This window comes from Musca autumnalis, unplaced genomic scaffold (genome assembly GCF_047663935.1).
Source record: "Musca autumnalis isolate F117 unplaced genomic scaffold, ASM4766393v1 scaffold_1, whole genome shotgun sequence".
NCBI lineage: Eukaryota > Metazoa > Arthropoda > Insecta > Diptera > Muscidae > Musca > Musca autumnalis.
The window spans coordinates 207,957,154-208,060,993 of NW_027411644.1; the positions used below are offsets into that span (position 1 = coordinate 207,957,154).

Genomic DNA, 103,840 nt, shown 5'->3' on the forward strand with positions numbered 1-103,840 from the left:
GTGGGAAATACAAATTGGATACTCAATTCGTAAGTTATAGTGGTCCTTGGGCTTTTTAGTTGGTGCCGGCAGGGGTTTTTAATGCTTTAGTACCATTATCTCAGAAAGTATGGGCTTGCCCTCGAAAAAAATTGCACTGTCATAATAGAAGCTGCGAGCACAACAACCCGCCAAAAAAGGCGATTGGTTACAGGGCCTTAGACAGTACTATGCGAAAATGTTAAACTTCTGTGGTACTTGATGGAGTGGAACGAAATAGTCCATATTCGAATCTCAAGAAACATGATAATGTACAAAGTTCGACGAGGTACATCTTTGATTAAATCCCTTTTCCAACAAAATCTTAAACCGATTTACTTGTTTCGTACGCTTTACGACAGACCTTGCATTGCGTTTACGTTGAACGTTCTTGTTTAAAGGCTGTGGAATAAATTATATTGTGGTTGGCAACACTTTAGCAACAGCTGTTGTGTCAAAGTCATTGTTTTTATTTTATTTGTTTTGTCAGTGTTTTCATATTTTTTATAAACTTGGAGTCTTTCGCTGTAAAACTTTTTTTAAATAATTAAAAAAAATGTAAGTTGATGTATGTTTTCTTATTTAGTATCTGTATGCAAACAAACTATAAAATGAAAAAGTCTTCCTACATTTTATTTTGAATGTCTTCTCTGTGTTAAAGAAAGAATCTAAGAAAAATAGTAGTGGACGACTATCAAATTGTTTACCAAGCTTGACAATTTGCATTATAATGATCGAAAATATGCCAGCCAAAGTGCAGCTTCAAACGTAATTAGCTAAGCAACTTTTTAACTTTTGCATATTTAATATTAACAAATTGTTTTGCTTCTCTAATGGAAGAAAAAATAAGGTTAACAAATGGAAACAACAACATGGTTAAAAGGTCAGAGATCAAAATGTAATAAGGCTCGTAAAGTATAAAAAAGCCTATTCTTTCCAGTTATAAATGGTTCAGCTTGTAAAGCGTGTGAAAACCTCAAGATAATGTTAATGAACCCATAAAATATCTGTTTATAAGCATAATATTCTACAAAGATGTGTCTGCTGTTAGCATTCCTGAAAATTTGTATAAAAAGTTTGCTGGTAACTTCGGCTTTAAAAAGCAAACCTAACAGCGATGTCAATTACACTGTGCTACAGTGAAAATTTGCGGGGGTTCTGATGCATAAATTCGGTATTGTGGGAGTCCATGGAAGACGAAAATACCTTTGGTTTCTTTGGTCACTTCGTTTTTTGATTTTATAACGGTAAATGTAGTGAAAACGGGGTTTCATGGATTTTCAACTTTAAGCGGACATAACTTATTTTTTCCTTTTTTGTTTAAAAGGTGAAAATCATGGCTTTCGAAAAAGCCATAATTTTTAAAAATCGGGTAACAAATGGTTGAGTTATAGTGATTTAAGTGTGACAAAAACGCAAAACGCAAAAAACAGGAAAATGCTTTTCCTGGTGCTCCAGGCTGCGTAGAAGACAAGAAAGAAGAAACTGCGTAATTATTTACTTTTATCAAGTAGGAAATTTAGTTAGCTTTACAAAATGGGGAAAATAAAATCGGTTGAAAAATGCGTGAGTTATGGAATTTTTTGTGTTTTAACCTTTTGGATTTTCCTTTATAAAAGTTGGTACCTTGGTGCGTATGATTGTATGTAGTTTGAATTTGTCTAGTTAACAATTACGCACAAGGTACCAATCTTTTATAAAGGAAAAACCAAAAAGTTAACACACTAAAGATGGCATAACTCACGCATTTTTCAACCGATTTCATTGGTTTTCACCATTTTGTAAGGCTAACTAAATTTCCTGCTTGATAAAAGTAAATAATTACGCCGTTTGGTTTCTTCTACGCAGCCTAGAGCACGGGGAAAAGCATTTTACTGTTTTTTAATGCGTTTTTGTCACACTTAAATCACTATAACTTAACCACTTGTTACCCGATTTTTATTATTATTATGGCTTGTTCGAAAGACGTGATTCTCACCTTTTATATAAAAAATAAGCTGTAAACGTCCGTGGTGGAAAAAATAAATGATGTCCGTTTTAAGTTGAAAATCCAAGAAACCCCGTTTTTCACTACATTTTCCGTTATAAAATCAAAAAACGAAGTGACCCAAAGAAACCAAAGGTATTTTCGTCTTCAATGGACTCCGACAATACCGAATTTATGCATCAGAACCCCTGCAAAAAAATTGTGTCCACTTTTGTATCACAGTGTTATTATTATTATGTGAGACGAGAAGAAGGTATGTTGACAAATCAGGTCTAGAGGCGCATTTCATTTGTACTCGAGACAAATAAATGTGGATTTCTAAGCTCATTTTTACAGTTTACCTTGAGAAAAATAAGTTGACGCAGAAGTGTCAAAAGGTATTGTGGGGTCACCTCATTTTGAAGCCAAGAATAATGATTTATGAAATTCTTTTGAAATATATAGAAACACTAATGACATTTTCCTACAGTCCAATTATTCAAACATATTGTAACCAAGGTTGATTAAAAATCTACCTTTGTTTTTGTACTTGAATACTCCAAAAATCGTTAAAAAATCAAAGTTTGCTTTTTGTAAATAAATCCCCATTTATTGTATAACTTGTGTTCTCAAAAATATTCTTTAAAAAATCGATGGGGCTAAAAAAATGATTTTAAAAAATACAATTCCTTAAAAAAATTTCTTTAAAAATCCACGTCCTTAAAAACATTCTTTAAAAAAATCGACGTCATTAAAAAGTATTATTAAATATTAAATGTTATTAAAAAAACCATGTCGCTCAACTGTTTTTTTATCTACGTCATAAAGACTTTTAAAAAAGATTTAAAAAATCCACGTAGCTAAACTTGTTTTTTTTTTTTAATCTACGTCCTAAACAGATATTTTTAAAAAATATTTTTTAAAAAATCCAACTCTCTATTTTTTAATCTATGCCCTAAAAAGAAATTTTTAAAAAAATCACGTCATTTTTTAAAGAATATTTTTTTAAAAACGTGGATTTTTTAAAAATGTTCTTTAAGGGAAGTGGATTTTTCAAAGAAGATTTTTTTAAAATTGTCTTTTTAGGGCGTGGATTTAAAAATAATTTAATGCTACTTTTTTCAAATCCATGTCCTCAAAAGACATTTTTAAAATATATACTTATAAAAATCGACGTCCCTTAAAAATATTCTTTAAAAAATCTCTTAAAAATATTCTTTAAAAAATCCACGTCCATTAAAAATATTCTTTAAAAAAAATCCAAGTCACTTAAAAATATTCTTTTAAAAAAATCCACATCCCTTAAAAATATTCTTTAAAAAATCTCTTAAAAATATTCTTTAAAAAATCTCTTAAAAATATTCTTTAAAAAATCCACGTCCATTAAAAATATTCTTTAAAAAAAATCCAAGTCACTTAAAAATATTCTTTTAAAAAAATCCACATCCCTTAAAAATATTCTTTAAAAAATCCACCTCCCTAAGAAATATTCTTTAAAAAATCCACGTCCCTTAAAAATATTCTTTAAAAAATCCACGTCCCTTAAGAATATTCTTTAAAAAATCCACGTCCCTTAAAAATATTCTTTAAAAAATCCACGTCCCTTAAAAATATTCTTTAAAAAATCCACGTCCCTTAAAAATATTCTTTAAAAAATCCACGTCCCTTAAAAATATTCTTTAAAAAATCCACGTCCCTTAAAACTATTCTTTAAAAAATCCGCGTCCCTTAAAAATATTCTTTAAAAAATCCACGTCCCTTAAAAATATTCGTTAAAAAATCCACTTCCCTTAAAAATATTCTTTAAAAAATCCACGTCCCTTAAACATATTCTTTAAAAAATCCAACTCCCTTAAAAATATTCTTTAAAAAATCCAACTCCCTTAAAAATATTCTTTAAAAAATCCACGTCCCTTAAAAATATTCTTTAAAAAATCCACGTCCCTTCAAAATATTCTTTAAAAAATCCACGTCCCTTAAAAATATTCTTTAAAAAATCCACTTCCCTTAAAAATATTCTTTAAAAAATCCACGTCCCTTAAAAATATTCTTTAAAGAATCCACGTCCCTTCAAAATATTCTTTAAAAAATCCAAGTCCCTTAAAAATATTCTTTAAAAAATCCACTTCCCTTAAAAATATTTTTTAAAAAAATCCACGTTCCCTAAAAATATGCTTTAAAAAATCCACATCCCGTAAAAATATTCTTTAAAAAATCCACATCCCGTAAAAATATCCTTTAAAAAATCTCTTAAAAATATTCTTTAAAAAATCTCTTAAAAATATTCTTTAAAAAATCTCTTAAAAATATTCTTTAAAAAATCCACGTCCCTTAAAAATATTCTTTAAAAAATCCACGTCCCTTAAAAATATTCTTTAAAAAATCCACGTCCCTTAAAAATATTCTTTAAATAAAAAATCCACGTCCCTTAAAAATATTCTTCAAAAAATCCACGTCCCTTAAAAATATTCTTTAAAAAATCCACGTCCCTTAAAAATATTCTTTAAAAAATCCACGTCCCTTAAAAATATTCTTTAAAAAATCCACGTCCCTTAAAAATATTCTTTAAAAAATCCACGTCCCTTAAAAATATTCTTTAAAAAATCCACGTCCCTTAAAAAATTCTTTAAAAAATCCACGTCGCTTAAAAATATTCTTTAAAAAATCCACGTCCCTAAAAAATATTCTTTTAAAAATCCACGTCCCTTAAAAATATTCTTTAAAAAATCCACGTCCCTTAACAATATTCTTTAAAAAATCCACGTCCCTTAAAAATATTCTTTAAAAAATCCACGCCCCTTAAAAATATTCTTAGAAATCCACGTTCCTTAAAAAATTCTTTAAAAAATCCACGTCCCTTAAAAATATTCTTTAAAAATCCACGTCCCTTAAGAATATTCTTTAAAAAATCCACGAACCTTAAAAATATTCTTTAAAAAATCAACGTCCCTTAAAAATATTCTTTAAAAAAATCCACATCTCTTAAAAATATTCCTTAAAAAATCCACGTCCCTTAAAAATATTCTTTAAAAAATCCACATCCCTTAAAAATAAAGGGTGTTTTTTTTAAGCCCGATAGAAGTTGAAATTGTAAAAAATAACACAAAAAATTAAATTGTAATCAAAATTTTTTTTATTCGAAAGATCAATACGTGACATTAACATTTGAAAATGATTTCGGGCATATGGGCACCGCGGCTGTTCTTGACGAAGTGCATTCTGGACGTTTAATTTTTGGCCACTTTTTCGAGCACTGCTGGCCGTATGTCACGAATAACACGAACAATGCTGGCCTCCAAGGCATCAATTGTTGCTGGTTCTTCTAGCTTCAGTCGTTTCGTCTGGGCGTTGATGAATCATTAAGTCAGTCAGTCAATCACTTTACTCTTTTATTAATATAGATTTTATTTATTTCAATTCATATTTGCCTAGTCTTTCGACCTTAAGCTGTATACTACATTATAATGTTTATATAACAAAATTAATATAAAATGAAGTAATAAGTAAGGAATATTTAAACTACTCAAAAAAAATAATTACTATCTGTAAAAGTAGGGGTAGTAATTATAAAAAAACGATATAAAACTTACAACATTTCGACTAATAGAGATTTTGTGCAAGCACACGATGAATTTTTAACTACTACAATTTTTAACTACACTTTTGTAGAGAAGTTTTACATGGCTACAATACTCAGGAAATGTCGCCAACATTACTGAGGGGTATTTTGCCACCGTTGAAAAGTGTTTTGATGTTGCCTGGAATCGAACCCACGACCTTATGTGTGCAAGACGGGTGTGCACACCATTGCGCCACGGTGGCACCCCTTTAAAAAAATTAAAAAATTCACGTCCCTTAAAAATATTCTTTAAAAATATAAAGTATAAAAATATTCTTAAAAAAATCCACGTCCCTTAAGAATATTTTTTAAAAAATCCACGTCGCTTAAAAATGTTCTTTAAAAAATCTACATCCCTTAAAAATATTCTTTAAAAAATCCACGTCCCTTAAAAATATTCTTTAAAAAAATCCACGTCTTTTAAAATATTCTTTAAAATATCCACGTCCCTTAAAAATAATCTTAAAAAATCCACGTCACTTAGAAATATTCTTAAAAAAATCCACGTCTTTTAAAATATTCTTTAAAATATCCACGTCCCTTAAAAATAATATTAAAAAATCCACGTCACTAAGAAATATTCTTAAAAAAATCCACGTCTTTTAAAATATTCTTTAAAATATCCACGTCCCTTAAAAATAATCTTAAAAAATCCACGTCACTTAGAAATATTCTTAAAAAAATCCACGTCACTTAGAAATATTCTTTAAAAAATCTACGTCCCTTAAAAATGTTCTTTAAAAAATACACGTCCCTTAAAAATAATCTTAAAAAAATCCACGTCACTTAAAAATATTCTTTAAAAAATCCACGTCACTTAAAAATATTCTTTAAAAAATCCACGTCACTTAAAAATATTCTTTAAAAAATCCACGTCCCTTAAAAATATTCTTTAAAAAAATCGACGTCCCCAAAAATATTCTTTAAAAAATCTACGTCCCTTAAAAATATTCTTTAAAAAATCCACGTCACTTAACAAAATTCTTTAAAAAATCCACGCCCCTTAAAAATATTCTTTAAAAAATCCACGTCGCTTAAAAATATTCTTTAAAAAATCAACGTCGCTTAAAAATATTCTTTAAAAAATCCACGTCCCTTACAAATATTCTTTAAAAATCCACGTCCTCTAATAATATTCTTAAAAAATCCACGTCCCTTAAAAATATTCTTTAAAAGATCCATGTCCCCTAAAAATATACTTTAAAAGATCCACGTCTCTTAAAAATATTCTTTAAAAAATCCACGTCCCTTAAAAATATTCTTTAAAAAACCGTCTCTTAAAAATATTCTTTAAAAATCCACGTCCCTTAAAAATATTTTTTAAAAATTCACGTTCCTTAAAAATATTCTTTAAAAAATCCACGTCCCTTAAAAATATTCTTTAAAAAATTCACGTCCATTAAAAATATTCTTTAAAAAATCTTCGTCCCTTAAAAATATTCTTTAAAAAATCCACGTCTCTTAAAAATATTCTTTAAAAAATTCACGTCCATTAAAAAAATTCCTTAAAAAAATCCACGTCCCTTAAAAATATTCTTTAAAAAATCCACGTCCCTTAAAAATATTCTTTAAAAAATCCACGTCCCTTAAAAATATTCTTTAAAAAATCCACGTCCCTTAAAAATATTCTTTAAAAAATCTACATCCCTTAAAAACATTATTTAAAAAATCCACGTACCGTAAAAATATTCTTTAAAAAATCCACGTACCGTAAAAATATTCTTTAAAAAATCCACGTCCCTTAAAAACATTATTTAAAAACCCACGTCCCTTAAAAATAACCTTTAAAAAATCCACGTCCCTTAAAAATAATCTTTAAAAAATCCACGTCCCTTCAAAATATTCTTTAAAAAATCCACATCCCTTAAAAATATTCTTTAAAAAATCCACGTCCCTTAAAAATATTCTTTAAATCCACATCCCTTAAAAATATTCTTTAAAAAATCCACGTCCCTTAAAAATATTCTTTAAAAAATCCACGTCCCTTAAAAATATTTTTTAAAAAATCCACGTCCCTTAAAAATATTCTTTAAAAAATCCACGTCCCTTAAAAATATTTTTTAAAAAATCCACGTCGCTTAAAAATATTCTTTAAAAAATCCTCGTCCCTAAAAAATATTCTTTAAATAATCCACGTCCCTTAAAAATATTCTTTAAAAAATCCACGTCCCTTAAAAATATTCTTTAAAAATCCACGTCCCTAAAAATGTTGTTTAAAAAATCCACGTCCCTTAAAAATATTCTTTAAAAAATCCACGTCCCTTAAAAATATTCTTTAAAAAATCCACGTCCCTTAAAAATATTCTTTAAAAAATCCACGTCCCTTAAAAATAATCTTTAAATAATCCACGTCCCTTAAAAATATTCTTTAAAAAATCCACGTCCCTTAAAAAATATTCTTTAAAAAATACACGTCCCTTAAAATATTCTTTAAAAAATCCACGTCCCTTAAAAATATTCTTTAAAAAATTCCACGTCCCTTAAAAATATTCTTCAAAAAATCCACGTCCCTTAAATATATTCTTTAAAAAATACACGTCCCTTAAAAATATTCTTTTAAAATCCACGCCCCTTAAATATATTCTTTAAAAAATACACGTCCCTTAAAAATATTCTTTTAAAATCCACGCCCCTTAAAAATATTCCTCCATGTCCCTTAAAAAATATTCTTTAAAAAATACACGTCCCTTAAAAAATATTCTTTAAAAAATACACGTCCCTTAAAAACGTTCTTTAAAAAATCCACGTCCCTTAAAAATATTCTTTAAAAAATCCACGTCCCTTAAAAAGGTTTTTTAAAAAATCCACGTCCCTTAAAAATATTCTTTAAAAAATCCACGTCAATAAAAATATTCTTTAAAAAATCCAAGTCAATAAAAATATTCTTTAAAAAATCCACCTCCATAAAAAATATTCTTTAAAAAATCCACATCCCTTAAAAATATTCTTTAAAAAAACCACGTCCCTTAAAAATATTCTTTAAAAAATCCACGTCCCTTAAAAATATTCTTTAAAAAATCCACGTCCCTTAAAAAAATATTTAAAAAATCCACGTCCCTTAAAAATATTCTTTAAAAAATCCACGTCCCTTAAAAATATTCTTTAAAAAATCCACGTCCCTTAAAAAAATATTTAAAAAATCCACGTCCCTTAAAAATATTCTTTAAAAAATCCACGTCCCTTAAAAATATTTTTTAAAAAATCCACGTCCCTTAAAAATATTCTTTAAAAAATCCACGTCCCTTAAAAATATTCTTTAAAAAATCCACGTCCCTTAAAAATATTCTTTAAAAAATCCACGTCCCTTAAAAATATTCTTTAAAAAATCCACGTCCCTTACAAATATTCTTTAAAAATCCACGTCCTCTAATAATATTCTTAAAAAAATCCACGTCCCTTAAAAATATTCTTTAAAAAACCACATCCCTTAAAAATATTCTTTAAAAAAACCAGGTCCCTTAAAAATATTCTTTAAAAAAACCACGTCCCTTAAAAATATTCCTTAAAAAATCCACGTCCCTTAAAAATGTTTCTTAAAAATTCACGTCTCTTAAAATATTTGTTAAATAATCCACATCCCTTATAAATGTTCTTTAAAAAAAATCCACTTCCCTTTAAAATATTTTTTAAAAAATCCCCGCCCCTTAAAATATTCTTTAAAAATCCACATACCTTTAAAATATTCTTTAAAAAATCCACGTCCCTTAAAAATATTCCTATAAAAATCCACGTCCCTTAAAAATATTCTTTAAAAAATCCACGTCCCTTAAAAATATTCTTTAAAAAATCTACGTCCCTTAAAAATTCCACGTCACTTAAAAATATTCTTTAAAAAATCCAAGTCCCTCGTTGAGTTTTAGAGATATCAATATGAAAAGTTTAAGTTTAAGTTTAATTTTATTGAGACTCGTACAAAAACAAGAACAAGTGTATTGAGAAAGATATACATGAATAAAGGAACTTAAAACTCTAAGGTATTATTTTAATTTCCATAATGTGCGTATGTTAACAAATTGCAAAAATTTCAGTGTGAGAAGAAGACAAATTGTGATTAAGTAAATATGCTTGCTCCCGGCACATCCAATATCTCGCAGAGCTTTGTCTGCCAGTGAGAAATAATAATAAAAAAACATTTATCTTAAAACAAACTTTCGAACTAATTATATAAAAAAAAACTAACCCCTATGTATACCGGGTGTAGGAGAGTGATAAAGCAAAGCACTATTGTTACCAATTTGTTCACTCAGAATGCCAATAGGCGACAAATAATTTGTATTGCTCCAACTAAAGTTCTCTTCAGAAATCAATATGTCTTGCATCACGTTACCTTCAAAATTGTTAAGTCTTTGAACAAATCTGGATAAAAGATCAAGAGCGTAATCCGAAATTTTGGTGATTGAGGAGGATTCGTATAAATATTCATTCGAAAATCTTTTATTTTCTGATTTGTAATTCTTCCCTATGCATTTCCGAATTATGTTTCTTTCAAAAACTTCAATCTCCCTCATAACTGTAAGCGATATAGTGAACCATATTGGAAATGCATAGAGAAGTATTGGCCGAATACTAACTTTATATAAAAGTAATTTGGTTTCTTCTGGTAAATATTTGTTACAGAATAATTTTGAGAACGAGAATTGCATTTTGTTAGCTTTTTGCAAGTTTTTCCTAGCATGAACATTGAATTTTAGTAACTTACTAAAGTTTACTCCAAGATATTTTAAGCTGTCTTCAAAACAGATTTCATTGCCTTGCAAGAACAGCTTAAGTTCCTTACTCTGAGGCTCTACAAAATATTTACATTTATTACATTACATTTATTTACATTTATGAAAATTTGACACAAGATAAAATAAAAGTCGTAGAAAAAATAGAAATTGCTAACACAGAAAACGCATTTTTTGAGTTATGCCACTCTTTGAGTAAATGAGCAATATATGCAACAGATTTGACAGTTAATCGGTAACCCTTTAAAATGATGTCAGTGGCTGAATGAATAATTTATGTTACTTGTTCTAATTTTAGTTCGAATTCATAATTAACTTATTTTTAGCCCAGTGATATTATAATGTTTACAGCATTAACCGTTTTCTCACTGTTAGGTGGACTGAGATACGCAATTAGATTTAACAGAAAACGAATATGCTTCGTAAAATGTATTACTCCCATACGCTCAATGAAGGAATTAGGTATGGCCTATTTTATGGAATTGTCTTATACATTTTGTCTTTTTATTTAATACCAAAATACAAAATGGCAAAAAGTGTATTAAGATAATACCCATTCGAAGTCTACAGTTAGTTATTCATTCTGTTTTGATTTAAATATTTATACAAATGTACATATTGTCGTCGGCACTTTTTTGTTTATAGTTTCTTAACAAATCCCGCTTGCCATGACGTAGATCGAAAGAAGAAATGTTAGAAATAAAAAAAAGCACGCGATTTAATCCAACCAACAAAGCGTTGAAATTTGTCAAATCATCATGATTGGACGCTAATGAATTAAAACGCTCGCTCGCTTGTACGCTGTACGAAGAGGTTTGTGTGTTGTCTAATGAAACACCTAATCATTGCAAGTTAACCCACCATGGCACACATGAATGTACAATATTTGGCCAAAGAAAAATATTTGCATGGATATATTCGGGGTTCTTTGTAGTAGGGACAGGCTGTCATAAAATTGTTGGAGTGAATTGGTAACTTGCAAAATGAAACCAGTATATGAAAGAGATTTTTGTATGATTGAACACTGAGTTCCATGTTTTGTGTTAATGGATCTTTTATTTACATAAACCTAAAAATACATACATATATACATATGTATGTATGTACATGTTGATATGGATATTTATGTTCATTTTTATATCGTGTAGAATAATGATGACAAGCCAAAAAATACAAGTGTGGTTTGGGTCGACCGTATTGTATACCTACAAGAACAGTTCATTGTTGTTCGGAAGTTCGTTTGGAAATAAATTATTGCAAACGATACATACATACATACATACATACATATGTTCCCACAACATCCCTGAAGGGACAAGGGAGACTTCTCTCATATCAATGAGTGCACGCCGATTCATATAGGCTCAATGATATGGGACCTACTTTTTATTGCCGAGTCCGAACGGCGTGTCTTACGACACCACTTGTAGAGAAGTTTTTCATGGCTTAAATACTCAGGAAATGTCGCCAGCATTACTGAGGGGGAATTTTGCCACCGTTGAAAATTTGATGTTGCTTGGCCTGGGATTCGAACCGTAGACCTTCTGAGTGCAAGGCGGACGTGCTAACCATTGCACCACGGTGGCCCACATTGCAAACGATGCATTTTTAAAAATGCATATTTTTAATTTGGGAATTACTATAAGAAATTCTTTCAATTTGTTGTGGCATTATCTGGAAATTGGCCAAGATTTAACTCCCGAAATTCGAAAAAAATTCTTTCATATCTGTTTATTTACCTGTTAATGACAACATCAATCCAATAAATGCAGAAATCAGTCGGAAATAACAAAAACAACGGTCTATAAGGATATGTACCTGGCCTGGTGGCGTCAACTAAATAATTGCAAAGTGAATCAAAGTGCAATAAAATCGTGAAATTTTCCCCGAGATTTTTTTGCAATTAAGGATTTTTATGACTTTTATGTTGTGGACATGTAGATCCATATTAAATTTAAATGTTGTGTGTGTAACATAGACGGTATACTCGGAAAAAGAGAAAATCAGGTAAATGGATTTCAAAGAATATCCTACATTTGGTCTATTCCAATTATAGTAATGGTAAATCCGCCAGAGAAATCGCTAAAATCAACTCTCATAGCTTTACAACTTTATATAATGCACCGATAGAAAAGGCAGGCTCAAACTTAAGACGTTACATGGCAGGCCCAAAATAGTATCCCCACGAATTGACAGGAGAAAGATTAAAGAAATTGACGAAAGACCCCAAAGCAGCACCAGGAAATTGCTTCCTCTAATTAAAAAGATTTTGGAGTAAGTGTATCACATGGAAAAGTCAGAAAAGTGTTACATAATAACAAGCCTTCATCGCGACTAACTAGGTAAAAACCATTGCCCTCGCAGCACAATATGTAGAAACTTCAGACTTGTTACAGACAACTTTTCACGACATCTTTAGTATTGGGATGGCGTTATATTTTCCGATGAACTAAACCAAGTAAAAAAGTATCAGTCGGCTTTGCCGACAGAGATATACCCTCAGCCTATGTGAATTGAAACTTTCATCTACGGACAGATCGAATGTATTTAGAGTCATTTCTGAATTTTGTCTATGTATTTTGGAAGTGGACCATTAGTCATTTCAGTGGGTCATCGTATAACTTTTGGAACAGGATGCCAGGAAGCATGGACTTGTCCACGAAAACATAATATCGCTGTAAACATCTCGGGCAATACGGGCCGAGATAAATTAAATTTAGACAACATATTAGGAGATCCAAAGTTTGAACCAAATTGGTTGCCCCGTTCAAGAGATATCGTGCATACCATTTTAGTGACATTTTTAAATATTGGAGGGAAATACCGGACGTTGTGGGCCGACCCATCTTCGAACTGAAACTAAGTTTGGACAAAATATGACGAAGGCAAATATTGGACCAAATCGGTTGATCAGTTCGAGAGTTGTGGTGCTCCACAGCCACTACATATGGTGCTGCTATAAGGGGGTTTTTTACACCTTGCGAGCTGTTTTCTCAAACAGTATGGGTTTGCCCTGGAAAAACTTTTGCCGTCGTAATTGAGGCAGCGAATGCAAGTTGCTTCAATTAAAATCAAAGCGATTCGAGAGCAGGTCCTAAACTGAACTTATCCTAAATTTTGTGTGGGAGGTACCCGAAGGAGTGGACCGATTGAGTCCATATTGGAACCTCATCTAAGTAGACATTTCACGACGTGCAAAGTATGGACCAAATCGGTTACTCTCTTCAAAAGTTATCGTACGCACAAATTTTCCGAACATTTTCGAACTTTTGTGGGGGAGGTACCGAAAGTGGTGGACCGATATAACCCATTTTCGAACTTAAACTAAGCTTAGGCAAAATATTACGAAAGCCAAATATTGGACAAAATCGGTTTCATCCATTCGAAAGTTATCGTGCGCACCAGCCAGCCAGACAGACGGACGGACATTGCTAAATCGACTCCAAATTGTCTGAAACGGATTTCGTCCAAACATACTTGGGGTCTAAAACCGTTATTTCGATGAGGCACATTTTACCCGTATGAAAGTGTATATACCTTCGTTAGCATAAATGCTGAGGGTATAAAAATTTGTATGATGAAACAAAATCAAAATGCGGAGAGCGGAGGAAGTAAACTCTGTTGCGGTACAGCGACGGTGATAACTTGCAATTTTGTATATAAATTTTTTGCTCATAAATTATTTGTAATTATTTAATGTATTCGTTTGAATTAATAAAGAGTTTTGTTTGTCATGAAAATCATATTTAAATACAGCAATTTTCATTTTCCAAACAAGACATTAAATTTTCATTCCAAAGCATTGGTGAAAATGACATGTCAACGCATTGACATGTTTAGGATCCAAAAAGAACGTCATCTTTTGGGGGTCACGCTCATATAAAATTCATGAGTGAAAATGACAAAAAGATGACATGCCAGATCACTTACATCCATGATTCAACTCATTATTTGTCATCGAACATTTTGCTGGGTAGTTGTGTGAATAGAAATGGATGTAGGCGACTGAAGGAATTGTGCCATCTCAGTTGGCTGTAACACCAACTCGAGAGGAGTTATATTCGTGTTTGCGAACGGGCAGTTGAATAGAGAGTCGTGAGAGTTTTGGTGGTAGGAGTGGCATCTGTTTAGAGCAAATGTGTTCTTCTTTGACACAGCCGTGCCGAAGTTTTTCGGCAATTTACACACATACGACCCGAATGCATAGAAAGAGCGTACGAAAAAGAGATAATGTTTTGATTTGTTTTTGTTTTGTAGCGTGCGTGCATAAAAACACACTAACACAAAGTCATAAGTTGCCAATAGTTTGAATACATTCACATTTTGGGCTGTTCTCTTTTTGGTCATGTCTGGTTTAGAGTACCGGGAACAATGCGATCTCTTTAAGAGTTGATAATCCTACTGCAACCCGACCTTTTATTAGGTTAGGTTGTTGTTGTAGCAGCATAGAAACATAGGTGTGATGCTGGGTTGGCAGCCGCTGCACTAAGGGGCTAATGACACGTTTTTCAGACAAAAAGTCATTTTTCAAGTCACTGATTTAAACTATGTAGATAATAACGGAATTCAATTCTTAGCACTTTCAAACCTCTAAAACCAAAAAATATATATAATCCGGCAATGGCCCACGGTAACATGCTAAGCTGTTAAAGATGTAATAATTTTCATTTCGTTTATTTCTGACATTCAGTCGTAATCAAACCATACAGACATTTTGACGCCAAAAATAATCTGTTGATATAATACATATGTATATATTTTGGAAAATGGAAAACACGACTAATGGTATGTAAATTAAGACTTTTATTAAAACTGTTGTAATGTAATATTAAATGTGGTCAATAATTTGTTGTGTTAGTGCATGTATGCTTTGGAGTAGAACTTTCGTTATCGGGCGTATTCTCGTAAATATACATATATTTCTGGCTAACAGATTTTTAAAAGAAAAATTGCGACTTAAAAGAATCCATTTCTAGATTACGTAAAACTTAAAAATTGGGAAAATCCGAAAATTAAAAAGTTTTGGGTTGGAAACCCATAGAAAGCCTAAAAATGCAATATACTGAATTTCTGGAAAATTTAAGGGAGGAGTCAACGAAAACTATATGGCGGCAGTTAAAAAACATATTAATAATATCGCTCATTTACTCAAAGAGTGACATACAGTTGCGTTCAAAATAATAGGAGTGTCCATACGCGAAATGGAAAGGTCCATAAAACATGTTTAAACTTAACCATTTTGCCCAATTCTGTATTTGTTTAACACTGCTAACATCCCAACTGTTAATTCATAAGCAGAAATGTGGCTATTTGTTTTAAATTATTTACTGTTTACACCAACATTATAAATCGCCTTAAAATTTTTTGTTCAAAAAAATAGGAGTGTGTCAGAAAGAGGACAATAAAAATATATTTAGATGGGTTTACCACCAAAACTGTAGATATTTTAGTTAATAATGGTAAATTCAATAGATTTGAAGTTTGTTTGAAAACAAAAATCCTTTGGTGGTAGACAAAAACAAGATATTGTCCTTGCGGGGATTTTCCCATAAATGGAGCAATTATTGGACAATTCTATGGATTTTATAGATAAAACATTTAGTGATTATAGTTCTTTAACACTCTGGATGTTACATTGAACAATACACAATGATTATTATTCCATTAATTTGTGTATTTTGATACTTGAGCCCCAGTTAAGTCAATTTTCATTAGCCTTTTATGTAAGGATCGGCTAAAAAGCGTATCTATAATGCATTTATTCCTCCACCAAATAATATTTTGAGGTCCGTGGGATATAAGCATTGTGTACACAATCAATTTCGCTTCTATTCAAAAAATTGTTAAAGCGTGAAACCTTGAAATGAAGTTATACCCCATTTTGTTTTAGGCAGGCTTTGACTACACTAGGTTTGGTATACACCGTACTATATTTTTCTACATAAACTTAGGTTTTTCATTCAAAAATACTTCATTCAGATTAGTTCCATTAGAAAACTGTGTTTTGTACGATTCAAAACCTAATAAACATATTCGAAAGGGCAACTTCAAAAGCATTTCTTTAAAGTTTGCTTTTTAAGAAAGCGTGTAAAAAAAGGTATCATATCTGCCAATCATCAAATTTTTCAAATATGAAAAAACGAATTGTCCTGGGAGGAGATAAGGTGCTGAAGGCCTTAAAACATTCTTTGGTCGAGGAATAAATGCATTATAGATACGCTTTTTTGGCCGATCCTTACATAAGGGCCAATGGAAATTGAGTTAACCGAGTCTCAAGGATCAAAATACAAAAATGAATGAGATAATAATCACTATATATTTTTCTATGTAACAGCCAGAGTTTTAAAGAACTCTAATCACTAAAAATTTTGTCTATAAAATCCATTGAATTGCCCAATAATAGCTCAATTTATGGGAAAATCGCCTCAAGGACAATATCCTGTTTTTGCCTAACACCAAAGGATTTTTGTTTTCAAACAAATTTCAAATCTATTGAATTTACTACTATTAACTAAAATATTTACGGTTTTGGTTGTAAATTAAACAAAATATATTTTTATTGTCCTTTTTCTTCCACACTCCTATTTTTTTGAACAAAAAATTTGAAGGCGATTAATAATGTTGGTGTAAACAGTAAATAATTTAAAACAAATTGCCACATTTCTGCTAATGAGTTAACAGTTGGGATACCAACAATGTTAAAAAAATACAGAATTCGGAAAAATTTAGAAGTTTAACCATGTTTTTTTGGACTATTCCATTTTGTGTATGGGCACTCCTATTATTTTGAACACAGCTGTAAGTCAAAAAACGCGTTTTCTGTGTTAGTAATTTCTGTTTTTTTACGACTTCTACTTTATTTTGTGTCAAATTTTCATGCTGATATCTCTAAAACTCAACGAGTTACAGCTCATTTACTACGTGTTTGGCATAATTCAACAAAAACGATTTTGGAGTTTAAGAAGCACTAAAACACTTCAAATTGTGCTTGATCTTGCACAGAAATTTAGCACTGATATCTGGCTAGCACTGATATCTGGGTGCCACCGTGGTGCAATGGTATGCACGCCCGCCTTGCACGCAGAAGGTCGGGGGTTCGATTCTCCGGCCAGGCAACATCAAACATTCTTCAACGGTGGCAACATACCCCTCAGTAATGTTGGCGACATTTCCTGAGTATTTCAGCCTTGTAAAACTTCTCCACAAGTGATCTTAAGATCTTAAGACACGCCGTTCGGACTCGGCGATAAACTGTAGGTCCCATATCATTGAGCTAACTATGAATCGGGGTGCACTCATTGATATGAGAGAAGTCTCCCTTGTCCCGTATGGGATGTTGTGGAACAATGTTTGTTTGTTATGTTTATCTGGCTAGCTGTTTGCAAAATATGGTCCAAATTGTTATTTTAGTGTTTGTGTATTAATCTTTTCAAGTAGAGAAGTCAAATTTCAATCGCCAACTTAAAACGCGTTTTTCTCGAAACTCGATTTTTTGAGATGCGTCACTCTTTGAGTAAATGAGCGATATTTGTGCACACCTTAACTAAATTAATAATTTCTGTGCGCAGGAAAAGACCAGAGTCGGACGGGGACGACTTTATGATACGCAACACCACTTTAATCAAATTAACATTAAATCGGATGAAAATATTTATCGAAGCTATATTTAAATCTGAATTGGTTATAACAAAAATTGAAGACTCTTGTCTGAATTCGGTCAGAAGTTCCGAATTTCATCCGGATCTTAATTATTTTACGAATTTGGTTTACAATAACATCAAATCGAATGAAAAATGTGAACCGATAAAACATGGAAACTTATTTCTAGTCCGAATTCCGTAATATTTTCCAAATTTCATAAAAATTTTCGTGTTTGGGCAATCAGTAACATGAAATATATATATGGGAGCTATATCCAAATTCTGTTACATTTTCCAAATTTCGTCGTATTTGGACAGAATGTGCGTGTTTGTCCAATTAAATTTTTTGAAACCGGGCGAACATACATATATATGGGAGCTATATCTACATATGAACCGATATTTTTCCAAATTTGGCAGATTAGTTTCTAGGCCCATTATTAACATCTACACGGAAGTTGAAGTTCTAGATTGCCCTTATGATTTGTTGCCTCAAAACCCTGACAGTGCGCTGGCCGAAACACTATGGTTTCGGTTCAATCCGGTACGAAAGAACCCGCTGCCGTGGAATTGATTAGGTTGTTGATGTTGTTGTTCGTATATTTAATTCAGTTATTTGGTTCGGGTTCCTCTGTATACACATTCATAAATGCTGCAACCTGCACTTGCTGCGTCCATAAAAAATCAGGAGACAGATTAGTGGGGTTAGCTGGGCAACTAAACAAATGCAGCGTGTCCCAATCCAAATGTAGGACATGTGTTGGGTATCGTGCCATCAATTCGGGCCAAATATGATTTGAAACGGCTGCATCGTCTGGATCATATAATATAATTGTTCCACAAACATCCCAGAAGGGAAAGGAAGACTTGCCAACGTGGCACACGTTGAATGCCCTGGTTCGATTACCAGGCTAGGCAACGTCAAATTTTCAACGATGACAAAATACCCTTCAGCGCAATGTTTGGCGACATTTCCAGAGTATATCAGCCACAACTTCTCTACAAGTGGTGTCACTCCGACAATCCTTTGGACTCGGCGATAAAAATTAGGTTGTAGTAGTAGTGTGCACTGATTGATATGAGAGAGGACTCCGTCTTATCGTTCGAATCTTAACTGGGCTAAAACCTGGGATGGTCTCCGAGTACGGCATTTACACTGTACCTTTATACTGCCTGCTCACCTGCATCCGTACGAATGCTAATCAAGCCTGCCTGATGGGCTCGTTAATCTAGAGATTCCTCTTTATACCTTTGGACCTCTCCCTCCACATTACAAATATTTCTCCGGACGTGTTTCGGTCGGGGAAGCCTGTCCACTAAATCGTGGCAGGGGTGTTCTCAGCGATAACACCCAAGCAGATACTACTGCATCGACAGCATCTTGTTGTGTTGATGTAGCTGTAAAACGTTGAAAAGGCTCCACTGATGTTATGAGGAGGCACCCTGTTGCAGTTCTTAGGGCGGTATTTTGGTAGGTTTGAAAATTCTTCCACTGCGTAGCGGTAACATTTGCATAACAGACAGGCCCATTGCTAGATATGAGGTCAACAAGGACTTGAGATCTTTGTTCGTATGATTTTGTGGCTGATAACTGTGAATTGCATGAACGTATCTTGGGGTAGTTAGTGGTCGTCATCAAGGCACCATCGACCAATATGTCCAGGGAGAACTTAATTTCAGTTGTGCAGGTGGAATTTCAGGCGTCCATGTGGTGAACAGTGTGGCTCTGGATTTAGCGGCGGATATTACGATCTTTATGCTGTCTGGAGGGTGTGGAATTTCTGAAAGGTGGAGTTTAATAGTATCGGTACTATTCTACGCCGGCAGGTTCTATGTACCGGATTGATACGGAGAAATCTTCATTATTATAGACTACTTGTTCATCAGACTAAGATAACGGCATAGAAGCTGTTCGATCGTTTCAGTCGCTTCCTCGTCTAAACATAGCCTGCAGCACTCAATGCCTTTTTATACCCACTTGTCATTGATCTTATACGGTGGTGGCTAAAACAATTCTAATCTTTGACTTTCGTAGTAAGAGTTGATATGTAGTTCTACGTCTTGAGATTACAAAGTAAAACTTGTAGAATTTTTCGAAGAAGAACCCAAGCGGAGTCAGAACCTTAGTTGTTCCAGTATGGAACGAATTTGCCTTGGAAAAATCGACTTACTATCCGAAATTGCTGGAGAATGCAGTTTTAGCACTTTGTTGCATCTGTATTCGTTTATTGCTTCGGACACCGGATGCACGGTGTTGAGATGAAATATCGCCTTGGATGTCCTTACGAAAGCACCTGTAGTCCTTACGGATGCGTCTAGATGGTGCATCTGTCATCACAACGTAAAACAGACAGCATACCGATACCTTCGGGAAGATGATACACATTTGCATCTGGACGCAACCCGTAGCAATTCGGGGGGCATTATTTTGTGTCGCTCATGAAAGACGGAATAATTGAAGAAAGAGAGACCAATGGCTTTAATGTTGCTATTAAGTTGGAAGTCGCTTAGTCAGCAACCCTATTTTTGTATAAACAGGGCGATATCAACTTCAGACTTCGTGAGCGGAGAAGTGATTAAGATTTATCTGCAGTATGCGAAGCGGTTGCTGCTTGCGCTTTTCACTACTTTTGAGCTAGACGGAACCTTATCCATCCTAGACCAAAATGCAGTTTCCTTCACGAATTCTTAAATACTCTTGGCCTTGTGTGTCTATTGACACCCTGACCGCAATGCCCCATTCTCCTGACGGTGACTAACAATCTTCCAGGACCTAGTCAGGTCCTTGGGATTTTGTCTACTGAGTATTGTCAGTATGTGAGCTGGACCCAAAAGTCTAAAAATTCATTGTTTTCACAGCAGATGGCTTTGATTTCTCTGTAGGGGGCTGCGCTACCGAACTGCGTGTATTTGGGAGGACCCCAGTGCCCGCGAAAACAACGTCGGACAGCAGGATCAACTCTATCGATGACCGCTCCAAGTAGCAGTTAATCCGGTGCCTTTGGTCTGCCAGTCTTCTGTCCAGCGCTGCTACCCATGAGAGAAGATTCGGAAACACCTTTTGGCTCGGTTAGCTTTAGAGACTGGCATAGCTTTGTTGTCTTTCCAGCTCTCCTTCTTTTGATAGTCGGCAGAGGAGTTAGAAGGCTTGGATTCTTGGCTTGTCTATTGACACCCTGATCGCAAGGCCCCATTCTCCGGACGGTGACTAACAAGTTTCCAAGAGCTAGTCAGTAGATTAGGATTTTGTGTACTGAGTATTGTCAGTATGCGTGGTTGCTCCCATGCTGACAGTATCCGTCTATAGGGGATCTTCTTTAAACTAACAGCCGTTGGTTGCACCCTTTCCAGAGTTCGTCAATGCAATATATTGTGTGTTCCCAAAAGTCTAAAGATTCCTTGTTTTCACAGCATATGGCCTCGTTTCTCTGTAGGGGGCAGCGCTACCGAAGTGCGTCTGTTTGAAAGCATCCCCGTTGCCCGCGAACACAACGTCGATCCCCAATTATCATACATCGATTGTCACTGATCTTCCCATCAGGATCAGATCTATCGATGACTGCTACTCGGAGTTAATCCGGAACCATTGGTCTGCCAGTCTTCTGTCCAGCGCCGCCACCCGGCAAACACCTTTTGTATCAAGTTAGCTTTAGTAACTGACATAGCAGTAATGTCTTTCCTGTTATTCTTCTTTTGATAGTCGGCCTTGGGGTGTGGTTCTTCCGTTGACCTGACCCTCTACACCGTATTCTTCGATGAAGAAAGTTGGTTGTGGAAAGAGCCACACCCCCAGTTACAAAGGCCTATTCCAGGTCAGACTTTCCGACCTTCTACTTTCTTGGTTTTATTTGGGGTTGATTCACTTCTTTTGAAGAAATAGTTGAAAGGAAGGTAAGTGAATCCTTCTCAGGGAGCTGAGTCAAGTCACCATTCTTCCCAATTTGACTTTGGGGATCTATAGGGGTCGATGTCGGCGTTGAACCCAGCTTGGCCTCTTCACTGGTCATCGGTATGAGTGATAGCTTATAAATTTCAGGACTTCTCTTGGGTAAGTGAGGATGTTTCCTTTCAAACTTACTCACCACCCTGAGATTAATCGTGATTAATATGTATTCACTCATCAAGAAAGACGAAGGTTACCTGCCGATGGAGTTCCAGAGGTAGTTCATCGATCTGTTATAGCCCCTCTTCTCCTTAGTAAGAGCAGTCGCAGAGTTGGTTGAGGCGGTGGGAGCCTTTTCAGCCATGTTTTGGTCAGGGCTCCACCCTCAATAGGGTCCTGCCTCGGAAGGCTAGTTTTATCGGCTGCAGCTAATGGTCGACATGCTGGTACCTCCGATGGTCCTGCCTTCAATGACTTATGTATTTCCGCTGATGACAAGGCCAGAATACCGAGTGTTCCCTTTCGATGAACTTCCTGAAGCAGTTCATCGATCTGCGATAACCGCTCTTCTCCTTAGCTAACCGAGTCGCAGAGATGGTTAAGACGGTGAGAGTCTTTTCAACCAAGGTTTTAGTCGGGAGTATATCCTCATTAGCGTCCGGCGGTTGTATGTTTGAATGTTGGGTGTTTCCGCCAAGGCCAGATTATCGTCGATAATGACTGTGGTGTCCATTTCGTCATCGGTCCCAGCAGAAGCGCTATACTGGCGGAGGCTCAGGGCAATAATATAGCCCTCCAGTACCATAGCAATGACTTGACAACTAAGTCTATACTACATTGAGACGTCCAGGCTTCAATGAGGGAACCTCTAATTCGGGAGGTATATGTATCCTCGACCAAAAGGCCAAGGAAGATTTCACCTTCTAATTGTTGTGGGTGTCGTACGAAGAGAAGTGAAGGAGATTATAGATGACTTCCCTAAAATTATTTGGATTATGAACAGTGGGGATACACCTGCCATCGACGAAAATATAAAGCTGGTTGTTGACTTCTCGCGTCCAGAAAGTGAATAAGGACATAACTTTAGATTACGCTCCCGTCGTCGATGTTAAAATCGGGAACGATAAAATAAAAACTAAAATGGGGTACAGAACTCCGCCTTACCGTGCTCTCATTTCAATCCTGCGAAACTTGGTTTATTGACCTTGGCATTCAAAGTAGGCGTTTTCTTTCATTTACAGATTTTTTAAGATTATTTTCAAAATAGACAATTGTAACGCCGCCACGTTCCGAAGTCATATATTTACAACTCAATTGCTTTTGGCTTTCAAAATATCACGTGTACAGTAGATTATGTTCGTTGTCGGCAGGTTTGTTGAACTTTAATGATAACTTTCAAACGTTTTGTAGTGTTACTTTATCGGAAATACCCAAAATAAATAAAGCATAACTTCTTCAATGTAAAAATTCGGTTTTTTTTCTAATTTCTAATCAAATTTAAATGCCGCTATAATTTATCAGTCACACGCAATTCTTTACTGTTTTGAGCGTGAACGCGAGCGAACATTCATTTATCAGCAAGCACCATTTTTTTTATAGATTTTGATAACGTTTGATGAACTAATCGAAACAAGTTTTGCTTTCATTTTCTTTATACAGTTGAAGCAAAAAATATATAGGCTTGGTATTTGTTTTTTTATTATTAAATATGTGAATAACATGTAAGACAAAAAAGTTGACTATTGAATATTGATTTTCAAAACGCTCAAAAATGTTTAAGAACAGTTTAAGGGCTGTTCCAGGATCATCTTGGAATTTCTACCGAAGATAAATCTCGAAATGATTACCCAATTTGGTCCAAACTTTGCAAATCGTAAAATTTATTCCAAACTTACATCAGGTTCCAAGATGGTCCATTTCGGCCAACACATTTTGATGCCTGCCCCTGTGGGTGCCACTAGGCATAGGTGATGGAAAGCAATATTCGATTTTACGACTTTTCGATTTTGGTCTAAAACTGAAAATGAGATTTTTCGGTCTGGCGATTATTTCAGTTTGTCTAAAACTCGATTTTAGACATTTTTATAACAGTAGCAAATCGATTTTCGAGTTTTCTTTTAAAACTGTAAACCCGCGAAGTCAACAATAGTTGTGTCTTTTTACTTTTTCAGTAATAATTATTCAGTAACTTCTTTTTAGAGAGTAAGAGAGATTTTACTCTTTGATACGAAAATAGAGAAAAAAGTAAAAAGACAGCATTTAGTAATCTTTCGCAAGATAACAGTTGATAACCAAAACAAAAACATTGGCGCCTATGCATGAAATAAAAACTAACTCCAAAGCAATGAAAAAGTTCTTCAATTTTAAGCAAAATAAATAAAAACTTATTAATATATTAATAAAATAATCTATAAATATAGCTGAATCGTAATATTTATAGTTTTTTCCACAAAAATAAGGTAAACATTGAGCAGCTGACCGTTAGCAGATGATTAAAAAACAGCTGATCGAACTTGCTAAATGTTGCTGGGAAAAATTCTTTCAGCAAATTTTAGCAATTTCTCAGCAAACAACTGTCAAAATTGTTCTCTCACTTCGCTCTCTTTTACTGAACTTTTGCGTAAAAAGACAGCTTTTAGTAACATTTCGTAATAATTATTACAAATTATCACGTAAAAATACACACCTAATCTATGAGCAAACTCGAAAATCGATCACAAGATAATCGATTATGCGATTTACCTTCTATGCAAAAGTCGACTACGATTTTTAAATTTTTGTCGAGTTGACATTTACAGATATTTTGGTAGTGCGGCGGGTATTTCTTCCATGCATCGGGTTAGGGTTATAACACCCATGAACGTTCGCCAGAGCCTCGTATGCGCGAACAGATGACACCAGGCGATGTTGACGTTTGAAGATGATTGGCTTTGTGAACAAATATATTATTCGTATTCCCATCACTTTTCCGATTAGCCTTCATTCAAACAATATAATCCGAATCAGCTCGTCTCGAAAGAGAAAAATAACAAAATTAAAACATATGATCATCATCGCCTTAACAGGTAAACATAAATAAAGCAAGCCGAGCCCGGCTTAACAAAACGTTCCAACATAAAAAAATTGCAACCAAATGGTTGTTGTTGTTGCGTTCTAAAAATAAACACATCCCAAAAACTAGAACAGTTAAATGTGACTACATGTGGGAGACAATTACAGCTGTGTGGAAATAAAGTCCGTCCTGCAAAAAACTCGTAAATGAATAAGATTGTTAGAGTTGGCAATGCCATCTGCCTTAAATAAATCCGGTGTATTGAATTCCTAATTGCAAATTTGCAATAAATTCAGTATATATAGAAGGAAAAATTTAGGGTAGAGACATAGTCAGATTGCCGCACAAAAATACACCTGATGAGCGCTTCTCACCAAAGTGCGAAACATGTAGTGTAGTGGTTTGTGATGACAATTTCTCTGACATTCTTTTTCATTTACAAAAACCTTCTGATAAATCAGCTCATCTAGAAAGAGAGAAATAACAAAATATAATCCCACGGTGACCAACCAAAATAGCTGGTGCCGTGCGCACAATAGCTATTGAATGGAGTGATCCAAGATTTATACATTCCCCCAAGAATTATACAACCTCTTGAGATCTTCTATAGAGAGACGAGGACCAGAGGTCGTCTTATATAGAGGGAATACGGCAAAAGGCCATCTCTCTATAGAATACCTCGAAGGCCTTTGGTATATACGTAGAAGCCTTCATGAGGTGTGGTGTCTATTAAGGATCCCAAGATGTGGAAGACCTTAAGAGGTTTTCTCTCTGTAGAAGACCTCAACAGGTCTATAGTTTATAGAAGGCATCAGGAGGTCTGTGGTCTATAGAAGACCTCTATAGGACTTCTGTCTATAGAAGACGTCAAGAGGTCTTCTGTCTTTAGAAGACCTCTATAGGGCTCCTACCTACAGAAAACCTCAGAAGGTCTTCTATCTATAGAAGACCTCACGAGGTCTTCTGTCTATAGGAGATTTTAGGAGGTATTCTGTCTATGAAAGAACTCAGCAGGTTTTCTGTCTATAGAAGACTTAAGGAGGTATTCTGTAAGCTTAAAGTGGTTTTCTGTCAATGGAGGTCTTTTGTCTATAGAATGCCTCGAGAGGTCTTCTGTCTATATAATTATATTTATGGGATTTATAGAAGACCCCAGGATCTGTCTATAGAAGACTTAAGGAGGTATTCTGTCTATAGAAGACCTAAGGAGGTCTTCTGTCAATGGATGACTTCAAGAGGTGTTCTGTAAGCTTAAATAGGTCTTCTGTCTTTAGAAGTCCTCAGGAGGTCTTTTGCCTATAAAAGACCTCAACCGGCCTTCTGTCTATAGAAGACCTCAGGAGGTGTTCTGTAAGCTTAAAGTGGTTTTCTGTCAATGGAGGTCTTTTGTCTATAGAATGCCTCGAGAGGTCTTCTGTTTATCTATACTTATAAAAGAGTTCAGTAATGATGACTCACTGACTGACTGACTGATAATCAACGCCCATACTAAACGGCTGGAGCTAGAATCTTCAAATTTTGGGTGAGGGTCACTCTTGGTCCGAAGGTGTCAGATAAGGCTGGATTTTTGGAAATTCGAACTAGAACGGTACCAAAAGTACTAAAAGGTTCTAAATATGGTACCCTTAGTATTAGGCAAACGCGAAGAGCTAGAATTCTGAAATTTGGAATGAGGTTCACTGATGGAAACGTGTACCAAAGGGTTTTTGGAAATTCGAACTATAAGTGTACGAAAAGTACTAAAAGTTAATTTAGTACTATTTGGTATTACGTGAACGGATAGAGCTAAAATCTTGAAATTTGGAATGAAAATCAGGGTTTACAAGATGAGTTGATATAAGGAGGTGGTTTTGAAAATGTGTACTCATGTGTACGAATAGTACTAAATGGTACTAAATTTGGTACAATTTGAATTTGGGCGAACCGCTAAAGTTGGAATTCTGAAATTTGGAATTACTATTACTGTTGGAGCGTAGGTTTGAGATATGGAGGTAGTTTTCGAAATTCGTACATATGGGTACGAAAGGTACTAAATAGTACCAAATAAGGTACAATTTGGATTTGGGGGAACGGATGGAGCTGGAATCCTGAAATTTAGAATTAGGATTACAGTCGGGGTGTAGGATAGAGGTATTTTGGAAATTCGTACTTTTGGGTACGAAAAGTACTAAATGGTACCAAATTTGGTACAATATGAATTAAGGTGATCGGATAGAGCTGGAATAGTGAAATTTGGAATTAAGATTACTATTGGAGTGTGGGATTGGGATACTTTTGGAAATTCATACTTATGGCAACGAAAAGTACTAAATGGTACCAAATTTGGTACAATTTGGATTTGGGTGATCAAATACATTTGGAATCCTGAAATTCGAAATTAAGATTACTTTTGGAGTGTTGGATAGTAGAGTTGTGCCAAAGGAACTATTTGGAACTATCTAGTTCACTTCGCAGTTCCAATGGCCCACATTTTTTCTTTGAACAAACTGCGTATACTTACTATCACACGTTATATTTCATGATGTTACTCATACGTTTTGGAACTAGTACAAGGAACTAGGAACTAGATTACCCAACTCTATTGGATAGAGGTAGGTATGGAAATTCGGACCTATGGGAACAAAAAGTACTAAATGGTACTAAATTTGGTACAATTTGGATTACGACGATCTGATGAAGCTGTAATTCTGAAATTTGGAATTAAGATTACTGTTGGCGTGTAGGATTGAGGTAGTTGTGGATATTCGTACTCTTGGGTACGAATAGTACTAAATAGTACCAAATTTGGTACAATTTGGATTTGGGTGAACGGATATAGCTGAAATTTAGTTATGGGTAGGAAAAGTACTAAATAGTACTAAATTTGGTACAATTTAGATTTCAATGATGGGATACATTTGGAATCGTGAAATTCGGAATTAAAATTGCTGTTGGAGTGTTGATAGAGGTAGGTTTGGAAATTCGTACTTTGGATACGAATAGTACTAAATGGTACCACATTTGGATTTGAGTTATCGGATGTATCTGGAATTCTGAAATTCGGAATTAAGCTTATTGTTTGAACATAGCACTGAGGTAGTTTTGGATTTGGGTGAACGGATATAGCTGCAGTGTTGAAAGAGGAGGGTTTGGAAATTCGTACTTTGGATACGAAAAGTACTAAATGGTATCAAAATTGGTACAATTTGGATTACAGTGATCGGATGCAGCTGTAATCCTGAAATTTGGAATTAAGATTACTGTTGGCGTGTAGGATTGAGGTAGTAGTAGAAATTCGTACTCATGGGTACGAAAGTACTAAATGGTACCAAATTTGGTACAGTTTGCATTTGGGTGAATGGATATAGCTGGAAACCCGAGATTTGGAATAAGGAGTACTATTGGAGTGTAAGATTGATAAAGTTTTGGAAATTTGGAACAATTTGGATTTCAGTGATAGGATACATTTGGAATCGTGAAATTCGGAATTAAAATTGATGTTGGAGTGTTGATAGAGGTACGTTTAGAAATTCGTACTGTGGATACGAATAGTACTAAATGGTACCAAATTTGGATTTGGGTTATCGGATATATCTGGAATCCTGAAATTCGAAATTAAACTTATTGTTTGAACATAGCACTGAGGTAGTATTGAAAATTTATACATATGGGTACGAAAAGTACTAAATGGTACTAAATTTAGTACAATTTGGATTTCGGTGATCTGATGTAGCTGCCATCCTCAAGTTTGGAATTAAAATACCTGTTGAATTGTAGGATTGACAACATTTTGGAAATTTATTAGTTATGGGTAGGAAAAGTACTAAATAGTACTAAATTTGGTACACTTTGGATTTGAGCGAACGGATAGAGTTGGAATCAAGAAATATGGAATTAAGATTACTGTTGGAGTGTAGGATTGAGCTATGGAAGTAGTTTTTAAAATTCGTACTTATGAGTACGAAAAGTACTAAATTTGGTACAATTTGGATTTGAGCGAACGGCTAGAGCTGGAATCTTGAAGTTTGGATCTTAATTCCATGTTGGGGTGTAGGATTGAGGAAGTTTTGGAAACTCGTACTTATATGTACGGAAGGTACTAAACGGTACTAAATTTGGTACAACTTGGATTTGAGCGAACGGTTAGAGCTGGAATCTTGAATTTTGGAGTTAATATTACTGTTGGGGTTAGTTTTGGAAATGCGTACATATGCTTACAAAAGTACTACATTTTGTACAATTAGGATTTGGGTGAAATTATAGCGCTCGAATCCTAAAATGTGGAATTAGGTACACTTAGGGGTACGAAATGGTTCCATGTATGGTACAATTTTGTATTGGATGAACGGATAGATCTAGATTCGTGAGATTTGGAATTAAGATTATTGTTATCATTTGCTTAAAACGTCCGATTTAAGAAATATGTGCCATAAATAGTTGTAAATGGCAAAGGATTTAGTACAATTTGTTATTGTGTGAAGGGAATTTTGAAATAATAGGAGGAGGTTCGTACGAGTATTTATGTATTTACATGTAAAGTACTTAATAGTTCTATAATTGGTTTTGAGGGAACAGATAGAGCTGGAAATGACGATGGCGGTTGTTGGGTTAGGCCATATTTGCGCTGAGAACATCAATTAAAATATCTCAAAAAATGTGGATTGCTTTTGTGTAGGCGTGACAAAATGTTTCCACCATTCTATATTATATATTGTTTATTTATTTTGTATATTTAACGCATACGAAGTAGCGGGCACTTTGCTAGTATTATTATATTTATAGAATTTATAGAAGACCCTATGATGTCTTCTCTATATAGAAGACCACAAGAGCTTTTCTCTCAGTAGAAGACCTCTGGACATTACTATCTGTAGAAGTCCTCAGGAGGTCTTCTGTCTATAAAAGTCCTCAGGAGGTCTTCTGTCTATAGAAGATCTAAAGATGTCTTCTGTCAATGGAAGACTTCAAGAGGTCTTCTGTCTATAGAAGATCTAAAGACGTATTCTGTCAATGGAAGACTTCAAGAGGTCCTCTGTCTATATAGGAGACCTCATGAGGTCATATATTTATAGAAGACCCCAAGAGGTCTTCTCTCTAGGGAAGACATCAAAATGTCATTTCTTTTTAGAAGGCCTCAGGGCCTCCTCTGTATCTATATTTTATATTTATAGAAGACCTCAGGAGGTCTTCTGTCTATAACTGTGGAGGTCTGCTGTCTATAGAAGATCTAGAAGATCTTCTCTTTATAGAAGACCTCAAGAGGTTATTTCTCTACAGAAGGCCTCAGAAGTTTTCTCTATGTAGGAGACCTCGTGAGGTCGTTTCTCTGCAGAAGGCCTAAGAAATTGTCTCTATACAGAAGACCTCGTGAGGTTTTCTCTCTGTAGAGTACCTCAGGAGGACTTCAAGAAGTCTTCTGTCAATGGAAGACTCCTAGAATGCCACGAGAGGAACTCAGGAGGTCTTCTATCAATGAAGGACTCCTACAGGTATTTTGTCCTTAGGAGTATTGGTGTCTATAAACGACCCAATAGGTCCTCTGGCTATAGAAGACGTCAAGAGATCTCTGTCTTCTGTCTATACAATACCTCTAGTGATCACCTGTCTATAAAATTACAGTGACTGTCACTGAAAATGATGCAACATGAAATAAAAAATGTAATCCTTAATAACTTCAAAAATGTTTTTGCAGACTGAAAAGTTATCTTTAAGATGGCATAGAAAAATATTTCATTTATTGTACCGTTATACTAAAATTTTACCGGAAAAGTAAAATTGGCATTTTTAAATTGAGAAATAAAATTGTTAAAAATCTCAATTCGTTATCAACGATTACATTTTTTATTTCATGTTGCATCATTTTCAGTGACAGTCACTGTAGTTAGGAGGTCTTTTCCATAGCTTTTACTGAAAAATTTTAGCAAACCTTTTATGCTTCTACTTTCGACTGATATGACGATTTAGATATACGCGCCTGCTGGAATTTGATTCGAGAATTTCTGATTCGCCTACATACTCGTATGAACAATATTTTACAATTATTGGAACGCGGTTAATAAATTGTTACTTATGTTGTTTTTTTTTTTTTGAACTTATCAAACCAAATGTGTCTAAACCTGCATATCGCCCATTTACTTAAAGAGTGACACATCTAAAAAAATCGAGAATAACGCGTTTTAAGTTGGCTGTCGAAATTTGACTTTCCAACTTAAAAAGATTATTACGCAAAAAATAAAATAACTACTTGGACCCTATTTTGCAAACAGATATCAGTGCTAAATTTCTGTACAAGATCAAGCACGGTTTAAATTATTTTAGTGCTTAATAAACTCAAAAAAACTTTCTTACTGAATTATGCCAAACTGGTAGTGAATGAGATGTAACTCGTTGAGTTTTAGAGATATACGCATGGAAATTTGGCACAAGATCCCAGCAAAATTTGTAGGAAGGGGTTCCATGCGATGACTAGATTTCATGGCATCTTTTGCATTGGTTCAAACGAAGTCGTAAAAGATCCGATCTTTTCATTATCATTTGAACCAATGCAAAGGAAGTCGTGAAAGATCCGATCTTTTCATCAGCTTTTGAACCCATGCAAAAGAAGTCGTGAAAGATCCGACATTTTCATCAGCATTTGAACCCATTCCATCGATCCAATAGAGATGAATTTTGTGGTTTTATTTATAAAGTTTTTTCTAAATATATAAGATTAATTATTTACAATAGGCTTGTTGTTGTCGGAGACTCGAAATTACAACCAACGTTGTTTAAACTCTCGTCGTAATGATAATGTTGGTGAAAATGACATGCCAAATCATTGGTGAAAATGACATGTCAAAGCATTTGTGTAAATGACGATCCAAAAATGAATAGCATCTTTTGGGGTCCACGCTCATATAAAATTCATCGATGAAGGTGCTAAAAAGATGACATGCCAGCTCACTTGCACCCATGATTGAATGACATCTTTGGCATCGAACATTTTGCTGGGATAAAGTAGAACTCGTAGAAAAAATAGAAATTCCTAATTCAGAAAACGCAAACATATCATATCATAAAACATTAATTTATATTTTGTTTAATAATGAATGAGCAAGTTTTCAACGCAAAACGATACTCTTATCATTCCGAAAATGGTGTAGTATCTCAGAATTTTATTTTTTAACATTTACAAATATTTTCCACCGAATATAAATAACAAAACAAAAACATCTGTTGTAGCCAATGCGATAACCCTTTATGACGAAGTTAAACGAATGCGCGCTAGGCACATTGTTGGGGATAGAGGTAGTATTCATTAAATAAAACAGCATGACTTTGCAGAAACTTCACTGCTCGAGTAATAAGGTGCCAAGCAAGATATGAAGAGTCGAAAAAAAACAAAAACATTGTATGTGTTTTATAGCGTTTTGAGTGTATGCTTTTCAAAATTTTGGCCATTTCATTGTACTTGGTTCGCAGCTGGTTACTTGGTTGGTTGTTGGCTATACGAGAGAGTTTGCACGAATACACATTTTTTATTTGATTTAGTTCTAACACGGCTGCGATACTTACACTTTATGCCGGAAGAATACCAAAGAAGCGTGGAATAAAAAAGTTACTAGTGCCATATAAACAAAAACACACGACCCGCTAATATAACATAACATATTTTGTATATTATTAGTGAAATTAATTTGCAAAAAAATTGTAATAATAATACAAATAATTGTAATAATAATACATGTGAAAAAGTCTTCTTTGCTATTCAAACAAAATTTAAAAAAAAAAAATAATCCAAAAAATATAAACAAACTAATTTTGTTGTCATTATTAAATTTTAAATTTGTGCTGTTTTAAATCTTTTCTAAAAAGTGATGTCAGCACTATGTATTTGTTTAAATATCATGTATTTACCGTAACGGTGTGCGTGCGTGTGTAAATAGTGTACGCGTAACGTTTTGCGTTGATAACACAAAACATAAGTGTTATTAACTAATTTGCACAAAAAACAAAAAAAAAAAAAGATTCATTGAACTTTGGCCCCTTGTTTCACGTCCAAAACAAAACAAAAAATAAAATAAAACAAACAAAACCAATAAATATCAAAAAAGAAAACTCCCGCACTTAAGATAATAAATCGTTAAACGTCGTCATCACGTCAAAGGAGACACAATTTAAAACAAAACGAAATAGTTGGGATATTTTAAACAAATTGTATAGAAAAATATTCTAAACAAAATGCCTCGCCGCTTAGACAACAGTATTGCCCGTCGTATTATGCTTTCAAATCAACCAAATGTTCCTTATGATCACAACAACAATAATAACAACAACATTGATCACAGCAACATGCATCAAGGATTAAATAATGTTCATTTTCATCAACACCATCCGGCAGCAGCACCAATGGATGTTGAAGGTAAAAACATTTTGAAAATAATTTGTGTAATACCCCGGTTACACTTACCGGATTAACCCAATGGGTTTGGATTTCAAATGTCAATTCCATAGTGTAAATGTCAAATAAATCCACTCGAAGTGGGTTAACCGGGCAAAAAACTCTAGTGTAACCGTAGTATAATAGCTCATTTAGACTAGCCATAAATCCTCAACTGGATTTAATAAATCCAGAACAAATCTCATTGCATTTGGATATACCTTTGGAGGATTTAAATGTCAGTCAGCTGATTTTTGTTCATAGCACAATTACCAAGGTAGATGCATCAGACCATCTGATCGAATTTGAAATGTCAAAAGAAGTTGTTGTAAATTTAATTAGTCTCAAAAAACATACGGTAAATTATAAATTTATTGCAATGATATATCAGCTGTGTTCCTTTACTTACCTGAGGTTATAATTTTTACCATTCCTTACCATTTTTAACCTGCAAAGCGTTCCTTAACCCCAAAAAGTGGTAAAACTGGCAGCAATTTTTAAGAGAGTGAGAGAGGAGAGAGAGCACATACGCCTTTCTCCTCTACCGCAGGCTACCATACAAATTTCTGCAGGTAAAAAATGGTAGAACTCATTTTTCGACTTTTGTTTGACGATTATTTCACAATGAAGAAAAAAATGGACGAACAAAAGAAAAACAGAAGAAAAAGTCGAACTAAATTAAGGACTGTGAAATAAAATACGAAAATTGATTTTTTATGTTTCTTTTTGACATTGCTACCAGATCTACCATTGGGGGTAGCTGAAGGAGTGGACCCATATGGCTTATCTTCAAACTTAAACTATGTTTGGACAAAATATTACTAAGGCCAAATTTTAGACCGAATCGGCAGATCCGTTCGAGAGTTATCTTGCACTCCAACCACCTCACACGGTGTCGTAGGGGTTTTTTGCATCTTTCAGGCTGTTTTCTAAGGAAGTATGGACTTGCCCCTGATGAAACTTGTACCGTCATATGGAGGGCAGTGAATACAAGTTGCTACAACAAAAATCAAAGCGATTCGAGAGATGGCCCTAAACTGAACTTTTCCGAAATTTTGTGTGTGAGGTACCCGAAGGAGTGCACCGATTGAGTCCATATTAAAACCTTATCTAAGTCTGGAACACATTTCACGACGGGCAAAGTAGGGACCAAATCGGTTACTCCCTTCAAGAGTTATCGTGCGCACAAATTTTCCGAACATTTTCGAACTTTTGTGGGGGATGGACCGATATAGCCCATCTTCGAACTTAAACTAAGCTAGGACAAAATATTACGAAAGCCAAAATTTGAACCGGATCGGTTTATCCGTTCGAGAGTTATCGTGCGCTCCAGCCAGCCAGACAGACGGACGGACATTGCTCAATCGACTTCAAATTGTCTGAAACACATTTCGTCCAAACATACTTGGGGTCTAAAACCATTATTTCGATGAGGCACATTTTGCCCGTATGAAAGTGTATATACCCTCGTTAGCATAAATGCTGAGGGTATGAAAAGTAAAGGAACAAAGCTATCATGACACAATTACCCAGGTAGTGGTATCGTAAAATTTTGAATATGAAGAGTCAAAATTGTCTTTATGTTGTTCGGAAAATTATAACTAAAATAATTTTTTTTATAAAGGGATTTAACATTTCATATTTGAACAGCTCGTGTGATACCATTACCTTGGTAATTGTGCCATAGTGTGTATCAAAGCAAGTTTAATTTTTTCGCCATGTTTACAAATTTTGACATTTTAAATTATTTTCGTTGTAGCAATTCACCGATGCATCTACCTTTTTTATACCCTCCACCATAGGATGGGGGTATATTAAGTTTGTCATTCCGTTTGTAACTACTCGAACTAATCATTGTAGACCCCACAAACTATATATATTCTTGATCAGCGTACAATTCTACATCGATATAGCCATGTCCGTCCGTCTGTGGAAATCACTCTAGCGTCCAAACCGATTGACGTAGGTGGATGAAATTTTAGGGAAATCTATTATATGTACGTAGGACTTTTGGTATTGAAAGCGGGCTATGTAGGTCCACGCTTTAGTATAGCCCCCATACGCGTGACGCGTCGTCGTTTTAAGGAATTTTTAAGATATTTGTCCCATTTTACCACCGAATTGGTTGTAATTTGGTATTTTGTGTCTCCAGAGGCCAAAAAACTCTCCTACCAAAGTTGGTTTATATAGGTCCACGTTTTGGTATAGCCCCCATATAACGCCCCATACAAAGTACGCGTCATTTTAATATATTTTGAATGTATTAGACCCATTTGACCAAAGAATCGGTTGTAACTTTGTATTTTGTGTTTCCAGAGGCTAAGAAACATTTCTACCATAAAATGTTTATATAGGTCCACGTGTTGATATAGCCCCCATAATACAATATCTCCCGATTTTCGATATTTTGAACGTTTTAGCCTCATTATCACACCGATATGGCTGAAATTTGGTATTTAGTCTTCGTTTGGGGTATAAAACTTTCCCCCAGAAATTTGTAGGTATAGGTCCACGCTATCATATAGCCCAAATAGAACGGTAGCTTCCGATTTTCATTAATCCACCGAAATGGCTGAAATTTGTAGTGGAGAGTATAAAAAGTTCGGCCCGACCGTACTTAACGCTTTTCCCACTTGTTCTTGTCCCTGTTTGGAATTTTTTGTATTTTCTAGCAGCATGTTGCAAAAAAACAGAGTTGTATACGATGAGGATTTATGCCGGATTTAAAACAAATCTACTCACTACGAGGATTTATTTTTGTATGGAAAATCTGGTAGATTATCGCTGGATTTAGCAAATAAATCCTGATAATGCGCTAAATCCGGCTAATGATGTCATATCTAAATGGCCTATAACAATTGCAATAAAATGTTAATAATAGTGCAGGACAAAAACACAATTTTTGGCGATTATAATATTGGTGTTTGCATTAGGTTATACCAACAGATCAGGGTTTTTGTGTTTTATTGTCCAGCAGAATTCAAAATGCAGCTAAATCAAGTAAAAAAGTATCAGTCGCCTTTGCCTACAGAGATATACCCTCAGCCTATGTGAATTTAAACTTTCATCTAAGGACAGATCGAATGTATTTAGGATCTTTTCAGAATTTTGTGGCCTTTTTTGAACATTTGAGCTTGACGACAAAAATGTGTATTAGGATTAAAGTGCAAGTGTTGCGGGGGAGGGACTTAAAGGAATGGACCGACTTGGTCCATACATACATATCTAGTTATTCCAGTGGGTCATCGTATAACTTTTGGACCAGTATGCCAGGAAGCATGAACTTGTCCACGGAAAACATAATATCGCTTTAAACTGGACCACAGCGAACAGCATCGATATAGATATCCAAAGGATCTTCGAACAGACCCTAAACTGCACTTGGACACAAATGTGGAACTCTTGTGGGGAGGCACCATAAGAAGAGGACCGATATGGGACATTTAAGCTAAATTTGAACAAAATATTAGGAGATCCAAGGTTTGGAGCAAATTGGTTGCCCCGTTCAAGAGATATCATGCATAACATTTTAGTGAATTTTTTTAAATATTTGGGGGGAAGAACCGGAAGTTGTGGACTAGGGTTATGAGTTTTTGATATTTTTTCTTAAAATCGATTTCATGTAGCGAGAATGAAAGAACTTTTGTCTATTAATGCCTTAAATATCCTTGATTTTATTTTATTATAAACAAGTAAAAAAGTATCAGTCGGCTTTGTCGACAGAGATATACCCTCAGCCTGTGTATTTTGAAACAATTTTTTTCCAAAACACGCATGTATTTAGGGAGTTTTAAAAATTTTGGGCGTTTGAACTGCAAAAATGTTGATTAGGATTTAATATCAAAAGTTTTGCGGAGGAGATACTAAAAAGAATGGATCTCCAGCCACCACATATGGTACCATAGGGGTTTTTTAGAACTTCAGGGATGTTTGCTCAAGAAGTATGAACTTGCCACTGAAACAACTTTTACCATCGCAAATGAGGCAGCAATGCAAGTTGCTTAAAAAAAAATCAAAGTGATTCGAAAGCAGGTCTTAAAGTGAACATGTATCCGAAATTTTGAGTGGGAGGTACCTGATGGAGTGGACAAATATAGTCCACATTTGAACCTGATCTATATCTGGTAGATATATTAGGATGTGTAAAGTATGGACCAATTCGGCCACTCTCTTCAAGAGTTATCGTACGCACAATTTTTCCGAACATTTTTGAACTTTTGTGGAGGTGGTACCTGAAGGAGTGGACCGGTATGGCTTATCTTCGAACTTAAACTATGTTTGGACAAAATATTACTAAGGCCAAACTTTGGAACGAATCGGCAGACCTGTTCGAGAGTTATTTTGCCCTCCAACCTCCTCACACGGTGTCATAGGGGTTTTTTGCAACTTTCAGGCTATTTTCTCAGGAAGTATGGACTTGCCCCTGATGAAACTTATACCGTCGTATGGAGGGCAGTGAATACAAGTTGCTAAAGCAAAAATGAAAGCGATTCGAGAGATGTTCCTAAACTGAACTTTTCCAAAATTTTGTGTGGGAGGTACCCGACGGAGTGGACCGATTGAGTCCATATTAAAACCTGATCTAAGTCTGGTACACGCTCCACGATGGGCAATGTATGGACCAAATCGGTTACACCCTTCAAGAGTTATCGTGCGTACAAATTTTCCGAACATTTTCGAACTTTTGTGGGGGAGGTACCGGAAGGAGTGGACCGATAGAGCTCATCTTCGAACTTAAACTAAGTTTGGACAAAATATTACGAAAGCCAAAATTTGAACCGAATCGGTTCATCCCTTCGAGAGTTATCGTGCGCTCCAGCCAGCCAGACAGACAGACAGACAGACGGACGGACATTGCTCAATCGACTCCAAATTGTCTGAAACACATTTCGTCCAAACATACTTGGAGTCTAAAACCATTATTTCGATGAGGCACATTTTGCCCGTATGAAAGTGTATATGAGGAAAAGTCAAAATTTTTTAGTTTCCATGAAGCCAAGGTTTGCACTATTATAATACGTGAACTATTGTAGTTTGCCAGTAACTATGACTATTGCTGGATTAATTTAGATGTTTTTGTACAAAGCTCAAAAATTTAGCAAAAAAAATTAATTTACGTGGTAGTTACGACCGCGTAAAGGAAAAAACATAGGTAAAAAACGTTGAATCTAAACAGGTTTTTTACATTGATATTCGATTTCTGATTAATCCATTCAAATGACGGACATCTGTCCAAAGTAAAAGTTGGAGAATACAAAATGAAGATTACACTTCTAATGTATCACTTTCCAAAATTTCCACTGCATCCACCATTTATGGATGCTGACATTTTGAAGCCGGATTTCAGGTGTTTTTTGTATTTTTTATGTAACTGAGACGCGCATTCGGATATTTCGAAAAACCAATTATAGGACTAAAGAACTCGCGATTTCGCATAATCTGATATGTATATTAAGTATGTAGCCCAGACAGAAGCAGAGTAATCTACTGTCAAAGGCCAATATTTAGTGCGATATTTTTTTCTAAAAAACCTATTTTTTGGGTACAGTATTTACAATATCGTTTTGAGTGTGCTGGTACCCCGCGATATTTTAGTTTTTCGACGATCCGGATCATATGAATCACAGATCGTAAAAATCCACCTACTAGAACGGCGGAAATGGCTACTGCAAAAATTGAAAAATTTGCGAAAAATGTTTTTCAAAATATCGCTGACTAATTCGCGTTTTATGTGGATCGTTTCCATTTCAATGAAGAAAGTGAATCATCACTCGCGTTTGTGCGAAAACAGCGGTTTGAAAAATTTAGTGGCATGGGAGCTGTCTCCGATTTATCCAAAAAATACTGTGTGATGCTACATCCACGGTTCTTGAAGGATTTTATTGAAATATGTTTAGATCGATGTATTTTTTCACGGTTGATAGTGAAATCGGATGCGCATAAAAAGTGTATGCACTTTGTGCAAAATATAAGCGTAATACAGTTTGTTGCACACTAAACTGCAGACGATGCTACATCTTAGCGGCCAAAGTAAATCCTGGCAAATGTGTACAAATTAAAAGAGAAGAATTCGCTGTATTGGTAAACCGCATGCGCATCAAGTGATTTTGAAGATGTCGCGATTTACACGCATTTTAAAATGAACATTACCCGATACAATTTTATTTCAAGATTATACCCCATTTAAAGGAACCCAACATTTATTTGAAAGATATCCATATCTTCTGCTAGATGTTAGCGTGTTTTCGAGAAGTGATTAGAATAAAAAATGTGATTTATTGCGTGGAATTTAACTAAAATAGAAGAAAAACTCCGAACTATTTTTCTTACATTTTGTTCAACTAACTCACAAAATAAATTTTATTAAATATTTTCTCTTACAAAAATTTTATAAATTTCCTCAATATATTTTTTGTTTTTTGCTATAATATGCAAACCGCTAAACGGATTTGTATAGTTTTGGTTTCATTTGAATTTTCGCAATGTTTAGATTACGTACATATTTTTTATATATTTTTCAGATGCATAAACAGATTGAATTTTATTAGAACAAGTTGTAAACTACAAATTGTTTTGAATGCTTTCCTAATTTCCGCGAAAATTTACAACTTTTTCACTAAGGTTATCGGACCTCAGTAACCATATAGTATGTAGGAGCCCCTAATTAAGAGAGTTTCTCAATATAATGATTAGAGTCTTTTAAAGATTTTTTTCTTTTTATCAGAATTGAAACCGCCATAACTTTTGCGCGCAACAACCAAAATTAGTATCTCGAACAGATTTAAGAATGGGATTTTTTTCCCAATCTATGTACCAAAAATCATTCATGTAGCTTAAAAAAAATTTTTTAATTTTTTTTTTGTGGAAAACTAAAAAATTTTGTCTTTTCTTCATATACCCTTCATAGCCTAAAGGCAGAGGGTATAAAAAGGTTAAGCACAAACCACTTTAAAATTTATTGTTTTTTATTTTTTAAATTCTATGATATGAAAGAAAAAATTTCTCAAAAAATTATTTCCTGTTGCTGCACGAATGAATCACCTTTTGCCAATTAACGACTAAAGTAACTTTTATTCGATTTAAATATTGAAAAAAGGTCCTGCACAAACCACTTTAAATTTTTATGATATATGAAATAAAGTTATATATAATATAAAATTATATATATATATATATATATATATATATATATATATATATATATATATATATATATTATACGATGATAAAATTAGTGAGAAACAAACGGATGTTTTGGTTATGTCGTGTGCTTCTATATTCTACAGTGACTCAAAAATTTGTCAAAAGTTCTGAAAAATAAATGTTTAAAAAGCTTTTGGTGCGGAAGCTTTTTACTGAATCACTTTATAATAAAGTTTTTATGTAATTATACCCTCAGCCTTTAGGCTATGAAGGGTATATACACTTTCATACGGGCAAAATGTGCCTCATCGAAATAATGGTTTTAGACCCCAAGTATGTTTGGACGAAATGTGTTTCAGACAATTTGGAGTCGATTGAGCAATGTCCGTCCGTCTGTCTGTCTGTCTGTCTGTCTGGCTGGCTGGAGCGCACGATAACTCTCGAAGGGATGAACCGATTCGGTTCAAATTTTGGCTTTCGTAATATTTTGTCCAAACTTAGTTTAAGTTCGAAGATGAGCTATATCGGTCCACTCCTTCCGGTACCTCCCCCACAAAAGTTCGAAAATGTTCGGAAAATTTGTACGCACGATAACTCTTGAAGGGTGTAACCGATTTGGTCCATACTTTGCCCATTGTGGAGCGTGTACCAGACTTAGATCAGGTTTTAATATGGACTCAATCGGTCCACTCCGTCGGGTACCTCCCACACAAAATTTTGGAAAAGTTCAGTTTAGGAACATCTCTCGAATCGCTTTGATTTTTGCTTTAGCAACTTGTATTCATTGCCCTCCATACGACAGTTTCATCAGGGGCAAGTCCATACTTCCTTAGAAAATAGCCTGAAAGTTGCAAAAAACCCCTATGACACCGTGTGAGGAGGTTGGAAGGCAAAATAACTCTCGAACAGGTCTGCCGATTCGGTCCAAAGTTTGGCCTTAGTAATATTTTGTCCAAACATAGTTTAAGTTCGAAGATAAACCATATCGGTCCACTCCTTCAGGTACCTCCCCCACAAAAGTTCAAAAATGTTCGGAAAAATTGTGCGTACGATAACTCTTGAAGAGAGTGGCCGAATTGGTCCATACTTTACACATCCTAATATATCTACCAGATATAGATCAGGTTCAAATATGGACTATATTTGTCAACTCCATCCGGTACCTCCCACTCAAAATTTCGGATACATGTTCACTTTAAGACCTGCTTTCGAATCACTTTGATTTTTGTTGAAGCAACTTGCATTCGCTGCCTCAATTGCGATGGTAAAAGTTGTTTCAGGGGCAAGTTCATACTTCTTGAGCAAACATCCCTGAAGTTCTAAAAAACCCCTATGGTACCATATATAGTGGCTGGAGATCCATTCTTTTTAGTATCTCCTCCGCAAAACTTTTGATATTAAATCCTAATCAACATTTTTGTCACTTCAAACGCCCAAAATTCTTAAAACTCCCTAAATACATGCGTTTTTTGGAAAAAAAATTGTTTCAATATACACAGGCTGAGGGTATATCTCTGTCGGCAAAGCCGACTGATACTTTTTTACTTGTCTTAGATAAAAACTCATCAAAATATCGTACAGGGTTACGAGGTTGTAAAAAAGTTATAACCCTATTGTGGACCCGTATTGCCCATCTTCGAACTAAACCTATGTTTGGACAAAATATGACGAAGGCCAACTTTTGGACCAAATCGATTGATCCGTTCGAGAGTTATCGTGCTCTCCAGCTACTACCTATGGCGCCACAGGGTTTTTTACACCTTTCGGGCTGTTTTCTCAAGAAGTATGGACTTGATTCTGAAAAAAACTGTTACCGTCGTAATTGAGGCAAAAATCAAAGTGATTCGAGAGCAGGTCTTAAAGTGAACTTATCCGAAACTTTGTGTGGGAAGTAACCCGTAGGAGTGGACAAATATAGTCCATAGTCGAACCTGATCTATATCTGTTAGATATATTAGGATGTGTAAAGTATGGACCAAATCGGTCACTCCCTTCAAAAGTTATCGTGTGCAAAAATTTTCCGAACATTTTTGAACTTTTGTGGGGGAGGTACCTGAAGGAGTGGACCGATATGGCTTATCTTCGAACTTAAATTAAGATTGGACAAAATATTGCGAAGGCCAAATTTTAAACCGAATCAGCAGATCCGTTCGAGGGCTATTTTGCGCTACAACCACTGCACAGGGTGTCATAGGCGTCTTTTGTACCTTTCAGGCTATTTTCTCACGAAGTATGAAGTTGCCCCTATTGAAACTTGAACCGTCGTATGGGTGGCAGTGAATACAAGTAGTTAGAACAAAAATCAAAGCAATTCGAGAGTAGGTCCTAAACTGAACTTTTTCGAAATTTTGTGTGGGAGGTACCCGAAGAAGTGGGCCGATAGACTCCATATTGGAACTTCATCTATGTCTGGTAGAAATTTCACAATGTGTCAAGTATGGACAGAATCGGTTACTAACACTAAGAGTTATAGTTCGTACAATTTTTCCGAACATTTTCGGACTTTTGTGTGGGAGGTACCTGAAGGAGTGGACCGCTATCGCTAACTTGAGCGCAACGAATCAACCGATTCGGTCCAACATTTGGCTTTCGTAATATTTTGTCCAAACTTAGTTTAAGTTCTAAGAATTTTCCTCTGAAAACACACCAAGCACTGCCTTATCTGCTTGCGCAAGTACCCATGCTTCGGAGCCATACATTAGCACGGGTAGTATCAGTGCTTTGTAAAGCGTTATTTTTGTTTCACGAGATGTGGCTTTGTTTTTAAATTGCTTATTTAAACCATAGTAGCATCTGTTGGCCAATACAATTCTTCTTCTTATTTCAGAACTGATGTTTTTGTTGTGTTTGTGGCAGTGCCAAGGTAGACGAAGTCTTTAACTACCTCAAAATTATAGGTACCAACTTCCACAGTTGGTCCGAGCTCTATGGACGCTTTGCGCGTCGACACCATCAATTTGGCCTTTTCGCCGTTTACCGCCAGACCCACTTTCGCAGATTCTGCTTCTACCTTCCTAAAGGTATCAGTTACTTCCTTCACGGATCATTCCATGATGTCTATGTCATCAGCATAAGCAAGTAACATATGGCTATTGGTGTAAATTGTGCCATTTCTTTTGACATTTGCATCTCGTATTACCTTTTCCAGCAAAATGTTGAATAGGTCACACGAAAGGCTGTCTCCTTGTCTGAAACCTCTTTTGGTACTGAACTGTTCGGAGAGGTTCTTTCCAATTTTAACTGAGGACCTAGTATCAGTTAAAGTCATCTTACAAAGCCGGATGAGCTTTGCGGGGATACCAAATTCAGACATTGCATGGAATACCTATGATCGGAGGGGACTGTCGAATGCTGCTTTACAATCGACAAAAAAGTGATATGTGTCGATCTGCATCTCTTGGGTCTTCTCCAGGATTTGCCGCAGGGTCAATATCTGGTCAATGGTGGACTTGCCAGGTCGAAAGCCACATTGGTATGGTCCAATTATTTCGTTGACCATTGGCGTTAGTCGTTCGCACAATATCCCTGACACTATCTAATAGGCAATATGGAGAAGACTTATGTCCCTATAGTTGGAGCAAACAGTCTTATCTCCTTTCTTGTGGACGGGACACAGGATGATCAGGTTCCAATCGCCGGGTACGCGTTCTTCCTGGTGCTAACTAGCTGATGCATACAGCGCGTCGCCTCCGGTTTTAAACAGCTCGGCTGGTAAGCCATCGGCTCCTGCTGCTTTGTTATTCTTCAGCCGGTTGATTGCTGTTTTTACCTCATCTTGGCCGGGCGGTATACATTCTATACCATCTTCTGGGATTGGATCTGTGGTATCATCGTCTTCGCTACTATTGGATACCAGCAGATTGGAGAAATGTTCCTTCCATATCTACAGAAGGATGTACCTGTACCAAAGCAATCTGTTTGATGTTTAACTCGTTGGTAGAATTTTCGGACTTCACTCTGGTTCCTGTACATTTCGATTTTTTCACACTCCCGCTTTTCCATTTCTCTTTTTTTCTTGCGGAAAAGACGTTTCTCTCCTCTCCTTTTCTCCCGATATCTCTCTCGTGCGCTACGCGTTGCTACTGATTGCAAAGTAGCTCTATATGCAGCATTTTTCTCTTCGGTAGCAGCACGACACTCCTGGTCATACTATGAATTCCTTTGTGTGGAGGTCCCTGGTATCCAAGTATGGCTTTTGCGGCTGTTTGCATGGTGGACAAAATAAACAAAATAATAAAAATAAAAATATAATTAAAAATTTTATATTTATGGCCAATATTTTGCCATTGTGTTGTTATGTTATCGGGACAAGGAGTGCTCTCATTAAGCAATTGGGCTAGTTGAGTGGAAGCTGTTGTGTTTGCAGCCTATCGATGTCCAACTTCCGCGTTGTGTCTGTTCGTGCTTTATTTGCAACGCAACAAGGTAGTGGTCCGAATCAATGTTTGTGCCTCGGAACAATCGTACATCCAACACGCTGGATGAATGTCTTCCATCTATTACAACATGATCAATTTGATTACTTGTTCTTTGATCTGGAAACAGCCAGGTGCCCTTATGAATATCGAGATGATTAAATCTGGTACTGCTAACTACCATGGTTTTTTGCAGCTGCAAAGTCTATCAGCCTCATATCATTGTCAGATGTTTCACTGTGGAGACTGAAATTTCCGACTGTTGGGCCAAAGATATTCTCCTTTCCAATTTTGGCATTAAAATCGCCTAGAATAATTTTAATGTCATGGACAGCGCAACGGTCATATGTTTCTTCTAAGCGCTCGCAAAATATATCTTTGGTCTATTCGTCCTTTTCTTCAGTGGGAGCATGAGCGGAAATAAAGTTGATGTTGAAGAATTTAGCTTTTATTCGAATTGCAGCAAGTCTTTCATTCACTGGGGTGAAGCTGGATACCAGATGTTTTAGTCTCCGACTACCTACAAATCCGCAACCAAACTCATGCTTTACGTCATGGCAGCTATAATACAGTGCGTCACCTTTAGGTGTTGTTGTGACGCCTTTCCCATCGTATTTCTCGTTTTCCATCGTATTTCCTGTATGACAGTAATATCGGCCTTGTACTTTTCAAGTACGTCTGCCAATGCGAAGACTGCACCTTCTCTATAAAGAGTGCGAACATTCCAGGTGCAGATTCGCAGATCATGGTCCTTAAAACGTTTGCGGGGTTCGTTAACTTTAGAGGGGTTCGTTTTTCTTTTCTTTCGTTTTTTCATAGTAGGCTGTTTTTTCTAGGGGAGGGTTACTAACCCGACGTCCAAACCCAAATTTTTAACGTTCTTATGGGTGAACGCGCGGCACATGTTAGCTCACTACCTTTAACGGGTGTTAAAGACAGTTCCCCAGTTGACAACACGTGGAGATCAGTGTCCACTTGAGATGAAAGAGGGACTAAGATAAATCCTGGGCTTTGCCATGTTAAAACCGGTCAGGACCGTCCCTTGGTATCTTCCATCCCCAACGTCACCCAACTATCTCCCCTAGTATCTTTAAAAAATGAAAACACTAAAAGTGACAATGAACTGGGATTACTTGACAATTAGTATGCTATAAACACCTCAACAAAATTGCTAAAGTGAATCTATTATGCTATATATTGTTTAACATATTTCTTTTAACTTTTTAATGTTTATTTACAAGTACATAAAAACTTTGTTTTACAGCACGTGAAAATCACATTTCCTCCATATACATTTTATTCGTGTTTTTTTATTTTCTTCAAAATATACACATTACTTAATAGACATGCTAAAAAGTCTCTATGTCCCTCCCCTGCCCATTTATCAACCTCTATTATACATTTCGTCAGAAATTTGTAAATTGTACTATGTTTTGGGGAATTAACGTTTGAGACAGTCGACAACAAATGCATTTATCAATGCACGTACATATGTACATTAGGGTTATGACTTTTTGACATTTTTTTTTTAAATGATTTACTGTAGTGAGAATGAATAAACTTTTGTCTATTAATGCCTAAAATATCCTTGATTTCATTTCATTATAGAAAAGGTTCCGCACAAACCACTTTGAAATTTTTTTTTGAAAAAATTCTATGATGTGAAAATAAAAATTTTTCTCAAAAAATTATTTCCTGTTGCACGAATGAATGACATTTTGCCTATTAACGGCTAAAATAACTTTTATTCCATTTAAATATTGAAAAAGGTCCAGCACAAACCACTTTCAATTTGTATGATATATGAAATAAAGTTATATATAAAATAAAATGATATATGTATATGTTATAATACGATTATAAAATTAGTGAGAAACAAACGTTTATGTCGTGTGTCCCTATACCTTGTTTTCAATTAAATATCTGATTACAGTGACTTCAAAAATTGTCAAAAGTTCTGAAAAATAAAAAATTAATTTTTGTGCGGAAGCTTTTTTTTATTGAATCACTTTATAATTAAGTTTTTATGTAATCTTTGGTAAAAACTCATCAAAATATCATACAGGGATACGAGGTTGTAAAAAAGTCATAACCCTAATGTACGACATAAACAGTTGCCACCTAGCAAACAACTCATAAAAACGCACACTTGTTCGAATTCATTTTCATTCATTCATTCATTGCACTTTTTACGTTGGCTGTCTAGCAGCGTCGCGTCTACGTGAGCGTGACAAAGCATTTTATTTTTTTGAATTTATTAACAAGTAATTACTTGTTTTTTGTTTGTTTTTGTTTTTGAGAACTACACTCATAAAATGCACAAATTGAAAGGCATGGTTAGGGTAGTCTTTATTTGCTCTTTCTAGTGTGCTTTTAAAGGGTATTCCTAAGGGCAAATAACAGGGGGTTACCCACCAGTCACATGAGACGGTAGATGGAAGTAACTCGGTTACGATATTCAACCAGAAATCCCTCTGGTACTGCAGGTGGCTTGAAGATTCTTAAGACCCTTTCCTTAGGAAAGGGTGCTTCTTAAGACCCTTTCCTTGGGAAAGGGTCCTTCTTTCGGCATTTTAAGACCCTTTCCTCAGGAAATTGTGCTTCTTAAGACCCTTTTCTCAGGAAAGGGTGCTTCTTAAGACCCTTTCCTCAGGAAATTGTGCTTCTTAAGACCTTTTTCTCAGGAAAGGGTGCTTCTTAAGACCCTTTCCTCAGGAAATTGTGCTTCTTAAGACCCTTTCCTCAGAAAAGGGTGCTTCTTAAGACCGTTACCTCAGGAAAGGGTGCTTCTTAAGACCCTTTCCTTAGGAAAGGGTCCTTCTTAAGACCCTCTCTTTAGGAAAGGGTGCTTCTTAAGACCCTTTCCTCAGGAAAGGGTGCTTCTTAAGACCCTTTCCTCAGGAAAGGGTGCTTCTTAAGACCCTTTCCTCAGGAAAGGGTGCTTCTTAAGACCCTTTCCTCAGGAAAGGGTGCTTCTTAAGACCCTTTCCTCAGGAAAGGGTGCTTCTTAAGACCCTTTCCTCAGGAAAGGGTGCTTCTTAAGACCCTTTCCTCAGGAAAGGGTGCTTCTTAAGACCCTTTCCTCAGGAAAGGGTGCTTCTTAAGACCCTTTCCTCAGGAAAGGGTGCTTCTTAAGACCCTTTCCTCAGGAAAGGGTGCTTCTTAAGACCCTTTCCTCAGGAAAGGGTGCTTCTTAAGACCCTTTCCTCAGGAAAGGGTGCTTCTGTTGACCCTTTCCTTGGGAAAGGATGCTCCTTTTGACCCTTTCCTTGGGAAAGGGTGCTCCTTTTGACCCTTTCCTTAGGAAAGGGTGCTTCTTAAGACCCTTTCCTTAGGAAAGGGTACTTCTTAAGACCCTTTCCTTAGGAAAGGGTACTTCTTAAGACCCTTTCCTTAGGAAAGGCTGCTCCTTTTAACCCTTTCCTTGGGAAAGGGTGCTTCTTAAGACCCCTTCCTCAGGAAAGGGTGCTTCTTTAGACCCTTTCCTCAGGAAAGGGTGCTTCTTAAGACCCTTTCCTCAGGAAATGGTGCTTCTTAAGACCCTTTCCTCAGGAAAGGGTGCTTCTTAAGACCCTTTCCTCAGGAAAGGGTGCTTCTTAAGACCCTTTCCTCAGGAAAGGGTGCTTCTTAAGACCCTTTCCTCAGGAAAGGGTGCTTCTTAAGACCCTTTCCTCAGGAAAGGGTGCTTCTGTTGACCCTTTCCTTGGGAAAGGATGCTCCTTTTGACCCTTTCCTTGGGAAAGGGTGCTCCTTTTGACCCTTTCCTTAGGAAAGGGTGCTTCTTAAGACCCTTTCCTTAGGAAAGGGTACTTCTTAAGACCCTTTCCTTAGGAAAGGGTGCTTCTTATTTCCATAAGAAATATAAAAACCAGTCGTTTACAAAAAAACCTAACTAAAAATATTACATATATAACATTATTTTTTCTTAAACTATCGTCATATTATAGCTTTGTTCCCGTACTTTATAATAGTAAAACTTGCAAAAGAGGGAAAAATTGTTCTCACACAATTTTTTTTTCAAAAAGTTTGCGAACGCAAAAATGAAAAAAAAAAAACCTTCAAATAGCTGGAACAAATGTCAAAGTCGGCGTACCAGCCAATCAGAGGCCGGCATCTATGTTACTATTTCTTACATAACACACACTTCCACTTTTCATAAAGGGGGATATCCCTGCACCTTGATACTATTTTTGGAATATGTCTTCATATTTGCAAATATTGATTAGAAATACATAAAATACAAGTCATGTTTCTTGGATAGTTAATTCTTAGATAAACAATTCTATTTCTGGAAATATAAACAAACCTATCTTGCCTATCACCACATTTCTTTCGCATTTCTTGAAACGACGCAATTATTTTTAATAAAATTATTTCGATAAAAGTAACATGTGGCAGTTTGGCACATTGATAGAAAATATTTTGTAATATTTTTCCATGGGTGTAGTCAACTGCAATGTAGCTAAGACTTGAGTTGAATATGGGGAAAGAACCAAACTAAATAAATATTACATTAAACCTTTTTTTGTTCTTTCTCTCGTTCTATCTTTATATTTGTTTATTTCTTGAGTGGATTTCACTTGTACCTTCTATCCATGCCTGGAAACAAATATCAGTCAGTACACATTTGAATGGAATACTTATATATACAAAAGCGACGACGTCGGTGGTTGTTGGTTAAAAAAAAAACAAACATTTCGAAAGAAAAACATTGTGTAAGGTTCATGAAATATGTCATAATATGTATAATGCATGTAATAACAACAAGTGTCATGATGTTCCTGTTGGTGGGGAGTTGAGAATCCCAGCTGATTATTTTAAATGTTGAAAATTAAAAAATTGTAGTGGTAATTTGAATTCCTGTATTTGTTTTTGTTAAACTAATAATTAGTTAAAAAACAGGTACGCTTAAATTTAATTATTTATTGTCGAATAAAATGCCATTAAGAGTCGGTCTGTTGTGGGGGATATGCCCAATTCTTGTGAAATACCTATATACATATCGACACCTCCAAATAATAGTATGCTAAGTCTAAAAAGTGAGTTTTGCAGGAGAAGCTCTCAAAGTGTGGAAATTTTTTTGAACATCAGTACTATGCTAAGTCAATATTTGTTTATAACATCTGTTCGGATTGACCGATCATTACCAAAATTTGACAGAATTTAAGTTAAAGGACGTTCGGCACCTCCAAATAATAGTTTGCTAATTCTGAACAGTGAGATTTGCAGGACAAGCTCTAAAAGTTTGGAAATTTCTTTGACCTTCAGTGCTATGCTAAGTAAATATTTGTTTATAACTTCTGTTCGAATTGTCCGATTATTACCAAAATTTGACAGAATTTAAGTTAAAGGACGTTAAATATAAAAATGTAAAGAACTTGAAAACATGCTAAGTCGACTTAGCATACTATTGTTTGGAGGCGTCGATATGTATGCATATAGATATGCATGCGGTTTATACTACATTTTTTGCAGGATCTAAAGAATGGCAAGAAATATCTAAAACGCATTTTCATTCTATAAAAACTGTATGCAAGCCGCGCTAAACAGCGTTCGGTATGCGTATTGATGTAGTGGTGGTAGACAAGTAATCGTTGCAACTCGATATGTTAAACACGATACAGTGATTTATGGCCTACTTGCAGCAATTTTAACAAGTTCGCGGAACCAAACAAATTCAGAGAAGTAGAAAAAATACAAGGGTGATGACAAGTTTTACAACATCACATCCCTGTATGATATTTTGATGTTTATTTAAGATTAGATAAAATATTACGTATAAGGTGAAGAAAACCACATGCAAAATTTTAAATAAAAAAATAAAATAGTTCTTAAAGTTTTGGGCAATTTTTTCAACTCGTTTGAGATATGTTTAAAGTTTACAACAAATCTTCTCAGGGTAAAATACGGAAGAGAAACTTCATGTCGTCTCTGCAACTGCTCATCAAATTCTGCAAAAAGAAATTATTGAAGTTTGGCGATTTAGTAGACCCTTAGAGTTAGAGTTCATTTTCCATGATAACGCAAAAAACGCGATGCTGGACTTGGCTATGGACTGACCTTTCTCTTCGAACATTTACTACAGCCCAACTACAGCGATTGTTATTTTGTTGGTTGTTGTTGTTGTAACAGTGTTTTTTATTATGTTTATATGTTCGTTCCTCTGTTCAATCTGGCTCCGGGTCTATCTCCAGTTCCAGAAAAGTGGCTGCTTCGATGGGATGTAGCCACAGATCCACTGGAGTTAGATGGGTAGGTTTGGCGGGGCAGTTAAAAAGGTGTTGTGTGTCGTGCGGGCCCATACCGCATACTGGGCAGATGTCTTGCACGGCGCCATCGATTTCCGCCCAATACGAATTTAGGCGACTGCAATATCCCGAACGTAGTTGAGCCAAAACTACTCTGGTTTGTCGTGGCAGCTGACGCTCCTCAGCTGCGATAGATGGAGGATGTACTCCGAGTACTTTATTCACACTATAATTGCTTAAGGCCTTGGCAACTGCGTCCGTGTGAATGCTATTCAATCCTGCTTGATATGCTTGTTGATCTAGGGGTTCTCTCCTGTATCGTTGGACCTCTCCCTCTAGAGCATGGATATCCTTCCTGATCTCCCTGAATGGGCCGGGCCTACCCACAAGATGGTGATTGGGATGGCTCACACGATAACATCCAAGCAGGTACTGCAATGAAAGCATCTCATTGTGTTGCTTTACAGGAAGAATTTTTGCCTCCTCACGTAGATGGTCCACTGAAGATTTGAGGAGGCACCCTGTCACTGTTCTCAGGGCGGCATTCTGACAAGTTTGAATCTTTTTCCAGTTCGAATCACACAATTTCGGGGACCAGACTGGAGCCGCATAGCTTACCACAGACCGACCTATCGCGTTATACGTGGCCAACAAGGTTTCTTTATCTGCACCCCAGGTGCTGCCGGCCAGGGACTTGAGGACCTTGTTCCTACTTTTCAACTTGTCGCAGATAGCTGTGGCGTGTGCGCACGACGTGAATGTAGTGTGGAATGTGACCCCTAAAATTTTAGGGCAGTTTGTGGTCGGAATTCTGATACCGTCGACCACGACATTCAACTCACGTCCAAACTGCGCTGTCCATGTGGTGAACAGAGTGGCTGTAGATTTTGTGGCGGAAATCTGCATATTCCTCGAATGGAAAAAGGTGGTAAGATCGGTTAAATAGTTGTTCAGTCTCTCACAGATGTCATCAGGATAGGTACCCGACGCCCGGATCGTGCAATCATCCGCATACGTCACGATCTCAATGCCGGGTGCAATACAGGAGAGGTAGGTTAAACAGTTCCGGAGATATCACCCCACCTTGGGGAACTCCCTGTTTCACTCTACGGGGTTTGGACTTCTTATTCCTGAATTCCACGTGCGACTGGCGTCCACACATATAGTTGACTATCCAACGTTTCAAGCTTGGCCGGAGGGTTGTCTGCTCAATGTCCTCAAACAGCGACTTATCAAAGGCTTTTGATAAGTCGAGCGCCACCATCACTGTTCTATCGCACGGCCGTCTCTGGTTGAGTCCTTTACAGATATATGTGGTAATGGCGTGCTGCGCTGTTGTCGTGGTGTGCTGCTTACGGAATCCATGCTGATGGTCGGCTTCTCTTCTCTTCGCCCTGTCACTCTCGGGATGCTCGACAAACTGTCGATTGAAATTACTTGCGCACCTCTTCGGGTCGCCAAACGTGACTGAGGTCCTATCTTCCCTTCTTCCAGGGTTCGAGAGTGACTTAACCGTTGCCCACAATTCACCTATACCGGCTCCAATGTTGCAGCTCTTCAGATGATTTAACCATTTGTTACGCTTATGTTCGCCGACCAACCTGTTAACTTCCAGTGTCAGCTCCCTGACTCTGGGGTCATTGGGGTTGATACGACGAAGTTCATCACGCTCATTTGCTAATCCCGTCGCCTCTGCTGGGAAATTTGGTCTTACTTCGGGTATTCGACCAGCAGGGATATGGCGAGCGGCTGCAGCAGTGATGATGTTCCGGAACGTCCTTTCCGCTACCCGAACATCAGAAGGATTGGGCAATTCTCTGAAGCGGTGATTGGTGAACTCTCTGAAACTCGGCCAATCAGCTTTTTTATGATTGACGAACGTGCGGCGTTCAGAGGTGATGAAGTCGGGTGGTCTGCTAATGGAGACAATTATGGGGAGATGGTCTGATCCAAGGGAAATGACGGGTTGCCAGGTAACGTCAATTGTCAGACCAGGTGACACGATGGTTATGTCAGGCGATTGACCGTGCAAAACGTAGAGCTATCAATCTGCTCAGCCAGCGCTGTACCTCTCTGGTCGTTTCCGAGGGCCGAATGCCACATCTCATGATGCGCATTAAAATCCCCCAAGACCAGACGATTATGATCTTGCAAGAGAGGGCTAATGTCAGGCCTATAATCAGGGATACAGCTATTTCTCGGCGGGATGTATACATTCAGCAACTCTATCTCGGCAGCTCCACACCTGACTGCTACCCCCATACATTCCATGTACGGGTCATTAGAGACAGGCTCAAGCGAGATAGGTCTGTATTGGACAGACTGGTGCAATAGGAAAGCCAATCCCCCACATCTGGTGCGATCTTTCCTCAGAACATTGTAACCATCACAATGATCTAAGCTGTGGTTGTTGTTCAGCTTGGTTTCCTGCACCGCCGCGACCTTGATGTTCTTCCGACTCATAAAATCTACTATCTCCTCGATCTTACCTCGGAGTCCATTGCAATTCAATTGCAAAAAGGCTGCATTTTCGGGGATTGGGACAACAACGGCTGGTGTTAAAGGCTGCGTGTGCGGTTGTTGTCGAGGGGACTGCGGGGGAGTTTCGTAAAAAAATGTGAAAATTGTTGGTATATATCAATGATTTTTTACAGCCCCACGTTACCATACCTACAGATTCCAAGTATTTTTAACAAACTCGTGATACAAAATATATATATTTTATATAGGGCATAATTATTGTGTTTGCTTCTTTTTTCGGTCATAGGCTGAAGATATATCTCAGCCAGCACAGCTGACTGATACTTTCTTACTATAATACTTCTTACTCGCTGTAAAGACTCATTTCAGCTTGTCAATAAAGACTCGCTTCAGGTCTCCTATATGGATTTCCATCAGCTTTACTAATGTAAGTGTTTTTACAAGTAAATGACCGTTAGCCACACCCAATTATCTCCCAGAGAAAGATATATGTATTTACACTGCTACAACGACCCTATGTATGGAATGGGCGTGTATTTTTGGGGGGCCAGTGACCGGTTATTATTATCAAGATTATCTTCAAAGGATCTTAAATTTCTATCTTTTGGCAATAATTGTTTTGAATTTTAAAATTATTTTTAAAATGAAATAATAAAAATAAATAAGTGTATATTACCAACGCCTACCCCACCACCCCCTTCATCAAACCTAGGTCATAAATCTATTTTTAATCAGATAGTTTAATTCTATTGAATAATAAAAAAAATCGATTTGAAATAATCAAAGTCTACTGTTAAACTGAACACTGTGTAGATAGCAAAAAAGAAAAGAAATGTCAACGATGATGATAAGAGTTAAAGCAAATACTCGTATTTTTGATCACCTGGAGCAGCAAATTATATGTATGGATAATACATATGTATAGAAAGTATGAAAGTGACGTACGTACAATTGGTGTGTAAAGATATGCTGTTTAGACGTCAGAGTTCGTATATACATATGTATGTATGTACATAGATACATACATACATACATGCATATCTACATAATGATTATTATAATCGATTTTGTTACGATGTTATATAACATTGTTTTAACATTGCCATAATATTTGTTGTCATCCTCTTCTTTTTTTAGCTACTGACATGGATGCTACATCCGATTGTAGTCGACCTTTGTCAGGTTGTCAAAGTGCCTGTGGTGGTTCATCGACACTAGATGATCACGATGATCTCAATGCCAAAGAAGATGATATGACATTTTGTATGTCGAATTATGCCAAGGAAGCTCTCAAAATGATGTTCATGATGCGTTCCCACAACATGTTGACCGATGTCATACTTGAAGTTAAACAAGAACTATTTCCAGCCCACAAAGTTGTGCTCTCTGCTGCCTCACCGTATTTTAAGGCCATGTTTACAGGTGGTCTTAAAGAAACTGAAATGTCACGAGTTCAATTACAAGGGGTTAGTATTAACGGGTGGAGATATCCACATCTACCCATACCAAATTCCTTCTAGAATTTTGAAAATAATTAAAAATTTCCGCTAACATACACAAAGGGGTTTTTGTCCATTGATTTGATTAGGTGTGCCCCACTGCTATGGGTCGTATAATATATTTCATGTATACCGGACACATACGGGTAACGGAAGTTACCGTTTGCCAGCTATTACCTGCCGCAACAATGTTTCAAGTGCCAAATGTGATAGATGCATGTTGTGCCTTTTTGGAGCGTCAATTGGATCCAACCAATGCCATAGGTATTGCGAATTTTGCCGAACAACATGGCTGTACAGAGTTGCAAAAGAAGGCCAATCATTTTATAGAACGTCATTTTACCCAGGTAAGAGGAAGCCTTGCCATCTATCTTTGGCCCATATTCACAAATCAATACTTCACTCTCTCCCCAGGTTTGCCAAGAAGAAGAATTCCTACAATTATCTGCCTATCAGCTAATTGCCCTCATACGTCGCGATGAACTCAATGTCCAGGGTGAACGTGAAGTATATAATGCCGTTTTGAAATGGGTTAAATACGATGAGGATAATCGTTATCCCAAAATGGAGCACATTCTGTTTTCAGTTCGTTGCCAGCTGTTGACACCAACATTCCTGCGTGATCAAATGAAAAACTGTGATGTATTACGTAAAGTACCGGCATGCCGGGAATATTTGGCGAAAATTTTCAAAGACTTAACCCTGCACAAAAGACCAGTGGTGAAAGAACGTAAACCGAATACAACACGCATGATATTTGTTGCCGGCGGTTTTTTCCGTCAATCTCTGGATATCTTAGAAGCATATAATGTTGATGACAAAACATGGACCACTTTACCCAGCCTACGTATACCACGATCTGGACTGGGTGCAGCATTTCTTAAGGGTATTTTTTATGCAGTTGGTGGTCGTAATAATTCCATTGGTTCGTCATATGATTCGGATTGGGTTGATCGTTATAATGCCCTAACGGAACAATGGCGACCGTGTGCACCGATGTCAGTGCCCCGACATCGTGTGGGTGTGGCGGTAATGGATGAGCTAATGTATGCTGTTGGCGGTTCAGCGGGTTCGGAATATCACAACACTGTTGAATAGTAAGTTTTTCGAATGAGTTGCGTAATATTTAATTAAAATTGGAGAATTATGAAATTAGCGCCCTCGATATTTTTTCCTTACCTAAATTTATTCAAGAAAAAGAGAGGGAAAGAGAGTGAGACGTGTGGCTTGAGAAAACGCTAAGAGAAAATATGCAAAATATTCTTAGCGGTTAAAAGCTCATAGACTTTTACACGGTAACAAGTAAGAAAGTATCAGCCAGCTGTGCCGTCAGAGACATAGCCTCAGCCTCGGACCTAAAGAAAATAAGTAAACACAATACTTCTGTCGTCTATAAGGGTTTTTGCACCGTCTTAACTAGGCCCTAGTTGCGGCCAGCATACACAACATGTTGCTTAAAATTTGAAAACGATTCCAGAAGAGTCCTTAAACTGCTCTCTTTACAAACTTTGTGTTGGCAGGCACCCGCAAAGATGGTCCGTTGTAGTCAATACTCGGACATAATCCCAGTCTGAAAAATAATACGTTGTACAGCGTTTGGACCAAATCAGGTTCTCCCTTCGAGGGTTATCTTGCGTACAACCCAGTTTAGTTGGTGCGGGCAGGCTTTTTTGGAGCCTTTGGTTCATTATCTCAGGAAGTATGGACTTTCCCTCGAAAAAATTGCGCCGTCCTAACAGGGTTCGCAAGAGGAAGTTGTTGCAAAAATTCAATAAATTTTGTATTTGTCCAATGGTTGAATTTCCAAATCCTGCCCGAGGGCAAAAAGACAAAACGGTCATAGCTTCTACTGGGAATTAGTTGTTGTTGTAACAGTGTTTTATTATTATGTTTGTATGTTCGTTCTCCTGTTCAATCTGGCTCTGGGTCTATCTCCAGTTCCAGGAAAGTGTCTACTTCGATGGGATGTAACCACAGATCCACTGGAGTTAGATGAGTAGGTTTGGCGGGGCAATTGAATAGGTACTTAGTATCGTGCGGGCCCATGCCGCATACTGGGCAGATGTCTTGCACGATGCGATCGATTCCCGCCCAATAGGAATTTAGGCGACTGCAATATCCCGATCGTAATTGAGCCAAAACTACTCTGGTTTGTCGTGGCAGCTGACGCTCTTCAGCTGCGATAGATGGGGGATGTACTCCAACGACTGCATTCACACAATAATTGCTTATGGCCTTGGCAACTGTGTCCGTGTGAATGCTGTTCAAATCTGCCTGATATGCCTGTTGATCTAGAGGTTCTCTCCTATATTGCTGGACCTCCGTCTCTAGAGCATAAATATCCTTCCTGATATGTCTGGGTGTATCGGTGGCTAGCAGATCGTGATTGGGATGGCTCTCACGGTAACACCCGAGCAAGTACTGCAACGATAGCATCTCATTATGTTGTCGTACTCATGTAGATGGTCAACTGTAGAGGCAGCTGTTCTCAGGGCGGCGTTCTGACAAATTTGAATCTTATCCCACTGTGTGTCACATAAATTCGGGGACCAAACTGGCGCCGCATAGCTTACCACAGACCGATCTATCGCTTTATACGTGGTCAACAAGGTATCTTTATCTGCACCCGAAGTGCTGCCGGCTAGGGACTTGAGGGCCTTGTTCCTACATTTCAGTTTATCGCAGATAGCTGTGGCTTGCGAGGACGACGTGAATGTGACACCTAGAATTTTGGGGCAGATTGTGATCGGAATACTGCTACCATCGACCCTGATATTCAACTCTCTTTTATACTGCGCCGTCCATGTGGTGAACAGAGTGGCCGTCGATTTAGTGGCGGATATCTGCATATTCCTCACGTGGAAAAAGGTGCTAAGATCGGTTAAATAGGAGTTTAGTCTCTCACAGATGTCATCAGGGAAGGTACCTGACGCCAGGATCGTCCAATCATCCGCATACGTTACGATCTCGATGCCGTCTGGAGGGGCGGAATACAGGAGAGGTAGAGGTTAAACAGTTCCGGAGATATCACCCCTCCTTGGGGAACTCCCTGTTTCACTCTAAGGGGCTTGGATTTCTTGTTCCTGAATTCCACATACGACTGGCGACCATACATACATATAGTTGATTATCCAACGTTTCAGACTTGACCGAAGGGTTGTCTGCTCAATGTCCTCAAACAGCGTGGAGTGCCTGACTGTATTAAAGGCTTTTGATAAGTCAAGCGCCACCATCACTGTTCTATCACACGGCTGTTTCTGGTTGAGTCCTTGACAAATATATGTGGAGATAGCGTGCAGCGCTGTTGTCGTGTAGTGCTCCTTACGGAATCCATGCTGATGATCAGCAACTTGATAGCTTTTCCTGATACTGGGAAGGACTAAGGCTTCAAGAGTCTTTGCTACGGGAGACAAAAGCGAAATCGGCCTGTACGATTCACTTTTGCTGGCATCCTTGCCTGGCTTCCGTAGCAGGACCACCCTGCCCATTTTCCAGACTTCGGGAACAACGAGGGTGGCTAGCGACAAGTTGAAGACTTTGGTGAGATACTCGACTCCAGGCTCATCCAGCTGCTTCAACATTACCATGGAGATTCCATCAGGGACAAACGCTTTGGATGATTTAGCGTTCCTGATGACATTCGCAACATCATCCATTGTAAATTGTGGTGGTTTATCCTCGTCAGGAAGAGATCTAATGCGACGTAGTGCTCTTCTTTTCGCAATGTCACGTGGTGCTCAACCGTCGAATGAAAAAACTTGCGCATCACTGACTGCTCTGAGCCAGCGTAACGTCGCCAAACGTGACTGAGGTCCTATCTTTATTTTTCCAGGGTTCGACACGTTGCTCACAATTCACTTACCCCAGCTCCAATGCTCACCGACTTACAGTGTCAGCTTATTGACTCTGGGGGACTGGGGTTGGCACGACGAAGCTCATCACGACCACATATTCCACCAGCAGGTATATAGCGAGCTGATCACGACAACGAATCTCTGTCTAGTCCCTGTCGTATTTCCTCAACACCTGATATGGACCCACTACCGACAAACTGAACAGATATAACAGGATCCCGGACTTTTCTCCGTCCCGACACGAACCAATAGAATCCGGAACAAACATTCCGGGATATGCTGCTCCACACAGAAAAACGATACAGATAGGAAAATGTGTACTCTGAGATGGCAGCCGCTGGCCGTCCTTTTAGAAGTCGATAGATTCTCAGTCGGTCTACCCACCTTTCCTTCCAGACAGACTTTGGAGGGCCCTACTTCCGTCCGCTTCTTCTTTGACTTTTGGAGTAGAATCTGGCTTTGAGTCAGATCCCTTCAACAATTGACCCTCCTTAGGATGTCAGTTGGTTTGAGGGGTGCACTCAATAGCTGTTTTCAGTTCCTTCTGGCTCGGTTTCAGCTTCGGAACAGATTTCAACTCCAGACCTCTGTCTGAGACAGTGGGTTTCGCCGAATCTACTTTTTTGCTCGTAACCGGGGTCTCCTTAGAGTCTCCGGATTGAGCAACTTCTTGGTACGAGAGAAAGATCCTTTCTACGTGGAGCTCGCGACGGGGTGCATGTGGGTACATTTTTTTAAAAATTCCTGATGAACCTCAGCTTATTCTTGATGAAGCAGATCTCCCTCTTCGAATGCACGTTGGTTCTACGAATTTGGGGAGATACGATTAAGCACGTTTATAGTGCTTCATATCTGATGGCTCTCGGACAGGTCCATCCTTAGAGACACTAGCCGTTGTTGAGGTCTCATTGGATTCCCCAACGTTGTCCAGCGATTCAGTGGCAGTCTGCCTTTGAAGCGTTTTGTCGGACAAGTCGGAATCGGACTTACCTCCGCTTGAGCATCAAGGTCCATACTCTATTCGTTAGAGCCACGTTTATTCTCCTTTGTTGCCCTCGGTCAGTTCCGACTCCACACATCACAGAAACCCCCTTCCCATCTCTTGGGAAACTTTTTAATCATTGCCTTTCTGAAATTCCATTCCTTTGGATGGCATGGAGAACGTAATGTTCGTGATTATGGCGTCGGTTTCTATCATTGATGACATATTTGATAGGTCAAACTCCCATTTAATTAATATCAATGATTTCTTTATCGCTAAGCCGAAGCTATAAATGAAACCCTTACGAATTTGTTATTGCTTACGACCATTCTTGCACCTCCTCTTATTTCCACCTTTATATCTCTTTATCTCACACAAAATGTACCCAACTAATGGCTTTCTTTTTTTCTGGTTCTTTACTTTTTCTCTAGCTATGATCCCGAACATGATCGTTGGTTTCTAGTCCAACCCATGCATGCCAAACGTTTGGGTGTCGGTGTAGTGGTAGTCAATCGATTGCTCTATGCTGTTGGCGGTTTCAATGGTACTGAACGCCTAGCCACTGTTGAATGTTATCATCCGGAAAACAATGAATGGAGTTTTGTCAAACCCATGACTTATGGTCGCAGTGGTGCTGGTGTTGCGGCCATACATCAATACATCTATGTAGTGGGAGGATTTGATGGTATACGACAACTTTCCTCGGTGGAACGTTATGATACGGAAAATCAAATTTGGGAACAAGTGGCACCCATCAAAATTGCCCGCAGTGCTTTATCGCTAACATCGCTGGACGGCAAACTCTATGCAATTGGTGGTTTTGATGGTTCAAATTTCTTATCAATTGTCGAAGTATATGATCCAAAAACGAATACATGGGAACAGGGTACACCATTAAGTTCGGGTAGATCGGGTCATGCATCGGCTGTGATTTATCAGCCATCGTGTGTTACGAATTTTATGGATTGCATTGACAGTGAGGTGCCTAAACGTGATTATGGTGGCAATAGTCCAGATGATCCGCGTTCTAATCACAATCAGGGTGATCAAGGTGGTGGTGGCGGCGGTGGAGGAAGGTCGCATTGTGATGGTGGTGCCACGGGAGGTTCTAGTGCGGCTGGCGGTTTTCACACTTCTTTTGGTAGCAGTGGTTGTAAAAATTGTGAAAATGAAGCAAACACCAATGAAGAAGATTACGAAATTCCATGTTCGAGTAATGCACCAAGTCTTGCTGTACCTATATTCCCGAATGAAAAGGAAAACGAAGTGGAGAACATTAAATCCATTGCATTGCCCACTGCCGCCATGTTAGAATATACAACAAAATACACGGGCACAAGTTGTCAGAATTGTGAGCATGAAAATGTGGCTTCATCTACTAAGGAAGATGGTAAACACAATGACGCACCTGCGATAGCTAATAAAAACCCCTCCACACCATTTTCGCCACACAAACGAATGACAAGTAAAAAATCACGCAGACGTTGGTGTAAATTAGCCTTAGGAAAAAGAAAATATCAACCTGTCAACAACAACACAAATAGTGAAATACAAAAAAATAATTCACAAAAATCTTCCTTGAATATGCCTTTGGCAGCAGCAATTCCGTCCAATGGAGAATCACAAGAAGAAGAAGTAGAAGAAGAACGACTTATTGATCACCATGGCAAAAGTCACACAGCTGTGGAACAGATTGTACAACCTACTCCATCTAAACGAAAATGTCCCATATCCCAGTGTAGGGCCCACTGTGTGGCTGAAGCCATTAAGAAATATACACATGGCCGAGCCATAATACATGACTTTGTACAGTGTTTGTTGGAGAGAAAACCTAGCGTGGTGTGATGAACAGCCCCCCAATTCTTTGGAGGGCGTAATTATTTACAATACCCAAGTGTTCCAGACTTAATGCTAAACATTTAAACAATAACAACAGAAAATGTGATATCCGTTATTTTTTTCCTTTGTTCAATTAATCATAGCTTAGACAAAAAAACAACAAACGTAGGAAATAAAAATCGTTAACAAAAAATAAAATGTATTTGTTAAAGTTCAGATTCAAGATACTACAGAACAGTTAAAAATGTATCTCAAAATTTTATATTTTTGGTAGTGTGAAAATATTTAAAATTTTGTTTGCATTTTATGTAAATAAATTCTTCTTCACTTTCCAAAGAAAGTCTGTAAAAAATATCATTCCATACACCCAAACTAAACCCATATTAAACATAATCCAATAGTAATTACATATTGTAGGTATTGTATAAACTATTGCTATGATTTGTATAATTTACGAAACGGTTTTTAAATATTAGCAATGCTAAAAAAATCCTAAAATTATATTTTTTACTTAAAAATAGATTTTTTTGTAAATAAAGGAATAAAACATTTTATAGATTTTTTGTTTTAAAATAGTTTTTTATTTTATTTTTTTTGCTAATTATTATAACAAATTCCAATTTCAAAACAAACAAAATATTCCATTATTAAGAAACACTTTTACAAACTTCTCTGTTTGCGTGGTCTTGGAGGATTCCATGAAACTGGAGTGTTATCGGTTATTGATACAATATGAAGTCCACTCATCTGTAGGCCTTTAATGGCAGACTGAAATATAAATATAAACAAAAATAATGAATAAAATAAAATAATGTTTTTAATAAAAGAAGTTAATTGTTTATTTTTTTAGTTGTTGGCGTTTTTTATTGTTGGACTGCAGAATTTTACATCTTTGTGTTTATTTCAACTTGAGTCCATATTTTGTTGTAATTCAGTTGTTTGAATAACAACAAAATATTTTAAAGTGGATATGAAATTGATTAGTTGCGGGCGATGGGTAGGGAATACTATAGTTTCAGTTGTCACCAAACAACTTCATCAGTTCCCTTTTTCGCCGACTCTGTATCGATAAACAGGTCAATATTAATATTTAATATTGCAAATTAAATAAAATGAGAAATTTGCTGTATGGCCCTAAAGCTGTTTACCCTACAATTTGAGTCGAACTAAAGAATTTCATATCCACCACTGTTTTTATGTCGTCTTTGCTTCGCAAAGAATACGAACATAGGAATGTTGCTTCAATAAGCGGCGGTAAAAACAACAAGAAAGTTGTTTTTGCATTACGCATTGGTCAACAAGGCCGTGCTGATGCCTATTATTGTTGTTGGCGTTTTTTATTGTTGGACTGCAGAATTTTACATCTTTGTGTTTATTTCAGCTTGAGTCCATATTTTGTTGTAATTCAATTGTTTGAAGCAACATTCCTATGTTCGTATTCTTTGCGAAGCAAAGACGACATAAAAACAGTGGTGGATATGAAATTCTTTAGTTCGACTCAAATTGTAGGGTAAACAGCTTTAGGGCCATACAGCAAATTTCTCATTTTATTTAATTTGCTAGATGGCTTTATTGACCTGATTATCGATACAGAGTCGGCAAAAAAGGGAACTGATGAAGTTGTTTGGTGACAACTGAAACTATAGTATTCCCTACCCTTCGCCCGCAACTAATCAATTTCATATCTACTTTAAAATATTTTGTTGTTATTCAAACAATTGAATTACAACAAAATATGGACTCAAGCTGAAATAAACACAAAGATTTTTTTTTTATTTAATATGTTAAGGGAGGCTCGAACATTTTTATACCCCCACCATATTAAGGAGGGTATAATTAAAATTGTCATTCCGTTTGTAACACATTGAAATATTCATCGGAGACCGTATAAAGTATATATGGGGAATTCCAAGTGAAATCGGACAGTTCGGAGAAAAGTAATTTTTGATTTCAATTGTTTTTGATTCAATTTATGCTCCTAGCCAACAGAACATTTTAGTATATTTTAAAATTATTTTTTGATCAACGGTACAGAGATATCGCCTATTGAAATTATCGCATTTTTAAAGAACTTTGTTCAAATAAATACTCATAACTTCTTTAATATTGGTCCAAATGGGACCATCTTTTTTTGATTTGTTTGTTTTTTTTTATCAGCTATCGAAAGAAATATTTAAAAGAAAAATGCACAGTGGGCTTCAATGCAAATTTCGGGATTTAATATTTAAAATCAATTTTTAAAAATGATTGCACCCTTCGATTTTTTTAAAAAAATTTTATGTTAAACTACGTTCAATTACAAAAATTTTAAGCCCTATGTGGTAATGGGATTCGGACGATTACTATTTTTTCTGAATTTTTTAAAATTTGTCAATACAATTTTTCCTTTATACCTTTGTCCAAAATTTATTATTTTATTAAAAAAATTAAAAGTTTCATTTATAAATATTTGTTTTGATTTTATATTTACGAATTTATCTCAAACATCTTAAAATTTGCGTCATTTTTCGATTTTGAAAATGCATCAGCGAAAATTCCATTAAAGTCCACTGTGGATTTTTTTTCTATTTTTTATGATAAATATATAATATATAATGATAAATATGTACTCTTAGCTTCAAAAATACAGGAAATACAAATTTTGGACAAGGGTATTAAGGAAAAATTGTATTGAAAAATTTTAAAAAATTCAGAAAAAAATAGTAATCGTCCGAATCCCATTACCATATAGGGCTTAAAATTTTTGTAATTGAACGTAGTTTAACATAAATTTTTTTTGAAAAAATCGAAGGGTGCAATCATTTTTAAAAATTGATTTTAAATATTAAATCCCGAAATTTGCTTTGAAGCCCACTGTGCATTTTTCTTTTAAATATTTCTTTCGATAGCTGATGAAAAAACAAACAAATCAAAAAAAAAGATGATTTGGACCAATATTAAAGAAGTTATGAGTATTTCTTTGCATGTAGTTTTTACAGAATTTGACTTTTTCAATGCGCAATATCTCTGGAACCATTAGTCAAAAAAAATCTGAAAATATACTAAAATGTTTGTTTTGTTTATTGTTGAAGTTCAATCTCATTTTCGATTGTTTGAGTGGAGTATTCCCCCATTGGCTCAACTTCATTTATTACCCTCTATTACAGAGAGTAATGTTTTTCAAAACGAACTGACAGTGTTGCAAAATTTTACTGATCGCTACCAATATCATGATTTCATCCCGGCGAAGGGAATTATCAATTGGCTTCTCAGTTTTTGAAATGATGCCTTTTTAGCGAAAAACCGAACTCTTTAAGTGTCTAGTATTCTCATATGAATGAGAATCACACTCACTTTTCGGCTTTTCCAAAGAAACACCAAAATCAAAATATTTTGCAACATGTCAGCACGTATCAACTAAGAATTCTTCGAATTCTATGAGTTGAAAAGAACACCAACACAGTTGCCTGTGAGGTTGTTTATTGGAATTTTGTTTTTCTGTAATAGAGGGTAATAAATGAAGTTGAGCCAATGGGGGAATACTCCACTCAAACAATCGAAAATGAGATTGAACTTCAACAATAAACAAAACAAACAAAAAACAGCCAAGGCACGGGCGGATTGGAGCTTTGTTAAAAACAAAAAAAAAAAAACAAAATTCCAATAAACAACCTCACAGGCAACTGTGTTGGTGTTCTTTTCAACTCATAGAATTCGAAGAATTCTTAGTTGATACGTGCTGACATGTTGCAAAATATTTTGATTTTGGTGTTTCTTTGGAAAAGCCGAAAAGTGAGTGTGATTCTCATTCATATGAGAATACTAGACACTTAAAGAGTTCGGTTTTTCGCTAAAAAGGCATCATTTCAAAAACTGAGAAGCCAATTGATAATTCCCTTCGCCGGGATGAAATCATGATATTGGTAGCGATCAGTAAAATTTTGCAACACTGTCAGTTCGTTTTGAAAAACATTACTCTCTGTAATAGAGGGTAATAAATGAAGTTGAGCCAATGGGGGAATACTCCACTCAAACAATCGAAAATGAGATTGAACTTCAACAATAAACAAAACAAACAAAAAACAGCCAAGGCACGGGCGGATTGGAGCTTTGTTAAAAACAAAAAAAAAAAAAACAAAATTCCAATAAACAACCTCACAGGCAACTGTGTTGGTGTTCTTTTCAACTCATAGAATTCGAAGAATTCTTAGTTGATACGTGCTGACATGTTGCAAAATATTTTGATTTTGGTGTTTCTTTGGAAAAGCCGAAAAGTGAGTGTGATTCTCATTCATATGAGAATACTAGACACTTAAAGAGTTCGGTTTTTCGCTAAAAAGGCATCATTTCAAAAACTGAGAAGCCAATTGATAATTCCCTTCGCCGGGATGAAATCATGATAATGGTAGCGATCAGTAAAATTTTGCAACACTGTCAGTTCGTTTTGAAAAACATTACTCTCTGTAATAGAGGGTAATAAATGAAGTTGAGCCAATGGGGGAATACTCCACTCAAACAACCAAAAAAAAAAAAATATATACTAAAATGTTTTGTTAATCAGCAGCATCGCCACAGCAAAAAATAAAGGAAATCAAAAACCTCATATTGACAAAGTGTCCGATTTCACTCAGAAATCCCCATATATTCTCGATCAGGCTAAAAATTCTAAGTCGATATAACCATGTCCGTCTGTTGAACTCAAGACACAGCTCGCAATTTTTAACAAAGAGCTTTGTAATTTGGTATAGAAGTTTCTATTACTCCTAGGATGATTGGTATTGCAAATGGGCTACATCGGTCCACGTTTTGGTATGGCCCCCATAGAAGGGTACCACCCGATTTACGGTATTTTTAACGTTTTTGCGCCAATATCACACCGAAATGGCTGAATTGGCAACTTAGTCTTCGTTGGGGGTGTAAAACTTTCTCCCAGAAGTTTGTCGGTACCTCCCGATTTTCGTAATTCTGAAGATTGTGACTTTAGTTTTTCATGGGGTTACAAAAAATATTTCAGAAGAGAATTATCAGTATAGGTCTTCCTATATTCTCCATAGAAGTCCACCTCTTAATTTTCGGCATTTTGAAGGTTTTTTGATACGATGAAAATGTGCTTCATCGAAATAATGGTTTTGGACACCAAGTAGATTTGGATAAAATCCATTTCAGACAATTTGCAGTCGATTTATGATGGGCATCGTTCGGCTACCTGGAGCGACCGATAACTTTCGAACGGATCAACAGATTTGGTTCAATTTTTATACCCTACACCACCCTGTGGTAAGGGTATTATGTGTTAGTGCATTTGTATGTAACATGCCTAAGGAAAGGAGATAGACCCATAGTTCCTTCTAGGGATATGCATAGAATCACTTTCTGAGTCGATTTATGCATATCCGTCCGTCCGTTCGCAACGTACAGGTCGCATTTATTGTTCGATTTGGTTGAAAATTGGGGAAGATCATTTTTTAGCCTAAAGAAGAACGCTATTGCTTTTGGTGAAAATCGGTTCAGATTTGGATGAGGTATTTGATGGACCAGACACGCTGTATCTGTCCAATTTTGATGAAATTTGAAATGTGTGATGGAATTAGGTCTATAGATAAATGTGCCAAATTATATCAAAATCTGTTCAGATTTGGATATAGCTCCCATATAAATTTTCGGCCTATTTTTGATATTTGGTGCACGAATGACGTTATATATGTTTGATCTCAATGAAATTTGGAATGTGTGACGGAATTTGGTCTAGAAATAAGTCTGCCAAATTATATCAAAATCGGTTCAGATTTGGTTATAGCTCCCATATATATTGTTACGAATGTAACTGATAGGTTTAAGTTAGATTAGTTTAATTTCCGTTAATTTAAAAATTTGAATTGTAACGTAAAGTTTTTATTACGCAGTTACTTTATTTAAGCAACAACAACTACCATGTAGAACTCTCTTCATTATTCTAGATGTTACTTTACCTTTCATTAATGTGCTTTTATTTTGTTTTGCCATAATCATGTAATTATCGTTTAGTTGCTACTTCTTTCTTGCATTTGTTTGTTGTTTTAATTACGTCATTACTTTGCTTGTCGTCCGCCTGTATTCCCCCCATGTATGTATGTGAGTATGGTTGTTCGCTTAGTGCGAATGTGCGTCTGTGTGTTCGTTGCACAGATTCGAGGTGTTGCCAGACTTTCTGGATAATTCTAGACCAAGAAGACTTTGGGGTATAAATACAGGGGAACTGGCAATGACAAGTTAGTTGTGTTTTAAGCGTTGAACTGAACAGATCGGTTAAATAATAGCTGCGTGCTAACTAGAGACTAGCTGCGTGCTTTGTAATTGAAGTCGGTTCCGAATAAGAGTAATAAAGTAAATAAAGCATTGTAGAAACGTAATCTAAAACGAACCCTGTTTTATTTGGTACCAATCGTACTGGGGAATAAAACAACGTCTACACGGAGATTACTTAAATCTAATTCCGTAACAATATTTTCGCCCGATTTAAGGTATTTGATGCACCAAATGTATGTCTAATTTTGATGAAATTTGGAATGTGTGACGGTGTTTGGTCTAGAAATATATGTGCCAAATTATATCGTAATCTGTTCACATTTGGATTTAGCTCCCATATATATTTTTTACCTATTCACAATGGTGTAGGGTATCATATAGTCGGCCCCGCCCGACTTTGACCCTTTCCTTACTGGTTTTTCTTGTAATATTTTGTCCAAACGAAAATGGGCCATATCGGTCCACTTTTTCGGGTACCCTCCCACAAAGGTCATAATTTCCCTAAAATGGAGCTCACGATAACTCTCAAAGGGAGTTACCAGCGTACGGAAAAAACTTTATAAAACGTTTCCAAACCTTTCGTTTCGTATTTTCCATAACAACAAAACGGAACGTAACCCAAGTTGACCGAACTCGGTGTTTAGTTTTGTTTACATTCGTGAGTGCGAACAAAATGAAAAGTTCTCAACTTCACAACAACTCATAGAAAACGAAACCGTATAATACATACTGCAAACGTTTATTGGTTGATTGAAACAGTATATATTCCAAGTAGGTGGTGCGCTTAAAGGGTTGTTAAGCAATCAAATGTGTGTGTGTCTGAATGTGTAATCCCAGCAAACCAATCGTACCGACATCGTAACGAAATCGGAACAAAATTTGGACGATACGTCCGATATCTGATCCTAAATTCTAACGATATCTTACCGAAAGTTGTATGAAGTGGTTGACATAATTTCGGAACGAAATGTCGGAACGACATCGCATCGATTTCGGTCCGATTTCGTAAATTTCTATCCGACATTCGTTCCGAAATTTGAACGAAATAGGTACAAAATCTGAACTATTTCCTCTCCGAAAAATCGTTTAGAAATCGGAACGAAATCTGAACGACTTTGCATCCGAAATTGTTCAGACGTGTCGGATATCAGACATTTGGTTTGCTGGGATTGATCATTTCGCACAGCAAACTTTTGCAAACGATTCATTTTGTTTCGGTCGTGAATGAAACAACTCGGAACAGCATAGCCAAAGTACATTTCAGCAATCGTACAGTTTTGCTCTTCTTCAGTTGAAAAGTTTGTAGTTTTGGTTTGAGAACGAAACGATTGAGAAAAAATTAAAGGTTTGTGACTTTGTGTGAATGGTACGGGAAGCGTTTCGTTTGTTTGCGTTCATTGGGAGTAATCGATTGGGTCCAAACATTGTACGTCGTAATATTTCTTCCGCACATACGGCTATGTTCTGAGACACGCTTCGCCACTCAATTCACCCTTCTAGCATTTTGTTCACCCTATTTATGCTTATTTTTCGAGTAGTTTATGGACGGACCTAGGGTGTACTCTTCTTTTTTAATACCCTAGTGGATCAAAGCTCCAAGAAATTTGCAAAAAAAAATAGGGAAACAATGGGATGAATAAAATGACTGAGGCGTGAAGTGTGTCTCAGAAGTCCTGTAATGGTTGTTGTAGCAGCAGTAATGTTAGTGGAGGGCTATGCTATGGCTTTCCTCAGTTCCCCCATAATGGCGATGGCTCGAAGACAAAAACTTAACAGCAGTGGTATGTGAATAGAGTACGGTCTTCCGAGGATCATACAAATTTAGTGGCAGCTGCAGCGTTTTTTAAGAAGAAGGGAACGACAGGTTTTGCAGGAAGACTCCAAAGGGACTGGGGTCAAAATTGCAGGTCTGTTTTGAAAACTTGTGGTAGCGTTGTTTAAATTATGTTGGGAACCAGTGCACTGCTATGTTGAGTTGATGAACTAGCTATAGGGGGTTCTCAGTCTTCTAACCTACAAGTGGAAGGCTGTATGAAGTTCTACTTTGAGTAAACTGCAAAGATCTGGCAGGACGGACCGGGATGTAAGGTGTCCAAGCTGATAATCTCAGGACATGGAACTGCATTTTTACTCTCACTTGACAAACCAGAGATCAGAATTGCTGTAGAGATCATTACTGGTCACTGTGGTATATAATCTATGACAATGGTGTGGAAGTTCAGTAATATTCAGTTGAGCAGGCTATGTGAAAACGAGGAAGAAGCTAGTCTTATGTACAGGAACAGGTTGCTTAGTGCCCGCCCAATTGGATATCTTTTTTTACTTTTCTTTTCTAATCTGCGGCTCTACATTATCTTGGTGTGTAATAATCTTCTTTTATTCACATTACTGAACACAGTGCTCTTGAAACAATTTTAAATGGAAGGTGCTTACACCTCGGAAATTTTTGCGGATTCTGAAACTACAATGTTTATAGATGAGAACAATCAAAAAAACAAAAAAATCGCCGGAGCGCTTTTTAAATAAATCGCGATTTAAGTTGACATTTTTAGGGGTTGTTTAGGTTTTCGCGATTTTGCTTAGAAACCACATTTCCTATCAAAATGGGACTAAAACAAATGTTGTAGACATGAAAATTCTCTACAAGATTGACCTTTATGATATTCTCGTCGGTTTGACCGTTTTTGAGATATAGAAGTTCAAATTGGGACAATTCAAATTCAATTCAATTCTGTATCGCCCCCTTATAAAACAATGTCATGACTGCAAATTCCCAACTTAAACTTATATATCTAAAAAAATGTTACAACTAAGGATAAGTTACTTAAGCCAGTCTTGTAGAGAATTTTCACAGCTTTAAGATTTTCTCAGGTCACATGTCGATACGACTTACCGTATTCAAGCAAATTCGCGAAACCCTAACAAAAAAAAACTAAAAATGTAAACTGAGGTTCCTTATCTCAAAAATGGTACAAGCTGGGAACAAATGATAAACGTCAATCCTCTAGAGAATTTTGACAGCTACAACATTTTCTTTAGCTCCATTTCGATTGGACTTGCGGTTTTCACGCAAAATCGTAAAAACCTAAAAAGCACCTAAAAATGTGAATTTTGACCGCGATTTATTTAAAAATCCCTACAGCGATTTTTTCTTGTTTTTGGATTTTTCTCATCTATAAACACTGCTGATTCAGAATTCACAAAAACTTTCCCTGTGTGAGCGGTTTTCATCAAAAGTTAGTTAAGGCGCACCCTACATGACATTGTTTTATAAGGGGGCGATACAGTCAATGCATTGTCCCAAGTTGAACTTCTATACCTCAAAAATGGTAAAAACTACGTAAATACCATAAATGTCGATCTTATAGAGAATTTTCATAGCTACAATATTTGTTTCAGTCCCATTTTGATAGGAAATGCGGTTTCTAAGCAAAATCGCGAAAACCTAAACAACCCCTAAAAATGTCAACTTAAATCGCGATTTATTTAAAAAGCGCTCCGGCGTTTTTTTTTGTTTTTTGATTGTTCTCATCTATGAACATTGTAGTTTCAGAATCCGCAAAAACTTCCGAGGTGTAAGCACCTTCCATTTAAAATTGTTTCAAGAGCACCGTGTGAAGCGGTATAAAATACCCCATATGTATATTGATTTCAAATTATAAAAAAAGTATTACTCACCATTCTACCAGGTCCCAAGCCACGAACTTTTACGCGAATAGTTTTCCAGCCTAATTCAAGGGCTTTCTAAAAATAAAAAAATAATGCATATAAAACAAAATTCGGAACAAATTGAATACTCTACTGCTGACGGAAAAAATCTGAAAATTTTTTTAAATTGTAAGTTTTTCAAAGTAGCCGTCCTTCGGCCGGGGATTTAAGACTTTCTCCTATGGACAGGAGCCAATTTAGGGCACGAAAACAAAATTTTTTTTCAATTTAAATTTTTTCTTACTTTAACAAGGGAATTTTCGCAAATTCAGGGGCCCATATCTCGGGAAGTATTGGCTTCCCCCCAACAAACTTTACATTTTTGTAATCAGGACGTAAAGATCTACCTGTGGTAAACATTTCAGCTTTTTCCGCCAGCTGGTAAGTATTCTATTTATGCCCAAAATTCTTACAACATCTCTTAGAAAAATACTTACAGTTCCAACGGTAATCGCTGTGGCCTGCGCAGCAATATTGGTGCCTTTACGTGTATTTTTAAAGCCTTCACAACCGCAGGAATGTGTTAAACGTGGTACACCTGAAAAAGATGGAAATGATTGGATATAGATTTTAAGAAATATTTCCCTAGTATGGAATGTTTACAAAATATGCAGTTTTGAACTTAAATTTAACTTAGGAGGTTCATTCGGATTGTTTTGAAATGTTTACCCTGCGCAATAAAATAATTACATATATTATTTTCCGGAAAATTTACTTGAAGAGATTTGAGCGTTTAAGTTTTCACAAATCCATATGGGAATAAGTCGGGTTCACGCGCGACTTATATCACGGTAAGTACTGGTTTGTGTCAGACAAAAATATTTTGTTCAATGTACCTACCTCTTAGGTTAATATCACTATAAAATGACCTTCGCCTTAATAAGGCAAAACAAAAAGAAGGTTTTTATGTTAAGACAGTAACTCCTATCTCAACAAAATCGCAAAGAAAATCGGTTTAAATTCGCGGTTTCAATATTTTAAATGTTTCATATCGACTGCTACCTTTACATGTGGAATGAAGGCTGCAAAGTATAATTTTTCAACAAATCTCAAGGTAATCAACAGAAATCGAGAATAAAACCATTTGATATAAGGGATACGAAAAAACATGGTCCAACATTGTTTTCTGCAAGGAGGACTTCAACCAACCGCTCTAAATGCTCTCATTTGCCAGAAATGATGCTGTTACTATTTTGGGAGGTAATCCAAAAATATGGTCATATAGGTCATCTAACACGTGTTTAATGTGCAAATAAAACGACATTATTTAAATTTCAGCTAAAATTTGCGAAAGCACCGTTTTTCTCCTCAAATTTCAGCATTGTAACTTGTATAGTTTCTACCCGTTACCATTTTAATTGATATTCCTTCTATTAGGGCGAAACCTATAGCTCTGCGTGTTGCGTGTGCGTTCAAAAATACAAAAACAAAATACATGTATTTTGTTTTTGTATTTTTGAACGCACACGGCACACGCAGAGATATAGGTTTCGCCCTTAAATGTGCTGTGGGCTACGCAACTGTAGTTGGGTTGCAACCAATAACCGACTCCCAAGTCTCATTAATACACTGTTGAATATGTAGTTTCGTTCCTCTCACCTTTACTATCTGTAAATACAATAATGGTGTTATTTGATGAAACCCGAATGTTGGCTATTGGTATTTCATTGAAGGGCAAACTATTGAACAGTTGAGTTGAGGTACTGGCATCTGGGAAGAATTTCTCTTTTCTGTAACAAATGTAAAATGCAATTATTAATGTTAATGAAGAATAGCAGACTACATTGTAAACTTACTTTCCAAACAAGGTATCAATATCAATTGACTTTTCACCGGTAGTGCCTTCATCTCGGCCAGGCATTGAAGCAAGCATTTGTTTACGATCTTCAGCTTTCAATAGAACAGCAGAGCTGTGCAATGCCTTTGTCCATTGCTGCTGCACCAAAGGACGACCGGTGGTATTTAGGACAGCCGAGAATAAGGTTTTCAAAGACATTCTCACTCAGAAATTGCCAATATGGACAGCAGTAATGAGAAATAAACGAAAAAACATTCGCCAAATGATTTAAATTACATCACAATGAAACAGCTGTTGTTATGTCAAACTGCAGGGCGTTTCAATGTCGGTTATTTTTATTAAGTTATGAGGCAGCATGTGTTGATAGGGCATACTATACGAAAGACGGATGGCAAACATTTTTGGGGAAAATTGCCTGATATCCATGTTTGTCATGTTTGTGTTATTGTACCATTTAATATTAATGATAGATTAATTGAATCAAAGAAAGATACAAATTTTCCTATGTTTTCATTGATAAATTCATTTCTCTTTCTTTTGATTTAATAAAGAGAGTAGACTAAATCAACCTTAATGTAAATAACAACAATATGGCCACTCCTTTAAACGAAAATGTGGCAATACTAATCGACTCTCGCTTCTAATTGCAGTCTCTCTCACTTTGCATTTGACGTTTGTATTTGATTCATTTGGCATTTGGTTTCACGTGTTTGGGTATATTTTGAAGAAGTTGTATTTACATCAGGAACCATGGCTTTAAAACGTTTAAAAAGTAAGTTAAATTAAACAATTATTAGTCAATTTGTTATAATCCAATTTAACTATTTTAACCTTTAACTTTTTAGCAAAAAAGTCCAAGCGTATGACGGGCAAACTTAAGCATAAAATCGAAAAGAAAGTCCGTGAACACAATAGGAAAGTGCGTCGTGCCGAAAAGAAGAATCCCAAGAAGGGCAGTAAGAAACAGAAACTAATTCAAATTCCCAACATATGCCCCTTCAAGGAAGACATACTCAAGGAAGTGGAGGAGGCCAAAAAGCGCCAGGAGGAAGAAAAACAAAGAAAACGCGAAGCCATTCGTTTGGAACGGAGTCAAAATAGGTTTAAAACGCTGGAAGCCTTGGCCGATGATGCTGATATGCGTGGTACTGTGCACACAATTATGCACGAAAATGATGTGGCCAGTGATGAGGTAGTAAAAAACAAAATAACGCTTTCGAGTTTAAGGCTTATTCAAATTTTCTTGTAGAAACAATACAAAACAAGCGATACCAAGGAACAATCACTGAAACAATATTTCAAGGAATTCAAAAAGGTATTGGAAAATGCTGATGTAGTTTTGGAAGTTGTTGATGCCCGTGATCCATTGGGTACACGTTGCACAGAAGTTGAACGTGCAGTTAAGGCGGCACCAGGCAACAAACGTCTGGTATTGATATTAAATAAGGCCGATTTGGTACCCAAAGAAAATTTAAATGCCTGGTTGAAATATTTTAGACGTTTGGGTCCGGTAACAGCCTTTAAAGCATCTACACAAGATCAAAATACAAAATTGGGTAGACGTAAATTCCATCAAATGAATTCGGAGAAGGCCATGCAAGGTTCTATGTGTGTTGGTGCTGAACTTTTAATGTCCATGTTGGGTAATTATTGTCGCAACAAGGGCATCAAGACCTCGATACGTGTCGGTGTTGTTGGTATACCCAATGTGGGTAAAAGTTCCATTATCAACTCCTTAACTCGTGGTAAATCATGTTCCGTTGGCTGTACACCTGGTGTTACAAGGTAATTTTTTGTCGTTTATTTTCAAATATAAAATTAGGAAACACGCCGACAGTCGTAGATATTTTTAGGGTTATTTATTAAGGTTCGATCAGACCCCATACAGGGACTTTTTAAGAATATTTTTTCAAGGATGTCTAGACCACTTAAGTGGATTTTTTGAGAGGCTTATCAGAGCATCAAACGTAATTTTTTTTACCAAAACAACAACCGTGGATTTTTAGGAATATGTTTGAAACTATTATAAGTGGATCAAGAGGAGTATAGTGGCTGAACATTTTTCCAAAATTGTATTTTATTATTAATTTGAGAATATTTTTGGGAAACTATGAGGCGGCCATCATATGTGGATTTTTAAAGAATATTTTCCTGGCACTGTGAGACCACAAAAGTTGAGAATAGCTCTACCATCTTTCGAGGGACTTAAAGATCATATATTTGAGGCTATTTTTGGGGATATGATCGGATAACCAAACGTTTAATTTTCAGGAAGATTTTTTGGATTACAATTTTTTTAGAACATCTTTTTAGTGACTATAGATTTTATTGTCATTAAAACGACTTGCCCCTTTCCAATCTTTCTAATTCCTTTAATTCCTATTTTCTTTCAGAGCTATGCAAGAAGTTGAATTGGATTCGAAAATCAAACTAATCGATTGTCCTGGTATTGTCTTTGCCAACTCAGCCAAAAATGAAAATATGCCTGCTGTTCTGAAGAATGCACAACGCGTGGGCGATGTCAAAGATCCCTTCACCGTTGCCGAAAGTGTTTTGAAACGTGCCAGCAAAGAATATTTCTGTAAATTATACGATATTACCCAATACGATACGTTTGAAGAATTCTTTGCCAAAAAAGCTGCAAGGATGGGTAAATTTTTGAAAAAAGGTGTACCAGATGTTGTAGCCGCGGCCCGTAGTGTCTTAAATGATTGGAATACAGGCAAAATTAAATACTGTACACAACCACCAGAAGTGCCGGATAACAATGATGTCCATGTCAGTGCCTCCATAGTTCATGCCGAAGCTAGAGAATTTGATGTTGATAACTTTGAGCAAATGGAAACTGAAATTCTCAACAATTTCGATGTTAAAAAAGACGATGTTATGGAAATTACATCAACCGGTCCAGTGGAATATAAACCAATGGATGATGAAGATGACACCGCGGATAAAGAAGATGAAAAGAACACAATAATCGATGAAACTGAGGTGCATAGTAAGAGAAAGAAGAGGAAATTGGATGAGGATGATAAAAAGGCAAAACATGATCCTGCCTTGGAGTTGGAGGGTAAGCTATTGGTCACTCACATACAATTCTAAATCAATAACAATTTTTTTACCCTTTTTTAGGAAATCAAACCCTCAACAAAAACATAAAAGAACTCATAAAGAAAAAGAAAAAACAAGAAAAGAAAGTTTCCAAAATTGCCGATGTTTTGGACAGCTTCAGCATAAGCACAAAATCTGATGATAAATATGATTTCGATGAGGATTACGTTATAGATGAATAACATTTCCCAGGAGGGGTGTAATTTAATTGGAAATTAGTTCTTTTGTTTTTAGATATTGTATCGAAATTTCTTATGCATAATTATGTATTAAATAATACATACAAACTAACTACATACATACTATATAAGATTTTGTAAAGCTTTAGTGGATATAAAGCAACTTTATTAAACAAACATTAAAATGTGTTTTTATATTAAAAATATATTCAAGTAAGTGAGTTTGACAATAAGCGATTTTTGGCAGACCTAAAGTCCACTTTAAGCGTGGATTTTTTAAGCGATTTTTGCGAGACCTAAAGTCTACATTAAGCGTGGATTTTTTAAAATATTCTTCCCAGACCTAAAGTCGACAATAAGCGTGGATTTTTCAAACGATTTTTGACAGACCTAAAGTATACAATAAGCTTGGATTTTTCAAACCTAAAGTCCACAATAAGCGTGGATTTTTTAAAAGATTTTTTCCCAGACCTGAAGTCCACAATAAGAGTGGATTTTTTAAACGATTTTTCCCAGATCTGAAGTCCACAATAAACGTGGATTTTTTAAACGATTTTTGCCAGACCTAAAGTCCACAATAAGCGTGGATTTTTTAAACGATTTTTGCCAGACCTAAAGTCCACAATAAGCGTCGTCAGCTGCCACGACAAACTAGAGTAGTTTTGGCTCAACTACGCTCGGGATATTGCAGTCGCCAAAATTCTTATTGGGCGGAAATCGATCGCGCCGTGCAAAACATCTGCCCTGTATTCGGCATGGGCCCGCACGACACACAACACCTTTTTAACAGCTCCGCCAAACCTACCCATCTAACTCCAGTGGATCTGTGGCTACATCCCATCGAAGCAGCCATTTTTCTGGAACTGGAGATAGACCCAGAGCCAGATTGAACAGAGGAACGAACAAATAAACATAACAAAAACACTGTTACAACAACAACAATAAACGTGGATTTTTTAAACGATTTTTGCCAGACCTAAAGTCCACAATAAGCGTGGATTTTTTAAACGATTTTTGCCAGACCTAAAGTCCACAATAAGCGTGGATTTTTTAAACGATTTTTGCCAGACCTAAAGTCCACAATAAGCGTGGATTTTTTAAACGATTTTTGCCAGACCTAAAAGTCCACAATATGTGTGGATTTTTTAAACGATTTTTGCCAGACCTAAAGTCCACAATAAGCGTGGATTTTTTAAACGATTTTTGCCAGACCTAAAAGTCCACAATATGTGTGGATTTTTTAAACGATTTTTGCCAGACCTAAAGTCCACAATAAGCGTGGATTTTTTAAACGATTTTTGCCAGACCTAAAGTCCACAATAAGCGTGGATTTTTTAAACGATTTTTGCCAGACCTAAAGTCCACAATAAGCGTGGATTTTTTAAACGATTTTTGCCAGACCTAAAGTCCACAATAAGCGTGGATTTTTTAAACGATTTTTGCCAGACCTAAAGTCCCCATAAGCGTGGATTTTTTAAACGATTTTTCCCACACCTAAAGTCCACAATAAGCGTGGATTTTTTAAACGATTTTTGCCAGACCTAAAGTCCACAATAAGCGTGGATTTTTTAAACGATTTTTCCCAGACCTAAAGTCCACAATAAGCGTGGATTTTTTAAACGATTTTTCCCACACCTAAAGTCCACAATAAGCGTGGATTTTTTAAACGATTTTTGCCAGACCTAAAGTCCACAATAAGCGTGGATTTTTTAAACGATTTTTCCCAGACCTAAAGTCCACAATAAGCGTGGATTTTTTAAACGATTTTTCCCACACCTAAAGTCCACAATAAGCGTGGATTTTTTAAACGATTTTTCCCACACCTAAAGTCCACAATAAGCGTGGATTTTTTAAACGATTTTTCCCACACCTAAAGTCCACAATAAGCGTGGATTTTTTAAACGATTTTTGCCAGACCTAAAGTCCACAATAAGCGTGGATTTTTTAAACGATTTTTCCCACACCTAAAGTCCACAATAAGCGTGGATTTTTTAAACGATTTTTGCCAGACCTAAAGTCCACAATAAGCGTGGATTTTTTAAACGATTTTTCCCACACCTAAAGTCCACAATAAGCGTGGATTTTTTAAACGATTTTTCCCAGACCTAAAGTCCACAATAAGCGTGGATTTTTTAAACGATTTTTCCCACACCTAAAGTCCACAATAAGCGTGGATTTTTTAAACGATTTTTCCCACACCTAAAGTCCACAATAAGCGTGGATTTTTTAAACGATTTTTCCCACACCTAAAGTCCACAATAAGCGTGGATTTTTTAAACGATTTTTGCCAGACCTAAAGTCCACAATAAGCGTGGATTTTTTAAACGATTTTTCCCACACCTAAAGTCCACAATAAGCGTGGATTTTTTAAACGATTTTTGCCAGACCTAAAGTCCACAATAAGCGTGGATTTTTTAAACGATTTTTCCCACACCTAAAGTCCACAATAAGCGTGGATTTTTTAAACGATTTTTGCCAGACCTAAAGTCCCCATAAGCGTGGATTTTTTAAACGATTTTTCCCACACCTAAAGTCCACAATAAGCGTGGATTTTTTAAACGATTTTTGCCAGACCTAAAGTCCACAATAAGCGTGGATTTTTTAAACGATTTTTCCCAGACCTAAAGTCCACAATAAGCGTGGATTTTTTAAACGATTTTTCCCACACCTAAAGTCCACAATAAGCGTGGATTTTTTAAACGATTTTTGCCAGACCTAAAGTCCACAATAAGCGTGGATTTTTTAAACGATTTTTCCCAGACCTAAAGTCCACAATAAGCGTGGATTTTTTAAACGATTTTTCCCACACCTAAAGTCCACAATAAGCGTGGATTTTTTAAACGATTTTTCCCACACCTAAAGTCCACAATAAGCGTGGATTTTTTAAACGATTTTTCCCACACCTAAAGTCCACAATAAGCGTGGATTTTTTAAACGATTTTTCCCACACCTAAAGTCCACAATAAGCGTGGATTTTTTAAACGATTTTTCCCACACCTAAAGTCCACAATAAGCGTGGATTTTTTAAACGATTTTTCCCACACCTAAAGTCCACAATAAGCGTGGATTTTTTAAACGATTTTTCCCACACCTAAAGTCCACAATAAGCGTGGATTTTTTAAACGATTTTTCCCACACCTAAAGTCCACAATAAGCGTGGATTTTTTAAACGATTTTTCCCACACCTAAAGTCCACAATAAGCGTGGATTTTTTAAACGATTTTTCCCACACCTAAAGTCCACAATAAGCGTGGATTTTTTAAACGATTTTTCCCACACCTAAAGTCCACAATAAGCTTGGATTTTTTAAACGATTTTTCCCACACCTAAAGTCCACAATAAGCGTGGATTTTTTAAACGATTTTTGCCAGACCTAAAGTCCACAATAAGCGTGGATTTTTTAAACGATTTTTCCCACACCTAAAGTCCACAATAAGCGTGGATTTTTTAAACGATTTTTCCCACACCTAAAGTCCACAATAAGCGTGGATTTTTTAAACGATTTTTCCCACACCTAAAGTCCACAATAAGCGTGGATTTTTTAAACGATTTTTGCCAGACCTAAAGTCCACAATAAGCGTGGATTTTTAAAACGATTTGGATATTTTGGATATTTTAAACGATTTTTATTTGACCTAAAGTCCACAATAAGCGTGGACTTTTTAAACGATTTTTATTTGACCTAAAGTCTACTATAAGCGTGGACTTTTTAAACGATTTTTATTTGACCTAAAGTCCACAATAAGCGTGGATTTTTTAAACGATTTGGATATTTTAAACGATTTTTATTTGACCTAAAGTTTACTATAAGCGTGGACTTTTTAAACGATTTTTGCCAGACCTAAAGTCCACAATAAGCGTGGATTTTTTAAACGATTTTTACCAGACCTAAAATCCACAATAAGCGTGGACTTTTTAAAAGATTTTTGCCAGACCTAAAGTCCAAAATAAGCGTGGATTTTTTGAACGATTTTTGCCCGACCTAAAGTCCAAAATAAGCGTGGATTTTTTAAACGATTTTTGCCAGACCTAAAGTCTACAGTAAGTGTGGATTTTTTAAACGACTTTTGCCAGACCCAAAGTCCACAATAAGCGGGGATATTTTAAACGATTTTTGCAGAAATGAAAAGAGCTGATTGTCTTCTTAGAGAAAGCCTGGTGATCTTATTTGAGAAGTGTCTACTGTTGTATTAAAAATTGTGCCAAAATATTGGGGACATACTTGGCCTGTTCCCGTACTTTATAAATTGGTAAAAGTCGTATAAGTTGTAAAAGTCGTAAACGAATTTCATATAAATTTTGTGTACCGGAACGCAAAATGGTTTAAGCCTTTACCTAATTAACTGCGTGTTGCGTGTGCGTTCAAAAATACAAAAACAAAATACATGTATTTCAAATTAAAAACAAAAACAAATACATGTATTTTGTTTTTGTATTTTTGAACGCACACGCAACACGCAGTTAATTAGGTAAAAATTTTAAAAACTTTTTAGTTCTGGAACAGAGCTACTGTAAGTATTGTGAGGAATGTCAGAAAATGTTATATTTTGTTAGAAAAAAGTTACGTTTATTTTTAAAGGAAAACTGTCGTCCCTTCTATTGCATTTGGTATGGTCAAAAAAGAGGAACATGGAGAAAAACTCGATACATCAGTAGTGCCCTGATGGGAGCATTCTGCGCTTATTTGTTATGCCAGTTAATATTCAAATCCTTTATCTTTCCTAAGAAGTATGAGAAGTTGCTGTTGACTCTAATGATTCTGTTTGTGAGTAAGTCCCGCAGATATATATCCAGTATCCAGAAATATTGTCTAAAAAATTCTATTTTATGACCTTCTCCAAGGAAGGGGTATTGAATGAGAGATGACATGGTGACAAATCTAATGTGGGTCTAACGTCTCTCTTCCGACACCCACAGTCCTTCGAGCAGTTGAAAGTGAATGTGTTACGCATGGCCAAATGCCAGGTCAAAGAAGCAACTTATTGCGGAAGGCTGTTGAGCATTGATTGGAAATAACGTTTTATAATTTTAATTTTAGGTTGCGGGTTTGTCTTTACCGACTCGGTTAAATGCGTCGTATATTTAATATTCATCGCATTGATGGGCAAATCTGGAAGAGGTTACTTAAGGGCATTGTGTTTTGCATTCGTCATTGCAGGTTGGTATGTGAATCAACGATATTAAAGGAAAGTTTTCGGCTTTAGTCTGAAATTATAAGCAAATCACTTGCAGGTCCCATTGAAAATCTCTCAACAAATGCCGGGGAAATAGTACGGGTCTATGGCTGTTCAAAAATCTTGGCACTAAACCTCACAAGAACACGTTTTGATTTGATGACAAAACCATTTCAAAATACTTTGGTCCACATGAAGGATGATATTCGTGAGGTGCAAAAGACTTTTTCGGAATTTCAAAATGTCACAAAGGCGATACACCAAGAAGTCCTGGAAGATGATCCTCCGCCAGAAGAGTTGGAATTTAATTCTACAATCTCTAAAAGAAACACAAACACCACCACAGATAACCTCTCCCCGGAATATATTGAAGAAAAATATAAAAATAAATTTCGCAAACGTTGTGAATTGCAATTGGAGAGCGGAAAGGCACGTTGCCGTAAGGCCTTCGCCAACTCTTTGGAAAAATGTCGCGAGAAAATGCCAATTATTTTAAGAACTCTCATTTGTTGGCCATTTAAAGTTGATTTTATTTGCCGTATTAATATTTTGGGTAATCCGGAGAAGATATGTGATCCTTCCCCGGCTATAGCCGATGATTTTGGCCAGTCTTATGTTAAGTTGCTAAACAATGAACGGCAGCTTTATAAAGATAATTCGGAGGTTAAGGTCCACTATGCTATATCAAGTCCAGAGTCAATGCCGGAGTTTCAGTAAGTGGAGAAGGAGGGAGAGACTATTGCGAGGGAATATTTTAATCATATCCCACTTCTTTTTTATATTTTAAATAGGTCTGCCAAAGAAACCGCCAAATCAGTAGCCAAGGAATTTAATATGCGCAAACAAGTTTTCGATTCAATATTGAAAATGTTGGAACAAGTTTTGGCCTTTATGCTTTTTCGAATTTTATTGGGTAAGATTGGAATTTGATTTTTGAGTAGAATTCTTGTAAAACCGATATGCATTTATCTCACACAGCAGAAGATTATTTCAACTATCTGAAAGTAAACATATAAGTAGACCCTAGGGTTATGACTTTTTGACCCTTTTTCTAAAAAATGAATGAACTTTTGCCTATCAACGACTAAAATAAATTTTATTCTATTTAAGTATTAAACAAGTAAGAAAAGCGTTAAGTTCGGTCGGGCCGAACTTTTTATACCCTCCACCACAAATTTCAGCCATTTCGGTGGATTAATGTGGCCACAACCTTCAAAATACCGAAATTCGGAAGGTACCGTTCTATGGGGGCTATATGATGGCGTGGACCTATACCTACAAATTTCTGGGGGAAAGTTTTATACGCCTAAAGAAGACTAAATACCAAATTTCAGCCATCTCGGTGTGATAATGAGGCTAAAACGTTCAAAATATCGAAAATCGGGAGATATTGTATTATGGGGGCTATATCAACACGTGGACCTATATAAACATTTTAATGTAGAAATGTTTCTTAGCCTCTGGAAACACAAAATACAAAGTTACAACCGAGTCTTTGGTCAAATGGGTCTAATACATTCAAAATATATTAAAATGACGCGTACTTTATAAGGGGCCTTATATGGAGGCTATACCAAAACGTGGACCTATATAACCCAACTTTGGTAGGAATGTTTTCTGGCCTCTGCAGACACAAAGTACCGAATTACAACCAATTCGGTGGTAAAATGGGCCAAATATCTTAAAAATTCCTTAAAACGACGACGCGTCACGCGTCATTTTGTATGGGGGCTATACAAAAGCGTGGACCTACATAGCCCGCTTTCAATACCAGAAGTCCTACGTAAATATAACATGTTTTCCCAAAATTTCATCAACCTACGTCAATCCGTTCGGACCCTAGAGTGATTTCCACAGACGGACAAACGGACGGACATGGCTATATCGATGTAGAATTGCACGCTGATCAAGAATATATATACTTTGTGGGGTCTACAATGATTATTTCGAGTAGTTACAAACGTAGTGACAAAATTAATATACCCCCATCCTATGGTGGAGGGTATAAAAATGTCACGCACAAACCACTTTCAAACATTTTTTAAATTCTATAAAATGCAAATAGAAAAAATCTCAAAAACTGATTTCCTGTTGCACAAATGAATGATTTTTGTCTATTATTGACTATAATAACGTTTATTCCATTTAAATATTGAAAAAGGTCCCGCACAACCCACTTTTAATTTATATGATATTAGCAGACCCCGGTCCGCGTCGTAATGAGTTTTAATGGACACTTTTTAGGGACTTTATGCTTGACAATTCAAAAATTGGTATTTTCGACCTCACTTCTTCGGTCCACTGTCAAAGTGAGGAGGATTTTAAATTTATCAACATATTTTGTCTCTAACCTTTCTATTCTCATACGGACTGTGTCCAATTTTTTCCCAAAACAGTTGGCCTGCTATGGAATACAATTAAGACAAATTATCATTATGTGCTGGACTCATCCGATGCTCGCATTCCTGTTTATGAATATTTCTTTACAAAACATTTTACCGCTGAAATATTTACCCAACATCCATTGACGCGATTTCGGAAGTTAATGAAACGATACCTTACATACCCAATCTATGAACTAAGTTTCTATTCGCAGACGCCAATGCATGCAGTTTTAAATGGCTTGGTATTTCTAGGTTATTATTGTGGACTTTTGGTCTGCCAAAAATCGTTTAAAAAATCCACGCTTATTGTGGACTTTAAGTCGGCCAAAAATCGTTTAAAAAATCCACGCTTATTGTGGACTTTAAGTCGGCCAAAAATCGTTTAAAAAATCCACGCTTATTGTGGACTTTAGGTCTGGCAAAAATCGTTTAAAAAATCCACGCTTATTGTTGACTTTAGGTGTGGCAAAAATCGTTTAAAAAATCCACGCTTATTGTGGACTTTAGGTGTGGCAAAAATCGTTTAAAAAATTCACGCTTATTGTGGACTTTAGGTGTGGCAAAAATCGTTTAAAAAATCCACGCTTATTGTGGACTTTAGGTGTGGCAAAAATCGTTTAAAAAATCCACGCTTATTGTGGACTTTAGGTGTGGCAAAAATCGTTAAAAAATTCACGCTTATTGTGGACTTTTGGTCTGCCAAAAATCGTTTAAAAAATCCACGCTTATTGTGGACGTTAGGTCTGGCAAAAATCGTTTAAAAAAGCCACGCTTATTGTGGACTTTAGGTCTGGCAAAAATCGTTTAAAAAATCCACGCTTATTGTGGACTTTAGGTCTGGCAAAAATCGTTTAAAAAATCCACGCTTATTGTCGACTTTAGGTCTGGCAAAAATCGTTTAAAAAATCCACGCTTATTGTGGACTTTAGGTCTGGCATAAATCGTTTAAAAAATCCACGCTTATTGTGGACTTTTGGTCTGCCAAAATCATTCAAAAAATCCACTCTTATTGTGGACTTTAGGTCTGCCAAAAATCGTTTAAAAAATCCACGCTTATTGTGGACTTTAGGTCTGGCATAAATCGTTTAAAAAATCCACGCTTATTGTGGACTTTTGGTCTGCCAAAATCATTCAAAAAATCCACTCTTATTGTGGACTTTAGGTCTGCCAAAAATCGTTTAAAAAATCCAGGCTTATTGTGGACTTTAGGTCTGGCAAAAATCTTTTAAAAATCCACGCTTATTGTGGACTTTTGGTCTGGCAAAAATTGTTTAATAAATCCACGCTTATTGTGGACTTTAGGTCTGGCAAAAATCGTTTAAAAAATCCATGCTTATTGTGGTCTTTAGGTCTGGCAAAAATCGTTTAAAAAATTTACGCTTATTGTGGACTTTAGGTCTGGCAAAAATCGCTTATTTTGGACGTTAGGTCTGGCAAAAATCGTTTAAAAAATCCACGCTTATTGTAGACTTTTGGTCTGCCAAAAATCGTTTAAAAAATCCACGCTTATTGTGGTCTGCCAAAAATCGTTTAAAAAAATCCACGCTTATTGTGGTCTGCCAAAAATCGTTTAAAAAAATCCACGCTTATTGTGGTCTGCCAAAAATCGTTTAAAAAATCCACGCTTATTGTGGTCTGCCAAAAATCGTTTAAAAAAATCCACGCTTATTGTGGTCTGCCAAAAATCGTTTAAAAAATCCACGCTTATTGTGGTCTGCCAAAAATCGTTTAAAAAATCCACGCTTATTGTGGTCTGCCAAAAATCGTTTAAAAAATCCACGCTTATTGTGGTCTGCCAAAAATCGTTTAAAAAATCCACGCTTATTGTGGTCTGCCAAAAATCGTTTAAAAAATCCACGCTTATTGTGGTCTGCCAAAAATCGTTTAAAAAATCCACACTTATTGTGGTCTGCCAAAAATCGTTTAAAAAATCCACGCTTATTGTGGTCTGCCAAAAATCGTTTAAAAAATCCACGCTTATTGTGGTCTGCCAAAAATCGTTTAAAAAATCCACGCTTATTGTGGACTTTTGGTTTGCCAAAAATCGTTTAAAAAATCCACGCTTATTGTGGACTTTTGGTTTGCCAAAAATCGTTTAAAAAATCCACGCTTATTGTGGACTTTTGGTTTGCCAAAAATCGTTTAAAAAATCCACGCTTATTGTGGACATTAGGTCTGTCTAAAATCGTTTAAAAAATCCACGCTTATTGTGGACTTTAGGTCTGGCAAAAATCGCTTATTTTGGACGTTAGGTCTGGCAAAAATCGTTTAAAAAATCCACGCTTATTGTAGACTTTTGGTCTGCCAAAAATCGTTTAAAAAATCCACGCTTATTGTGGTCTTTAGGTCTGGCAAAAATCGTTTAAAAAATCCATGCTTATTGTGGTCTTTAGGTCTGGCAAAAATCGTTTAAAAAATTTACGCTTATTGTGGACTTTAGGTCTGGCAAAAATCGCTTATTTTGGACGTTAGGTCTGGCAAAAATCGTTTAAAAAATCCACGCTTATTGTAGACTTTTGGTCTGCCAAAAATCGTTTAAAAAATCCACGCTTATTGTGGTCTGCCAAAAATCGTTTAAAAAATCCACGCTTATTGTGGTCTGCCAAAAATCGTTTAAAAAAATCCACGCTTATTGTGGTCTGCCAAAAATCGTTTAAAAAATCCACGCTTATTGTGGTCTGCCAAAAATCGTTTAAAAAAATCCACGCTTATTGTGGTCTGCCAAAAATCGTTTAAAAAATCCACGCTTATTGTGGTCTGCCAAAAATCGTTTAAAAAATCCACGCTTATTGTGGTCTGCCAAAAATCGTTTAAAAAATCCACGCTTATTGTGGTCTGCCAAAAATCGTTTAAAAAATCCACGCTTATTGTGGTCTGCCAAAAATCGTTTAAAAAATCCACGCTTATTGTGGTCTGCCAAAAATCGTTTAAAAAATCCACACTTATTGTGGTCTGCCAAAAATCGTTTAAAAAATCCACGCTTATTGTGGTCTGCCAAAAATCGTTTAAAAAATCCACGCTTATTGTGGTCTGCCAAAAATCGTTTAAAAAATCCACGCTTATTGTGGTCTGCCAAAAATCGTTTAAAAAATCCACGCTTATTGTGGTCTGCCAAAAATCGTTTAAAAAATCCACGCTTATTGTGGACTTTTGGTTTGCCAAAAATCGTTTAAAAAATCCACGCTTATTGTGGACTTTTGGTTTGCCAAAAATCGTTTAAAAAATCCACGCTTATTGTGGACTTTTGGTTTGCCAAAAATCGTTTAAAAAATCCACGCTTATTGTGGACTTTTGGTTTGCCAAAAATCGTTTAAAAAATCCACGCTTATTGTGGACTTTTGGTTTGCCAAAAATCGTTTAAAAAATCCACGCTTATTGTGGACTTTTGGTTTGCCAAAAATCGTTTAAAAAATCCACGCTTATTGTGGACTTTTGGTTTGCCAAAAATCGTTTAAAAAATCCACGCTTATTGTGGACATTAGGTCTGTCTAAAATCGTTTAAAAAATCCACGCTTATTGTGGACTTTAGGTCTGGCAAAAATCGCTTATTTTGGACGTTAGGTCTGGCAAAAATCGTTTAAAAAATCCACGCTTATTGTAGACTTTTGGTCTGCCAAAAATCGTTTAAAAAATCCACGCTTATTGTAGACTTTTGGTCTGCCAAAAATCGTTTAAAAAATCCACGCTTATTGTGGTCTTTAGGTCTGGCAAAAATCGTTTAAAAAATCCATGCTTATTGTGGTCTTTAGGTCTGGCAAAAATCGTTTAAAAAATTTACGCTTATTGTGGACTTTAGGTCTGGCAAAAATCGCTTATTTTGGACGTTAGGTCTGGCAAAAATCGTTTAAAAAATCCACGCTTATTGTAGACTTTTGGTCTGCCAAAAATCGTTTAAAAAATCCACGCTTATTGTGGTCTGCCAAAAATCGTTTAAAAAATCCACGCTTATTGTGGTCTGCCAAAAATCGTTTAAAAAAATCCACGCTTATTGTGGTCTGCCAAAAATCGTTTAAAAAATCCACGCTTATTGTGGTCTGCCAAAAATCGTTTAAAAAAATCCACGCTTATTGTGGTCTGCCAAAAATCGTTTAAAAAATCCACGCTTATTGTGGTCTGCCAAAAATCGTTTAAAAAATCCACGCTTATTGTGGTCTGCCAAAAATCGTTTAAAAAATCCACGCTTATTGTGGTCTGCCAAAAATCGTTTAAAAAATCCACGCTTATTGTGGTCTGCCAAAAATCGTTTAAAAAATCCACGCTTATTGTGGTCTGCCAAAAATCGTTTAAAAAATCCACACCTATTGTGGTCTGCCAAAAATCGTTTAAAAAATCCACGCTTATTGTGGTCTGCCAAAAATCGTTTAAAAAATCCACGCTTATTGTGGTCTGCCAAAAATCGTTTAAAAAATCCACGCTTATTGTGGTCTGCCAAAAATCGTTTAAAAAATCCACGCTTATTGTGGTCTGCCAAAAATCGTTTAAAAAATCCACGCTTATTGTGGTCTGCCAAAAATCGTTTAAAAAATCCACGCTTATTGTGGACTTTTGGTTTGCCAAAAATCGTTTAAAAAATCCACGCTTATTGTGGTCTGCCAAAAATCGTTTAAAAAATCCACGCTTATTGTGGTCTGCCAAAAATCGTTTAAAAAATCCACACCTATTGTGGTCTGCCAAAAATCGTTTAAAAAATCCACGCTTATTGTGGTCTGCCAAAAATCGTTTAAAAAATCCACGCTTATTGTGGACTTTTGGTTTGCCAAAAATCGTTTAAAAAATCCACGCTTATTGTGGTCTGCCAAAAATCGTTTAAAAAATCCACGCTTATTGTGGTCTGCCAAAAATCGTTTAAAAAATCCACACCTATTGTGGTCTGCCAAAAATCGTTTAAAAAATCCACGCTTATTGTGGTCTGCCAAAAATCGTTTAAAAAATCCACGCTTATTGTGGTCTGCCAAAAATCGTTTAAAAAATCCACGCTTATTGTGGTCTGCCAAAAATCGTTTAAAAAATCCACGCTTATTGTGGTCTGCCAAAAATCGTTTAAAAAATCCACGCTTATTGTGGTCTGCCAAAAATCGTTTAAAAAATCCACGCTTATTGTGGACTTTTGGTTTGCCAAAAATCGTTTAAAAAATCCACGCTTATTGTGGACTTTTGGTTTGCCAAAAATCGTTTAAAAAATCCACGCTTATTGTGGACTTTTGGTTTGCCAAAAATCGTTTAAAAAATCCACGCTTATTGTGGACTTTTGGTTTGCCAAAAATCGTTTAAAAAATCCACGCTTATTGTGGACTTTTGGTTTGCCAAAAATCGTTTAAAAAATCCACGCTTATTGTGGACTTTTGGTTTGCCAAAAATCGTTTAAAAAATCCACGCTTATTGTGGACTTTTGGTTTGCCAAAAATCGTTTAAAAAATCCACGCTTATTGTGGACATTAGGTCTGTCTAAAATCGTTTTAAAAATCCACTCTTATTATGGATTCTTGGTATGCCAAAAATCGTTTAAACAATCCACGCTTATTGTGGACTTTTGGTTTGCCAAAAATCGTTTAAAAAATCCACGCTTATTGTGGACTTTTGGTCTGCCAAAAATCGTTTAAAAAATCCACGCTTATTGTGGACTTTTGGTCTGCCAAAAACCGTTTAAAAAATCCACGCTTATTGTGGACTTTAGGTCTGGCAAAAATCGTTTAAAAAATCCACGCTTATTGTAGATATGAGGTCTGGCAAAAATCGTTTTAAAAATCCATTCTTATTATGGATTCTTGGTCTGCCAAAAATCGATTAAACAATCCACGCTTATTGTGGACTTTTGGTCTGCAAAAAATCGTTTGAACAACCCACGCTTATTGTGGGATATTGGTTCGGCAAAATTCGTTTAAAAAAAACGCTTATTGTGGACTTTAGGACTGGCAAAAATCGTTTAAAAAATCCACGCTTATTGTGGACTTTAGGTCTGGCAAAAATCGTTTAAAAAATCCACGCTTGCTGTCGAATTTAGGTCTGACAAAAATCGTTAAAAAATCCACGCAGATTGTTGTGGGTAACCACAAAATGCCCTAGAGAATCCCACTACAGGTCCTAAACTGCACTATTCTGAAAATTTTGGAAATTTTCTGTGGAAGGTTTTCAAGGTAGTGGGCCAATATAGTCCATCTTCGATTTTAGTTGGGACAAAATATTACGAGGGTCGAATTTTGGATAGAATGGGTTGATCCTTTCCAGAGTTATCGGGCGTTTCAGCCAACCAGACTGATGGACGGACATCGCTAACTTGACTCAAAATTGTCTGATACGTGTTTCGTCCAAATATATTTGAGGCCTAAAACCTTTATTTCGATGAGCCACGTTAGCCTAAAGGCTGAGGGTATAACAAATGTAGATTGGTCAAAATTGTGTTCATGGATTTTTGCTAAATGAAGAATTCTTTACACAACCTAAGAGTATTTGTATACATGTTTAGACCTTGGATTGGGCGCCAGAATTTTAAATTTAATTAATTTTAAAAGATTTTTAATTTTAAAAGAATTCAAGACTGGTTGCCAGAGTTTTTCTTGCTCCTGAACAATTTAAAGGATCCACGAGGATAAACCAGAATTTCTCTAATAGAAGACCAACGATTAATTGCCACAATAAGTGTATCGCCAGACGCACGATTGAACGACAGAACTTAGCATTAAGAAACCCACGATTGAGCGCCAGAATTTCATGATGATAGACTCACTATTGCTCAGCATTAGTTCTCTATCAACACAACCTCTATTGGATTTCAGACATTCTTTATGATACGATTTACGATTAGGAACTAAAATTTCTTTTTTCAAGGTTTGGGCTCCACCATATCTGTGAGGTAATAACTACAATTGGTTTCTTTATGAAAATAAAAAATGATTGGACGCCCGAATTTTTGCATGAAATTCCAATCTTTGGTCGTCAGCATTTGTCATTGAAAATATCCATGATGTTTCTCTATGAAAACAACACATTTGCGCGCCAGAGTTTCTCTGTTGAAATAAACACGATTGGATGCCATAACTTTTCTATGTCTGGTCACCAGAATATGTATATTTAAAAGAAACAGTTTGGAATCCAGAATATTAATATAAACAGGACCGTGATTGGAAGTCAGAAGTTGCCCATTAACACAAGCACGATTGGGCTCTAGATTTGGTATATTAACAAATCCACGATTCGTCGCTAGAATTTTTATTTTAACAGGATATCGTGAAAACCATACTAACACAGCCACCGCAGCGTGATAGAGGGCCAAAAAAGAAGATACGTGTCTCGGCGTTTTTTTCCATCACTTTTTTAACTGAAATCTACCTTCAATACAAAAAACCAAAAAAAAAAAAACATGTGGATGACGCCACGATGTCCTCAAATTCCCAATGCATTGTTCAATTCTCAACTAATCCCATCTTCTTTTCATAAAGTACTCACAAAAATTAAATTAAAAAATTAGAGTGCGAAATTGAAGCCATATTTTTTATATCCTACACCACTATGTGGGGAGGGTATTATAAGTTGGTTTTGGCCAAAAAGTTTGTAACGCATCGAAATAATGGTCGTAGACCCATACTTATATATACCAAAATGAATGTCTCGACGAGCTGAGTCAATCTCCGTCTGTCCATTTAAACCTTGTAATCACGCTACAGTTTGCAATTTTAATCCGATCGTCACCAATGGGTGTTGATGAAGGTCCCGAAGGGGAAGAAGTCTATTGATTTTGGTGATTGTCGGATAATATTCAGGGGCAAATAATATTTGGGGAAAAATTCAAAATTTTATTTCAAACCTAATATCTCAGCTTCTATATGGGGTATATCAAAAACAAAACCTGCTAATGAAAGTAGAAAATATCACCTTTGCAACGATGAAACGTAAGTTGTCGTAGGTGGTCAAACAACGCAGATATCGCAATAGCCGCTAATAGAATCCAACTTTTCATTTTTGCGATTTTAATAATAATGACGAATATCACAGGTACAGCTTTGGTTGGGGACCTTCCAAAAACAAAGTCTGACTATGAAAGTGGAAAATCCCTTCTTTATAATGATGCAAAGTATGTTGGCGTAGGTGGCCAAATAAAGGAGATATCGCAATAGTCGGTAACACATCCCATTTTTCCATTTTTTTGTAATCACCCTACAGGTCGCAATTTTGATCGGAACGTCACGAAATTTTGGGGGTTAATGGGGATCCCACAGAGGAAAAAACCTATTGATTTTGGGAATGGTCGGATAATAATCAGGGGTCGGAATGTGAAAAAAAACTTATTTGGAGAAAAGGCCAACATTTTATTTTAAAGCGAATATCTCTCTCCTGTGAGAGGTATATCGAAAGCAAAACCTGGCAAGGAAAGTGGAAAATATCACCTTTACAACGATGTGAAGTAGGTTGTCATAGGTGGTCAAACAATAGAGATATCGCAACAGTCGGTAATGCATCCCATTGTGCAATCACACTACCGGTCGGAATTTTGATCGGATCCTCACCAAATTTTGGGGGTTGATGGGGGTCTCACAGAGGAAGAAGCCTATTGATGGTTGGCGTACATTCCACTTTTCCATTTTTTATTTGAGTTGTACTGACGATGCACTTACATGCGTTTCAATAAAATTGGCCTTTATTAAGGAAGACATTCAGTGCAAAGGCGGTAAGCTATCCCAATTTTAATATTTTAAATTTTACCAGTCAAAAGCTAATGCACAGGGGTAGTGGTGTAGGGTATCACATAGTCGGCCCCGACCCGACTATAGCCTTGGCTCACTTACTTTTTACTTTTTTGATGTACGTAACGAAGGAAAGGACCTGACCATTCCATAGACATAAAGTCTGTCGCAAAATAGTTATAATATCCAATCGTATAGTTATAATATCCAATGCTGAAATAAATAAAGGTAAACAAAAAACATTATTTTTTAAAATCTTTATATATAAAACTCAATTGTCGTTTGTTGGTAATTGAATCAGTTGAAAACGGCTAGAGCGATTTGGTTAATTTTTTGTGGAAATGTTAGTCGTAGCCCAGTTTAGGTTTTTATGCAAAGAAAAATTGGCCACGCCCACTTTTCCGCCCACTTTTATAAATATGTTATATCTACGGAACTACTCAATAGATTTTCCTGAAATTTGCAGGGAACGTAGAGTGATGGCCCCCGGTTGAAAGGCTACATATTTTGTTGAATTTCGGATCGGGCGGGGTACCTCCCCTATGCCCTATTTTTGTAAAAATACAATATTTGCAATAATTACAAATGTATCGCCTTGAAAATTAATTTACGAGTCAATGGCGATTGTGTCTCCGACCTTACGTGCTTATTTGGGGCATTAAGACTGGACAACGCCCACTTTTTTAAATATGTTATATCTACGAAACTACTAAATCGATTTTCCTGAAACTTTCAGCGAATGTACAGGGTTGGTCTCCGATAAAAATAGGCTATATATTTTTTGACTTTCGGATCGGGCGGGTACCTCCCCTGTGCCCTATTTTTGTAAAAATGCAATATTGCAATATTGCAACAAATACGATTGTATCGGTTTGGGAATTTATTTGTGAGTCAATGGCGATTGTGTCTCCAACCTTACGTACTTATTTTGTGACCACGCTCACTTTCTAATTAGGTTATATCTATAGGGGATTTTCAAGAAAATCGCGATTTGTCTAAACTTTTAAATCTTTATAAATAAAAATCAAATATCGTTCGTTGGTAATGGCATCAGTTGAGAACGGCTGGACCGATTTTCGACTTGGGTTTTTATGCAAAGAAAATTTGACCATGCCCACTTTTACGCCCACTTTTTTCAATTTTCTATTTTTATCATTTCTACAAAAACTACTGAACCGATTTTCCTGAAATTGCCAGGGAATGTACAGAGATGGTCCCCGCTTAAAATAGGCTACAAATTCAGTTGAATTTCGGAAAGGGCGGGGCACTTCCCCTATACCCTACTTTTTTCAAAATGTTATATTAACAATAATTACGGATGTATCTATTTGGAAGTTAATTTGCGAGACAATTGTGGTTGTGTCTCCGACCTTACCTACTTTTTTAGGAATCACACACTTGACCATACCCACTTTTTAAAATATGTTACATCTACAAAACTACTGAACCGATATTCTTGAAAATATCAGGGAATGTACAGGCATATTTTCTTGATTTTTGAAGAGGGCATATTTAAAAAAACGCCTTACCTTTATAAATAAAAATCAAATGCTGTCATAACCCAACTTAGGATTTTTGGAAAGAAAACTTTACCACACCCCCGAAAACAGGTTACATATTTTATTGAATTCCACAGGGGGTGGGGTACCTCCCCTATGCGATATTTTTAAGAAAAAAAATTTATATTTGCAAAAATTATGTATGTATCGGAATAAAAATTTACGGATTAATCTACAATCTAGGTACTTCTTTGGGGCCTATAGGCCCGACCAAGCCTGCTTTTTTTTAGTATGTCATAACTCCAATACTACTGAAGGGATTTCCATAAAATTTGCAGCAAAAGTTCTATGTTTGCCGTTGTTATGTGGGGTACCTTCCCCATGCCTTTCTGTTAAACGCTATATGTATAAGCCAAACTTATGATTATAACGGATTCAGCTTACATTTAGGTAGGCAATGAAGTTGTGTGCACCCTAGGACCGGACCAGGCCCACTTTTTTTAATATGTTATATCTTGAAAACTGATGACCCGCCCACTCTTTTCAAAACATTATTTTTCCAAAACGACTGAACCTAATTTTCAGAAAATGTTCGGGAATGTCCCGTGGTCCAAAATGCTATATATTTGTAGACGAATTTCGGGGCCTATTATTTTATAATCGGTGTATTTGTTAAACTTATGAGTGCATCAGGTTGCAAATTTGTTTTCGAGACAACGGTGGTTGTCCCCCGATCAAGAAAAACTATGTATTTACAAATGTACTTAAATGGTGAGGTTCAACGGTCCATCAGCCATGAGAAGCTAAAACATATAGGTCTAAATAAGCGGGAGAATTCGATTTAATCATTAGATCGCTTTAGGATAAAGACAGTGACATGGACGATAATAAATCCTAAAAGGCACAAATTGGCGAAAAATTCGACAAAGTCCGTAAGAGAAAAGAAAGGTTACAGACAAAATCTGTTGATAAATTTAAAATCCTTCTCGGTTTGACAATGGACCTAAGAAGTGTGGTAGAAAATACCTATTTTGGATTAAAACTCATTACGACGGGCCAGCGACGCGGACCGGGGTCTCTAGTTTTAAGATATTTCTAAGGTTTTCCGACTGTATTCCCTTTCTTTTGGTCATTTAACTACGTTGGTCTTACCGAGTGATATCACTGAGTTCAATGATACTTATATACTGTAGTTGGAGTTATAGCCTACTTCTGAAGTATTTTGACAGGGGGTCTCCGAGTTATTGTGCAAAGTGCTCAAAAAAAGCTCAAATTGGTCAAAAAGTCTTACGCCATTTCAATAAAAAATAAAAACAGGAATAATAGTACTAGTAATAGTTATGCCACGGGTGCCACCGTGGTGCAATGGTATGCACACCCGCCTTGCACACATAAGGTAGTGGGTTCGATTCCCTGGCCAGGCAACATCAAAACACTTTTCAACGGTGGCAAAATACCCCTCAGTAATGTTGGCGACATTTCCTGAGTATTTCAGCCATGTAAAACTTCTCTACAAAAGTGGTGTCTTAGACACGCCGTTCGGACTCGGCGATAAACTGTAGGTCCCATATCATTGAACTAATATGAATCGGGGTGCACTCATTGATATGAGAGAAGTCTCCCTTGTCCCTATGGGATGTTGTGGAACAATTATATATATATAATAGTTATATAAGTCTACAACAAGGTTTACATCATTGTTAAATAACAATTTTTCGCTAACATAAACTTCCAAAATGTTGGTCCGGTTTCACTCTTCGGTAATTCATCACTGCGTATACTTATTAAACCACCCCTATACACAACGTATACGTTCCCAAGGCATGGTCAGCCAAATCAAACACAACGCACACACACACATTCAATTTCGCATCACTCTTACGTTCGTTTCTATATTTTCAGCTTGTATTTCATATCACAACAATTACTACAAACACATCGATCATGATAATATTTATATAACGGAATATTTTAAGCGCATTGATTACGAACGCAAGCAGAAGGGTAAAGTATATTTACTTCCCTTGAAAAAGGTAATGATCACCCAGCTTCCAGCTTTGTCTTAATTCATCAACTACATACGTACATTCCAATTTTTTACTTTTATAGTACGAAAAAACAAAACTGATTGACGTGGACAATGTGTGGCAACGCACTGTGGAAGAATCGCGTGCTGTTGCCTATCATTTAATGCAATTTGCTTTGGAAATTATTGCCGCTTTATTTTTCCTGTTCTTGGATTATGTTATTGTAACGGTTTTATTGGTGATACGGAAAAATTCCCAAATCACATTCGTACAGGAAGGTGAACATTCTATACATTTTGCGGTAAGTTTGGCAAAAATTCTGTTTTTTTGACTAAATTAATTGGTATTGAAATATTTCAAATGAAGATAAAGGGATCAGGATTGATTGCCCGCCTGTTGAGAACCACAATGCGGAATTTCAATATGCATGAACGTGTTTCAACTTTTTTGACCAATGAACCCTGTTTGCCGAAACCAAATGTGTTACCCAGAAGGTAAATGAAATTGTTTTTATTACTTTTTCCCACGACTGTCTGCATCCTTCGTTGTCATTGCAGACCGATCAAGCAATGTCACTTTGAAATGAAATCTGAAATCTTTGAAATGAATTTATATATATGTACATATATGTAAAAGTTCAAATTTTTAGGTTTATTTTAGTTATTTTTCGCGATTTTGCTTGGAAACCGCAAGTCCTATCGACATGGGGCTAAAGAAAATGTTGTAGCTGTGAAAATTCTCTTAAGGATTGACCGCTATGATTTGTTCCCAGGTTTTACAATTCTTGAGATATAGAACTTGTTCAGGTCACATTTTTAGGTTTTTTTGTTAGGTTTTCACGATTTCATTGAAAACGGTAAGTCTTATCGAAATGGGACTAGAGGAAATCATATAGCTGTGAGAATTCTCTACAAAATTGGCTTTCGTAATTTTTTCCTAGGTTGTACCATTTTCGAGATATATAAGTTTAAGTTGGGAAATTGCAGTTATGGCATTGTTTTATAAGGAGACGATACAGTCGGTGAATTGTCCAATTTTGAACTTCTATATCTCAAAAATGGTAACACATACGAAAATATTATAAAGAGCAATCTGGTAGAGAATTTTCACTGCTACAAACATTTTCTCTAATCTCATTTCGATAGAACTTGCGGCTTCCAAGCAAAGTCGTGAAAATCTAAAAAAACCCTTAAGAATGTCAGTTGTCCCAATTTGAACATCTATATCTCAAAAATGGTAACACCTACGAAAAATAATATAAAAATCAATCTGGTAGAGAATTTTCACTGCCACAATATTTTCCCTAATCCCATTTCGATAGGACTTGTGGTTTCCGAGCAAAGTCGTGAAAATTTAAAAAAGCCATAAGACTGTGAATTTTGATTGCGATTTATTTAAAAAGCGGTCCGGCGATTTTTTTGTTTTTTGATTTTTCTCATATAGGAAAATTGTAGTTTCAGAATCTCAAAAAAACGTCCCAGGTGTAAGCTCCTTTCATTTAAAGTTGGTTCAAGAGAACCGTGCAGGTTAGGGTTTAGCTGTTCGATTTGTTGAAAGGATGCGTAGTTGTTGTGATTGACAGCTACTGCACTTGGAGTCCTTATGTCCCATTGTGTTCATGCTATAGAGTGCTAAATATCGTATCGTGGTGCGGTAGTGTTTTCTAGTTGCCCTGAGTTGCTCCTAAAAATCTTTAAAAAATCCACGTTAATGGTGGTCCCAGGTTGCTCCTAAAAAATCTTTAAAAATCCACTTTTATGGTGATCTCATGTTGTTCCTAAAAATTTTTAATAAAATTGGTGAGCTCAGGTTGTTCCTACTTTTTTTAAATCTACTTTTATGATGATCTTTAAAAATCCACGTCTATGCTGGTCTCAGGTTGCCCCTTAAAAATCTTTAAAAACCACATTTATGGTGGCCTCAGGTTGCTCCTTAAAAATATTTAAAAATCCACGTTTATAGTGGTCTCAGGTTATTCCTAATATTTTTTTTAAAAAAAAATCCACGTTTATTGTGGTCTTGTGTTGCACCGGTGAGCTTTTGTATAGGAAAAGTCATCTCCGGTGAACTTTTGTATAGGAAAAGTCATCTCCAGTGAACTTTTGCATAGGAAAAGTCATCTCCGGTGAACTTTTGTATAGAAAAAGTCATCTCCGGTGAACTTTTGTGTAGAAAAGTCATCTCCGGTGAACTTTTGCATAGGAAAAGTCATCTCCGGTGAACTTTGCTATAGGATAGTCATCTCCGGTGAACTTTTGTAAATGAAAAGTCATCTCCGGTGAACTTTTGTACAGAAAAAGTCATCTCCGGTGAACTTTTGTAAAGGAAAAGTCATCTCCGGTGAACATTTGTATAGGAAAAGTCATCTTCAGTGAACTTTTGCATAGGAAAAGTCATCTCCGGTGAACTTTTGTAAAGGAAAAGTCATCTCCGGTGAACTTTTGTATAGAAAAAGTCATTGTGTAGGAAAAGTCATCTCCGGTTAACTTTTGCATAGGAAAAGTCATCTCCGGTGAACTTTTGTGTAGGAAAAGTCATCTCCGGTGAACTTTTGTGTAGGAAAAGTCATCTACGTTTATTGTCTCTAAAAGTCCAAGTGTATGGTGACCATTTTGTTAGTAAAAATCTTTAAAAAACAACGTTTATGGTGGTCTCAGGTTGTTCCTAAAAATCTTAAAAAATCTACTTTCAAGATGGTCTCAGGCTGCTTCTACAAAATCTATAAAAAAACCGCGCTTGTTCCTAAAAATCTTAAAAAAGTCCAAGTTTATGGTGGTCTCAGGTTGTTCCTAAAAAATCGTTAAAAAAGTCCAAGTTGATGGTGGTCTCAGGTTGCCCCTAATAAATATTAAAAAAAAAACAAGTTTATAGTGGTCGCCGGTTGCTCCTAAAAATCTTAAAAAAATCCACGTTTATAGCGGACTCAGGTTGCTCCTAAAAATCTTTAAAAAATTTACGTTTATGGTAGTCTCAGGTTGCTCTTAAAAATCTTAAAAAGTCCAAGTTTATGGTGGTCTCAAGTTGCCCCTAAAAAAACTTTAAAAAATTCACTTTATCTTTAAAAAATCCACGTTTATAGTGGTCACAGGTTGCTCCTAAAAATCCTTAAAAACCAACGTTTATGGTGGACTCAGGTTGCTCCTAAAAATCTTTAAAAAATCCACGTTTATGGTTGTCTCAGGTTGCTACTAAAAAATCTTTAGAAAATCCTTCGTTGCACCTAAAAATCGTTAAAAAGTCCACGTTTATGGTGGTCTCAGGTTGTTCCTAAAAATCTTAAAAAGTCCAAGTTTATGGTGGTCTCAGGTTATTCCTAAAAATCTTTAAAAAATCCACGTTTTAGTTGTTTCAGGTTGCTCCTAAAAATCTTTAAAAAATCCACGTTTATGGTGGACTCAGTTTGCTCCTAAAAATCTTAAAAATTCCAAGTTTATGGTAGTCTCAGGTTGTTCCTAAAATTTTAAAAAGTCCACAATTATGGTGGTCTCTGGTTGCTCCTAAAAATCTTTAAAAAATCTACTTTATCTTTAGAAAATCCACGTCTATAGTGGTCTCAGGTTGCTCCTAAATATCTTTAAAAAAATCCACGTTTATAGCGGACTCAGGTTGCTCCTGAAAATCTTTAAAAAATCCACGTTTATGGCGGTCTCAGGTTGGTCCAAGTTTATGGTGGTCTCAGGTTGTTCTTAAAAATCTAAAAAAGGCCAGATTTATGGTGGTCTTTGGTTGCTCCTAAAAATCTTTAAAAAATCCACGTTTATAGTGGTCTCAGGTTGCTCCGAAAAATCTTTAAAAAATCTACGTTTATTTAATTAATTCTCTTTCTACGTTTATGTTGGACTCAGGTTGCTCCTAAAAATCTTTAAAAAATCCACGTTTATGGTGGACTCAGGTTGCTCCTAAAAATCTTAAAAATTCCAAGTTTATGGTAGTCTCAGGTTGTTCCTAAAATTTTAAGAAGTCCACATTTATGGTGGTCTTTGGTTGCTCCTAAAAATCTTTAAAAAATCTACTTTATCTTTAGAAAATCCACGTCTATAGTGGTCTCAGGTTGCTCCTAAATATCTTTAAAAAATCCACGTTTATAGCGGACTCAGGTTGCTCCTAAAAATCTTTAAAAAATCCACGTTTATGGCGGTCTCAGGTTGTTCCTAAAAAACTTAAAAAAGTCCAAGTTTATGGTGGTCTCTGGTTGTTTTTAAAAATCTAAAAAAAACCAGATTTATGGTGGTCTTTGGTTGCTCCTAAAAATCTTTAAAAAATCCATGTTTATGGTGGTCTCAGCTTGTTACTTAAAATCTTAAAAACCACGTTTATGGTGCGTTTTCTACCTGTTTCTGTTCAAAATATTTTTTTGTCTTTCTAGTTTTTATTTGAAACTTCTGGGGCTCTATATTTTGGTCATCTTGCTGATATATCAAAGTGCAACATTTTTGCGCATGCGTCGCCTGATCTGTGGCTATTTCTATCGAAAGCAAGAAAAGCGGCGTATTCTTTATTTATACAATTGCCTGTTAAGGCAACGACGTTCTGCCAAGGAAACGATGGTGAAGCAGGCCAAATTGAATTTTGCCAATAGGAAAATACGCTTAAAAGCAAATATTTTATTGGTAAGAAATTTGAAAATCTTTTTCACAATATTTTCAGGGAAGGTAAACAATTTTTTTTAATGTTTTAGAAATTGCGTTTGCGCTGGCCAGACTATTTTCATTGGTTGCAACGTTTCAATGCTGGGCGTCGAAAGTGTGTTATATGTGAGGGATTTGAAGGTAAGTGTGAAACAGCCAAGAACTCCGATAAGACGATAGTGGAAAATACAATATTAAGGGCCTTTTGTTGCATTTAAGACAATTTGCAGCCGCTGTCATAGTTGCATTGTCTTACAAGTGTTTTTGGACTGTCTCACTTTCCACTTTGCAAAGAAATGCCCTAATGTAGATATTCTCTATGAAGACAGTCTATCTAGTAGATCCCTCGTATAAAATTTGTACCTAAATTCAAATTCATTTTCAGATAACAATTTTGTCATTTGCAACAATGTGAATTGCGGGGTCTCCTATTGTGATGCATGCTGGCAGGATATGGAAAATGTCTGTTTAGTTTGTTCCGAAATTCTATCGGTCGAAGTCGTATTGAATTTTAGTGATTTTTATGAGGAATTCTCTTTTGTTTAAATAAAATAATTAACTAAAAATATTCATTATAATGGACATTTTTTTGCATGATCTGAATATCCTGTCAGGATGTAATAACTTGAAAATAATTCTGTGGCTCCATTTTATCGCAATTTAATGTCACATTAGCGATGCAAAATACCAAATATGCAACAAAGTTGTGCTTAACCAGTGCGATATACGCATTTCGAGTTTTTGTTTTGCAACCAATCCCCAATATGTTTTTGTTGCCTGACATCCTGGCTACTGATTCCAAATGGCAAATATTTACTCGCACATTTTTAGTTATTGTATTTTTTGTTTGTCTTATGGCAGTAGCTTCATGATGTTTGTTTTTTGATTGGAAGACAAAGAACAAAAGGTTTTTTATTAACAAGCATATCAAAGTGGCACCAAAGCAATAATAAATATGAATATCCTAATAGACTTCTTTTAGAAGACCTAAAAAACCCTCAAAAGAAGACGTTGAATGCATTTACAAGAAGAAAATCGTTTAGGCCTTCTATAAGAAAATCTTTAGGGTCTTCTATAAGAAGAGCTTAAAGACCTTCTATAAGAAGAACTGAAAGGCCTTCTATAAGTAGACTTAGGGCCTGTTTCACTAAGACCAATCAAATACAAATTCGTCCGAACTACTACCAAAATTCAGATTTTTGTAAAATATTTGCTACATTTTTGTTTTCAATTAAACACAAATTGTCTACAACAACAGGAGTTTTGTAGTAATTCGAACGAATTTGAATTCAAATCAATAAGAGAAACAGGCCATTAGACATCTGTTCGTCTATAAATACCCCTACATGTCGTCTATAAACGTAATGTTCTGGTCACCTATAAAGTCTCACTGCCGTTCGTCTATAAAGACTTACTTTCGCTCGTCAATAAAAACTCCCTCTAACACGTGTTTATGGGTGTTATCTCAGTGAGCATCCTTGCCACAATCTAGTGGACGGACTTCCCCCACCCAGGCACGTCAGGAGAGATCTTCATGATCTAGAGAGAGAATCAGGCTTGCGTAGGATTTCCACTGATGCAGTCGAGCAGGCAGTGTGGAGATACAGTTTGAATGTAGTGCTTGTAAAAAAATCCATCGCAGCAGAAGAACGCAAACTGCCAATGTAAGCAGGAGTGGTATAACCCAGTTAATGTCCGAACTATGCAGACGTCTTAATTCATATTGGGCCCGAATTGATACCACGATACCCAACACATGTCCTCCTTGTGGATTAAGCCCACATGACATGCTGCAATTGTTTAGCTGCCAGTGAACCTAACTCACGTGTCTCCTGATTCTTTGTAGATGTAGCCATTCCAAATTGCAGAATTTTTGAGTCTGGATACAGAGAAACCAGAAACAGGTAACTGAAATAATATACGACCGAACATATTTGCCTTGCTGCAATAACAACAAATACGAAGACATCTATAAAACAAGGATCATCCATTAGAACAAATTGAAGACCTTCTATAGAAAGAACTGAAAGAAACCAGATAAGAAACCCTTAAAGACCTTGGAGGCCTTCTACAAAAAGATCTTAAAGGACTTCTATCAGAAGACCTTAAAGGGCTTCTATCATAAGACTATAAAGGGCTTCTATCAGAAGCTCTTAAAAGGCTTCTACCAAAAGCTCTTAAAGGGCTTCTATCAGAAGACGTTAAAGGTCTTCTATCAGAAGACCTTAAAGGGATTCTACCAAAAGCTCTTAAAGGGCTTCTATCAGAAGACTTTAAAGGGCTTCTATCAGAAGACGTTAAAGGGCTTCTATGAGAAGTCCTTAAATGGCTTCTTTTAGAAGACCTTAAAGGGCTTCTATCAGAAGTTCTTAAAAGGATTCTATCAGAAGACTTTAAAGAGCTTCTATCAGAAGACCTTAAATGGCTTCTATCAGAATGTTTTAAAGGGCTTCTATCAGAATGCCGTAAAGAGCTTCTATCAGAAGACCTTAAAGGGCTTCTTTCAGAAGCTCTTAAAGGGCTTCTATCAGAAGCTCTTAAAGCGCTTCTATCAGAAGACTTTAAAGAGCGTCTATCAGAAGACTTTAAAGGGTTTCTATCAGAAGACCTTAAGGGGATTCCATCA

At 36.3% G+C, this 103,840-nt stretch overlaps 4 protein-coding genes across 16 annotated transcripts; 3 read left to right on the forward strand and 1 right to left on the reverse strand.

Annotated features, from left to right (window-relative positions):
- The first annotated feature begins 466 nt into the window (after positions 1–466).
- Keap1 (kelch like ECH associated protein 1) lies at positions 467–62,590 on the forward strand. Of its 10 annotated transcripts, none has more exons than XM_073960002.1 (5): positions 467–576; positions 54,728–55,056; positions 55,153–55,436; positions 55,504–56,186; positions 60,357–62,590. In XM_073960002.1, exons 3-5 carry the CDS (start codon positions 55,194–55,196, stop codon positions 61,768–61,770), a joined length of 2,340 nt encoding a protein of 779 aa, XP_073816103.1. In that variant the 5' UTR covers positions 467–576; positions 54,728–55,056; positions 55,153–55,193; the 3' UTR covers positions 61,771–62,590. The 10 variants fall into 10 exon arrangements, with proteins under 10 accessions (XP_073816103.1, XP_073816098.1, XP_073816094.1 ...); XM_073959997.1 differs by having other exon boundaries at positions 55,179–55,436; XM_073959993.1 differs by lacking the exon at positions 467–576 and adding an exon at positions 32,328–33,285 and having other exon boundaries at positions 55,179–55,436.
- Positions 62,323–73,820, reverse strand: mRpS11 (mitochondrial ribosomal protein S11). The gene is made up of 5 exons (XM_073960005.1): positions 73,533–73,820; positions 73,336–73,466; positions 72,174–72,274; positions 71,707–71,772; positions 62,323–62,532 (listed from the first exon to the last, which is right to left on the reverse strand). Exons 1-5 carry the CDS (start codon positions 73,730–73,732, stop codon positions 62,425–62,427), a joined length of 606 nt encoding a protein of 201 aa, XP_073816106.1. The 5' UTR covers positions 73,733–73,820; the 3' UTR covers positions 62,323–62,424.
- A 350-nt stretch (positions 73,821–74,170) lies between these two features.
- On the forward strand, positions 74,171–77,001 carry Ns1 (Nucleostemin 1). Its single transcript, XM_073959985.1, has 5 exons — positions 74,171–74,306; positions 74,380–74,726; positions 74,784–75,319; positions 75,928–76,604; positions 76,667–77,001. The coding sequence occupies exons 1-5, from the start codon at positions 74,285–74,287 to the stop codon at positions 76,825–76,827; spliced, it is 1,743 nt and encodes a 580-aa protein (XP_073816086.1). The 5' UTR covers positions 74,171–74,284; the 3' UTR covers positions 76,828–77,001.
- A 4,358-nt stretch (positions 77,002–81,359) lies between these two features.
- Positions 81,360–101,781, forward strand: snky (ubiquitin protein ligase sneaky). 4 transcript variants are annotated; one of them, XM_073963984.1, is made up of 10 exons: positions 81,360–81,593; positions 81,863–81,986; positions 82,043–82,711; positions 82,790–82,911; positions 96,462–96,592; positions 96,669–96,887; positions 96,953–97,080; positions 100,953–101,196; positions 101,265–101,355; positions 101,600–101,781. In XM_073963984.1, the coding sequence occupies exons 1-10, from the start codon at positions 81,362–81,364 to the stop codon at positions 101,758–101,760; spliced, it is 2,121 nt and encodes a 706-aa protein (XP_073820085.1). In that variant the 5' UTR covers positions 81,360–81,361; the 3' UTR covers positions 101,761–101,781. The 4 variants fall into 4 exon arrangements, with proteins under 4 accessions (XP_073820085.1, XP_073820084.1, XP_073820086.1 ...); XM_073963983.1 differs by having other exon boundaries at positions 81,363–81,593; positions 81,863–81,982; positions 82,057–82,711; XM_073963985.1 differs by having other exon boundaries at positions 81,455–81,593; positions 81,863–81,982.
- The last annotated feature ends 2,059 nt before the right edge of the window (positions 101,782–103,840 follow it).

Coding starts and splice junctions, on each gene's coding strand:
- Keap1 (XM_073959993.1), top strand. CDS start 33,105: ATGCCTCGCCGCTTAGACAACAGTATTGCCCGTCGTATTATGCTTTCA. Junction 55,057..55,178: donor CACGAGTTCAATTACAAGGG/GTTAGTATTAAC, acceptor TGATTTGATTAG/GTGTGCCCCACTGCTATGGG. Junction 56,187..60,356: donor TATCACAACACTGTTGAATA/GTAAGTTTTTCG, acceptor CTTTTTCTCTAG/CTATGATCCCGAACATGATC.
- Ns1 (XM_073959985.1), top strand. CDS start 74,285: ATGGCTTTAAAACGTTTAAAAA. Junction 74,727..74,783: donor ATGATGTGGCCAGTGATGAG/GTAGTAAAAAAC, acceptor ATTTTCTTGTAG/AAACAATACAAAACAAGCGA. Junction 75,320..75,927: donor TGTACACCTGGTGTTACAAG/GTAATTTTTTGT, acceptor ATTTTCTTTCAG/AGCTATGCAAGAAGTTGAAT.
- snky (XM_073963984.1), top strand. CDS start 81,362: ATGTTATATTTTGTTAGAAAAAAGTTACGTTTATTTTTAAAGGAAAAC. Junction 96,593..96,668: donor ATTTACTTCCCTTGAAAAAG/GTAATGATCACC, acceptor TTACTTTTATAG/TACGAAAAAACAAAACTGAT. Junction 101,197..101,264: donor TAAAAGCAAATATTTTATTG/GTAAGAAATTTG, acceptor TTAATGTTTTAG/AAATTGCGTTTGCGCTGGCC.
- mRpS11 (XM_073960005.1), bottom strand. CDS start 73,732: ATGTCTTTGAAAACCTTATTCTCGGCTGTCCTAAATACCACCGGTCGT. Junction 72,275..73,335: donor TGTATTTACAGATAGTAAAG/GTGAGAGGAACG, acceptor CATCTTTTTCAG/GTGTACCACGTTTAACACAT. Junction 71,773..72,173: donor CAGCGATTACCGTTGGAACT/GTAAGTATTTTT, acceptor TTTTATTTTTAG/AAAGCCCTTGAATTAGGCTG.